At 55.5% G+C, this 117,242-nt stretch overlaps 2 protein-coding genes across 5 annotated transcripts in view; both read right to left on the minus strand.

Moving 5' to 3' along the window:
* The window catches only part of FBLN7 (fibulin 7), a 42,491-nt gene extending 14,348 nt beyond the window's left edge, over positions 1–28,143 (minus strand). The window contains exons 1-3 of the mRNA XM_075925892.2: positions 27,451–28,143; positions 13,328–13,487; positions 3,261–3,431 (exon numbers count right to left, since the gene is read on the minus strand). Of these exons, the coding sequence (XP_075782007.2) occupies positions 3,261–3,431; positions 13,328–13,487; positions 27,451–27,525 (406 nt within the window). The 5' untranslated portion in view covers positions 27,526–28,143. The remainder of the gene's footprint in view (positions 1–3,260; positions 3,432–13,327; positions 13,488–27,450) is intronic.
* A 16,852-nt stretch (positions 28,144–44,995) lies between these two features.
* Positions 44,996–103,896, minus strand: MERTK (MER proto-oncogene, tyrosine kinase). Of its 4 annotated transcripts, none has more exons than XM_075925889.2 (19): positions 103,744–103,896; positions 94,923–95,364; positions 92,792–92,892; positions 91,043–91,216; positions 82,462–82,548; positions 80,048–80,163; positions 75,194–75,377; positions 74,345–74,493; positions 67,065–67,218; positions 65,581–65,734; positions 59,473–59,558; positions 58,906–59,001; positions 57,941–58,021; positions 54,530–54,622; positions 53,993–54,111; positions 52,303–52,409; positions 51,679–51,838; positions 51,034–51,170; positions 44,996–48,212 (listed from the first exon to the last, which is right to left on the minus strand). In XM_075925889.2, the coding sequence occupies exons 1-19, from the start codon at positions 103,889–103,891 to the stop codon at positions 47,714–47,716; spliced, it is 3,087 nt and encodes a 1,028-aa protein (XP_075782004.2). In that variant the 5' UTR covers positions 103,892–103,896; the 3' UTR covers positions 44,996–47,713. The 4 variants fall into 4 exon arrangements, with proteins under 4 accessions (XP_075782004.2, XP_075782003.2, XP_075782005.2 ...); XM_075925888.2 differs by having other exon boundaries at positions 52,303–52,412; XM_075925890.2 differs by lacking the exon at positions 103,744–103,896 and adding an exon at positions 95,823–95,955 and having other exon boundaries at positions 52,303–52,412.
* Positions 103,897–117,242: the final 13,346 nt, after the last annotated feature.

Here is a 117,242-nt window from a genome sequence, read left to right on the forward strand (position 1 = left end):
TCTCTTCCTCAGCTTGTCTTTGGGATGCCTGGGGTCTTAGTGTTTCGGTCCTTTTTTATGACTTCCTAAGCCCACGCCTAAAAGAGTGTAAATACTAATATTGCTTCTCTGGCACTTTGTGTCAGTAGCTTTGAACATGCTTTACAAAGGAAGTCAGTGTCCTTAGCCCCATTTTACAGATGGGGAAACAGAGGCAGAGGGTGAGGAAGTGATTTGCCCACATTGCCTGCAGCCAGTCAGTGGCAGAGCTGGCAGCGAAACAGCCAGTCTCCTGAGGCACAGACCAGTGTTTTAACCACCAGGCAATGCTGCCTTGTACAAAGGTGCAAATATCCACATCAGGGCGAGCACGTTTCTGCCATTCTCTGTTACAAGTGGTCTGAAGATGGAGCAGCCCTGGAAGGCGGTTCTTGGCTCCTTGGCTGAAGCATCCATGTTAGCAGGGGGTCAGCAGGAGGTTTATCTAGCATCAGTCATTCTTCTCCCATCCTTGTTTCTGAATGGGGGCCTCTGGACGGTCCATGTGCACTAAGTGAAAGCAGATGGCAGCGCCTTGTGAGCGGCACGTGCACCGTTTCTATAAAGGCTGCTCCACAGTGTTTCTTTGAAGCGACTCAAAGTGCTGCATTCTGAAGGGAGCGGAGCCCAGCCTGGCTCCGGGAATGTCAGGGGCCAGGAGCCACGGAGACTGCTCCAGGGGGCATTCCAGGGCGGGTCTTTCTGAAGAGCTGCCAATATTTTCCCAGCAGGCCCCTCCGGAATGTCTCCGCTTTCTCCGTGATCAGGCTGCTGCGTCAGGACTGGAGCAGGGCTGGGAAGAGATTTGCATGGGGCATTGAGCAGTCATGGGTGTCGTCCTTTGGTGCAATCTGGGGCATCCCCCAAAGCAAAAAAATGTGATCTTCAGAAGTGTCTTCAAATGTCCCAAGTGTTAATCACAGAATCCTAGCGCACTAGGACTGGCAGGGACCTTGAGAGGTCATCAAGTCCAGTCCCCTGCCCTCCCGGCAGAACCAAGCACCGTCTAGAGTTCTAGACCATCCCTGACAGGCGTCTGTCCAACCTGCTCTTCAATATCTCCAGGGATGGAGATTCCACAACCTCCCCAGGCAGCTTATTCCAGTGTTTAACCACCCTGACAGGTAGGAAGTTTTTTCTAATGTCCAACCTAAACCTCCCTTGCTGCAGTTTAAGCCCATTGCTTCTTGTCTTTCATGCCCCTCAGTCTTCTCTTTTCCAAACTAAACAAGCCCAATTCCTTCAGTCTTCCCCCATAGCTCGTGTTCTCTAGACCTTTCATCATTCTTGTTGCTCTTCTCTGGACCTTCTCCAATTTCTCCACATCCTTCTTGAGGAGTCGGGTCTTTCAAACTCACAAGACTGGCTCAAAAATCACAAGATTGTTTTTTTAATCCCTCATACATGTTGGGTTCTTTTGATTGAACCGCTAGTTTCTGAGCCTTCAGGGAATACTTGGGAAGCATTTTTAAACTTTTCTCCACGACCAGGGGAGCAGCTGGTTGTCTGCAGCGGAGGAGTGGACTCCCCAGGGACTCCCACTCCTACCCAGCAAACAGCCCTGGTCGACAGGCTCACACCTTGGAGGGTGAATGATGAAAAATGCTTGGTGCCAGAGGACACACTAGTATAAAAGCACCCTTGCACACGTGCATCTCCCGCCTGTGCCCCACTCTGTTCTACCAGGAAGAATAACCAGTAGGCTCGAGAAGAGAGACGCATTCCATGGCCATGCAGTATGCAAATTTTAAACGGGTGTCAATTGGAGCAGACAGGGTGTCAACTGGAGCATGGATCCTGCTGTTGAAAGCTCAGCTGCTGTTACAATAACTATCCATGAACTGGAAATACATTTGGGAGCAATCGTTTCAATCCATCCACGGCACTTGGACGGGTTTTTCCACAGAGGCGTTCCTGTGGCTGCGTCATCTCCCCGTTACGATACAGCGGAGGGCAGAAAGCCGTAGAGCTGTTCAACAAGCGGCGCAGGGTCACAAAATGACTGGTTGGCAGAGAGCTGGGAACTCATGGCGAGAACGCTACTGCCCTCCCCGCATGCAGGAATGCTGCTTCGGCACAAAGTCTTCCCTTCAGGTCCATGGACATCTGAGGGGACGGTTTTTCTGCTGAGTCCCTTCCGTGCTCAGAGTGGTACAGTGGGTACTTTAGGCTTTGAATACCAGTTTCAATTAGTCTTGCGGTTTTGGAAAACATACTTTAAAAAACAACCCAAAAACTCCTTTTCTGTGCAACCGCATTAAGCCGAATGCCTGTTAACCACCATGAAATGTATTTCTGCCCAGTAAATTATTTTTAATAGAGGTAATTATATATAATTTTCTTGTTTGCCAATTCAGATCAATCACACATGGGACAGAAAGGCAGCCGTCCAAATAAACATCTGAGGAGAATTATTATGAATGTGGCATGCCAGCTGCTTCAGACACTGATAGTTATTGTTATGAAATAAACTGTCTATTAGGGAGTTGGTTTTAAGCTCGGAGCTTCTGCCCTGAGCATATTAACTGAAACTTGCGGGGACTCGGGACGAGAAAAGCGGAATGATGTGAGGTTTGCTGTCAGGGCCTTGGGCCCGTTACTCAGAGCTGGAAACCAGCCGAACGACTGGTGCCCAATGCCCCAGCTCCAGCCGTTGTTGTGCAAAGCTGTAAGGGGGGACCCATCGAATGACTTTTCCACTTCAGTGGGGACTCTCCAAGCACAACTCCAAGAGCGTGGACTTGCTGAGGCTTGCAGGGGCCAGCTGTGAGTTCTGCAGGCAGGACTGAGGCCCAGCTGCTGGCTTTTCCACATCTCATGTCCCCTGGGAATTGGTCTTTGCAAAGACCAGAATATCACAAAGCTAAGTGCTGAGATCACCGCACTCGCTCGAGTCTCAGCAAAGAGAGTGAGGTTGCTAAGGTTCAGGAGAAGAATCCTTTCTAGATCTGCTTTTTTTTTAAAAAAAAAACAACAACCCTTCCTTCTCCTCCCCACACCTATTATGCAAGAAGCTGAAGTTAGGCAGATAACTGACAAGCGGCGGGGAAGCAATAGCAGAGCTGAGAAGCCAGCAAGGCACGAGTCTTTCCTGCACACCAACCATCCGCACTAATGAGTTACGGCGTTTTCCAGCCGCACCACTTTCCTGGTTTTGTTCTCTCATGTGGCACGCATGGGCCTGTGCAGTGGCATGAAGACAGGCTCGCACACTCAAACCAAAGGCGTGAAGAGGCACGTACCTTTGCACTGTGGTGCTTCTCCAGTCCAGCTGCCGTTCGCCTGACACACTCGGGTGCTGGAACCAACGAGCTGGAAACCAGGTTCGCAGGTGAAATGGACTTCATGGTCCACAAAGTACTTGGTACCAAATCTTCTGCCATCCACGGGAGCATCCAGGGCAGGGCAGGACGCTGCAAAATCACAGTGGGAAATGCTGTGGTTAAATACTCGGTGTGCTAGCTACCCTCAGAGACACGGCACGCTGTACAGATACAGCTGGCTTACAGCCTGCTGCCTCGCTGCTTGGTATTGTTCCACGCTGGAAAAACAAAGCCACCCCTTTAGAGAGCCTCGGAAGCTGTGGAAACCTACAGCAGAGTTTCTAGGTTAGTTAGGCAAGACGCCCTTGTCAGGGCCAATGGAGCTATCTTTGCGGTGGTTGTCACCGGGTGATGGTAGCGCCTCCTTTGTTTAAACAGGGAAGACTTCGACTCTGACATGGTTCCTCACACAGGAGAATTTTATGAGGAGCAGCCTAGATGTGAATTTCTGAGGCCGTGCGTGGTTCCGTGACTTCAACAGGGTGACTCTCAGTGAGGCGCCATTCAACTAGACAACAGCTCTCAGAGCCTGCCCCCGAAGACATGGCTTATTTTATACTTGGTATGAAATAATCCACGGAGAACAAGGGGAGGAACCATCAGCTCTCGGAGCCCGTTGCCGGGCATCCTGTCCTCACGCTGCCCCAGAGCCTGTCTTTCGGTGGAAAGCGAGAGAGGAAAGTGAAGTCCTGACATTTACCCAGAGCCCACAAACCATGTGAGTGGAATGTCTGCCCCATGAAAGAATGCTCTGTCCTCAGCAAAGAAAATCAACGCGCCAGGAAGAAGTGTGTGTTCGGAGCTGGCCTGTTTCACAACGGAATTAGCTTAATGCCCTGATGGTTAGTCACGTATGAACGAAAAGCAAGACTGAGCTGCTACCGCCCAGTGGCCGTCTTTCTGACAGCCCTACATGTACTGTCTTGTAGTGCCCTGCTCTGAGTAGCCCTGGCCAGATGAAGCATTTGATATCACACAGCAGGGAAGGAGCTGACCCTGAGGGATCAACTCTCTCCCAGTTGTGCCTAATGGTTACATGTGCTGGGCCACATCTTTTGCGGGAATAAACGGGTGCAGTGCCACTGAAATCAGTTTAGAGCCGCCGTTCTGTTTTACATGAAACCTCTTCATTTTCCACGAGCGAGAAATGCGCCTCTGCGTTTAGATAAACCCCTAGCTAGACAAAATTGCTTTATATAAAATCGAAAAAGCACTGTCTAAGCAGGGGCTGTAGACTATCATGTAGACTGTGGGCACAGATTTTCCCCAGCCCTCCTCTTCCTGTCTCATGTGCCCCTACCCCCACCAGCAGTCCCTAATCCATGGGGACCTGCAGCCCCTTCACATCTGAGGCCATGTCTTCACTCAGTGCTGCAATTGATCTTCTGGAGTTTGATTTAGTGGGTCTAGTTAAGACCCACTAAATTGAACTCAGAGGCTTCCTCTCTCCCCTCCCCCCCGGTCAGTGGTTGGTACTACTGCTCCTGCGAGGAGTAAGGGAAGTCAACAGGAGCCCCCACTTTGGGGATGGCAGGGAAACTCAAAACAAGGTACATCGACTCCAGCTGCATAATTAGCGTAGCTAGAGTTGCGTATCTAAATTCAACCTTCCCCGTCAGTGTAGACCCGGCCAAAGTGTTGTTGCAACCCTGTGTGCCAGATTGCAACACCAGACTCGTAAACGTGGCCTGCCTACATGCTTGTCATGATCGAAAGTGAGATGCCAGTGCGAGGGTGTGGGACCTGGTGCACTTGGTCACAGCACACCACTCAGACTTGGCCCGGCCAAAGAGCAGGTGGGCTGTAGCCTGGGTGGCCCCTCTGGTTCTGTGGCTGATGCGTGTAAGGATCTGATCCCAGCAGCACCTCTGGGTGTAATACTTCCTGCCACTGACGCCGAAGGGCAGGAGATCTCGCGCCCACACACACCATGGGAACAGATCAGTTAGGCTGCTATGTCACACAATCAAAAGTTGCAAGTTTCTGCTCTATGGAGGCCCACACAAGCTTAATTCAGCCTCCTTGTGTGTCCAGCCGGTAGGTAAATGCTCCCCCACCCCCACCCCGAATGCTTTCCTGGATCAAGTACAGTGCTCAGCAAAAGGGACTGTGGCAGGAGCTGGTTTGTGTCACCACCATTAATGTTTCAAACCGCTGGCAAAAGGGGAGATGGTTTTGAAAGCTCCCCCGGCAAGTGCGGAGTGACGTCCCTCGAAGACGCCGCCCTGACCAGGCGACAGGGGCTAGGAGGCTATGCCAGGCAGAGGGGCAGCAGAGAAGCATGTAGAGATGGCTGTGAATGAAAGGGCTCACGTTACGTCACCCGCAGAGCGGAGCGTGGGGACCCTCGGGGTGGGGGGAAGAGTGCAGGCTCCGGAGGCGAGACAGCTCTGGGGAAAGGCTGCTGGGATTTCTCCAGCATAACATTGGCTGGATTGGGAAGGAGCCAATGCCCAGAGCTGCCTGAATTCCAAAGAGTGGGGAGGTCCCTTTTGGTGGGAAACATTTCTGGCGCCTTAGCCGAGATGTTCAAACCAGGGCCCTCAAGCGAGGATGCTGAGCAACGGCCGCTGTTGGGTTTGTGTTCATGGCACGAATAAGAGCCAGAGGAAAAGTGTCCAACAGCCACTGTCCCCTTCCCACTCCGCCGGTCACAGTCCCTCTCTCCCTCTCCCTGCCACGCCTGCCTTCCCGCGGTGCCCACTCCTCACCCTCGCGCTAGGGGCGGGGGCAGGGAAGCTCCTCTCCCTCATGGGCACACGCCTGTCTCCACAGAGACATGGCACACATGTAACGGAAGAGGGGAGACTGAGCCGGTGTAGCCGAGCAGGCGCAGGTGTGAGTGTATATTACAGGTTAGTAATATCGGCAGGAGAAATACAACATGACCCGGCTCTAATGCTGTGGCCAAACAACCCCCAGGAAAGCACCCTGTGGTGGAAGGGAGGTGGACAGTGACCGGCAAGAAGAACGGAGGGGTAACATTCGCAGAGAACAGCCTTTGGCAGTTTAATTTCAGTTGGAGCTGGGTTGAACCTAATGTGGACTTGCCATGGACATCCAGGAGATCTGGATCGGGCCCCTTGGAAGATCAGAATTAGTGCTATGTTGGACTTGCTCAGGAGCTCACTGGAAGGGCTCCTGGAAGAGTTCAAGTGGCTTGTCGGCTGAGTTCGTAAAGTGACCACACCTGGACCGTACGAGTGTGGAGCCGACAGGCCCGGGTCATCAGGAGGAGCCTAAAGCCAACTGGCTCTTAGCTAGGGCTGTAGAGCAGACGTCACTCGCCTTTCCCAGTGCCTCTGGCTTGCACAAGTACAGATCACATCTCTCCTGCAAATGCTGTGCTCGGAGCCTTTCTTCTGTGCGCACGGTTGCTCTGTAGGCAAAAGGGATTTTGATGCAGAAGCTCCGGGGTGACCATCCGGGAGCAGGGTCACATCCAGTCCCGTCTCATGGGCGCAGTAGTAGCTATTCCCAGAAAGACTCCTAGAGCGCTAGTCATAGGAGAGGTCTCTACAGCAGAGAGATGGGGCAGGATTTTGGGACTGTCCTTCACAAAACTCCATGGTCACTGTTGTCACAGGAGTTAAAGAAAGAAGGAAAAAGAGAGAGAGCGTGCGAGAGAGCAAGAGAAAGAGCTGCTCATATGCCGCGCTCAACATAAAGTGTTGGCAGATGAGACTGTGTGACGTTCACAAATTAGCAGGACCAATGAAGTTATTGTTGTTGCGCACTGAATGCTACCGCTCTGGATTGTGACACGAGGCTACTAACTGAAAGCAAAGGTCAATTAAAAACCGGGAGGAGGAATTATAAAATGCATAGGGCCTGGTTTACAAATGACTCCCTAAAAGCCAACAGACCAAATGCCTTCTCAGTTAAACTGTAAGAAAACATTGCCCGGCACGAATACGCAAGGGGACATTATCTAAACCAGACCAAGTAAACTGGAAGATGCATTTGAAATAACATCCATTTTATTATTTGCCCCCTTCCTAACAAGCTTTCCTGACTGCTTCTGCACCCTGAATGGATGTTTTTAGGGAATGATTCATAAGGTCTCCAAGACCTCTCTGCTTAGTGGTAATAGCTAGATTAGTCCCCGTCATTTTGTATGTATAGAGGGGAATATTCACGTGGATAACTATACTAAGGATGTGCATTACTTTGTGTGTATCGACATTGAACCACTCTGCCACTTGGTTGCCCTGTCACCCAGTTTAGTGAGATGCCTTCGCAACTCTTTAACTTGAATCATTTTCAATTATCTGCACACTTTGCCACCTGACAATTGACCTCTTCTTCCAGATCATCTGTGAATATGGTGAACGGCTCCAGTCCTGATCCAGATCCCTAGGAGGTCCTGCTATTTACCACCAGTGGTCCCATGGACTACCGGGCAGGCTTGCTTTTGATGCATTTACAAAAGGTTGTTGTTACCAGAAAAGACACAAATTCAGATTCTTTTTTGACCTGCATAACGATAACTACCGTCACAGGACCTAACCACATAAACCACCACATCAGAGGCTCATATAACTGCACATCCACCAACGTGATCTATGCCAGCAATGCCAGCCATGCCCCTCTGCCATGTACATTGGCCAAACTGGACAGTCACTACGAGAACGAATGAATGGACACAAAGCAGAAACCTGTTGGGGAACATTTTAACTCGCCCGGGCACTCATTAATGGATCTTGAAGTCACTGTATTGTTTCAGGCCAATTTCACAGGGAGGCCTCAGAGCTCAACTTCATTTACAGGTCTGATTCCTTCCACAGAGGTATGGACAAAGCCATTGGGCGGATGGCTGGCTACATTCCACATCCTAATGACATAAAAAAACAAACAATGGGGACTTGAGAACACTTAGTTCCCTCTCTATCCGCTTTAGCATGGACACTCCAATTGACTATTCTTCTCCCTTTTCCCCCTTCTTTTTCCTTCTCTCCCTCACCTCTGCTCTTTATTAAGGGCACCAACTACATCCCCCTCCCCACCCCCCCAAGGAGATATGCAAATTTGGCGCTACTTTGCATATCTTCTTCCGATTGCTTTTTCGAAAGTGGGTTTTTCAAAAGTGAAAGTACTCTGGATGCTTTTTTTCAGAAAAAAACCCTTTTTCAAAAAACTGTGTAAATCTCCTTTTTTTAAGGAAGAGTGGGTTTTTTGGAAAAAGGGTTTCTTCCTGAAAAAACCGCGTCCAGACTACTTTCACTTTCGAAAAACCTGCTTTCGAAAAAGTGATTGGAAGAAGATATGCAAATTAGCACAGAATTTGGATATCTCCTTTCGAAAAAAACCCGTATTCTAGACATGCCATTAGAAACAAAACCTTTAATAACTTCATTCATCTGAAAAAGTGGGTTGTGTTCATGAAAGCACACGATCCCATGTACATGTTTTATTAGTCTCTAAGGTGCTGCTAGACTATTTGTTGTTTTTTAAGTTTTTCCAGTTACAGACTAACCCGGGTCCTCCTCTGAAGCTTTTATATTTTACAGTTGCCTTGCCAGGGTTCATGCTTCCTTCTATTTGACTTCCAAATTTTAGAGGATACTTGTTTGCCTCTGAGTTTTCCTCTGCTGTTTAGCTTTGATGACTTTTTTGATCCTGCTTTATTTTTATTTTATTTTTACAAATGACACGTTGTTCAAGTCTCTGTGATGGTGTTTCGGAATAGTTTCCATGAAGCTTTTAGGCATGCCACTTTTGGGAGGCTTCCTTTTAATTTCTGTTTAACTCACTTCCTCATTTTTGTATCGTTCCCTTTTCGAAGTTAAATGCTCCTGCGGTGGGGTTCTTGGGTATTTTCCACCCTACAAGGATGTTGTATTAAATTACATTATGTCTGCGATTATCAAGCCATTCAGCTACATTCATCTCTTGGACATGATCCTATGCACCACTTAGGACTAAACCAAGAATTGCCTCTCTCCTTGTGGGGAACAGGACAAAACGATCCAGGAAGCAGTTATTTAATGACGGCTGGAAATTGTATCTCTGCGTCCCACCCTGTGGCAACATGGGGATAATTGAAAGCTCCCATTATTATTGGGTTTTCAGGTTTTGTCCCTCTCTCCCTGAGCATTTCACCATCACCATCATCACATTGGGTAGGTGGTCAGTGATTTATTCCTGCTTTGCTCTTATTGTTCAAGCGTGAAATTTCTCTCCGTAGAGAGTCTATGGTACCGTTTGAGTTACTCTAAGATGCTTTGTTTCACATATAATGCCTCTCTCCCACCTGCATGTCCTACTCTGTCAATATATATTTTGTACCCTGGTAATATCATGTCCCACTGATTATCAATTTTTCCACCAAGATGCCTGCAACATCAATAGGCTCATTTAATATGAGGCACTCTCGTGTTACCCGTCTTTGTATTTACATGACTAGCATTTGTATATAAGGACTTAAGTATCTGTGTTTAACCGTCTGCCTTCCTGTGATGTAATTCAGTTGGACTCTTTTTCATTCATCTGTATCTCCTAAGCGTACTGAATCATCTTCTAGCCTCTCCTCTTCACTGGGATATTAAGGATCCCTTTTAATAACTCCTCCCCTAGGGAGCTCTCAGGACAAACTGGTGCCTCTTACCTACCTATTGGCTTTCCCCTAGCCCTCTGTTTAAAATGCCTCTATTACCTTTCTCATTTTGCACGCCAGCAATGTAAAACATAAGAACGGCCGTACTGGGTCAGACCAAAGGTCCATCTAGCTCAGTATCCTGTCTACTGACAGTGGCCAGCACCAGGTGCCCCAGAGAGGGTGGACTGAAGACAACGATCAAGCGATTTGTCTCCTGCCATCCCTCTCCAGCCTCTGACAGACAGAGGCCAAGGACACCATTTTATCCCCTGGCTAATAGCCTTTTATGGACCTAACCTCCAGGAAATTATCTAGCTTCTCTTTAAACTCTATTATAGTCCTAGCCTTCACAGCCTCCTCTGGCAAGGAGTTCCACAGGTTGACTACACACTGTGTGAAGAAGAACTTTCTTTTATTAGTTTTAAACCTGCTCCCCATTAATTTCATTTGGTGTCCTCTAGTCCTTCTATTTAGGGAACTAATAAATAACTTTTCTTTATCCGCCCTCTCCACACCACTCATGATTTTATAGACCTCTATCATATCCCCCTCAGTCTCCTCTTTTCTAAACTGAAAATCCCAGTCGCTTTAACCTCTCCTCATATGGGACCCATTCCAAACCCCTAATCATTTTAGTTGCCCTTTTCTGAACCCTTTCCAAGGCCAAAATGTCTTTTTTGAGGTGAGGAGACCACATCTGTACACAGTATTCAAGATGTGGGCGTACCATAGTTTTATACAGGGTCTTATTTTCTATCCCTTTCCTAATAATTCCTAGCATCCTATTTGCCTTTTTGACCGCCGCTGCACTCTGTGTGGAAGTTTTCAGAGAACTGTCCACGATAACTCCAAGATCTCTTTCCTGATTTGTCGTAGCCAAATTAGCCCCCATCATACTGTACGTATAGTTGGGGTTATTTTTCCCGATGTGCATTACTTTACACTTATCCACATTAAATTTCATTTGCCATTTTGTTGCCCAATCACTCAGTTTGGTGAGATCTTCTTGGAGTCCCTCACAGTCTGCTTCTGTCTTGACTATCCTAAACAGTTTTGTATCATCTGCAAACTTTACTACCTCACTGCTTACCCCTTTCTCCAGATCATTTATGAATAAGTGGAAAAGGATTGGTCCCAGGACTGACCCTTGGGGGACACCACTAGTTACCCCTTTCCAATCTGAAAATTTACCATTTATTCCTACCCTTTGTTTCCTGTCTTTTAACCAGTTCTCAATCCAAGAAAGGACCTTCCCTCTTATCCCGTGGCCATGTAATTTACACAAGAGCCTTTGGTGAGGGACCTTGTCAAAGGCTTTCTGAAAATCCAAGTATACTATATCTACTGGATCCCCCTTGTCCGCATGTTTGTTAACCCCTTCAAAGAATTCTAACAGATTAGTAGAACAGGATTTCCCTTTACAGAAACCATGTTGACTTTTGTCCAACAAATTATGTTCTTCTACATGCTTCACAATTTTATTCTTTACTATTGTTTCGACTAATTTGCCCGGTATTGAAGTTAGACTTACCGGTCTGTAATTGCCAGGATCGCCTCTAGAGCCCTTTTTAAATATTGGTGTCACGTTGGCTACCTTCCAGTCATTAGGTATGGAAGCCGATTTAAAGGATAGGTTACAAACCACAGATATTAGCTCAGCAATTTCCCATTTGAGTTCTTTTAGAACCCTTGGATGAATGCCATCCGGTTCCAGAGATTTGTTAACATTAAGTTTTTCTATTTGTTCCAATACCTCCTCTAATGACACTTCAATCCGGGACAGTTCCTCAGATTCATCACCCACAAAGGACGGTGCAGATTCAGGAATCTCCCCAGCGTCCTCAGCCGTGAAGACTGAAGTAAAGAAATCATTTAGTTTCTCCGCAATGGCTTTATCGTCCTTGATTGCTCCTTTTATAGCTCGATCTTCTAGGGGACCCACAGGTTTTTTAGCAGGCTTCCTGCTTCTAATGTACTTAAAAAACATTTTGTTATTTCTTTTTCAGTTTTTGGCTAGCTGTTCCTCAAAATCTTTTTTCGCTTTTCTTATTACATTTTTACACTTGATTTGACAGTGTTTATGTTCTTTTCTATTTATCTCACTAGGATTGGACTTCTACTTCTTAAAAGATACCTTTTTGTCCCTCACTGCTTCTTTTACATGGTGGTTAAGCCGCGGTGACTCTTTTTTAGGTCTCTTGCTATGTTTTTTAATTTGGGGTATACATTTAAGTTGGGCCTCTATTATGGTGTCTTTAAAAAAGTTTCCATGCAGCTTTCAGGGATTTGGCTCTAGTCACTGTGCCTTTTAATTTCTGTTTAACTAACCTCCTCATTTTTGTGTAATTCCCCTTTTTAAAATGAAATGCCAGGGTGCTGGACTGCTGAGGTGTTCTTCCCACCACAGGAATGTTGAATGTTATTATATTATGGTCACTATTCCCAAGCGGTCCTGTAACGGTTATATCCTGGATCTGATCCTGCGCTCCACTCAGGACTAAATCGAGAATTGCCTCTCCCCTTGTGGGTTCCTGCACCAGCTGCTCCAAGAAGCAGTCATTTAAGCAATTGAGAAATTTTATCTCTGCTTCTCTTCCTGAGGAACTTGAAAGTCTGGGAAACTTGAAAGTCAATAGGAAACTACTTTCCTCTCCACAGACATGGGAGAGTTAAGTAATAACGAGGTGGGAGGGCTCAAAAGACTCTGACATTTCAGCAGGACTCTTAAGATGCTTCTACACCTTTCACCTGACCCCTCTCGGTTTCTGCCCTGTCATGACACTGCAAACCGTGCAGGAGAAGCAAAGCTCTCCCTTGCCATTGTTTTCCACAGAAAACGTTTCGACCCATCGTGTGCTGAGGACACCGAGTATTGTTATAGACCGCAGAGAGGCTTCTTTGTTGTGACGCGTTTCCACTGCATATGGAGTGCGAGCAGTGCCCCGGGAGAGACACCGGAAAGAGGTTGTAGCGAGTGAGTGCTCTGAGTACCTAGGGTCAGATAGTTACTAAGGCTGGAGCGGGACGGGTGGGAAGAGCATGTCACACTGAACAAGAAGATCTCTTATCCACTGATGCGCGTGCAAAGTGCCGTGTATAACCATGGGAGGAGATGGAGGCACTGGGATGGGGAGAAAGGGTGCACTGAGGCTGTCCCACAATGTAGGGAGCCATTTGGGTGGGACACACATCCCCCTTCTGTTCAAGTGGAGGGTGGGGAAGAGAGAGAGGCAACAGCTCCCCTATGCCCTGGCAGTCCAGCGTGGCATGGTGGGCAGCAGGATACAGGCCCTCGTTGTGCCTGCCAAGGGGGAAGCGGCCTGTTGTACACTCAGCCAGATGTTCTATGGCTGCTCTCATTGCTGAAAGGCCACGGGTGGGTTTTTACCAGGTTGTGGGTCTGGGGCGGCTTTCGTGACCGAGTTCTGTAGCGTTATCAGCCGGTTCTTCATGACACGCACTCCCTCTGCAAACCGCGTTTCCTGCCCCTTTAAGAACTGCTGCATTTGGCGGATGGCGGCCAGGAGTTGCTGTTTGTTGAGACAGTTCTGTGAAAGAGAGAGAGAGGGATGTGTCAGCGCTGAGCAAGTACTTCGCCCGCCCGCCCGCGCGCTAGGTCCTTTTAGCTGAGGGACAGCTCAGGAAGCAGAGCTAGAAAGTCGCTCGCTCAGCGGCCGCTTCCCCTGCTCACACGCTATGTGTCACCCCGGTTTATTTAAAAACAAGGAGAATCGGGTGAAGTTCAGTCCCTCAGAAAGACCAAGTCAGTGGATCTGCACCAGCAAGTGCCAGGCACTTAGGCATGGGACCCTCGGGCACCAGACCACCAGTCCGCCCTTTGCTGGAGCCCTTCCTAAGCAAAGACAACTGCCAGGTGGATCAAATCCAACTGATAGAACGAGATAGCAGAAAAGCCAGACCCTGGCTGGGACAGTTCAGGGAAGCAAGCCAGACCTGTGAGAGGCTGTGTCATCTCCTGCCATGCACCCCTGGAGGCCTCACAATGCTTGGCTGCTGTATCTCCCAGCATGGGCTCTTGCAGGTCACACCCAGGGAGTTTGGGACAGCCACAGCCCTGGTCCAGCACCTCTGACCCCAGCTGCCTGCATACACCCCCACAAGCCTGCTCTGGCTTTCACCACCCTGGGTTACAACAAGCCAGGTGACCCCAACACACTCCCCGTCCCAAATGTTCCCCAAACCATGTGTTCTGCAATGTCCAGTCCTCACCTGGGCAGCTCAAAAAATTGGTAAGCTTTGTGTGTTCCTCTAAGGACACAAAAGCACGTCACAGCTTGCTAACCGAAGGGGGGTAAAGACACCCTTCAATTTAAAGGCAGCACTGAGTTGGTTTATAGTACAAAAATACAGCCGCTCCCCGAGTTACGACCACCTCCACTTACGACCACCTGCACTTACTACCAAAGTGGTCGTAAATGCAGATCCGAGTTACAAACGGCAATCTGCGCTTACGAACAGCGCGGTCGCCATGTAACTCTATGGGACCTGAGTTACGAACACTTCGAGTTACGGACCAAGTGTTGGTCCGTAACTTGTTTGTAAGTCGGGGAGCGGCTGTACCACAAATGTGCTAACCATAGGACAGAGGTTAAGGGATTCCACATAAAAAGAATAAAATTGGATACGCGTTGCAGGCAAAGCAGCATGAAACCAGGCATCTAACATCAACAAAACCAGCAAGGTGCAGATGTGCTTCATGATGGTTTCTCAACTACATTCAGTTTCCAGAGACTTCAAACCACTCCCCCACGGCCCCAGGGTCGAAGAACTCATCTTTCTCAGCTCGCAAGAGCTCTGTTCCCTAGTGGCTGTCTAGTGGTGGGTGCCAAAGAGGGCTTCTGTCTCTGCTTAGATCTTCTAAAGTTCAGGGACTTTGTTCCAAGAGGCAAGGTGACTTTGTGCTTTTCTTTCCTTCCTCCCACCCCTTGGTCTGGAAACAGCTTCCGTGGTCTTGATTCCATCATGGTTCATTTACGTAGAAGACAGGTAAGTAGTTTTTCCCCCCTCCTGTCTGGGAAGGAACCTGGTTCCTCCTGGTTTGGCCACAGACTTTAAAAAGACCACATCATTAAGTACCCATATTTCCTCAGAATGCTCATGCACCTTTCACAATGATATTCATCGCCGGGGTGTCATCAGCTTTCAGAAGACCCCGCCCCATAGACTTCTAATACTGTAATCTTGCATACAATCAGACGACTCAGTTGCTTATCCCATGCAGTTCAGACTCTCCCCCGTCTTTATAGCCCAGTGAACCTTAAAGTGGATTCTTCTGAGTGTGACCCCGCAAAGTGAAGTCTATTCAGGCTGTGAGGAAGGGGACATGAAGGCTGGTAGTGAAGGAAACTCTTTCATCCTCCCCTCCTGTTTGCTCAAATACAAGGTGCTCTGTTTCCTGCCATCCCCTTCCCCTGCTGCCTGGATGGCCCTATTGATTTACTGCTTACCCAGGAAATTCGTTGTCTGGGCTTGAAGATAGTCTGGTCAGGGTACCAAATGCGCATTTCTGTGTGGAGGCAGACCTGCTTCCCAACTCCCCAGGGATGCCTGGTTTAAACACACGTTAGCCACAATTCTACCCTATACCCACCACTCTCCATGCCTACCGTGTAGCTAGATTGTGCAGGGATAGGAGATGAGCAGGGAGCTCTTAGTTTGAAAATGGCCATTTCAAGGCATATTTGTAGACAATTATCACAGTCGTATGCAGGTGAATGGTGAGGAGGTGGGCAGGGGGAGGGGCTAGTCACCCTGGATGAGCTTGCTCCAGTCACATGGGTCGTTTTCTGGTTACCGTATAAAAGGAGAAGGAGAACGAGCTAGAGTTGGAATACAGACCTCCCCCAATACACACAAAGTTCAAGTGGTGTATTTGGTTCTCACCAGTTGCATTTGCTGAGGCCAAATCAAACAGGTAGAGACTGGGTCAGCTTCTGCCCACACAACGGTCCCGCCCATGCTGCTCGGCAGAGACTGCTCATCCGGCCAGATTCTACGGTGGTTTGAGAAGATGGGCCGTGTCCCCTGAATCCATTTCAGCCTGACCTCTTATGTCAGCTCTTCAGCCCAGGCAAACAGGCTCCCGAAAGTGCACATGGCCTGCTGCGCCACCTGGCCTTCTGGGCACCTGGAACTCAGCCGGTGAGAGTGTTTTTCCAAGGACAAAGAGCAGCCCTACCTTTCCTGCGTGAGGGCCTTGTCTGAGTCCCGTGCAGCCTTGTGGTAGCCGTCTTGGTCCCAGGGCACGAGAGACAGACCAGAGGGTGAGGTAATATCTTTTATGAGACCAACTTCTGCAGAAAGCTGCTGGCTTCCACAGAACTCTCTTTCAGGTCTGGGCAATGTATTTCGTGATGACAACTGCGTGTGAGGCAAGACAGGCTGTTTAGCTGAGGAGACAACACATATTTCAAGGGACCATTCAAGGCGAAGAGGCCCGTGTGCACCTCTCCAGTCATGGTGGGGGGCCCTGGAGGTTCTAGATTGTTGCTCCAGGGTACAGACCACAAGAATATCAGCCACCTGGGTCTAGCGCTTAGTACCCTCTGTCAACAAATGGCAATAGGCCAAATTCTGACGGGTGCTGAGGCATTGGAGTCAGCGGGAGCGCTCAGCGTCTGGTTCCTGGGAGTGCAAAGGGCCAACAACAAAGCAGGATGTTGGGTAGCAGGGGCACTAGCAATCCCCTTACGCACACAGGATGGCTTCCATCACCTAACGTCTGCAGAGAAGGCGAAAACCACTCCAGTGCCAATCAACAGCTGCTGGATGGGAGGGGACAGGGCCCTCCAAATATGGGAATTACCTTGTCTCTTCCCCCGCTCTGACTCGCAGCAACGGCAACCAGAATACTGAGGCACAGCAATGCTCGCTGAGTACTGTCGTTACCCTGGGAACACGGCCGCAGGTACTCATCACAGGCAACGGCTACAGGGTCACCCCGCCCCACTCTTCCCGAGCACTTTTCATCCGCAGATTCCAGACCCACCCGTGCCATTCCACGGAGATGCTCTGCACGGGCGCGACCCATAAATCAACCTGGTGACTGAAAACGAGCATTCCAAGGGGAAATTTCCTGTCTCAGAGAACTCGTTTCCAGCACATACAGCACGTCAAGGTTGTAAAAAGACATGGCCCGCCCCAAAAGAAGCCATTCTGTGTTTTACTGGTTGTTGCGCAATCCCTTGTGATGCTGTTTCACTCTGCAAGGCCCAACCCCCTTCTGCTAGCCTCTGATTTGCTAAACCGTCTCTCCTGGTGGGGTTATTACCGTGGGAAAAAAATCTCAAAATGAGCGTTTAAGGAGACAGACTGAGATCCCGTATTACTGATCAGGAATCTCGGTGGCAGGCGAGTTATTTCCACATGTGCACAAAGCTGAACACAAAGTCTCCCCGCTGTCGCTGGACGTCATGCACATTTTTCTGCCTTTTCCAGTATTTTGGTCCTTGTTGGTTAGCACTGCCCTCGGATCACAAGCACTGAAATCAACCCTCCCAGTACATTGCATTCCCTGTTCTTGGTAAAATCTGCGTGAACTGCAAGAAATGAGTTTTACTAGGATTCGCCTGGATTAAATGTATTCCTGCTGAGCCCAGCATGGGGGCTCAGGGTTATATCTGGCTACGGATTCGGGCTGAATGTGGCTTCCAGACAAGCCTTCCAATGGTTTTGATGGGACAGTCTTTGTAAGATCTGTCCAGTGCAGATCAAACTTTCTGCAGATCTGGCTTTTCATGTGACCAGACTCTGGAGCCCTTCATCCTAATAAATACATTCTTACTTCAAGAACGGCTTCCTGTGAACTACTTGTGAGAGAATAACTCAGCGCTGAGTGTGACAGGCAGGGCTGCGATTACTTTGGGAATGCTGGGAGGGATTCCATCGCTCATGTGAAGTCCTTTTGGAACCAGCGCTGTATTCCACTTCGGTTTTGCAAAATAAGAGGAAACCAGATGTCCTGTGCTTTCGGAGAGTGCCAGGAACACTTGCAAGATTTATGCCTGAAAGCGAATAGTTCTGGTTCAAAGCCGGAGGGACTGATTCACCCGGGAGGTGTGAGTCCTCGTGACAGCACGCAGCAGAATGCACTTGCAACCAAAAAGCAAGCTGGAACCAAGGAGGCAATTCTGCAGCTCTGCCTCTCACCAAAACTTAGTCCCCAGCATAAATAAACACCTTCCGTTCCACTGGGAAATGGCCCTTGTCAATGGCACCGCACGGTGGGGCAGATTCCTGGGGGAAGCTGCTGCAGTCAGCAAGGGGATTTTGTTCTCCGCGTTCATTTTACTAATTAGAGGCAGTTCTTGGGGTGGGGTTCCGTGCTGGGAGCCAGGCACTGGGGTTTCTCTGAGCTCCCTGGAAAAGGGCCTGGCCTGCATGCCATTTGTGACCAGCTCTGTTCAGGGACTGGTAGGCGAAATTACACCAAGAACTTCCCCCGACTCCATGTTGATGATTTCTCCTGCCACAGGAAACCCGGCTGCCAGTCCCCAGCATCTACGGCTGGGCCAAAGGGTGACTTGTACAGCAGGATCTGTCTCATGTCACCCTGTCTGCAGGGCCCGCAGAGCAAAAAGGCCACTGGCCCAAGCTTGGGAAGGGCAGGAACTGGCCGAGGCCTCTGGTGGAGCCCCGGTGAGGCCAGCAGATGGCTGGAAAGGGCAGCATGGCTGGGCTCCTGTGGGCCAGGACTGCGGCAGAGAGCCGGCCACAGCTGGAAAGAATGGGAAAGACACGTTCCCCAGCGGAGTCAGAGCAAGGAGTGAGTGGCGCGAGCCCGCCTGAGTGGGGAATCGTGCCATGGGAAGGAATCAGGCAGGCGGGTGGTGTAGTCTGGCCAGACACGGGCAAACGGAGGAGCCAAGGCCAGGCTGAAGTCCAGGGGCTGAGCAGTGCCCCGGAGAGGGCTGGCGGGAAGAGTCTTGGGCACAGAGCTCGGAGACTCAGACGAGGGATGTAAAATCCTGTTTAATTAGCTAACCAGTTACACACATTGTTTAACCGATTAACGGCGGGGGGCTGCTGCAGTGTCCAGTTAAACCTTCCTCTGTCTAACTCCCAGCAGGCGCCCTCTTCCCTTCCGTTTCGGCGTCGCCGGGCCCGGCGCCCAGCAGAGGGTGGCTGAGAATTCCCCGTCAGCCCGGCGCTCGCCGTGCAACACGCTCTCATGTAGCTGCCAGTACTTGCAGCCAGGGCCCCAGACTTCTCCGGACGGCTGCTCTGTTTGCCGGGGTCTCTCGTACGGTCAGCCTGGCTGGGTGACTCGTTCTGCCGCCGACGCACGGCCACTCCGTGGGCAACAGCCCGACTTCATTTCAGTTGGAACAGGGAAAACCAGGGAATGGTCCTGAAACCTCGGAGCAACCTTTCAGCACGATCCCCTGACTGCAGGGGAATTTTATCATCAGCGTGCGGGCAGCAACTGCAGCTCATCCCTGCCAAGGGCCCGTTCGTTAGTCGCTGACGAGCACAAGGAACAGTGGTGGGCGCCATTCCAACATGCCATTGAATCCGGCCTGGAAAGTTTGTTTCATTCATTCAAGAGGCTTCTTCGTCACAGAGAGCGAGGTTCTCCGGACAAGACGCCGGTGCAGCGATCAAGGAAGTGTGGGGAACGGGGCGGCCTCTCAGGGGCGGGAGGTGGAACCTGGATTCCTGCTTCCATTCCGGTTACACTCTGGTGCCCTGTTGCAATGCAAGGACCAGAAGAGCTTCTGTGGCCAAAGGGCCCCTCCCCACCAAGCAGGGTGGGGGCGCGCACACCTCGATGGGTCAGCTAGCTGGGGCTCGTTGGCTGGCCCCATCCCTGCCCTCATGCGCCCCAATGGCTGGAGCCCAGGCAGAGCCCAGCTCTCAGAGACCTGTGCCTAGCAAGTGCCGTGATAAAACCCGGCTTCGTTCTTGTGCCTTGGGAGAGAGGGGGTGACTGGAGCCGACGTGCGAGGTCGTTAAATAAGCAAAGGGACCCTGTGCACGTCTGGAGGGGGCGATACAAGGCACCGATGTTCACGTGCAGCTGGGCATCTTCTCCCTCGGCCCACAACGGGCAAGTTACGGCATGGCCACGTTCAACAGCAGGACCAAAGGTGCGAGTGACGGACAGATGGGAGTCACAGCCAGGATCCTGGGCTCCCCATCCAGTGCTCCGACCACTAGTCTCTCCTTCCTCCCTGAGCCAGGTCACTCCCCCTCTTCAATCGCTGTACAGCTTTGCGAGGGTATTTCAGCGAGCCAGCACGTCGCACTCAATCCTGTTACACACTGGCAGCAGCACAGTCAGAGGGACGGTGCATCAACGACTGAACACAACCGACCTGCTGTGGGGGACATCTGGCCACGCCCACAAGCCTCACTCTGGGGACATCTGGCCACGCCCACAAGCCTCACTCTGGGGGACATCTGGCCACGCCCACAAACCTCACTCTGGGGGGACATCTGGCCATGCCCACAAGCCTCACTCTGGGGGACATCTGGCCACGCCCACAAACCTCACTCTGGGGGGACATCTGGCCACGCCCTCAAGCCTCACTCTGGGGGACATCTGGCCACGCCCACAAGCCTTTTCCTCGCCCCCTTGTGACGTGGCTCCAGTTACTCTGACTTTCCAAGCAGCCATTGTTGGTGTCCAAAAAGCTGCTAATACGGTTGCAATTAATAAGGGACCTTCCCTTGTCTCCAGCTCTGCTCCCCCTTTCCTTCCTGCGACCCCCCTCCCAACTGATGCCCCTGCGCGTCGGCTGCTCTGGGGCAGTGCTGTTTGCCCAGAGCCACAGCAGGGAGGGAAGTGGCCCTGGCTCCTTCCTTCCCCCGATGGCGTGTTGCCTTTCAGCCTAGATTACGGATTTCTGCCGGGCGCTGTGTGTGGGACAGGGCACAGGGGTTTGCTACTGGCCCTTACTAGCAGGGAATTTCTATGTGCCAATGCTCCACGCACGCCTCCACTCCTTGCCCATCTGCTCTTGGGGGAGGGTTGAGCACGGGGCATACAGTCCCTCCTGACCCTGAGGGTCAAGACCCAAGGTCTGGGGAGGCCATGCAGGGGAAGGGGCGGGGGAACCGATCTCCTGTCACGCTGCCGAGCTGACTGACGCGAGTCCAGCCCTTCAGTCGTTTGAAAGCTCACCCGTGTGGCCTCGGAGCCGGACAAGCGGCACCAGCCAGACGGGTGTGGTCCCCCCACCTCTCTGTGAGAAGGGAAGAACCAACGTTCAGGTGCATAACAGAGAGGGCTGCATGCCCGAGACGAGGTGCCCAGCTAGATCCAAGGGGGCCCGGCAGGGCTAAGAACCGAACATTTCACCCTCCGCACGGTGACCGAAAGCAGGGCTGATGTTTGGGGGGACGGGCGTTCGCTCCTAGGTTTTGGCCAGCTCTACTCACAGGTAACAGCGCACAGACCATGCCTGAAGGACTTTCCCATGCATCTACCCCACCAATACTTCCTGGAGGCTCCCAGGGACCACAAGCAAAAGCTGCTAGGACGTGGGATTGGCTGCCAGCGTGCAGCCCGGAGCCATTGGACAGGGGGTTCCAGGAATGTGGACAATGCTGCACACCCTGGTGGGAAAGTTCACACTGGCTGGCGTGCAAACACAGCCGCCTGCCTCCAGGCGCTCACCGGGCTCCCTGACAAACACAGGCAGCTGGGCCCCGTGGACACCGCCTGGGGGCCAGTCAGCAAGAAGTTTGCAGAGACTCCACGGCCAGACGGAGCCACAGGGATCGCCCCGTCCCGCCTCCCGCCTCGCACAGGGCAGGGAGTTTCACACCAGAGCCCTGCCTGGAGTCCCTGCCTTCTGGCTGAGCGACAGTAAATCCCTCCGAAGGAGCCTGCCCGGATTTACAGATTCCAAGCCTCAGAGACGCCATCGAACCCCAAACCAGGGCGACTGGTGCCTGCAAGGGGAAGGGGCGCGGGAAGGCCACTCAGAGGAACAGGGAGGGGACACGAGGAGGCACCCCGTTTGGAAATTCATTGTTTGGCAGGGGCACCGGGGGGCGCTGCACCTCCCGAGCGCGACCACCAACTACCTCTGGGCCCAACGACTTTGTTCCGAGACTCGATTCCGGCCCCTTTTCTAGCCTCCTGCTCCTGGAGCCAAGAGCCTCTCTGTTGCCAGGGGGCTCTGGGCAGGGGGCAAAAGTCCCCTGTGAATAGGGGAGGGCAGGGAAAGGAGGGGAGGTGGGGGAGTGACTCAGGCACTGGCCCCCCAGCTCGGCGGCTGGCACCCTGTGTGCTGACACCTACCCACAGTTCTCCCCCTTGCTGTCCCAGGGTTGGGGGTTTCTTCCCTACTTCCCACCCCGACTACGTGCACCACTGCAGCCGCTCCAGCCCCCCTTCAGGTCCAGCTCTTGCCTCTGCTCCCCACCCATGCAGGCAGGGGCATTGGGGGGGACGACCATGCATCCCCCCCATCCTCCAGTATTTCCATAGCAGGGGCACCTGCCCCCCACCGCAGTTGGTGCAGCCTGGGCGTGTTCACGTCTCCCCGACACGCCTCGTCACGGACGCGCTCGGGCCGCCCGCGTGGCTGTAATTCTGCCCCGGCCCTGGCTCCGGTTTGTATTTGTGAGGCAGGCGACAGGGGCGTGTCTGAGGGGAGCTGGCTGCGCCCATGCGGCACCAGACCCTTCCTCCAGCCACGAAGCTGCACAGGACCAAGGGCCTTTGAACCTCCTGCCACGCCCTAGGTCTTTGGGCACAGGGCCTCTCAGCGGGTCCAGGCTAGGGATATAAGCCACTAACGAATAGCAAAGCTTGTCGGATAGTGACACACTAGTCAACTAGTCTTTCTGACAGGGGCAGCACGGGGGGGGGAAGAGGGGTGCTGGGGGGAGCTGGCTTAAAAGTCAGTTCCCCCCAGCTCCAGCTCCCTGGGAGGGGGCAGGAGCGCAGCAGCGGTGTTCCACCTTTGAAATGTACGCGAGTGCCTGCTGGGGCTCTTATACACTCCAAAGCGGCAGCGCCACATGGAGTCTGGGTCAGTGGAGGACTGGGGGCTGCTCTGAGTGCCCCGGGCTCCATGTAATTGGAGCAATTTGAACTAATGACTCCCCAGAGTTTCCTGGGGCTCTAAGTCGAGGTAGCGTGTCACAATAACAGAGCCTGCCTCGGACTCATTCTGAGCTCCCCCGTATGGGGGATGTGCTATTTCGCAACTTAAAGCTGTCCAGCACATTATCAATAAACTACAGCCTATACTGGAACAGGATACTAAACTCCGAGAGGCTCTGGGGGACAGACCCATAGTCTCCTATAGACAACCACCTAACCTCAAGATGATTCTTACCAACAACCACAGGACATACCACACTAATACCAACCCTGGTACCTTCCCTTGCAACAAACCCCGTTGCCAGCTTTGTCCACATATTCACTCTGCTGATACCATTATCGGACCCAACCAAGTGAGTTATAAGATCAAGAACACATATTCTTGCGCATCCAGAAATATAATTTATGCCACCATGTGCCGAAAGTGTCCATCTGCTATGTACATTGGACAAACGTCTCAGACACTTCGCCAAAGGATCAATGCCCACAAAACAGATATTAGACAGGATCACAAAGAAAAACAGTTTCTTGCCATTCCAACCAGAAAGGACATTGTCTCAATGACTTAATTACCTGCATCCTGCTTCAAAGACCTTTTAAGACTTCACTTGAAAGAGAATCCTCTGAACTATCATTCATGCTTAAATTCGACACTTTACACTCAAATTTGAATAGAGATGCTAATTATCTTACCCATTACAAAGATAGCTTCCCCAATTATCACCTCTAATATCATTAGCTCACAGACATTTACCTCCCTCCTTCCATCCCCCTTCTGTTCTGAAATTTGATTTGTTCTTTTCATATGTGTTCATTTTTTTTAAATTGTATCCTTTGGTATATATGGTTGTGACTATTTTCTTCCACTATTTGATCTGAGGAAGTGGGTCTGGCCCATGAAAGCTCATCATCTAACAAACCATTTTGTTAGTCTTTAAAGTGCTACACAGTCCTGTTTTTTATTTCAAATTTAGTTATTTCAAAATTTCCTAGTGTAGACGTGCCCTTAGGGACGAACCAAAATACATGTATAGAGTCATGAGCTTTCATGGGCATAACCCACTTCCTCAGATGAACTGGAGATGTCTGAGAAGTGCGTTTTGCCCACAAAAGCTCATGATTCTATATATTTTGGTTAGTCTCTAAGACTACGTCTAGACAGCGGGACTATTTCGGGAGACTGGAAGTACCCTGAAATAGTTATTCCACATCTTTAAACATTCCTGTTATTTGGCAATGGATTTTGAAATAACGGGCGCGCTGTTCTTGCATCCCTGTAACTCTCATTCCACAAGGGCTAAGGGACTTGTCAGAATAGCGCTCTATTTCAAAATGTGCTGCTGTGTAGACAGCACCAACTTTCAAAATAAGCTATTTTAAATCAGATCGAAATAAGATATGCAATGTGCATAGCTCAAATTGCGTCTCTTATTTCGACCTATGGGAGCAGTGTAGATGCACCCTAAGGTGCACAGGACTGCTCCTTGTTCCTGGCATGTTGCCTACTTTTAAAATAAGTTCTTTGTTAAAAGGCTATTTTAAACGTGAATAGCCAGAAATACTGCAGCTAGCTTACGCTACCCCTAATAAACATCATAAACCATAGAATGCTCTCCGAAAACTGGTTCTAGTCTTGGTCCCTAACCGGTCAGCACAGTTTGTCAAAGCGATGAAGCACGTGCATTATATTCAGTATGGAACTGAAAGACCTAAGTATTAACGATGCCATTGTAAGGTGAGAAAAGCTTTGCGCATCCCCCTTGTGAGTCTCCTGATCACTATAAACTGCATGACAGTCACTGGATTGTCATAGGACGGCAGAGTTCAAATACTTAGGTTACATCAGTGCAAGGATCCAAACCCCGGCTGTGTTTTGCTGTGAGGCAGGTTATAGAGGAAGGAAAAGCTGAAAAGATGATCATTTTGCCCAGGAAAGAAGTCCAAACTGTGCAATAGCTTAGACCAGGGGTTCTCAGCCTTTTTTGGTCCCCGTTCCCCCTTGGCTTTTAGTAAACCTTCCCATACCCCCTATTCAATAGGAAAGGAAATAAATTCTAGACTAGAATCCACAACTTTTGTCACTCACACGACTACTTTGGGAATATTTCAATTAGGATAATCTAGTTATTTACCCAATTATTCCCTATACCCCCTTGACAAGCTTCTCATACCCCCTGGGGGTACGTGTACCCCAGGTTGGGAACCCCTGGCTTAGACTGTGGCTACATCTGGACTGCAAGTCTCTTTCAAAAGAGGCTTTTTTGAAAGATACTTTGGAAAAAGCGTCTTTCGAAAAAGAGCGTCTAGACGACAATCAGTACTTTTGAAAAAGCAAGCTGCTTTTTCGAAAGAGAGCACCCAGGCAGTCCAGATGCTCTTTCGAAAAAGCACAGTTTGCATTATAGCACCTTTTTTCGAAAGAGCACTTTTGAAAAAAGGCGTTCTTCCTCGTGAAATGAGGAGTACCGCCATCGAAAGAAAAGCCGGGTTCTTTCGATTTAATTTTGAAAGAACGTGGCCGTCGTCTAAACACAGGTGACGTTTTTTCGAAAAAAGGCGACTTTTTTTGAAAAAACCCTGCAGCGTAGACACAGCCTGTGTGTGACCAGAAGGGCCTGAGAAGGATGCAGGGCGACATGATGAATTGTAAGGGTGACCTTGCCTTTGGAAGGGAAAGATGTCAGCGCCAGGGGACAGGTAGAGTCACGGCCCAGGAAGTTTCCTCGCAGGACGGGTCCAAAGGAATCCCGGGAGCCCACGAGGCGGCCAGGCTGGCGAGCCCCCCAAAGCCGGCTCGGGGCGCCCTGCGCTGGGCCACGGGGCAATTTTCTGCGAGCGCGCAAGTGTCATTGGCGAGCTCGGGGGAGGCAGCTGGTGAGCGCTCGCCGGCTCCGGGCACGGGGCGTCCAGGAACTGCCTGTAACCCCCCCCCCCATTGTTTCCTCTTTCCCACGTGGGCGAGGCCGGGCAGAGCCTCGGGGGGCTCTGGGGGCAAGAGGCAGGCGCCGGCCGCGCTCTGCGCTGGAGATGGAGCCGGCGGCTCACCTGGGAGGCTGGCGATCCCTGGCCGGGCGCGGGGGGGTGGACGGAGCCGGCGGCTCACCTGGGAGGCTGGCGATCCCTGGCCGGGCGCGGGGGGGTGGACGGAGCCGGCGGCTCACCTGGGAGGCTGGCGATCCCTGGCCGGGCGCGGAGGGGTGGACGGAGCCGGAGCCGGAGCCTTACCTGGGAGGCTGGCGATCCCAGGCCGGGCGCGGAGGGGTGGACGGAGCCGGAGCCGGAGCCTTACCTGGGAGGCTGGCGATCCCTGGCCGGGCGCGGAGGGTGGACGGAGCCGGAGCCGGAGCCTTACCTGGGAGGCTGGCGATCCCTGGCCGGGCGCGGAGGGGTGGACGGAGCCGGAGCCGGAGCCTTACCTGGGAGGCTGGCGATCCCTGGCCGGGCGCGGAGGGTGGACGGAGCCGGAGCCGGAGCCTTACCTGGGAGGCTGGCGATCCCTGGCCGGGCGCGGAGGGGTGGACGGAGCCGGAGCCGGAGCCTTACCTGGGAGGCTGGCGATCCCTGGCCGGGCGCGGAGGGTGGACGGAGCCGGAGCCGGAGCCTTACCTGGGAGGCTGGCGATCCCTGGCCGGGCGCGGAGGGGTGGACGGAGCCGGAGCCGGAGCCTTACCTGGGAGGCTGGCGATCCCTGGCCGCGCGCGGAGGGTGGACGGAGCCGGAGCCGGAGCCTTACCTGGGAGGCTGGCGATCCCTGGCCGGGCGCGGAGGGTGGACGGAGCCGGAGCCGGAGCCTTACCTGGGAGGCTGGCGATCCCTGGCCGGGCGCGGCGGGGTGGACGGAGCCGGAGCCGGAGCCTTACCTGGGAGGCTGGCGATCCCTGGCCGGGCGCGGAGGGTGGACGGAGCCGGAGCCGGAGCCTTACCTGGGAGGCTGGCGATCCCTGGCCGGGCGCGGCGGGGTGGACGGAGCCGGAGCCGGAGCCTTACCTGGGAGGCTGGCGATCCCTGGCCGGGCGCGGAGGGTGGACGGAGCCGGAGCCGGAGCCTTACCTGGGAGGCTGGCGATCCCTGGCCGGGCGCGGCGGGGTGGACGGAGCCGGAGCCGGAGCCTTACCTGGGAGGCTGGCGATCCCTGGCCGGGCGCGGAGGGTGGACGGAGCCGGAGCCGGAGCCTTACCTGGGAGGCTGGCGATCCCTGGCCGGGCGCGGAGGGTGGACGGAGCCGGAGCCGGAGCCTTACCTGGGAGGCTGGCGATCCCTGGCCGGGCGCGGAGGGGTGGACGGAGCCGGAGCCGGAGCCTTACCTGGGAGGCTGGCGATCCCTGGCCGGGCGCGGAGGGTGGACGGAGCCGGAGCCGGAGCCTTACCTGGGAGGCTGGCGATCCCTGGCCGGGCGCGGAGGGTGGACGGAGCCGGGGCCGGAGCCTTACCTGGGAGGCTGGCGATCCCTGGCCCGCCGCGCAGCACAGGGCCAGCAGGAGGCTGCACTGGAAGCCGGACACCATGGTGCGGGTCGGACGGGCAGGTCCCCGCGGGCTGCGAACGCGCTTCCCGCCCGGAGCCTGCGGGAGAGTCCCCGGGAATGTCTGGAATGCAGCGGAGGGGCAGCCGGCTCCCGCTCGCCCGCACCGCCCGGGCTGCTCCTCAGGTCCTCGCCTGCCGGCTGGCTCCGCGGTCTGCCCGGCTGCTGCCTGCCGGAGCTGGCAGCCCCACGCCTAGCCGCGGGGGGCTGCCCGCGGGGGGCTGGCTGCTCCCTCCCACTCCAGGGAGCGGCGGCCGGCCGGCCCCTAGCAGTCTGGGGGAGAACCGCCGGGCAAGTGGAGCTCTCCTTGGACCCCCTGGGCAGCGGCCAGAGGGGGGGAGACTCCTCCCGTTTGCCTGCTAGGGGCGGTGGGGCTGCGCTGCCCCGGCAGGTCTCCCTTGGGGTCGACTTCCAGTGGCCTTGCGTCCTGCTGCTGTCGAGCCACCGCGTGGGCTGGCGGCCCCCGGAGAGAGGAGAATCCGGGTGGAGAGTGTCCTGCCCTCGCCCGGCCTCCGAGGGCTCGAGGTGCACGTCACCACCCCTCTGCCTCCAGCGCCCACTGACGCCTGCGGGCCCCGGGCGGGACAGGGCCGTGGGCCAGAGAGCCAGGACGCCAGGGTGTGCTCAGCCGGAGAGATCCTTCCCAGTTGGGCCGGGTCTCGTAATGCAAACCCAGCAGCTGAAGCCCAGAACCCTCTTGCAAGGGTCCCCTCGCCGTCCGACCTGCGCCCAACAGCCCAGCCCCGGCGCGGGACACGGTGACCCCCGCGCCCCACTCGCCGCTGGCACGCGGCCTCTTGGCCTGCGCCGTCTTCAGACGCTCTGCTCCAGCCCCCTCCGTGGGGAACTTCTACCCTCCGCCCACCTGCACGCTGCCCAGGCCCACGCGTTGCCCTGGGCGTGGGGGGCACGGCTGGCTGAGTAATAGCAGTGCCACCTTCGCCCCTTCCCTTGGTGCAGCGCTTCCCAACCTCTGCCAGATGGGGACCCATTTTGACAATTCAGGCAGACAGCGACCCAAGGCAATTCAAAAATGGGGGGAGGGGCCACCTGGGGAGACACTTGGCGACCCTTTTGAAATGTAATTGTGACCTATATTTGGGTCCCGACCCATAGGTTAGGAAACCCTGCCTTAGTGGCTTCCAGCCCCCTCCTTTCCCACCGAGACTCCCCTCCCATCCCCGGCCCCGGAGGGATGTGGGGGGCGGACGTTAAGCAAAGGGAAGCAGAGCTGCGTTAGGTGTGATGTCACCTCCCTTGGAGCGTGGGGGAAATCCCACCTGTGAGACTACACGGGACAAAGCAATGACAAATACCGAGAGAAATGGCAGCACCAGAAACGCGGGCACAGTCGGACTGGCCACGAGAGTTTTCTTGGTCCCTGAGTTTTGTGCAGAGCAAAAATTTCCCCCCAACCTCAGCTGAGGAAAAACCTTCAAAGGGATTTGGAAATAAACAAAACAAACCAAACATCTGACTTTTGTCTGGTTTGGGTCAATCAAAATGTTTCATTCTGATTGGGGTTTTTTTTAATCTAATTTGCTCACATTTCTAAACCAAAAGTCACGCTGAGCCTGGACAGCCAGAACGCTTTGGCACAAAGGGATCAAAACAAAGCCTTTCAATGATTTCCAAACTTTTTTCTGCCTCCACATTTTTCTGAGCTGGGAGATTTGTGGAACCTGCCTTTGTTCAGCCCAGAGTCTCAGATCTGTTTAATTGGTCTTTTGATTGAACTCTTTCCTTCCCCATAATCAAAAAATCTCCCACCCAGCTGGTGCAGGCAGGACTCTTTGCCCTCCCTGACATCCAACACTCCCCAGGAAGCCTAGAAGCTGGAGGATTTGAGCATTAGGTAGCAGCCACGTGGTTAATAGTTTAAATTGCCGCGGGGGTCGGAGCACCATCAGAACCATGCAAAGACAGACAGCAGCCAGCCCCCAGGATCAGGGCCATCATGTTTCAGGTGAAAGCTGACAGTCAGCCGGCCAGGTCACGCCGCCTCTTCACAATCTCTTCCAGCCCTTCAGAGCTGCAGCTTTCAAGGGAAGGGAACCCAGAGAGGAGCCACAACGCTGGGAATGGGCCTGAGCACCACACGGCTGCGTTGGCTTTCACGCTGGGTGGTGCTGGCGGCCTGGGACGTACAGGAGTCAAACCGTGTGAGCTGGGGGCCTTACGCTCTAGGTCTCTGGGTGGCTATGTCGCTAGCTGCTCTTCTCAGCCTCTCTTTTCCTCCCCCAGAGAGTGATGCTCTAACCCAACAAAAGGAGGAGGTGGGGGAGCTTTGCCACAGGAGAGAGATGGAGGGGTTTACCCGCATCAGTAGTCTGTGCTCCACCTTTCCTAGGGCTCCTCTGCTTGCCTCTCCACCCTCGCTAATTAAAAACCAGCGACAGCCCCTTGCATCGTGCGCCAATCGCGGGCGTTCGGCGAGCGGCGTTTGTTTTCCCCCCGCCTGCCCTGAGGCTTATACCTCGTGGCTCACAGACCCCGCCAGTGCTGCAGACGACATCTAGGGGAGCCGTGAGGCTGTTATCCCAGTACCGTGGTTTCCAGCCTCTGGCGGCAGACCGTGCTAAGATTTCCCAAAGGGTGCGCTGCCCATGCAACACTTTAGGGGCCTGCAAATGAAACAGCGGTTGAACGGCCCGGCCTTGGCTGTTTTCACGGGCCGTGTCGAACGTCTAGCTCAGCGCAGGAGTCGTTCCTTTCTCACCTGTGCGGCTCCGCACGTGCTGCCGGCCAGCGGGATTACACAGCGCAGAGATGTGGCAATTCGAGCAGCGACCCGAGGGCATTCCCACTGGAGTAGCCCATGAGCCATGGTCCCGCCAAAGGGCTTGATCCTGCAGCCCTTGTTCCTGGGAGCTGACCCTGATGTCCAGGTGGGCACAATCAGCACTGAACTTAGACGTGCCCGTGGGAAGTTTTAATATTTTTGCCTTGAATCTTGTTTTCTTTTGTGACTGGACAGTGGAGAATCTGCCCGAAGGGTTTTTCCTCTTTGGCCAAGGACGGTCAGAGCATCCGTTGCCCTCCAAGGCGGTACGACCCGACCTTCCTGTGCTAGACGCCGCCTCTAAAGCCTGCAGCATGTCCCAGCAGGGGCTCTGTGCTGTGGGCTAGGTAGGTCTCCCAATCCATTCACGGGCAGAAGGATCAAACCTATGGGCCCAGCCCAGAGAGTGCAGGCTGGGGGCGCTGACAGCCACCGAACCAAACGGCGAACCCTGTCATTGATGGAAACCACGTCAAGCCATGCGGTGTAGCAGCTCCCCCAGCACCTGTCCCCCAGACAGTCCAGCGCCTGGCCAGACGTTTCCTGACAGAGTTCTACCGGCAGCTAAACGTCTGCGGGGTTCTGGTGCCATCTACTGACCATATGGAAATGCGAGAGTCCTACAGAGTAGGCTGGTGGGAACCCAAACATGGGAACAGAAGCTCTTTGGGGCAAGAGCCAACACTGCTCACGGGCTGGTACAGGGCCCATGCCATGCACGGCCGCCGAGGGGGCCTTTTGGCACCACCCCCACGTACGGCTTAAATAATCAAGTCCTGGTGCCAGCCTCGATGGGCAGTGACAAGATGGGGCGGTAGGCTCCCCTTGGGAGGTAACTCCCCACAGCCTCTTTTTGATTGGTTGTGTCCCACGCAGCCTCTCTAGGCAGCTTGGAGGACCCACTCCCCTGCCGTTTTCTGGAGCTGGTGTGGCAGGGCCGTAAGGAAAAGCACCATGGGCCGGTTTCATCTGCGTCCTCTGAGCTCACCTGAGCCAGATTCTCTGGAAGGTGCTGTCTAGCTGGGAGAGATTTTCAGGAAAGAAACACCAGGGAGCACCCGTCTTCCCAGACGCTGGCCCAGGTGCTTTACAGGACACGGAAAACGGTATTATCCCCGAAGCGTCCCCGAATCACCATTTTTTCCTTTGCTGGACAAGTTCAAATGGGCCCATTGTGACAGGCCACGTCCTCACTGCCTGGACCCTTCCCTCTCAGCGGCAGCATCCCAGCAGAAAGCCTCTGCCAGTCCGGTGCCTTTGGGCCCTGCATCTGGCACGTTCCCCCAATGGGGGAGAAGCAGATGGCTCCTGGACGCTTCCTCCCTGTCGTAGCAAAGTTGCTATTGCAACATGCCCTGTGGTGGCCAGAAGTCACGTTGGACCAGCTGTGCTTCAGTTTCTCCTACTGTCCTGTGGCCATGCAGCCAGGCCACCGGGCAGAGTCCAGACCCTAGTGGGACCCCGGAGTCCTTTACCAAAGTCCACCAAAGGTGAGCTACAGGCCCCCGGGGCCCCCGCCTCCAGTAAGGCTTCCAGACAGGTTCTTGGCCATTCTGGGCTTCCTGCCAGTCCAGGTGCACCAGGGGAGGGACCAACGGAGCATCTGGCTGCATGTTCACACCTGCCGGACCAGGGTTTATCTCCTGGTCACACCCCCCTGGATTTTCTGTCCTTAGCCCCAGGTGAGGCTCTTGCTGCCATACCTAGGCATAAAGGGCCCACTGCTCAGACCACGCAGCAGCCGTGCGTGCAAAGGGCTGTTCCCAGGTACAGTCCTTACTCGTTTAACACGAGCCTGCTTCACACGTTTTCACAATAGCAAGATTGTTTTTAGGGAACGTTTTTCAAATAACACGGCTGTCCCCGAAATAACACGAAAATAATCAAGTGGCGGACTACTTCGCGCAGCAGTATGAGCTGGTGAAAACAGTGGTAATACGCACGAGCGGATGAATACACGTGAGCACAGCGCTCCCCCGGGCTTATCTTTGTGTTTTAACAAACCGTGACGACTTGTGTTGCGAGATATCGAATGGTGACATTGACAACGCAGCACCAACAAAAAATTGACTTTGCCATCACCACCTGTAATGCAACCCCCACCTTTTCCATTATTTTTAATGGGAAAATTGACCCCGCATGGCACGTTTTCGCTCAGCACGAACATTTTCAAAAACGCATCTATCGTGTTAAATGAGGAATGACTAGCAGGCCCCGTGGGCAGGCTGGGCAGCCCCGCTCAGTGGCCAGCAGGCTGAGCGGCTCTGGAGGCTGGGTAGCCTGCACCCCATGGGGCGCTCTCCATGCTGGTCTCGCAGGGCAGCAGCAGAAGAGGTGGGTCAGGCAGGGACAGCTGTTTGCAGCAGGGCTGCGGCCGCTCACCTGGCCCGGGCTGACTCCAGTTTTCTGCAGGGGAGAACTGGGCCCGGCTGTGTGGCAACATGCCAGCGGCTCTTGGAAGGCCAGTGAGATCAACGGCAGGGCATGCAGGAGTGAGGCAGGAGGGACCAGGCTTCCCCCGCACTGAACCGGAGAAGGGCTAGGCCAGAGGTTCCCAAACTGGGGGGAGTGAAGAAATTCCAAGGGGGGCACGAGGCAACCCAGCCCCCCACCGTCAATCTCCCCTCTCCCCCCCACAAGAAAGAGCCTGGTCCATCCAGTAAAACAATTCAGAAAATACCGTGTTTTCCTGGCCCGGGCATCCGCTGGAACACGCACCGCTTGGACCTGGTCAGCTCCTTTTTTTGCTCAACAAGTTTTGCTGCTATTTTGGGGGAGGGGACGCGTGAGGGTTTCTCAAAAATCAAAAAGGGGGCGTGATGCCGAAAGGTCTGGGACCCAGCGAGCTAGGCAGACGCCTGGCTGCGCTGTCTGAGCCAATCCAGCAGGGGGTGCTTTCGGGACATGGCTAACTCCATCCCTGGGCCAGTCCATTGCTATCTCTCAGGACTGGCCCGAGCCGCTCAGCTGCGGGGCTAAGAACCCACAAAGCTGGCGCTGGGTCTGCGCCTCCGCAGGGCGTTCTCCGGGTCCCCCAAGAGATCCAGCGTCTCACACGGGGGGGGGGGGGTTATGCACGATCCCCCTCCCCTGGCCACGGTGGGCACACCAGGGTCTTGCACGGCTGGTTCCCAGGGCTAGCTCTGACCGCTCCACCCGTGGGCGAGCAACGTCTCCCGGAGGCTGTAAATAGCCCCGAGCCGTCCCTCTGCCCACGCGGGGCAGCCCAGCCACATTTTCCAGACCCTCCCTGCGTGCAACATGTTGAATCCGCCGCGCAGCCGCTCCCTTTCCCTCTCAGAGCAGAGCAGCGACGTGCCCAGGGAAGCCACCCAGCTTCCACAGGGACTGCCAGGCTGCATCAGACCTGAGTCCATCTCATCCCGTGTCTGGCTCAGACAGTGCCGGGGGGGGAGGGGATATTCTGCCCCGACGTTAATTACCACCAAGGGTTCTGGTCATCAGAGTCTGGCTGAAGCCCGGCTACATCAGGTTTAAATTTCCCTTCTGGAATTGTCGTCGTCCCTCGTCAGGCTGACACGGGCGACGCCCCCCGTCCGTAGACGCCTCCGATCCTTGTCCCTCGTCAGGCCGACACGGGCGACGCCCCCCGTCCGTACACGCCCCCGATCCTCGTCCCCCGTCAGGCCGACACGGGCGACGCCCCCCGTCCGTAGACACCCCCGATCCTCGTCCCTCGTCAGGCCGACACGGGCGACGCCCCCCGTCCGTACACGCCTCCGATCCTCGTCCCTCGTCAGGCCGACACGGGCGACGCCCCCCGTCCGTACACGCCCCCGATCCTCGTCCCTCGTCAGGCCGACACGGGCGACGCCCCCCGTCCGTAGACACCCCCGATCCTCGTCCCTCGTCAGGCCGACACGGGCGACGCCCCCCGTCCGTAGACACCCCCGATCCTCGTCCCTCGTCAGGCCGACACGGGCGACGCCCCCCGTCCGTAGACGCCCCCGATCCTCGTCCCTCGTCAGGCTGACACGGGCGACGCCCCCCGTCCGTACACGCCTCCGATCCTCGTCCCTCGTCAGGCCGACACGGGCGACGCCCCCCGTCCGTACACGCCTCCGATCCTCGTCCCTCGTCAGGCCGACACGGGCGACGCCCCCCGTCCGTACACGCCCCCGATCCTCGTCCCTCGTCAGGCCGACACGGGCGACGCCCCCCGTCCGTACACGCCCCCGATCCTCGTCCCTCGTCAGGCCGACACGGGCGACGCCCCCCGTCCGTAGACACCCCCGATCCTCGTCCCTCGTCAGGCCGACATGGGCGACGCCCCCCTGTCCGTAGACACCCCCGATCCTCGTCCCTCGTCGGGCCGACACGGGCGACGCCCCCCATCCGTAGACACCCCCGATCCTCGTCCCTCGTCAGGCCGACACGGGCGACGCCCCCCGTCCGTACACGCCTCCGATCCTCGTCCCTCGTCGGGCTGACACGGGCGACGCCCCCCGTCCGTACACGCCCCCGATCCTCGTCCCTCGTCGGGCTGACACGGGCGACGCCCCCCATCCGTAGACACCCCTGATCCTCGTCCCTCGTCAGGCCGACACGGGCGACGCCCCCCGTCCGTACACGCCTCCGATCCTCGTCCCTCGTCGGCCGACACGGGCGACGCCCCCCGTCCGTACACGCCCCCGATCCTCGTCCCTCGTCCGGCTGACACGGGCGATGCCCCCCGTCCGTAGACACACCCGATCCTCGTCCCTCGTCAGGCCGACACGGGCGACGCCCCCTGTCCGTAGACACCCCTGATCCTCGTCCCTCGTCAGGCCGACACGGGCGACGCCCCCCGTCCGTAGACACCCCCGATCCTCGTCCCTCGTCAGGCCGACACGGGCGACGCCCCCCGTCCGTAGACACCCCCGATCCTCGTCCCTCGTCGGGCTGACACGGCCGACGCCCCCTGTCCGTAGACACCCCCGATCCTCGTCCCTCGTCAGGCCGACACGGGCGACGCCCCCCGTCCGTACACGCCTCCGATCCTCGTCCCTCGTCGGGCTGACACGGGCGACGCCCCCTGTCCGTAGACACCCCCGATCCTTTTGGCCCGAACTGCTCTCCGGGCACAAACCCAGCAACACAATCTGCTCTCCGCCAGTCTGACGTTCTGCAGATTCGGTCCGACCACCCCTGGCCCCCAGCTCCAGAAACATGGCTTGGCCCCTCCACCACTGCTGGGTGGGCCACTCGCCTCCCGGCGGCCAGAGGAGCACAACCGAGCCCCTCGTTCCTGGGAAATTATATTTCCCCCCGTTACTATTCAGCTACGAGGTTTCATCCGTGCGCTCCCTTTGCCAGGGGAGAGATGGGAAACAGCACCTGGAGAGTCCAGGAAGGAAAGGAGAACAGGACAGACTCTGCTCTCCGCACATCCAGGGGGCCTCAAGGGACAGCGGGCTGATCCCCCACTGCCGGGGGTGCAAGTTGACTTTGCTGGATTGGAGTCAATAGGGTGGCTACATGCTGAGTTTCTCCCATGGGGCCTGTCAATGGGTCCCCAAGAACACGACGTGACCTTTCCCGACATTTCAGCATCTACTCAGCATGTTTCTTTCCCGACATCAGCAGGAAACGTCCCTGCACCACAAAGAAGGGACGCAAAGCAGAAGAGGCACGTGTGTTTCCCAGCCGTGGGCTAAGCATTCTGGACAGGCTCTACTACGTGGAGCTGGGGAACACGAGATGGTGCCACGGATCACACATCGCCAGGCGGGAAGTCGGGGACTCTTCCTTGCACTCCTCAGGGCAGGGAATCGGCCAGTCGGTGCCATTCAGAACAAGCCGGTGATTTACTGCTGCAGACAGAGCCGTCCGGAGTGCAAATACCGCAGGGCAGCACCCGTGACAGTCCCTGGGGACCCGGCTGAGACGCCGACCAAGGCTCTAACTCCACACCAGCCCTGTAACGCTGAGCCCCTCGGGTCACCGTCGGCCCCCGATTTCCCTTGAACAATGACTTTCCCTCTCACAGCTGTGCTCTCCAATGGTCTCTCGGCCTCCGCCAGTGTGGGGGAAAGGACCTCGCCCTCGCGTATGTCTCCAGGACTGAGACCAGCGCCCTCCTCAACCCTGCCATTCAGCTCCCAGATCAAATCCCTTGAGTGGGGTAGCTCCGGAGGGGAGGGCAGTGATGGGTCAACGTGACACAGAACACGTGGCCAACAAGGCAGCCAGTGTGGGCAGGGCCAGAGAGTGGGCGCCTGCATTTCCTGTTCCAAGGGCCAATCAGGCCGCCCACGCGGCAACTCAAGAGGGGAGGCCGGAGGAGCAGCAGACCGGTTAGCTGGGCTTTGTGTCTGGCCTTGGTGTGGCTGTCGCTGGAGCCCTGTGTATCTGGTGGTTGATACATTGGAGAGGAGTCGGAGAAGAGCCACAAAATTAGAAAACATCCCTAACTGTGCTGAATTACAAAGATTCAGCTCTTTTGAGTCTAACAAGAGACGGGGAAGGGACAATGTTACCTCTAGTCTTTTCCATCCATGTGCAGAACAATTTTATGTGCACTGAGGCATGTGCAAAGGGCACCACCAATAGAAACACAAAACCCAGATGTGGGGACTCCGCTAATCAGCTGGGGGGCATCTGAATTTCTCATGAGCGGCCGCCCAAGCGCACAGCTTGCAGGGAACACTGCTAAGGGGGATGCTATCATACCCTATAAAACACAAACACACATATATAATAACAGGCTCTGCCGTGTAGCACAGGTCTAACATGATCTAGTGGCTGGAAGCTGAAGCCAGACAAAATCAGAGTGGAAACGAGGCATGAACTTTTAACGGGAGCGTAATTAACTTTGGCGACAACTTTGGAGTCTCCATCACGGGCGATTTTTAGATCAGGACTGTAGGTTTGCTTAACAGCTCTGCTGTGGGAGTTGGGGGGCAGGTCTCCGGCTGGTGCTGGACACAAGAGAGCAGATGATCACAGTGGTCCCTTCTGGCCTCGGAATCGGTGAACCAGCCGTCTTGCTCACTTTCCCTCTGTGCTACGCTCTTACGCTGCCGTCCGAAAAGGCTCATGAACGGGGTTTGCTCTGCACCAGTGGGGTGTCTAGTCCCGGTACCGAACCTTGAGGCTGAACGCGCAAACCCCTTGTCAGAGAAGAGACAAGCAGAAGAAAGGCTGGCAGGCTCCATGTGAGAGACAGAACCTATGTACCTCCATCATCAAATCCCAGTCTTTGCCCCCTTCCGCACAACGAAGCCAGGAGGCGGCGTGGGAGAGAGACCCAGTGAGCGTCAAGGAGGATCAACTGTTCTCCCTTTGAATCCGGCCTATATCCCCATCTTGGTGATGCGCGTGGCATGGCCATTGTAGGGGGCGTGTGGTACAGTCGTACACTTATCGGTCTGTAGGAGACGTCCCAGACCCCCAAGCCATGTTCTGTTGCTACCCAGGGGACTGGCTGGAGAAGCCAGTTGCCAAGGGAACATGGTCCTGGATGGGATTGAAGCAGAGCGTCACCAGGTGTGTCCAGGAGGCTCCAGCATGCTCAAGAGAGTAACACAACAATGCTTACTGTAAGGCCAGAAGGGACTTTGTTCTGGCCCATATAGTGCAGGCCATAAAACTTCCTGTTACCAGCCTGATTAACCAAAGCAAACCCTATCAAAGGCCAACACACAGGCTAGCTGGTTCACTGGGAGCCGAGTGAGAGACAGAACTACTTCTTCCAAAGTAATTCACAGCTGCCTGGCTCCCTAGGAGAACTGGCTTAATGCCCAGAACGTACCTCTGGTGACAAACATCAATCCAAGTGCAAGAGCTATGATACGATCCGCTGACCAGGGAAACTGAGGCCAACCCTGCCCTACCAGGCTCAGACAGAAGTCTGAAGGGACGTATCTGAGAGTTTGCCACGCTTGCGTTGTACTCCCCGGTTTTGGAGCCTGTTTCTCAGAAGTGAGCACACAGTTCCTTCGCAACCAAAAGAAAAGAAACTGATAATAATGGGCACCACTTCTGTTTCCTTATTTTTAACTCGTCAGTAGCCGGGGGCTGCTGGTTGCTGTCTGCCCCCTCCACGTGAGCTGGGAGATTCCATGGCTCCGCCCACAGCAAGTGTTTTTTTCCCAGACTAGAGTGAAGGTCTGCCGGCCGCATGCTCCCACCTGAAGGGGGACAAGTTTTCAAGTACCTAAAAGTTGTTACAAGGAGGAGGGAAAAAAATTGTTCTTCTTAGCCTACCCAGGACGGGACAAGAAGCAATGGGCTTCAATTGCAGCAAGGGGGTTAGGTTGGACATCAGGAAAAACTTCGTCAGGTTGGTTAAACACCGGAATAAACTGCCCAGGGAGGTTATGGAACGTCCATCTCTGGAGGCTTTTAAGAGCAGGTTAGACAGACACCTGTCAGGGATGAGAGAATCTTAGTCCTGCCCTGAGTGCAGGTGCGAACAATTGGAATGGCAGAGTCACCACGCAGGGGGCTGGTCTACATGACCTCTTGGTGCTCTTCCCAGTCCTATGATTCTCTGCTGTGGGCGAGTTGAGACCTGGGTGCTGGGTTTTGCTCATGCTCAAGAGCTGGAGGTTGGATGGGGCTGGGGTTCGGAGCAGAGGTCTTGGTGCTGGGACAGATGGCGGCCGGCGCACGTCTTGGGGTGAGGAACAAACATGGTCACGTCCCACCTTCCACACCCGGGGCTGTTTTGCATTTTATTTAACCAGAACGCAAACCTTGGAGTCCAGATGCCTCAGTAGCAGCGGCCTGAGCTCCCGCTGACTGCCCCCAGCCACACCCCGCGACAGTCACATGTCCTGGCGTCTGCTTGCCGGGGTGCTCAGACACGTCTGGACGGAGGTCGATGAGGAAATACCTTTAGCAATTGCATTTCTAAGCCACACACTCGGACTCGCCGTTGTGAACATGTCACAGTTCAGGAATTTTCCATCCCAGCCCCAGTGCACGGCCAGCAAATCACACCCGGGCCCCACACATCTCTGCCCTGAACAGCGAGACAACGGAGCCCTGGCTCAGGAACGGGATTATGGCTCCTGCCCCGGGGCCATGCTGGCGGGGGCTGCTCGGGCGAGGAACTCGCTTTCTCCCACAAGCACTCGCTATGGGCCAGCTCCTTGGCTGTCACTGAGAGCCCTCTGTGCCGCCCCAGGCCAGGGGACCCAAGCTGCCTAGGAGTCCTCAGTGTAGGGAGAGGTCAGACGGCAGGGCCGACTCTACAGCCCTGCTCACCCCAAGCAGACCACAACTCCGAGCAGCCCCTTGCAGGAGCTGGACAGGTGAGAAGGCGTCACAGGGACAGACGAGTCCCACAGTCGCCTGTGGATTGATAAGGACACAAGAGCTGCTGGCAAACAAGGCAGGGTTGCGTTTCGGAGACGATGCTTCCGTTTGCCGTAGATCGGCGGGCGACCAGGCAGGTTTGCCGAGTGCATCTCAGAGCCAGCCCGAGGCCTTGTTCTTCGCTGGGCAGCGTTGGGCGGAGGGACGAAGTGACCGAAGGGAAGCGGATGCTGGCCTGGTCAATGGGATTTCGCCTGCCTGGTGCGGAGTACGCGCGGGCCATGGAGAGGGACAGGGCCACGCTCCGCTCACGTAGGAAAGGCTCCGTTCTGCACTTCCCCACACTCAAGCGGGAGGTACGGTATTGCCCCGCCGATGCGGCAGGTCCGGAGAGCTAGAGGCATCAGAGGGCTCAACCAGTGACCAACAGCGACTCAGGTTTCGATTCCGTCTCGCTGCCTGTGAGGATTTGGGGGATCGGCCTACGCCCAGCGTAAGAACGCCAGCTTGTGCCCAGCAGCTCGTGTCCTTATCAAGCCACAGGCGACCGTGGGCCTCTCTGTCCCTGTGACGCCTTCTCACCTGACAGCCCAGGGGCAGGACAGGGCACTAACGGGAGCTCATTAAACGGGGATGGGCCCTCCAGTCACGTCCCTTTGGCCACTACCAGCTGGCTGGTAGCTCACCAACGTCTGTGAAGTCCCCAGCAGGAGACAAGGGAAGGAGAAGGAAGTTCAGACCAGGATGCGGGGCTGAGCACATTGATATGCGCTCTGCTTCCTTTGTGACGCACCTCTTCTCACCGGACTCGGGAGTGGGGGTCCCATGTGGCCTTCTAGAGCAGGCCAGCCAGCTGGCTGTGGGACCTGGGTACTGTACGTAACAGAACAATATGATTGCTCAGAGCTCCAATGTATAGAGGGAGACAAGCCTGTTGAGAGTCTTTGGGTTAAGCTCAGACATGGGACCAACAGGGGTGATGTTGTGGTTGGTGTCTGCTATAGACGCTGGATCAGGTGATGAGGTAGACGTGGCTTTCTTCAGACAACAGAGAGAAGCTTCCAGATCACAGGCCCTGGTTCTCATGGGGGACTTTAACCACCCTGACGTATGTTGGGAGACCAACACAGCAGTACACAGACAATCCAGGAAGTGTTTGGAGAATGTCCTCATTCCCCACCTCGCCCGCCAGACTCAGTACCCCGAAGAGAGGCGTTACCGTCCCCGCTGCTCCCCACCTCGCCCGCCAGACCCAGTACCCCGAAGAGAGGCATTACCATCCCCTCTATACCCCACCTCGCCCGCCAGACCCAGTACCCCGAAGAGAGGCATTACCATCCCCTCTATACCCCACCTCGCCCGCCAGACTCAGTACCCCGAAGAGAGGCGTTACCGTCCCCTCTACTCCCCACCTCGCCCGCCAGACCCAGCACCCCGAAGAGAGGCGTTACCATCCCCTCTATACCCCACCTCGCCCGCCAGACCCAGTACCCCGAAGAGAGGCGTTACTGTCCCCGCTACTCCCCACATCGCCCGCCAGACCCAGTACCCCGAAGAGAGGCGTTACCATCCCCTCTATACCCCACCGCGCCCGCCAGACCCAGTACCCCGAAGAGAGGCGTTACCGTTCCTGCTACTCCCCACCTCGCCCGCCAGACCCAGTACCCCGAAGAGAGGCATTACCGTCCCCGCTACTCCCCACCTCGCCCGCCAGACCCAGTACCCCGAAGAGAGGCGTTACCGTCCCCTCTATGCCCCACCTCACCCGCCAGACCCAGTACCCCGAAGAGAGGCGTTACTGTCCCCTCTATGCCCCACCTCGCCCGCCAGACCCAGTACCCCGAAGAGAGGCGTTACCGTCCCCGCTGCTCCCCACCTCGCCCGCCAGACCCAGTACCCCGAAGAGAGGCGTTACCGTCCCCGCTACTCCCCACCTCGCCCGCCAGACTCAGTACCCCGAAGAGAGGCGTTACCATCCCCGCTACTCCCCACCTCGCCCGCCAGACCCAGTACCCCGAAGAGAGGCGTTACCGTCCCCGCTGCTCCCCACCTCGCCCGCCAGACCCAGTACCCCGAAGAGAGGCGTTACCGTCCCTGCTACTCCCCACCTCGCCCGCCAGACCCAGTACCCCGAAGAGAGGCGTTACCATCCCCGCTACTCCCCACCTCGCCCGCCAGACCCAGTACCCCGAAGAGAGGCGTTACCATCCCCTCTATGCCCCACCTCACCCGCCAGACCCAGTACCCCGAAGAGAGGCGTTACCGTCCCTGCTACTCCTCACTCTCTGGTATCAGCAGAGTGATTTTATTGGACATAAACAATTGAGTTATAAGATCAAGAACACATATTCCTGCTCATCCAGAAATATAATTTATGCTATCATGTGCCGACAGTGTCCGTCTGCTATGTACATTGGACAAATGTCTCAGACACTTCGCCAAAGACTCAATGCCCACAAAACAGATATTAGACAGGATCACAAAGAAAAAACAGTTTCTTGCCATTTCAACCAGAGAGGGCATTGTCTCAAGGACTTAACTACCTGCATCCTGCTTCAAAGACATTTTAATACCAGACTTGAAAAAGAATCCTCTGAACTGTCATTCATGCTTAAATTTGACACTTTACACTTTACACAAAGACACTAATTACCCTACCCATTACAAAGATAGCTTCCCCAATTATCACCCCTAATATTATTAGCTCACAGACATTTCTCTCCCCACCTCATCTTCCCTCTGTTCTGAAATTTGATTTGTCCTTTTCATATGTGTTTTTTTTTATTGTATCCTTTGGTATATGTGGTTGTGCCAATTTTCTTCCACTGTTTGATCCGAGGAAGTGGGTCTGGCCCAGGAAAGCTCATCATCTAATAAACCATCTTGTTAGTCTTTAAAGTGCTGCATAGTCCTGTCTTTTGTTTCAGCAAGACCAGACTAACACGGCTACATTTCTATCACTATTCTACATGAAATGGTAGATTTCAGGATCCTGACCAAAGGAAGAAAGGAGAGTAGCAAAATACACACCCTGGCTTCAGAAGCACAGACTTTGACTCCCTCAGAGAACTGATGGGCAGGATTCCCTGGGATGCTAACATGAAGGGGAAAGGAGTCCAGGAGAGCTGGCAGTATTTTAAAGAAGCCTTATTAAAGGCAGAGGAAGAAACCATCCCGCTGCGCAGCAAGAAAAGGCAATATGGCAGGTGTACAGACTGGCTTACAGAGGACATCCATGATGAGCTTAAACACAAAAAGGAAGCTGACAAGAAGTGGAAACTTGGACAGATGACCAGGGAGGAGTATAAATCTATTGCTCGAGAATGCAGGGGAGTTCTCAGGAAGGCGAAAGCGCAATTGGAATTGCAGAGTCTCACCATCCGGTCTCAGTGCCCAAGCGCTCTTAGACTGGGCTGTCCGAGAGGACATGGGAGCTGCAAACAAGGGCGCTGTCTCAGGCGGGGTGGCTGGGTCCATGGTGACTTTCAGCCGTCCTGAGAAGACGTGTGTTGTCAAAGAGCGTACTGAGTTGCACATCTACTGGGTTTCACTCTCAGACCATCGAGTCCAGAGCTGTGAACAAATCCCTAACAAGGAACAAGAAGTGCTCTAAAAATACCCCTCGCCCCCAGCCGCTGTACAGTTTCAGTATGACCAGGAAGCAACACCACAAAAATTCCAACGCAAGTGTCACCTTTTTCACTCTGCGGGTCAGATTCAGCAATCGCACCTCGTGGTCACAAAGAGCCCGACTCCATGGGTGGGGACAAAGCTATGGAACCAAAGCCATGGCTGGCGTTTTAGTAAAGAAAAGACACTGAGTCTTTGCAACACACATGCTGCCCCATCCCTGCTTTATCAGCCCTCTATACCCTGAGCAGATGTTGTGGGGATTGCCGTTTTGTCGTGGGATCGTTACGAATCCATGTCGTGTAGATCGGGGAAGGAAGCACAAATGGACAACTCACCGAGGCCCCGTGCCGCAAGGTATTTCAGCTCTGATTAGGTGAGACGTCCGACTCCCATTCATGCTACGACACCTGCTGAAAAGTGGGCACGGGGTCAAGTGCCTTGTCGAATTGAGTCTACACCCGTGCAGGCTGCCATTCAGCAAAGCAGTTACACACGTGTGGAAGGTCGATTGACTTCCCTGGAAGCGCAGTGTTGGAGTTTCACTACGCACATGGTACAGGGCTCTGCTGGACCCGGCCTACAACGAGATCCGACCCCAGCAGACGTGAGTGCCTGATGTGAGGCTGGCCCTCAGGCCCACGTCTATGAAGAATAAATGCTCTGATTTTCGGGGGGCCCTGCTCCCCTCATGCACATGCTGATTCTCCAGGCCACCTGCAAGGAGGAGCCTGAAAACCGTCCACTTAGTCTGATGCCTGAACAGGTATTTAGGGGCCAAACTTTAGAGCCCCGTGTTTCAGATTTTAACCACGTGCTCTTAAAAAAAAATTATCAGCCTCACAGCTCAAACGTTCTATTGCCAACACGTCAATCAGGGGCACAGCACAGGCCAGCCTGTCCCACATCCACGTGATCACGCCCAGCTGGTAGCGCACGGCTTAGCTGCTCTCTGTCAAGCAGATTGCTTTGGGGTGCGGTGGGCAGCAGGGGGTTTCTAATGGCAGGAGCTCCAGGAAAGAACCAAACAACCTGCAAGCTGGGGATGCGCTCACTGCACAATCCCACCCTTCCCTATGGCCCGCCACTGCCCCTCCGGCTGCCTCCTCCAGGCAGAACAGCCCCTGCATTGCCTGGCACTCATGCAGGAGGTGAAGGGGTGTGTGAGAGTGAGCTGCTCCAGCTCCGCAGGGCTGTAACCTGTTAACAGCCCTTTCCCCCGTCACCTTCCACAACAGCAAGGAAAAAGTCCCCAGCTCAGTTCTGCAGCTCTAGGCCACAGGCAGGGCTGACTGCGTACAAGAGGGCAGGGTAATTACGGCCCTGACATTGTTAGTGCTTGGGGGGCCCGCATCAAGCAGTTTTTATCAGGCAAAACAATCCGACTACAGTATCACTTCCTGCGTTTAATACAAAAGATGAGCACGAACACCAGGGTTTTAACGCTGTGTGTGTAACGCAGGGAAGGGGAAAACTCCAATTCTGAGACATTATTGGAAGAATAAAATAAAACAGAACATCACAGGTTGTGATTTATTAAAACATAATCCCTCAAACTCTCTGGTGTAACTTAATACAGACCAGGAGTCAGCACCTTTTCAAACCCAAGAGCCAAACGACATCAAAATTAAGAACAAAGTGGTCAACAAAGAGCCATATAAGAATGTTCATTTGCATGACTGAAAATATACAACTTAGTATTACTAATAATTGCCATGATCATTAATAATAGCATAAATGAAAAATTGTACTCAAAGACTTTATTTAATGGGACTTCTACTGCTGCATCTTTTCGCACATTTCTTTGAAGTTTACATAATAACTGGTCAAATTTAGCTTCATGCACACATTCAGGTAGTCTTCCATCAATCTTGATGTGATTCAAATGAGAGAAAGCCTACATACATATGTAGGTGCAGCCAAACATTGAAAATAAGGCCACGCTGACAGTCTGCATGGTGGTGTATGTGACAGGAAGTTTGTGCCAGGTTTGCAGAATCAGATTATCATTGTGCTCCAATTTCTTCATGTCAGCCCATTTGTTTGCCAATTTGTGCAGTTTTGCCAATTGTCGAGCAATCACGAAACATTAGTAATTTTTCAAAATGTGCCATTCTGCCCTTCTCGGTATCTTTGATGAAGACAGTCAATTATGACTCAATCCAAACAATGCCTGCTACAGAATCAGGACTGTATATTTTTGCCCTTGTAACTGAAGGTTCAACTCATTCAAACGACCAGTAATGTCAACGAGATAGCAAAACTTGAGCAACCATTCACAGTCTGAAAGCTGGGGTATTTGACACCCTTCATATAAAAAAATGACAATCTCATTAATGCAGGAGGCAAAATGCGACAAAACTTAGGTACGAGATAACCAGTGAAAACTGTGTATTAGTAGATTGGGTTATTCAGAATCTACTTTCTCCAGCAGCGACTGAAATTGACGGTGATTAAAGGCTCGAGCAAGAATCCAATTTACAATGCGAAGGACCAATCCTGTTACGTTTCCGAGTTCGGTTCCACAAAATTGCACACAGAGACACTCTTGATGCACTAGGCAATGAAAGTTCCAAAGTGGGCGGTTCAACTGTTCTGACAAGAGTAAGGAATCCCCTGTATTTGCCGACAATGCTAGGTGTCCATACACACAGACACAAGATTATATCCAACGGTATTTCTTTCTCGTTTACAAAGGTCATCACAGTTTTAAGGGTGTCTTCGCCCCTTGTTTGATTTTTCATTGGTAATATCTCACTCAATTATTTGTGTGCAGAATTTTCACAAATATAGCATCCCAGAATACACAACTGATGAACACCACATGTCAGTTGTTTTGTCCAAAGCAAACGAAAAATAAGTAGCTGTACTCAAATTTTTCATTTGTCACTGATCAATTTGATGGGCCATTTTCACAGCTCTGTCGTGAACTGGTTCTGCTGATAATGGCATGTCTTGAAATTTCTGTAAGATTTTGTCCTTGTTGTGAAACTCGTCAAATAATTGACCAATTTTTAGCATGCATCTCTTAACATAATCCCCATCAGTGAAAGGCTCCCCCTCCCGAATAATGCTGTATGAGCCCCCAAACTTGCAGAGTTTAAGCTCCCATATTTTTTTGACCATGCCAGTAGGCAATTTTGTCCACTGTTCATTTTTCGCTGCAGCTTCTCGCAGGATTTTTTTCATGTGTCACCCTCGGGGTATTTTGTAGCAAATTCTACATATTTTGTCATTAAATTTGGGTTTTTTGTTTGCGAACAGTCTCTCGCTATAAATGAGACAGTGTGGAAATTCAGACCTCTCCACAAATGCAGACAAGTCCATCCACTCCCTCTGAAAATTTCATTACTCAGCATCTCTCTTTTTCTTCCCCATTTTTACTGTTGGGGGTTACAGAGTTCACCATCACGTTGGATGATGGAAAGATTTCTTGACCAATCAAATAAAAAGAGAATATGCGCGACCTCCAATGAGCAGAAAGGATGGATGGTTGTTAAACACTTAAAGATGAAATTGACACAAATAAATCATCTTGACATGAGTAATTACATGTTTTTAAAAACGTGAATTCATTTTAAAAAGTTGTGTGTATTTTGGGAATGACAGAAGAGCCATGTTTGGTTCCGTACTGAGCCATAGTTGGCGCTAGAGCCCTAGGTTGCAGACCCCTGACACAGACAAATGTGATGGTGCAGTTGCCCTACACTGGCACAAAAAGGGTTAAAAAAGCCTTGGGGGAAGGGCTGAGGCTGGGAGCCAATTGGGAAAAGGCTTGGGACAGCCAATCAGGGCCCGGTTAGACACCTAAGGAGGCTAGCCAGGTAAAGGGAGCTCAGTCTCAGCCCTGCTGAGGAGCGAGATGGATCTAGCTGCCTACTAGCTACAGGTACGGGGGAAAGGCAGGCCAAGCTGGGGAGCTCTGAATAACCCCCAGGCTGAGGCCCAGCGACGGGAGCCTGGGGAGGTACAGGGCAGCCAGGCAGGAATGGCAGCAGGTCCAACCATGCTGGTCAATGATAAAGCGACCCCTTCAGATTGCAGTTTGCCCCTGAGGGAAGGGGCTAGATAAATGGCAGTGGGGCACTGAGGCAAGTGGCGGTTTAGGGGTAATGGGGTTCCCTGGGAGGGGAGGACCCCAGATCATGGACACTGCCACGTGGCAGTACCCACGGGAAGGGGCACCACGTGGTGGAGAACCTGGAGAATTGCAGATAAGGGCAGAGAGGCGAGACACTGGCCAGGAAAGGGGCTGGGAAGCTGGAGAAGAGCGAATTCCCGGATCGACCAGCAAGAGGCGCGGTGGCGGAGAGCGCGAGCTGCTACGGCACCACTTTGTACAAGTTCAGATAGCTTGTGTTTCCATAGCCACTTGCCAGGCAGCTCGACTGGCCCAGCCACCCTGTAATGCTACTTCCGCAAGACACAAATACGCCGAGCGAAACCTCCGCTGCAAACTGCTGGTCCCCACTAGCTCATTTCTCCTGTTCTCCTTTCACAGCAGAATTTCAGAGTCCTCAGAAGAGTCATCTGCATACAGCAGTTCGTCTGCTAACGAGCTGCCCAGCAGCATGTTGGCCGGTAACCACGTGATGCCGTTCTGGGCGCCAGTGCCCTGCAGAAGAGGCGTGCACCCCTCCTCCAGAGGCACGGAGCTGGCAGTCTGTTCATCCGTCACCGCCTTTAGGACATACCTTTCCTCCTGCTGCCTGCTTTGATGGACGTCCACGGTGACAACCGTGGCGTCTGGCTTGGGGGAAAAGGACTCTGCGATTACGTAACAGGGCTCAAGAGCCAGGTCTATCTGAGGGAATCCGGACTCTTCCGTCAGCGCCTCGCTCTCCTCTGGCAAGCTCGTGTTGATATAAATAACGTCTTCGGATCCCCTCACGCTGGGCAAACTTTCCGATAGCTTCTCCAGGCGGAGTCTGAGCTCGAGGAATGCCGGCCGATCGTGGGGATCTGCTCTCCAGCAGGCGAACATTATTTCGTACCTGGAAGCATAAGGGAAGAGAACAGATGTTCAGGAAGCTGCCCTGTTCCCTAACGGCGCTGAACGACGCACAGGACGGCCGTGCGTGAACGAGAACATCCTTTCGTCCTGGCTCTGCTGAAGGAGAGGCTTTCGGTTATGAAGACTAATGAGGAAAAGGACCACGGCTCCTCACCATTTATCTTCCAACACGACTGCAACCGTCCTACACAGCGCCGTGGTGGTCCTGGAACATTAGCGAGACAAGGCCCAAGCTGAGCCCACCGAGGACAAAATGGATCTGACACAAGGCGATACGGCCCTGAAAGGGTCGTCTTGCAGCCCCTCCCAACCGCCCTAACGAGTTCCTGGGGGGGGGGGGGGGAGACAAAGAGCTGGAGGGCCCCAGCCAGCCCCTTTCACCTGCCTGGTGAGTCTGTTGCTTTTCTGTCTGCTTTGAAGAGCAGCGATCCCATTCCAGGTACGTCCCGTTGTCCTGCCACAACCGAACTCTGACCTCGCTTTCAGTTATGATAAGAAGCAGCTGCCTACCAGGGGTGCAGAACCTCAGGCCTGGGGGCTGGATGCAGCCCCCCGCTTGCCTCAGGCCTCCCCGCTGGAGCACACAAAATCTACTAGTCTGCACCCTCAGGGCTCTGCTGTGGGAGAGGAATGTGTGTGTGTGGGGGGGGGTCTTTCTGCTTCTTATTGGGGGCCACGTCAGCGAGGGTTTTTTTTTATGCTTCTCCCTTGTGTGCAGCCCCCGACGGATTTTTCTGTGGGTCAGTGGCCCCTTACCCATAAAAGGTTCCCTACCCCGACTTATACCAAATTTGGTGGCTTTTACTGTTTAGGAGGAGTTCTTGGACAGACAAACAGACACATTCTCTCAAATCTATAGTAGTCGCCACTCAGGGACCCAACGGCATGGATTTCTTTATCATTCATTGATTATTAGTCGATGTTTGTTTCTCTTAAGCCCCGCTAGCTCCTCCCTCACCTCTCTAATACCCCGGGACAACACGGCGACAGTGACGCAGCCAACACCAGTGCCACACAGCGGATCTTTCCAGACCTGAGGCTTTTAAGTCTCAAAGCCTCCAATATGGTCACAACTCTAAGAACGGTCCTGCCAGATGCCACCAGTGAGAGCGCGGCACTGCAGGCCACGCTACAGGCGGACTGGTCTTCGGGGGTGTAGTACACACGGCGCTCCTGAGAGGAGACAGTGCAGCGGGTGACTGTACACGGGAGGGTGTCTCTAACTGGGAATGAACAGTGGTATGTTAAAACCATTCATCCCTGGCTGTGCAGCCCGGGCTGCCCTCTCAGAGGCTGAACCAAATCAATGGTTCAGGGAAGTGTGTTTAAAATAGCACGGCCACCGAACCACAGCGTGAGGGCTTGAATTCACACCGTGACGGCAGGAACCTGGCAGCAGCTCCACTCTCCAGGCGGCTCCTTTGCCAAGCAACTATTACAACTGCACCAAAAGGGGTGGGGAAACACCCGACTGACCCTCCCGGTGAAACCCGACCAACTCACGGAGTGAGAACAAGCCCCGCTTGTGTGCCGGGCACAGCTCAGAGGGGCCTCTTCCTCCACCCGTCAGCGGGAGCAGTAATCCGCAGCAGCAGAGACCTTTGCAAAGGGAATCCCTGTTGGGGGAGCTCGGGGATTTGGCTGTGATCTCTGAGCACGTCCCTTTTAGGAAACGCTATCGGGCCATTTCTAAAGAGCTGTTTGTCGAGGTTTTAAACATTTCGAGCTGAGACTGAGCATAAGAATTCCTCAGAGCCGACGGGCGCTTCGCCAGCTTTTAATACCAACCTTCTGCGAGCTGCCCAGGCAATTCAAACGCCTCCAGCTCTCCCCCACCTGGGAACGTTTCTTTTCCACAGATTGACACATGTCACGGGCAGAGTGTGCGGCTTGTGTCCACAGGGCCTGCGCTGATTTCAGCGGGGAGGTGCACACAGAGCCCAAGAGCAGAGCTGGCCTCTCATTAGCCAAGTTTCATTTTACAGAAGCAGGATTTTGCACTCAACAAGCCTGCAGAAGATCTCCTCCTCCAGCCTTAGCTCCTTCTGGAACTCCAGGGAAGCCCTACAGCTGGCAACAGCCCATGGCCTGCGAGTGAGGGGAACGAGACTCCAAGGGCAGGGCCCCAGACTGGGCTTGGCAAAGTTCTTAGGACACCGTCAAGCCCAAGCAAAATGTTAAAAGCATTAAGTTACAGACTGACTTACGACGTTCATTTCTAATACATCCGTTGTGTCCCTTTCAACTCACTGTTCACTAAAACCACGTGCAAGTAAAACCACGTGCAAAACTCACATTTTAAAACTCTTTTGCTCAAGGCTGATGCAAAACTGATCCGAAACTCTAAAAACTGAAAGCTGGCCTCTCGGCGGATGTGGTTCAATGCAGCCATTAGTGCGTGTGAATCAGCGCAGGTCCCCGGAAATCAGTGATTCTAGCTCAATTTACTGTGGCTGAAAAGCTGGCCCCAAATGTTTCTTTTGCCATTCTCCGCAGGAGAAAAGGGATGGAATTCTGTCTTTTCACGCCCCAAATTTCAGCCACGTTCATGTTTGAAAGCTAAGCCCCACAGCCATGCTAGCCATTAGTGGCTATGTCCATTTAGCTACAGGGAGCCATAAAAACAGAAGAGCGCAACATCCGCTGCACAGCGAGGAATCAGCAGCTGAGGTAGGATACACACTGATAGTCTGCGTGTTATTGCAATAGCTGAGATTGTCACGTGCCATCATGTTCCTGTGAACAGTGACTCCCCACCCACCTGTGAATGTACAAAACCCGGGATCAGCACAGATACTTACAGCTCATCCAAGCAGTCCTCTGGCTGTTTCAACCGGTGACCATAAAGGAGGTAGTCATAGATTTCATGGTTCTGCACGCCTGGATAGGGAGTCATCCCTCGGGTGGCTATCTCCCACATTGTGATGCCAAACGCCCACTACAAAGAACAAAGGGGAAGCCTATTAAGATGACATTTCCAGAAGGACTGAATGAGTCTTTTCACTGGGAAAGGTCATTTCCTAAAGTCCATCGGGATCTTGCCTAATGTTGATAATTATATGTGTAGTGTGAATAAGTTTCCAAGTTGGAAATAACATGCAATGTCTGGCAAGAGCTCGAGAAACACAATCCAGGCGCTTTTACAAGCAGAGAGAAATAAAGGCACCAGTTATCAATGTGGCTGGGTTTACTGTCAAATCCTCATCTGTCACTTATTCGGCTTTTCCGTTTTCAGGATGCAAAACGAGCAGTGCTAACGCAGGTGACACCCCCAAAACAAAACAGGCTGATTAAAACAATCCAATCTGAAAAGGAGATGGCTAATCCCAGTTACAAACACTCGGCACGATCAGCGTTCCCACTGTGAATTTCTGAAGCGACTGTGGAATGACACACTTTTACTGTGGACCAGAGTTCTGATGTGAGGGTGCACCTGGTGAACCTACCACGTCACTCTTGGTCGTGTACACCCGATCAGCCAGGCTCTCGATTGCAATCCACTTGACAGGCATTTTGGCAATGCGCCCCTGGCGGTAGTAATCCCCGCTATAGATCTTCTTCGACAAGCCAAAGTCCGCAACACACACAGTCATGTCGTCCCGTAACCTGTCAATGGTTACAAGAAAATACTCCTGTAACTGCTGAAAGACACTTGGGTTCCTTACAGTATACATTTACTCACACATCTCCAGGATCAGGGCCTTCAAGCACACCCCCATGTTATTTCTTACTAGAGTAAATGTACCATGATTTAAAGTGGAACAGCTGGCAGAGTACCTCGTCCCCCCATCATAGCCATTAAGACCAGAGGGGACCTCTGTGAGTTGGACAGGTACTAGGGCTTCCTTTCGCCTACCACTGTTCCAGGGAAAATTGGCTGAACAAATCGGACAAACCGCGTTCTAAACTCCAACATGACCGGTCCTCACTTGGGTGTTTCTCAAGACCCAGGAGATTTTACAGGCGAGTCACAAGGTTTGTTTTTAATGCGAGTACATCAGTAACACCACGGAGAGGCTGCCCAGCCCGGCATCTGCCTATCCGCTCTGAAACAGAGAAACCCAACTCACATGCAGTTCCGAGCCGCTAAATCTCGATGGAGAAAATGCCGTGCGCTCAGGTACTCCATCCCTAGCGCGATATCGACCATGAACTTCAGCAAGGTCTGCAGCGGCACCTGCTGGGAAGAGAGGCAGCAGGTCAGAACACACAGGAAGCATGCGAAGGCTGGAACTTTACAGGCACGCTGCTGCCAGAGGACACCAGCAACTCCCATTTAGCCCCACAAGAGTTAAGGCCTCTTGAAACCCTCGGCAGAGCCGCTAAAGGCCAGGCCCCGTGTCCTGGTGCTGGAAAAGTCCGGGGGAACGAGAAACGCATTTGCCATTTCTCCACGGCGGCCAGTCGAACAAGGCTCCCTTTGATCAGCGCATAACGACACGCCGAGCTCTCCCGTGGGCCGCGGCCCAAGCAGACCTGCTCGCGGTGGGAGTGCTGAAATGCCGCATTGTTCGGGGCAGCCTGGCAAAGCAGGTCGGTTTCGTGTCGAAGTCTCTGCGAGACTCAAATGGAACAATTTCAGCACCGCCCAACGGGAACAGCACACGCAGTGCCGCTCGCTCGCCGCTGCTAGATTCTCCGCCTTGGGTGGTGTCCAACTGGGGCTCCGGAGGGGTTAACTCCCAACACAACAGGGCCGGTTTTGTTGGGAACACAGGGAAACAATCGGGTAGTTTAGAAACAAGGGGAAGCTGCCTCTGTCAGGCTAGTGCGATTGCTATGACAGCGAAGCAACATCCCATTGCTGGAAGAAAACCAAGCCCCGTCCCCGAGCCCGCCCGGAGGCCCGAGTCAGGGGGCGTCTGGGTGCTGGACTCCGTGTTAACACAGCTGGGGGGAGGCGGTGGCTTTCCCTGCCAGGCGGTTGAAGTCCCGCTCTGAGAGCCAACGGCAAAGCGCCCGCAGTTCTGACTGCGGCATGGCAGATCGGGGGGTTTCTCGCTGCAGGGATGGGCCAGCCCCACAGGCACCCTCCGGGCTATTTTTTGCTGCCTTCTACTCGTGAACAAATCTTATCATCAGAGTCGTCCCTCTCGGGCGCCCGGTCTCTTTGCTCAAAGGCATTTCCCTCTGATTTGTCAGCCTCTCTGGAGTTTACAGAGAAAAACAGGAGCGGGAATTTCCCTTTGTGAGAAACAGACGCATCCCTGAGCTTTAACCCAGCAGTGCCTTCCGCGCCGGTTCTCACCCAGTCGGGGCGGGCCCTGGGGCAGGCATTCCCACCCCGGGAACATGCCTGCAAGCCCCTCCTCTTCCATTTGGTAGCATTGTGCGGGAATGCAAAGGGCACTGGAGAGTCAGGAGCCATGCGAGCGCGTAGCATTCACGCGGACGCTCGTTAACCCCCCTCCCTCTGCTCGGTTCTTACGCAGAAGCCCAGCTCCGCTTTTATTTGTCACAACCCATGAAAAGCTCAGACGCTCCGTGTGCCCAGTCACTCCGCTGCCGCCTCCCCCAGCGTCTCAGCCGTCTGCAGGGACACTACAAGCGCTTCTCCCTGCGGAGCCCGAGGGAGCCAAGTCCTGGCCCCCATCAATGGCTTCGCTCCCACTCATTTCACAGGGGCCAGGAATTCTTCCCACGAGGACAGGGAGGAGGGTCAGAGCCAGAGTTCTGTCGCGGTTCAGTGCAAGGAAGCGGAGTTAAATGCCGAATCCAATCTGGCTCCCCTCCCCGAGTCCCTGGCCAGCTGTGCGTTACCTGGGGGCCCGTTTCCAGCCGCGAGTGCAGCAGGAAGCTGTGCAGGTCGCCGTATTTCATGAATGGGAGAATCACCATGGGCTTCGGGATCTGCCGGGAGCTCAGCTCTAGGCACACACCTGGAATGAACGGAAGATGAGCCTCCCGCGCCAGGGCCCAGCCGACGCCCATCCAGAGCTGGGATCTAGGAGGGCTCAGAGACCGTCCAGGTGGGGAGCTGGAGGGCTGATGGAGCTGTCTGTGGGTACAGGAGTCTGGGCCCGGGGGTGGCAGCTAGAGAGCAGCTCTGCGCTGATGCTCTGTGTATTGCGCCTCCACCGTTCTAGGGGTCTGCTCCGTGCAGCAGCCCATCCGGATTGCTGCCTCCTGCGGGAATGCAAACGCGCCGTCACGCAGCACGCGCCTGTCAGAAACCCAGGCGTGTCGGGAGAGCAAGCCACGAGACGCAGATGGGCAAGGCCGGTCGGAGAGGGGTACCCCCTAGGCTCTGGCTAATCCAGTGGGAAGTTCCCGCCCTCCCCGGGGCTCCCCCCGTACCGAGGAGTCTGATGACGTTGGGGTGATCGAAGTCCTTCATGCAGGCCGCCTCGCTGAGGAACTCTTCGATCTCTCGCTGGGAAAAGTTCTCCACTGAAAACACCAGACAGGGGAGCTCATGTCAAACACGCGCCACCAATCACGTCTGCTGCGCCGGCTCTGCTGCTCTGGAGAGCCGCCAGGAAAGCCCCACCAAGGCGGCGGGAGAGGGGCGACATTCCCAGACGGAGAAGGGGAGACGGGGAACGGCCTGTGCTGCAGCGAGCTTTGCCTGGCTTTGCTTCCAGTCCTGGGCAGCAGCCAGAGCGGGGCGGGGAGGAGGAGAAAGGGTTACGTTGGGTTAGGGGTCAGACACGAGCCGGGAATGTCGGTCCAGCGCTCTCACAGCCGCCCGATGCCACCTCCCAGCGTGCCGCCGTCACTGCACCAGCTGAGCCCGGACCTCCAGCAGCAGGATCCCCACAGCTGAAGGTCTGCGTGATCGCCGGGCACCTTGCCTATTGCATTTCCCGAATTGCCTGCACCAGCGCTCCAGGACCGTTCCTGCCTGGAGGCGCCGGGTTTATCTGCCGAGGGAGGCCCTGCCATTTTCCTCTCTGAACGCTCGTGTTTTTCCACTCCCGCCTCTGTGCGACCCTGCTGTGTTCTGTCTCCCCTGCCTACTGTGGCCGCGGGGGGAGCTGTCCAGGTACAAGCTAGAAAGGGCGGGAGGCAGAGCCTTTTGGGGCCCACTTCTGTGGGCAGACACGAGCCCCTGCGCGTATGCACAGCTCTTGGGGTCAGCCGAGAACCCGAGGAAGCGCTCACTCGGCTCGGGAGCGCGTCTCTCCCCCACAGAAGGCAGTCCAGCAAGACGTGGTAACTCCCCCACCTGGTCTCTTTCAAAGAGCCAGTCATCAAGGGCATGCAGACTCAGACAGATGGCGGAGGGCTCGGGGACACTGGGACCTGGTGCGTGGAAAATCTCCAGAACAGAACAGAGCAACACAGTGTGGGTCCAGACCTTCCAAGCACCCGGGCTGAGAAGCAGGGAAACACAGCACTCACGGACACAGCAGGAGAGGGGGCATGCGTCCAGGGCGGGCATGCGTCTTGATTTCACTGCGGGACCAGCAGAGCAAGACAGAAGCTGGCTGCACAGTAGAGACACAAAGCCCATAAGCGGGAGGAGAATCCCGACTCCCTGATGGGGTTGCCAGTGCCCCATGGCTGGTTTTTGACTGGCCTGGCCGCTTTTACTATTGCCTTGTGGGCTACCAGTCCAGAGCTGCGGTTTGCTGGGTTTTTTCGCTGTGGCTGGGTATTTCTGGCTATGCACACGGGTGGCTGTGCAGCCAGTGACCTGGTAATGCAGGCCATGCATGGCACGGCTGGAAGCATGCCACAACCGCCCCAGTGCCCTCCTGGCACCTTGCATACAGCATGCCAGGGCAGACACCGGCCAGCTTGGAAGCAGCACCCTCGCCTCGCCCTGGAATCGTGACTTTCTGAGAGCCAAGCTCCCTTAAGGGCTGGGCAGAGCAGAGGAATTTTCCACCTTCCCTAGGGATCTGGCCCTGCCCACAGACAGACCTTGGAGGCAGCCCACCCCTGAGCTAAGCCAGACAGCGTTCCGGAGTGGTGGGGAAAGGGAGTCAGGAAAACGGTTAGAGGCCTCTCTGGGTCTCTCTTCTGTACTAGCCAGGCTGAGAGCACGAGTGTTCAGTAAGGTCCAGCCGTGGGTCGGGCTGCTTCCAGTGGCCTGGCTCCCTGAAGAGTCCAGCTCCACAGAGGTCTGGTGTGTGGGACCCATCGCAGCAGCCTGGAGAGCAGCCAGCAGGGGGCGCACCACCAGGGCTGTGTGCGACATCTACCATGCAGCCCTCAGTACACAGACCAGTGTTTCTCAACCTTTTTTTTTTTTTTTTTTATAAAGTACCCCTTTAAAAAAATGATAAGTACCCCCAGGACCTACAGTTTTCAGACACACAACATTTTGTTCTAATGTTGCAACACATTTGTTTAAACAACTTAGCGTAGCCGGGCGGGCAATGAAATTTTTGGGTGTAAAAATTACAAAAATAATAAAGTGCTGGAAAATATAAAACAAAAATTCAGTTTTTTCCAAATTTCAGTGGTGTTGACGTTCCCCCAACGTCTCTCCAGTACCCGAGGGGACTCGTACCACTGGCTGAGAAACACGGGCTAGAGCGTGGCTTGTAAAACTGCTGGCAATTTGCTTTCTCCTGGGCTGACTTGGGAAGCGGGGGGTGCCAATTCGTCTACAACAGACACGTGAGCCCAGGGGCTGGCTCTGGGGGGAAGCTGGGAAGAGACGCAGCACGCACAGCGAGATTTTCCCAGCGTTCTTGCCCACAAAACACACCCGAAATGCTTAGCTGACGGGATGGCCACAGCCCCACTTCCACAGCCGATCTGCAAGCCCGGCATTTCAAGCAAGCGGCGGGTTTTCACGTTGCCGTGGGGTGGGAAGCAAACACTAACCTGAAATTCTGCAGAAAAGCAAAGCGCCTGGGGGCTAAAATGACCTGCCCAACAGTCGGATGCAGCAAACAAGAGAGAGAAACGGGGGACATTACAGTAATGCAGACAATAAATGAAGCTCCAGATGAAATCTGGAAGAAAGCGAGAGAATTCTCCACTCATGCAGCAATGAGGAAGTGGATGGGAATCCCCAGCCCCCATCCAGCAGCTCCCTGCCCCCCAGAGAGAACAGACCCTTTCGCTTGGTCGCTTGACCTGAATTTTCTTTGGCCAGGGCTGGCTGAGTGCGTGTTCCAGCGATCTGACCGGCTGACGTGGCTAAGGTGCACGTGTCTAGACAGGCACGGACACACAGGGCTGGTGCACTGCACATATCTCCCATCGGGCCCTGCTTCCTCAGCGCGCTCGTCGGACACAGACCTGGGGGATGAAGGCCCTTATCGTCTCTGCTTGCTCGCTGACCCCCGTAAGACACCCTGAACCTGAGCCATTGTTGCTTAACTGCGGCTGACAACCCTGCCTGAAAACGCAGTTTCTAGAAGCCATGTGACCGGTCCATTCCCCCGTAGCACCAGGCAGGCTAGACACAGCTTTTACCAACACAGCCGCGTCGACATGGCCCCGGCAAAGTCAGGCCGTGCCCACGCTGTTTGTTGGCACTTTTGCCAACAAAATTCCTCCCCCTTCTCCGAGGGGGCTTTGCGTTGTCGACAGAAGTGTGCCTGCCCACAACACGCTGTTTGCACTGCCACGTGCCACGGCAAAACGGACGCCTTTTGGGCAGCAGGCGGATGGTCTAAGCACCTGAGAATGACACAACGTTTGTCGTTCACTGGGCAGTGTAGACAAAGTCTCTGTCCCGGCACGTGGGAAATTGTGCAACACAAGCAAACACCGCTAGGCCTCACAGCCAGCGCCGCTACTTACGCTTCATGGTTTTCACGGCCACTTTCTCCACGGTGTCGCTAGCCAGGCTGAGGCGCCCCTCCATCACCGACCCGAACTCTCCTGGGCCGTGGGAGAGAAGGAACCGTCTGCCTTTGCCCACAGCCCCAGGGCACCGCCCTGCCGTGCAGCCGCAGCCCGAGCAACACCGGGGGAGGAAGAGCAAACCTGGCCCATGCTGTGCGGGGCTCACTCCACACAGAGCAGGGACGGCGCATGGTGCGTGATACACACCGGCCGCTGCGGCTGGCTCCGCCCTCGCCCAGCAGGCGGCGCAGGGGAGAACGGAATGGCCCCCTGGAGGATGCCAGCCCCACCTGCACGCCAGGCAGACTCCAGCTGCTTGCCAGCCCCGTGGAGGAAAGGCTGGAGCCGCTGGGTACGGCTTCCACCCCCCACGCCCAGCTCCAGCTGCAGCACAGAGACTGTGTTCCCCACCTCTCGCCTCAGTCTTAGGCCACCCACCCCCCCGCTGTGTGCAATGTAGCACCAGCCTGGCTCCCAGTGGGGGAAGCTCTGGGGCAGGCATTCTGCCTCCCCCTTTCCAGGGCAGGCGAGCTGGGGCACTGTTCCTGAGCATACGCCAGCCCTCACTGCCCTCCCGTCCTAGAGATCAGGGCCCTTTCGTGCGCAAGCGGAACAGACGCAGACTGAAAGGCCGCCCCTGCTCCAAAGTGCTCGCAACTTAGACGAGGGTGGGAAGGGAAACTGAGGCACAGAGCACGATGGGACTTGCTCCAAGTCAGCGGCAGAACCAAGCAGAGGACGCAGGTCTCCTGAATCCCGGCCCAGTGCCTTGTCCGCTAGGCCACACTGCCTCCCCACCAGGCGCTGGGCTGGGGAGGGTGCAGGGAAACGTGCAGAGCCCCGGGGCCAGCTAACAAGACGGAGATTCAGCGCCGCGTCCAGCCACGCCCCCGTGCCCCGCAGCACTCAGCACCACTCACCCTCTCCCAGGATCTTCCCCAGGGCCAGCGAATCCCTGTCGATCACAATGTCCTGGAGCTTCTGCTGCAGCTCCTGGCTGACGCCCAGGCTGGCCACTGCAAGAGAGGCCCGGGGTGAGCCGGGTGCTGCAGACCCAGGACGGGCGTCACCGGCAGCAAAGCCGCACAGGCACCTTCGGGGCCAAATGCTGCCCCGGTGCCCGGGGGCGAGGGCGGAACCGCGTCTCTCAGCCCTCCAGGGCAGCTAAGGAGGAAGCTGCCCCCCAACGCGCCAGCCCCCAGGGCAAAGGCCTGGCCCCAGGGGTGGAGCGAGTGCAGCTCCCATGTGCTCAGCCTGGCTTTGTCCAGCCACGGCGCCTGCTGGAGTCAGGGGCCCCCATCCCCTCCGGGGGCAGGAGAATCCCCACGAGGCCGGTTGCGCCATTTTTGTACTATTCTGTGTGTGGGACCAACACTAGGAGACACTGGCCGGGCCAGGATCGGGCCCCGTTAATGGTGTTTCGCAGTCAGCCCCCCTGCCCAAGTCCCCAGCGAGGGCAGCCCCTACAACAGACAGGCAGATCTTACGGGTCAGTTCCACGGCGCGCCGGTTGTAGGACTTCTTGGCGGTGTAGCTGACGGCGAGCTCCGATTGGTCACTGCAGAAAGCGTTCCTACGGGGACAGAAACACAACGTGTGCCGGGGGACAACAGCTCGTCTCTGTTCCGGGGCTGAGGGGCTACAGCCGCCCCGGCGAAGCCTTCACCTCGCTGAGACAGCTCTGGTGGAAAGGACTGGCACCCGGTCTCCAGCACCATCCCCTTAGTCACAAGAGCCCTTCAAACAGCCACACGGGATCCCGGGGCACAGGCAGCTCTTACGACCGCGATGGGAGGGCTCTCTGAGGGCGGAAGGTTTCTACCTGCCCTCTGCACCGGGGAGGTGAAGTCGGTGGAACTACACCTCGCAGGGGGGTGACTTTTCATACCCCCGAGAGACACTGCGCTGCCGAGGTAACCTTCCAGCGTAGACTAGTCCTATTCCCGATCCGTCTGCACTGGATCGGGAATCTCAGAGTTATCGGGGGACCCCCCCCCCATCCACACTAATGGCTTTTTTTTCCTAATCACACGGCAGAGTGTATTCATAATACTGTGTGTGTGTGTGGGGGGGGGGGCGACCAGGACTGTCAGGCCTCTGGGAAAGGGGGAGGGGACTGGAGGGGGAGGCTGGGAGCAGCCATCCCTCAGCACTGCCCCGATGGTGCCACCCTTTTCCTCCAGCCAGCCCTTCGCACTGCCTGGAGCGTGACACCCGAAGCTCCAGCGGCTATTTAAAGGGCCGGGAGCTCCAGACCCTTCACCCCATCACTGGCCTGAGCGCATGGCCCTGTGATCGCCGTCCCTTCTGTGGCCCAGCTGTGACATCCTGGCCTGAGCGCCTGTGGGGGACAGCCCAGAGAGCTCCCAGAGCAGAGCGTCTCCGAACCACGCTCTCTCGGCTGCCAAAGGTCAGGGACGGAGAATTCACCACCCGGGGTTACTCGCCCTCGCAGAATCCGCGCCTGGTTTCCAGCCTGCCTGTCCCACTCCGTCTCCCCGCCACGGGGGTGCCTGGCCAGCGGCTCTCAAACTGCCTAGCGACGGGACCCGCCTGTCCCACTCCGTCTCCCCGCCACGGGGGTACCTGGCCAGCGGCTCTCAAACTGCCTTGTGACGGGACCCGCCTGTCTCACTCCGTCTCCCCGCCACGGGGGTGCCTGGCCAGCGGCTCTCAAACTGCCTTGCGACGGGACCCGCCTGTCTCACTCCGTCTCCCCGCCACGGGGGTGCCTGGCCAGCGGCTCTCAAACTGCCTTGCGACGGGACCCGCCTGTCTCACTCCGTCTCCCCGCCACGGGGGTGCCTGGCCAGCGGCTCTCAAACTGCCTTGCGACGGGACCCGCCTGTCCCACTCCGTCTCCCAGCCACGGGGGTACCTGGCCAGCGGCTCTCAAACTGCCTTGCGACGGGACCCGCCTGTCTCACTCCGTCTCCCCGCCACGGGGGTGCCTGGCCAGCGGCTCTCAAACTGCCTTGCGACGGGACCCGCCTGTCTCACTCCGTCTCCCCGCCACGGGGGTGCCTGGCCAGCGGCTCTCAAACTGCCTTGCGACGGGACCCGCCTGTCTCACTCCGTCTCCCCGCCACGGGGGTGCCTGGCCAGCGGCTCTCAAACTGCCTAGCGACGGGACCCGCCTGTCTCACTCCGTCTCCCCGCCACGGGGGTGCCTGGCCAGCGGCTCTCAAACTGCCTTGCGACGGGACCCGCCTGTCTCACTCCGTCTCCCCGCCACGGGGGTGCCTGGCCAGCGGCTCTCAAACTGCCTTGCGACGGGACCCGCCTGTCCCACTCCGTCTCCCAGCCACGGGGGTGCCTGGCCAGCGGCTCTCAAACTGCCTAGCGACGGGACCCGCCTGTCTCACTCCGTCTCCCCGCCACGGGGGTGCCTGGCCAGCGGCTCTCAAACTGCCTTGCGACGGGACCCGCCTGTCTCACTCCGTCTCCCCGCCACGGGGGTGCCTGGCCAGCGGCTCTCAAACTGCCTTGCGACGGGACCCGCCTGTCTCACTCCGTCTCCCCGCCACGGGGGTGCCTGGCCAGCGGCTCTCAAACTGCCTAGCGACGGGACCCGCCTGTCTCACTCCGTCTCCCCGCCACGGGGGTGCCTGGCCAGCGGCTCTCAAACTGCCTAGCGACGGGACCCGCCTGTCTCACTCCGTCTCCCAGCCACGGGGGTGCCTGGCCAGCGGCTCTCAAACTGACTTGCGACGGGACCGCTTCTGACAACATTCACCACACAACCCGGGGGCGGGGGGGCAAAGCCTGAGCCCCCTTGAGTCCCTCCACCCCAGATAGGGGGCCTGAGCCCGTGGCCTAGGACTGAAGCTTTTGCTCTGGCCCCGGGTGGTGGCTGCAGGGCTGCCAACCCTCCAGGATTGGCCTGGAATCTCAGGAATGAAAGGTGACGGGTGATGAAATCCAACCAAAATGGCCAACCCAAGCGCTGTGCGAGACGGAAGAGCCCCTGGTCAGTGTTTGTTCACTCACACAGTCATGTCTCACCAAGAGCTTCTCTATTGCCAGCAGAGCTGTTTCATCATCTCAAAACTCCCGCCCTTCCTCTTTCAGAAGCAGACAAGCAGCGAGCTCCAGTGCCCAAAATGCTGCACACGAGTGGGGCCCTGCCAAATTCATGGCCGTGAAATATGCGTCTGAGACTGTGAACTCTGGCTCCCCGGGGAATTTGGCACTCGCAGAGGGGTTGTGCTATTGCCACCCTTGCTTCTGTGCTGCTTTCTGAGCAGCGGCTGCTGGCTGGAAACCCAGCTCTGAAGGCAGCGCTGCGACCAGCAGCATCTCAGAAGTGAGGGTGGCGCGATGTGGGGGGGAGGGCAGCGCCCCCACCAGCAGCATGACCCCCTCAATAGCCTTGTGCCCCCCAACCTTTTTTGTGCCAGGACCCGCACAGTTACACCACCAGGCAGGAGGCTGAAATGTGCCATGGAATCTGCCGGACGTGTACTGTAGCCGGCAGTGAAACCTGAAGGACATCTTGCAGGACCACGTGTCAGGGAAAACCCACGTGCCGATTAACCTGTGTTAGTCAAACAGGCGTGTGAGGGAGGAGACAGGAGGTTCGACCAGTAGGCAGATGGGTTCCAGACACAGCCCCATTTGCCAGACTGGTCCCAGTGTAACGCCCTGGGAAAGCTCGTACATTTATCCGGTTTTGCACTCTTGGACTGCAGGGCTACGCTCCCAAACGGACCCCAGCTTGGTTACGGTGTTGAAAGCCGCAGTGACCAGTGTCCTGCAAGAGGAGCTTCTGCAGCGGCACTAAGACAAACAGCCCGTTACAAGAAGATCCCGGCCTGGCTGGATCCCCAGACACACAGCAGCGCACACGCGAAAGGCGCCGCTTTGACTGGAAAGAATCACGTTGTTTTCAAACTCAGTGCCGGGTTGGAACTCGGCGCGGGAGGTCACAGGAGGAATGCAAGCTGCAATAATGGACCACTGTCCTCGCTATAAAAGGCCACCAGCACTGCAGCGCCGGCAGTCACTCTGCTTAGCCAGGCGAAGGGTTAGAAGCAGGGTGCTGCGCGTGTCTCAGCAGGGCTGTGCAAGCAAGCGGCCCAGCCCACCAATCCGGACACCCCGGGTCTTGCTCTTCTGGCAGAATCAGATTCTTTCTTTGCAACAGCAACATCTGCAGTGAGCAAAGAGCGCTCGCCCCCGGCACGAGCCCAGGCCGCCAAATGCGGATTTCACATGCAGCCGGCTTTTAGATAGAAACAAAAACAAACAGCGAAAAAACCAAATCCCCAGCCCAGCTCCCTGGGTTTGCTTTGTTAAAGCGAGACAAAATAATCTTGATGAGTATTTACTGCTCTCCTGGTGAGAGCGAGGTAGCTCACCGGAGCCCCGTGATGCTGGGTTTATAAAGACGTTTCCAATACTGATGATGCCATATAAATTGCAAAGAAAATTATGACTGCATAATCAAAGAACACTAGGAGTGGAAAGGACCTTGAGAGGTCATCACATCCAGCCCCCTGCCCTCACGGCAGGACCAAGCACTGTCTAGATCTTCTCTGACAGGCGTCTGTCCAACCTGCTCTTAAATATCTCCAATGATGGAGATTCCACAACCTCCCCAGGCAATTTATTCCAGTGTTTAACCACCCTGACAGGTAGGAAAATTTTCCTAACGTCCAACCTAAACCTTACTGCAATTTAAGCCAATTGCTTCTTGTCCTTTCTTCTATACTTGAAAACTGCTCTCATGTCCCCTTTCAGTCTTCTCTTTTCTAACCTAAACAAGCCCACTTCTTTCAGTCTCCCTCACAGGTCATGTTCTCTAGATCTTTAATCATTCTTGTTGCTCTTCTCTGGATCTTCTCCAATTTCTCCACATCTTTCTTGAAATGCGGTGCCCAGGACTGGACACAATACTCCAACTGAGGCCTAACTAGTGCAGAGTAGAGCAGAAGAATGACTTCTCATATCCTGCTTATGACATCCCAGAATCAGGTTTGCTTTTTTTGCAACAGCGTCACACTGTTGACTCCTATTTACCTTGTGGTCCACTCTGACCCCTAGATCCCTTTCTGCAGTTCTTCTTCTTAGACAGTCACTTCCCATTCTGTAAGGCCTTTCCCCGAGTTATGAACGAGTTACGGACCAAACACTTGGCCGTAACTTGATCTGTTCTTAACTCGGACCCCATTGAGTTACATAGTGACCGCGCTGTTTGTAAGCGCGGGTTGCGTTCGTAACTCAGGGACCGCCTTTACGACCACTCCATGGAAGCTTTGGTCGTAAATGCGAATGGTCGTAAGTCGACCGTTCGCAACTCTGGGACCGGCTGTATGTGTGACATGGATTGTTCCTTCCTAAGTGGCGCACTTTGCATTTGTCCTTATTAAACTTCATCCTATTGTCCTCAGAGCATTTCTCCAGTTTGTCCAGGTCATTTTGAATTCTGACCCTGTCCTCCAAAGTACTTGCAACCCCTCCCAGCTTGGTATCATCTGCAAACTTAATAAGTGTACTGTCTATGCCATCATCTAAATCGTTGAAGAAGATATTGAACAGAACCGGTCCCAAAACTGATGCCTGCAGAACCCTACTTGTTATGCCCTTCCAGCATGACTGTGAACTGTTAATAACTACTCTCTGGGAACGGTTATCCAACCGGTTATGCACCCACCTTATAGTAGCCCCATCTAAGTTGTATTTTGCCTAGTTTATTGAGAAGGTGGTCATGCGAGACTATATCAAATGCCTTACTAAAGTCTAGGTATATTTGGAATCTCTCCCGATTTCCATGACTTCCATGACTTTTCAAAGATGATCGCTAATGGCTCAGATACCTCCTCTGTCAGCTCCTTGAGTATTCTAGGATGTATTTTATCAGCTAATAATAGACAAAGATCGTCTACTGTAGTTACTGCTCCACAGTTAGGAGACTGTTACAAGGCAACACATGAGCTGAGCCGGGGGTTTCCTTGTCCTTTTGCAAAACTTTGCTTGCTGCTCAATATTCTCTCTCTTGCCTCTGAGCTGAAGCCAAGAGAGCTGAAGGCTCCCACTCCCCACAAAATGCTGAGGGAGGAGGACGGACCTCTCGGGAAAGACTCCCAACTGTTTCCGAGGGAGATGTCACCCCAGGAATGTGGCACAGGGCAAAATGGATCCATGTGTCTGCGAGGGCACCCTGGGCCTTCCGTGGACTTAGGCACGGATTTGACCCAGGGTATTAACCCTTTAGTTTTTTTATTTGTCTTTTTCAGTGGTGCCTGGTAAAGAGTGGGAGAAAGTGTGTAGCGGCTGAGGAATGGCGGGGGCATGCGGAAAACCCTGGCCCGACACTGGCCGGAAGCAAACTACGCAGGCGTGAAGCAGACAGGCATAAGTGTGAGCAGAAAGGTTTCCCCAGCGAGAGGCCTCGCAAGGTGCAGGGAAGGTGGTGACAGGGCCAGGCCCTGAGTATGGGAGAGGTGAAGGGTTATGTAAAACCGGAGGCAGAATGCCTCCTGCTGCCCCACCCCCCCTTGGCCAGCACGCGTCTGCCCCGCCCCAGTGCCGCCGGCTAAGCCCACACAAGGCGTTCCCTGCCTGCCACCACGGCGGTAGCTTCTGGGACTTACCCAAACTTGGTTTCCATCCGTCTTTTCCGGATAACCACCAAGAAATACAGGACTAGCCCCAGGGTGGCGGTTGCCCCGGCAAAGCCCAGCACCATGGCCAAGGAATGGCTGGTCCCCGGCACGGGACTCGAGGATGGGGCAGTGGCTGTCAGACCTAACAAACCAGCCCGTGGCAGAGAACACAGAAGGGGTCAGTTGACAAACCGGGCAGGGCGCTGTAAGAGTTTCAAAGCACTAAACCCAAACCCAGTGACACACAAGAACCACAGAGGCCCAGGGAAAGGATGGCACGTGGCTGGAATACGGCGATGCCCGGCTAGACGGGTATTTGGGGATGCGGGTTTCTCAGCGGTGGGCGCATTGTTCTCTCTAGAACGGCCCGAGATCAGGGCCCCGCTGTGCCAGGTACTGCCCAGGCACAGCACAGGGACAGCTTGCGGTCTAGCTGCCAGGCAGTCACGGCAGGGAAAGCACCGTCCGAGCCACTGGGGGCTGAGAGCAGCACGGCTGTTTTCTGCCAGGCGGGCAGGGGAAATCTGCTGCGGGGGAGGGGAAGAGGGGATGGCAAAGGGAGAGGGTGGAGGCGGGGCAGGCGGAGAGGGGCAGGCGGGGAGAGGTTGGAGGGCTGGAGCAAACAGCCAATCTGCACAGGGCATGGAAAGCCCCCAGGGCAGAAAGCAGCCCCTGCCATGCCTGTCCTGCCCAGGAGACCGCTGAAACCTGGGCCAACCCGCTGACGTGGCGGAGAGGTGCACAGCCATTTGGAGAGGGCTTCAGAGGCTCATCCAGCCCCGACACTGGTCCCTCCCCGGAGGCAGCTCACCCAGAGACCGGACGGACACGTGCTCCGACTCGCAGGAGGGAAGCTGCCTGCCGACACGGGCGCAGGCATTAAATGCCCCCAGCCTGTGCACACTGCGTTCCCCCAGCCGCTGGGGCTGCCGCGGGGGTGAATTGCATCCCACCCGCCGGGCGGGGCAGAGGCACCCAAGCAAAGCCGAGTGTGTGCACGGCACGGTTACTAGCCAGGCAGCGGCTGCGTGGACATAAAGTACATTACGGGTTGCAGCTCCCTAAGTCAGGGTTCTCTGCTCTGGCAGGACCACTGGGATTCCTAGAGGACAGAGCCCCAGCTGGGAGCTTGGCGGCACGGGGCCCGGTGGCCGGTAGCCCTGTCGGGCAGGAGCCAGATGGCAAAGGGACTAGTGTCCGACAGGAGCTGGCATCCTGGGCCAGCAGCCTAGCCAGCCGGTGGTAGGGGGACTAGAAACGCCGGCAGCGGGGAGGGGTGGTGGGCTGGGGGGGCCAGTGACAGGGCACCTCCTCTGATCCAGCAATATCCCTCGTTTGGGACCAGTCTGGTCCTGAGGGTGCTGGCCCGGGGGGTCCAACCTGCACCAGAAAGCTGTTCCGGCTCCAACGCCAGGAAAAGCCACCAATGAAGCTGCCCCCGTCCATGCCGCGAGGGTGCGGTTTGTTCTTACCGTCCCCCTCAACGAAAAGGGTCTCTGGGTCACTGAAGGGCCCGATCCCGCCCGTGGTGACGGCCGCGACGCGCACAGTGTACGTGGCGTTAGTGGCCCAGATGTGAACGGTGGCCGCCGTGGCGTTGGGCTCGGCTTCGGAAGAGAGATTCTTCTGAAAAAGAAAAGGAAGGGAGAGACCAGCTAGCCCGGCGGAGCAGCCCAGCTTCCTTTTGCTGGACACACCACACAACGAAAACGGGAGGTTCGCGGGAATCGAACTCTCCTTCCCTCGGAAACGCTCCGGGTGCCTGGCCTGAATTGCGGCTGCGGTGCCGACCGACCCTGCGCTGCTATTTATAGATAGCAATTGCGCTTCGAGAACGGGATGCACACAGAGTAGCTGAACAGGATTTCCTCTTTGAACCACTTCCCGCCGCGAGGCAGGATCCAGCCCCCTCGTCACTCAGCCTCCCTGGCTACTGGCTCTGGCACAAGTGGGGAAACCTAGCCAAGGGGCAACACAGGCACGCAGCAGCAGGGAGCCATGACCGGCCGGCAGGGTGAGGGATGGCGCCTGTGCCTTTAATGCTCAGGAGTTACTGCAGCGCTCCCGTCCCGGAACCATCCCGGCCGTGCCCCCACATCTCCCTCCCACGCAGTCGTGTCCCGCCTCTCGCCAAAGAGACAGACTCACGGCGCCGAGATCACACCCAGAGCCGTGCGCCGAGGGGCCTTGTCTGGACGAGGGCTTCACGGGATTAGCGGACGCCTGAAAAGTCCAGTGGAGACGTGACAAGGGCCCAAAATGGCGAAGGGAAATCCCACGCTCCCCTAACACGCCTTGCCCAGCGCGCTGCGTGTTCCAGGCCGTGCGCCCGCCCACACCAGGGCATCCAGCGTGTTAGGTCGTGGCACCGTTGCGCCGAGCCCAGAGTGGGCCTGGGGGGGTGAGAACCCTGCAGGGGTTAAAGCTCCTTGCATGACCCATTGTCTGAGCTCTGCCACCCCTGGCGTCCCACGCTCTGGTGACCGTTCAGCTGCAAGGGCCCAGCCGGCGAGCATGTAACCACACCCTGAGCGTGCTGGGGGAGGCACAGACTCTGGACGCGAGCGGCTACCCCGCCGGGCTCCTCCCTTCTCCGTCAGGCTCGGCGGGCAAAGGGCAATGGGCCAGCACGCTGGCTAATCTGGACATGCTGCTGTCACTGCTGATCCCAGCCAGTATTGCTGCCCGCCCGCCCGTGGGGCGGCGAGTTATCGCTTGGGGCTGGTCAGCCGCGCATTGCTCCTTTCCACCGCGGGCGCCTCCCTCCCTCCCTGCGGCCGGCTCTCCCGCCCACTCCTGGACACCGCGCTTCGGCTCCTTCTCGGTTTAGGCCGGCGGCGGCGCTGCCAGCGTTCTCGGGGCACATGAGCAAAACTCGGCCAATTCGGTGGAACTGTGCCCATTCACACCTGCTGAGAATTTGGTCTCTCCTATTTTCCCACGCGCCAAGCGCAACGATGCCCTTTCAGTAAAGACGAGTTTCGTTGTACAATTCAAGTAACGACTCGGGGGAAGGCAGATTTTGTGGCTGATCATTTCATACCAGAGTGGTTTCAACGTCGGGCTACTGGCATTTCTAGTTTTATAATGCGCCTCCCGTCATGGCCCCCTCCCCACGTTAGAGCTGTTTCAACGTGAGCATGGATGCTTTTCTCAATAAACCGTATGAGTGATTCCCTTTCCCACAAACTCATTGTTATTTCCTGAATTTCCTGTGAGTCAGCCGAACGCGCTAAGAAAGTGCCTGGCATTGCTCCACGACACACTTATAACTGAAAAACAACCGTTCTGCGACAGATCCTACCACTGGCCGACTGACGGGCAGGTGACAACAGTCACCGACAGGTTTCAAACACAGACACAGCAACGTCGGTGAAGTGCAAGTGCAGCAGGAACCAAATCTGATTTTCAGTTAGACAAAAGAACCCGAAACACAGAAACAAAACTGCTCTGTTGACACACAGACTTACAGGCCTATTTGGGGCATCTGTCCTGGGGGCATCACTGAAGAACGTGCGACCTACAGCTGTGCCTGGGAATGCAGGGAAACTTTCCTGCCCTTTGTCAATGTCCTCAGGTTTCTCCTGCTTTGTGTTTCTGGCACCCATGGGCACGGGTTGCTCTGCAAGGTGGTGTCTGTACTGCTGTGTGACGGACAATGAAAAGAAACGTCTACACTCTGGAAACTCTCGTGTGATTCCCATGGGGTCAGAGCCTCCATGCGCCTGCAGCCGGAGGGTCCCCTGGTGTAGGGAAGTTGCCAGGTGGCATAAGATGGGCAGTTACCTCTGTACAATCCCTTTCCTGCCCTAGCACCTCAGAGGTTTCAGCATCGCTTGGCTGCTGCATGCATGGTTAGGCATCTATTTGGATGGTTTGATTTGCAAGGTGCTTGGGGTCCTCACAGCCACCCTTTCCCCAGTTCTGGCCAGCTACCGAAGACATGTGACCCCCCATTGTTCAGGCTGGACCAGGAAGAGGTAAAGCAGGGAGTCAAGCTGTCACCTGCAGAACGGTCTGACACATGCTGAACTGGAGGCGGTGCCGTGTGCTGCCGGAGGAGTAGCCCGCACCATCCCACTGGGGTTAGTTTCAGGGGGAAGTGCCCATCCACTCCGGGCCATCAGAGGAGCTGAAGGCAGCCATCAGATTTTTTCCCCCCCGACCTTGTAAATTACGCAGTCACTAGAGCACCCACCAAAGCGTACACACAACGGCCACCGGGGGAAGTCCGTCGGATCGCTCACAAGTCACCTTGCGCAGAGAAGGAGGTACGCTCAGGCCCAAAGTGACCATGTGGTCACCTCCAAACCCTGTCCTCATCATTTCTTTGAAAACTTCAATGCTACAGAGGAGTCACAAGCCCTGCCCCCGGCCACGTGTTCCGTACATGACGTGGAGATGGACGTGGTCTATCATTCTTCCTTTGCTGGAGAGCCGAGTGCCTCGTGTAGGCCAGTGCGGCATTCGGTGGTTACCCACAAGCATTCCCCAACTGGACAACAAAGTTGCACGTGGTTACGTGAGCCTAGTGTTACCATTTGCTGGAACTGTGTTGGTCCCAGGATATTAAAGACCAGGTGCATGAAATCATCTCTTTTGGACCAACTTCTGTTGCAGAGACCAAGTTCTTTTTGGTAATGGCCTTTAGGACCTAGGCGCTAGGCCAGTGTTTCTTAAACTGTGTCCTGTGGAACACCGGTGTGCCATGAGGCAGTCAGAGGTGTGCTGCGGAGAACAACAGAATTCAAAATGGCCGCCTTTAAAGGGCAGGCGACTTTTTATTTTTGCTCAATAACCTTCCCCTTTTTTCCCCAACCTTTTTTTTTTTTGCTCAAGAAAAAATCCTCTCTCTGTGGTTAAAAGGCTCTCTTGGATTTTGATCTCCTGTGCATATGCCCTGAAAGCTGGCTCATGACTACCATTATTTGGATACTTGTAGGGATGTACTCCACTTAGGAAGGAACAATCGGTTGTACACATACAAAACAGGAAGCGACTGTCTAGGAAGGAGTACTGCGGAAAGGGTTCTTGGGGTCATAGTGGACCACAAGCTAAATATGAGTCAACAGCATGACACTGTTACACAAAAAGCAAGTATCATTCTGGGATGCTTTAACAGGATGTCGTAAGCAGGCTACGAGAAGTCATTCTTCTGCTCTACTCTGCACTGATTAGGCGTCAACTAGAGTAGTGTGTCCAGTTCTGGGAGCCGCATTTCAGGGCAGATGTGGAGAAATTGGAGAAGGTCCAGAGAAGAGCAACAAAAATGATGAAAGGTCTAGAGAATTTGACTTGACCTGTGAGGGAGACTGAAAGACTTGGGCTTGTTCAGTCTGGAAGAAAAAAAGGAGAGGGAATATGATAGCAGCTTTCAAGCACCTCAAAAGGTATCACAAGGAAGAGAGAGAAAACTTGTTCTCCTTGACCTCTGAGGACAGGACAAGAAGCAATGGGCTTAAACTGCAGCAAGGGAGGTTTAGGTTGGACATTAGGAAAAAGTTCCTAACTGTCAGGGTGGTTAAACACTGGAATAAATTGCCTGGGGAGATTGTGGAATCTCCGTCTCTGGAGATATGTAAGAGCAGGTTGGACAGACGCCTGTCAGGGATGATCTAGACGGTGCCGGGTCCTGCCGTGAGGGCAGGGGACTCGACTCGATGACTCTCGAGGTTCATTCAAGGCCTATGATTCTACGTGTCTGTAGGACAAAAGACTGAAATTTGTGTCCTCGGCTGCCTGGATTCCCGCCCTGTGGCATTACATGAGGGTTTCCCCTGCAGTGCATGCTGTAAAGCAGACAGAAGGAATCAACTGTGAGCACAGAAATAATCTTCAGCCCCAATTCTGCAAAGAGCCTTTGTCCTGCCCAGCAGAGTCAGGCTCTTCTGCACCTCGGCAAACTCTCCTGCAGCCAGACGCCACTTTCCCATTAGCAGAGAGTTTTCCATCTTCCTGCAGGTCGGCAGGTTTTCCACACCGAAGGCAGGTCACTGGGAACAGCAGCGATGATGCGTCATTATCCTGAAGTATAACACTAAGACTGGGCCTTTTTCATTGCTTAAAGGTCTTATGTCAAAGGCTCTGAAAAATTCTTTCTCCTGGGGCTTGTGCAAAGAGAAACGTGTCAGCATCTTTTTCCAGCATTAGTCACAAGATAATATTGTTTTCCTGATTCCACTGTGCTCAGGCCATGTCGATGTCTGTGTAAGGATGAAAAGGGGAACTGAAATCACGGTGTCTTACAAAAAGCGCGTGACTCATGCCTTCTACGCAAACTTCAAAAAATGTACGCGCTCAGCGCCTTTTCGGGTTCTACGCTTTGGATTCTTCAGAGGGCAAGACACAGCCCAGCAAAGTACACAAGCAAGCAGGCAACATCTGGCTGGGAACATGTGTCCGGCTGGTCGGGTTCCTTTCATGGTCTATAATGGCTCCGGTTCACCACGTTTGCTATGTAATCCCATCATTCAGACATGGGATTGCCCTCCATGTAATGGCTCCAAGATCACACGCTGTTCTGCCCATTATCACCAGTGACCCAGGAGCGGCCAGACTTCCCAGGCCAGCCTGGCTGGAAGAAGAGGCCAATACTTCTGGGTCTTGAAGGCTTTTGTAACTGACTTTTCTGGAGCCCAGTAAAAACAAGCAACAGCAACAACAAAGTCAGAATTTGAAGCCCGGGATTAGGGCTGGCCAGAAAAGGCGTCAGAATTTGTTTCCTTTCTGATAGGGAGCAAGACAGACCTTCGGAAATCTTTCCTGAAAATCAGACGTTGGGAGCAGGGACTTCAGTCCAGCTAGCGTCCTTACCACCAGGTTCTTCTGGGCCTCCGAAAATCCTGCTGGCCCTGAGAACCTTTCCCTAGGGAAGTGGTATCAAAATTGGTATGTTTCCATGAAACTTTCCTGTTCAGTCGTTTTTAACAAATGTCTTACTGCATATTTTTTGCCCAGTTCTACCCAAGATCCCCAATACCCCCATCATTCGGCCCTCCCCCCCCCCAGACTCCCCTCCTACGTATGCATTGGGAGAGGGCCACTGTGAGTCACGCTGGGATAAATCCAACCCAAACGAGATCAGACTCAGAACCTGAGAGCCAGATTCTCCTGGACCTTCTACCTCGTAGCCATTTCTATCTGGATAAGCTACCGAACCCAAATTCCTGCTCCGCAGAGCTTGCCAGCATCTTCCAGTCCAGCCCGGGGATCCTCAAACACAAGCAACAAGCAGGACATTCTAAGGCCCTCCCGGCTGTTCCAGAGAAACCCCACCGAGAAGCAATAACGAACACGCTGCTTTTCTTGCTTTGCAGCTCCCCAGACAAGAACAGGTACAACGGCACTGGCTAATACTCTTGGGTTATGAACTGTATTTGGTACTTGAAGATTTACCCGGCGATGGCCGGGTCCTTAACTCAATTAACTGTTGTTTTTCTTCATTTGATTCATTGCTCTGGGGAGGGGCTGGGAGGAGGGGTTCAGCCTGCAGGCTGCCCCGGGGAGACAGGACAGCCCCCGCCCTCTCTCCCTGCAGCAGCTTGGGGCCAGGTGAGAAGCACCTCTCCATGGCCGCTGCAGTCCCAGCGGGCAAACTGTGGGAGGGGGGCATGTCCCTGGGCTGGGGCAGGTCCACGTTTGTCTGCCCCCTGCACTGCCCAGCCAGAGCGAGGAATGCAGCAAACGGGGCACTTTCCTCCCTGACAGTGACGAAGGGCAACAGCTGGAAGTGTCCAGGTACGAATCGGGGGAGAGGAGGCGCAACTTCAGACCCTCCATCCCCCTTAAAGGGTGCTTGGTGGGTGGGAGGTTCAGGGTTGGGGCAGCCCCAGACTGGGATAAGTGGGGGGCACCCCCCGCCAGCCCCTTACACCTGCCTGGTGAGTCTGTCTCTGGTTTTCTGAGAAGCAATCCCATTCCATGCAATCCCATTGTCCTGGCACAACCAAACCCTTCTGCTGCTTTCAGTTAGGATCAGAGAAAGCTGTACACCAAATTGGGTGGCCTTACCTCTTACCACATGCTTCTGACCAAGTGGGTCTTTGCCCACGAAAGCTTCCACTCCAACACATCTGGCAGTCTCTAAGGTGCCACAGGACTCCTTGTCATTTAAGCGGAGTTCTTGAACAAACAGACTGACTGCCACCCAGACAGACACCCACCCAGACAGGTTGAACCTGTCACATCTATACAGGCTGAACCTCTCCAGTGCAGCGCACGCTGGTCCGGCAACATCCGTGGCCCGGCATGATGTTAGTTAGCCAGACGTTGACTTATCATGGGTGTGGCCAAGTTTCCCGCAGTCCCATAAAGCTTGTTTACAGCCACCAGACCTGCTCTCAGTGGTTCTGTGCTGTGATATGGCTCTAGTTTACCCCTAACTTCTTCTGAGCCCAGCAAGCAATGGAAGCGTTGGTCATGCTGCTAGACAATATTGACCTCCCGTGGTCTGGCAAGTTCTCTGGTTCAGCACCGGTCAGGTCCCAAGGTTGCTGGACTAGAAAGGTTCAACCTGTAGCAGATTAACCAGAAGCCGGGGCAGCACCGTACAAACACAGATCCCAGAGCCGGTTGCTGCCCCGAAGGGCTTGCAAACGATGTGACGGGTCTGGCCAGCAGGGGTCAGACAGGTGGGGATCCTCAGGCACCGTGAGGACAGAGGAAAGGCAGCTCCAAGCGGCCTGGCTCTTGCCGAGATGGGCGTGGCCATCGTGTTCCGTTGGGTTCGAAGGGCGTTTCCTGTCACACTCACCGTCACCGCTGCGGCCTGCCACGTGTGCAGGAGCTTGTAGCGCAGCAGGTCTCCGTGCTCTCGTCCAAGGGGGGGCTTGACCCACGTGACTCTCAGGGAGGAGCTGGACTCGACCGACACGTTGACATGCCGAGGGGGAGCAGATGGGGCTGCAAGACACAAACCGAACCGTGCGCGGAGCTAAGAAAACCCGGCAAACGTCTTCGGCAGCCACCCGCGGGGACGCTGCCCAACTGAGCGTGTGAGGCCCACTGGGCAGAGCTCTTGGAAGGTCGCAGGCTAATTCTTTCAGTAGCCCCCGTTCTAGGCCTCTCGGTCCAACCAGCCCTGGCTTTCAGATTCCCTGCGCCCGCCCGGCCACCGCGTGGCGGGAGAGCCCTACGGAGCCGGTGGCTTTCCCGGCACTGGCGCCTGGCCTCCGTCTCCCAGGCTTAGGGGCTGTTTTCAGTGCTTCCGAGCGCAGCTGTCAGAGGGCGGGGGGCACGGGCAGGGGAGTGAGTCAAAAGGAAAACACGCCACGTCTTCAAGCTGCAAGCTCCCCTCTTTGGCCGCCGAGCAGCAGGCACCACGGCCGGGGAGAAGAGCTGAAAGAAGCCGTAACAAAAGCTGTGTTTCATAGCCCCCACACCGCCCATCCGTCCCAGCTAGCATGTGCACACACATGCCGGCTGCACCTCCCAGCACCGGCCACCACGGGAAGGAGCTCCCATCCCCTGGGCCCCGGCACGGCATGATCAGTGCCCTCTGAGCAAATTGACCCCTCCCTGCTTTCAGCAAGGAGCCCCGCGAAGCTCATCTCAACAATCCAGGCCGGGACTCCGTCCTCAGCCTTACTTGCTCCTGCCCTACCTCCCTCGGTGGTGCTGGCCGAGATCCAGGGGCTGAACGCAGACCAGGCAATTTCATTCCTGCAGGCAACCCGGATGCGGTACTCTGCCAGGGGCTGCAGCTGCTGCAGGCGATGGAGATGAGGCGGCACCGAGGTGTTCCAGGTCCAAGACGAGCCGTTGCTCTGGGGATCTGCCTCTGTGACCTGAATTGAAAAGCAAACCAGGGACACAGGTGAGCCAGCTGGAGCCTGCCGTGCCACCGGCCCGTTGGGAATTCCAGTCCGTGACCGGGATCCAGAATTCCCCTCCTTCCCCTTTCCTCGGCTCGGCCACACGGGGGAGGAGACCAGGGAAAGTTTCACGGCTGGCAGCAAGGCCAAGACTTCCACCAAACGCCGCCTGCTGTAAAAACACCCGTCTGGGTCAGACTCAGGCCCATGTAGCCCAGCACCCCTCTCCCGACAGCGACCAGTGCCAGGGCTCCAGAGGGACGGGACAGACCCGTTCACCATCGCGTGATCCCTCCCCCGGGGCCCAGCCCCAGCTCCTGGTAAACGGAGGCGAGGGGCCCCTGGCCTGCAGGGCCGCTGGGCTCTCATTTCGGAGGAGGACACCGAATACCTGTGGTAAAATGCGCAGCTGCTCTGCCTGCCCCGGTGCCAGGGCTCCTGGGGCTGACTTCCCCCTCGAAATGCTCAGCCAGGGGCACTGCAGCACCCGCCTCGCCAGAGACGCTCCCTCGTGCCTGGCGAGCCCCCCGCTGCCCCCGGGAGGGGGCTCTGCAGCACTGCGCGGGAAGCAGGCCACAGACGGCGGCAGGCGGATGTATTAATGAGATGGTCTCCCTGCCCTGGATTGCTCAGAGCCAAGGAGCACTGGCAGCGAAAGGCAGGACAGGCCACAAAGCAGCCGGTCACGAGAACTAGATGCCCTGAGATTAGATGGGAGCCACCGAACGATCAGATCCCTACGCGGCTCTGACTCAGCTGCATTCGGACTTGGCCTTTTGGGGTGCCCCTTCGGGAGCTCTGGGATGGCCTCTGGCAACTCCCCCGCAGCGTGAAATGTCACCTCTCACGTCCAACAGCGGCCCGAGGCCAGAGCACGAACCCAACTAGCGCTGGGGACGGCGCTAAGCACGTACCCCCTTCGCTGGATTAACGTGCTGCCTTTGCCAGGTGGGAAACCTCCCCGGGGAAAGCGCCAGGGCTAAAAATGCAAAAAGTCTCTCCAGGCCCGGGGGAGGACATGCACACGGAGAGCAGCCCAAGCCTTCCAGTTATGCCCAGAGATTAGCCCCCAGCACCGGGCCCCTGCGTGCAAACCAGCACCCCGTGCCCCGCGCTTTGCTTCAGAATTGCCACGCTCCGCACTGCAGCTCTTCCCACGGGAGAGAGTCAGGCCCTTCACCGGTAGCTCACAGCTGGCGTCAAGCCAAGCACCGGCACGAGAATCGGATCCTTGTAAGCCCCTGGCTCCGTCCCACGCTCACCGACTCTGAACCCAGACGTCAGAGGCCCGTGTCCCTGGACGTTCCGGGGGCGACCCTGCATCACACAGCGGCGTCCCTAGGAGCGAGGTGCCTGCAGCGATGTTCCCGCAGACTGCTCCCAGGCCTGGCCACGGTGATGCCAGCCCGGCCCAGGGACTCGTGTAACAAGGGGAGGAGGGCCATGACACACCCTTCTTTGGGGGAGAACCCGTGCGGAAAACAGAGGGCCCAGTGCCACCTTCAAGACAAGTCGGTAACTCCTACTGGTGCCAGCGGGAGGTGGCTGGGCAGGTCCCTGGCCAGAACTTGGTTCACTAAGCAAACCCTTAGCAATATTACTCCAGCGAAGGCTGAGATCAGGGTATCTGGATGCATCATCAGCCACCAAACCACGGTGCAAATGGATTCCTAAAATACAGGTGGACAGGGTCACAATTCTCAATTCAAATCCACCTGAACCCGCTCAGCTCCTTCCAGAGTGGGGCAGTTGGCCGGATCACTGGGAAGGAAGGGATCGCTGGAGCAAGGGAGCGTCCGTTGCTATCGCTTGCGTGGTGGAGAATGAATGACCCAATTAGCATGATGGCTTGACCGGAGCCAGGCCGTGGAGCAAGTACAGTGGCTGAGTCACGCCATGGCTCTTCCCAGGAATCACATCGTGTTTTCAGATTTCAAAGGGTATTTCCCTGTGGCGGGTCACGTAGGTTAACTCACAGGAAATTCTTTGCCGCTCCACCCTGCTTCCTGCGCTTCAGCAGGACTGGAATGTGAATGTTCCAGCGCCAGGGAAAAGGCCGGGGCAGGCCTTTCACTTTCAGCATCCCTCAGACGTGGGGGTTATGGGAATGTCAGATGGGGTGTCCCTCGGCCCCGGAGACGGTGAGCGTGACCAAGAGCCGGTAGCAGGAAGCCGGGTCTTACTCACTGGTTTTATTCTGTACGTGGTTCGGAAGTTTAGCTCATCGGCAGGCCAGGTGCTATCAGAGCTGTCACTCGGGCATGCAAAGAATGCTAAAGCTGCCACCTGCCCACTCTGGGATACCCACCCAAGCCCCGGCTCGCCTCACGCTGCCTCTGGACCACGCCTGGGCCAGGCGGCTTTTCATCCTCACCCCGTTTTAGCCACCGCCGCGCCCTTCGGGCAGGATGCAGCCTTTGAAACGAGCTTCCAGAAATGCCCGTGTAACCCGCACACCGACTGGGGGTGGGGCACTGTCCCATGGGGCGGCACCCACCCCACTTACAGGGAGGGAGGGAGTCTGCTTGGGAGCCAGCTGGATCCTAGCTCAAGTGGTGGAGGCTCATGCACAAAGCTCCAGGGTCCCCGGTTCGGTCCCACCTGTCGGCGTTACACCCCCCCCCCCCCCCCCGCCGACCAAAGGGCTCAGAATGACTCAGCCAGGGCACAGAGCGGTGGCTAGCGATTGGCCACATGGCATTGCCCTCAGCCAATCAGTATTCAGTAAAACTCTCACTCTGATCAAGGTAACAATGAGCCTGTTACAAACAATAGCTACATGGCCCCCGGAAGGGGCCCGGGACACCCCTTGCCTTCCAAGGCGAGCTCTGTACACGAGTGACCCCCAAGCACCGACACAGCAAGGAATGTCTGCACTCCGTCGTCGATCAGGAAACAGCTGCCCTGTGGCGGCCAGCAGAGTGCTAAGAGCAGAGCGCTGCCGGTCTTTGAATCTCCCTGGGGATACGTGGGAAGCTTAATTTTGCTTTTAATGAGCATAGTCGGCATATGAAATGGGAGAGCTCCGAACGCAACACAATCCTCTTGCAGCGTCTGCACCGCCTCGGTGGAAATGCTCGCTCACGAGCGGGGACGGGGGTAAACAGGCAGGCAGGAAAGCTTGGAGAGGATACAAAATTATTAAAATAGCTAAGTCCAAAGGGGGCTGCTAAAGTCCCAAATGGATCGTATGAAACTGGGCAACAAAACGGCAGATGAAATTCAGGGTCGATAAGGGCAAAGTCGTGCACTTTGGAGACCATAATCCCAACGAGGCACATAAAACGATGGGGTCTAAATGACCACGGAAGAGAGAACTTGGAATTACTGCGGGTAGCTCTTTGCAAACATCCACCAGGGGCGTGAACGGGTAACTGCGGCGAGGAGTCCTGTGGCACCTTAGAGACTCACAGATGTATTGGAGCACAAGCTTTCGTGGGCAAAGACCCACTTTGTCAGATGCATGACGTGACACGAAAGCTTCTGCTCCAACACATCTGTGAGTCTGTAAGGTGCCACAGGACTCCTTGTGACTACTGCAGATCCAGACTAACACGGCTACCCCTCTGATACTTAACGGGTAACCGGTCACTCTTCCTGGGTGATGCTTACTGGTAACCAGGATCCCGCTTAATCAGTTAACCGGTTAACCATGACGTCCAACTGGGTGACTGATTAAACAGGATTTTACATCCCTAACATCCACTCAATGTGCAGCAGCCGTCCAAAGAGCTAATAATGTAGCAGCAGTTAGGACAGGGAGGGATAAGACGACAGTAAATATCATATTGCCTCTGTGCAAATCCATGATACACCCACCCCCTGAATACCGTGGGCAGTTCTGGTCGCCCCCTCCCAAAAAAGATGCACTGAAATTGGAAAAGGTGCAGAAAAGGGCAAGACAAATGATCCGGGATGCGAGGAGAGATTCCTAGGAGAGGGATTGCTCAGCTTAGGAACGAGGCGACGAAGGGAAGGTACGGCGGAGAGCTACAAAATCACGACTGGTGCGGGGAAGGCGACTAGGGAAGTGTTAGCTACCCCTCACGCGACACTAGAACCAGGGGTCACCCAGTGAACCAGGCAGCGGGTTTAAAGCACAGAGAAGGAAATACGCCTTCGCACAGCGCACCGACGGCCTGTGGCGCCGCATCGGAAGAGAACGAGCCGCGCTCCTGGCGGCTAGGTCCATCGACGGGTAATCAGCCGGGACCGCATGCACTGGGTGTCCCTAGCCCCTTTCTGCCCCTTCTCCGTGACACAGCTCTGAGACGCCCCAACTCTGCCAAGCCGCAGGTGTCTGGCCAGCAGGAACCTCATGGCTTCGACATCCTGACCCCCGCCAGGGCCTTGACTCTTCTGGGACCCCAGACCACCAGCTCAGCAATGTGCAAGGGCACCCGGCCGGCCAGCTGCTCCGCACACGCATGGCCCAGTTTGGCTGGTCCAGCGAGGCATCCCCGCCCTGGTGCAGTCGGCGCTTGTGTTCTTATTTCTCCAACACGCCGCGGGCTCGAGGCTCCTCTCGGTGACTTACCTGAGCTTCAGCGGGGCTCCCGGCTTGTGCTGGAGCGTGAGGGAGAGGCGGGCGTGGCACGGCCGACTAGCGGTCTGCACCCTCCCAAGCGGCTCGAGTGGCTTACCTGGAGGCGGCAGCTGTGCAGAGGCGAATAGCCATCGAAGCCTGGCACCCAGGACACCACGAAGCCATGAGCTGTTCTGTTCTGGACACACACGTCGGCCGGCGCGGCTGGAGCGCCTGCGTGAGAAAGCCGGCCCCGTCAGCTCTGACCCGCATGCGCAAGCTCTGTCGGACCTGCCTGGGCGCGGAATTCAGCGCCATGGCAACGGCTGCCCAAGTGGAGAAAGCCAGGCCTTCCTCTGGGCAGCAGGGCTGTGGGGCTGGGCCAGGGAGCAGCAGCAGAGTGGGGAGCAAGGCATGTGGGGAACCTGCGGGCGCCCCCCCGCGGCCGGGAGCTCGCCCGGAAGGCCGGTGCCATTTGAACCCGCACATCTGGAACTTGTGGGGTGCCCCCGCCGTGTCTCCACGCGCTAGCAGCTGTGCCGCTGGGGGGCGTGCTCTGGCGAGCGCCCTGTGGCATGCGTGGCTGCCCCACGCAGACAGGCGTCTCTGCAGCGTGGTCGCTCGGCACGAGCTCGGGCGCTCAGACCCTGCTGGGGCGCGAGGAGCAGCAGGAGGTCGGTGCCAGGGCGTCAAAGGGTTTCACAGGCTGCGCTCGGCCCCTTCGCCCCGGAGCGCTGCTCTTCCTGGCCAGGGATCTCCTGCCTCTTGCCGTGGCCCCCTCTGAACTCAGACGCACAGCTGGGTTGAGCCGAGTGCCAAGGGCCAGTCGGCGCCCCGGGCCGGCCTCTATCGCGAGCCCAGGCAGGCGGCTGTGGTCTGGGCAGACGTACCCTCAGGGACCATCAGAAACATGCCACTTTTCGTGGGCACGGGGCTCAGAAGTGGGGGGAGGTTGGCTGGGATGGCATAGGGGCTCTCTCGGAGGAGGGGGAGGGAGAAAGCTGCCTGTTGAGGGACAGGGGATGCAGCTAGACCCCAGACCACCTGCTCAGCCCATCACCGCGGCCCCGGCAGGCAGGACAGGTCAGGGGCCACGCGCAGCGCTCACCAGGCAATGCAGACAACTTACTGCCATCTCGGGATGCCTCCCAGTGCCAGCAGTGAGCCGCGGACTGGGAACAGGCCCGCCTTGCTTTAGAACACCCCCATGGGCAGGTAAGCCAAAGGAAGACATGGGGCCCAGCCCTCCATGCGAGGTGCCTGCTCCATGCACTCTCCCCTTCCCCTGGCCTCCGGGGCAGGTGCTGCTGGCCAGGCCCTGGTCCCGCCAACTTTCAGGAGCACTGGACACAAACTCCGCGTGACAGGCAGAACGCAGCTGGGCGCCTCCCCCGTTCCTGGGGCTGCCTGCACACGCTCTGCCCCGGCTGGGAGCACACGGCACATCTCAGGGGAATGCTCCCTTGGCTGCCTGCGTGGCTCCCACTGGGGAATTCCCATCACTTCCTAGGGAAAGGCGGAGGCTGGCTGGCGGGAAAAGGAAGGAAATTACACGGCCCTTCAGAAATCCCCTCTCGGTTTGACAGCTCTGCTTTCACATAAGCTCTCGGGTGCTTGCTCCCCAGTCACGGCCCTGCAGACCCCCAGCCTTCCTGCCGGCAGAGTCGCGGTGGGGGCCCCACGGGCGTTCGCGTTGTGGACATAATCGGTAGGGGGGTGGCTGCCACAGCGGACAGAGCGGGAGGAGAAGGCGACATGCTCTGCTGTGGAGAGCAGAGACTCGGACCAAGCTGCAGAGACAGTCTACCCACCTCTCCGGTGCTTTAGATTCCCCCGTGAATCTTATCATGTCGGTGGGTTTGGTGCATCTAGTTCTCAGGGCTGGGAGCAAAGCCCTGCTCTCCCCCGCAATGCAACCGGCAGGATGCAGCCACTGCCTGGGTGCGAAGGTTTGAGCCCGGCGGTGGAGCAGAACTGCCAATGCCCTACCCAGAGCTGGGCAGGAAACAGCTCTCCTGCCCGGCAAGAATTTCTGAAAACGTTCCCTCCCAAATGCAAACGAAAACTCAATCTTGAAAATTGGCACCAACCAAAAATGCAAAATATCAGATCAGGTCAACTGAGACCCTGAGATCATTGTGAAAGGAGTCTTCCTCGGACGTTTACTGTTCTTAGCTTTTTTAAAACTATGAATCAACTTTCAAATTTTAGGACAAAACGTCGTTCCAACTGGAACGATCGCACTTGGGTTTGTAAAATGTCGAAACGGCATCTTTGGGGGATTCTGAAACTTTGTTTTCCAAGGTTTTTCCAGAACAGACTGACACGGACCCTTTCTGTCAACAGCTTTGGTTTTGATACATCAGCTTCTTCCAATGAAAAATGTGCTGTCCAAAAAATTCCCAGCCAACTCTAGCAATAACCTCATTCCACAGTCTCACTGCCACGCGTGGTCAGCCGGGAACCATGGACAGCTTGCTGGGCACAGACCTTAGCAGCTGTAGGAGGACAGACGCCATGTACACCGCTTACCTTTTACGTTGATCTGCACTTCGTTTGATGTAGTGAGTCCTTTGCTGTTGTGAGCCTCACAGCTGAACACGGCAGTTTCGTTAAGACCTGCAGTCGGAAGAAATCAATCCTGTAATGGGTCAGTGGCAAGGCGGTGGGGAACATTAGTGGGACAAAGGGAAGTCCTTTCACTACCCTGTATTTCAAGCTCATTTAATTCCATTCACCGCACAAAGATCCCAGTCCTGTCTGATCGCCCGCACCCGAGGAAGAGAATTGAAGGGGAGGCTTTGCAGCTTGTGTTTTCACAAAGTTCTTTTCTTTTCCTATGGACACGAATGAGCTGGTTTTGCACGAACCACTTCACATCTGCCGAACGCTGCACTTTTGCACAAGCAGCACGGTAAGCAGAAGGGGAGCACGTTGAACCCAGGCACTCGGATACTACAAGGACGAGCATGGTGTCAAAGCCTATGCCAGACCCCTGCTGACTTCAGCCGGGCCAGGGGTTCACGCCAGTAATTTAACTAAACAGCAGAGAACCTGAGAGTGTTCTCTGCTGCTTGAAGGGCGTGGATCCGGAGCATCTCTGCTCCTAAGTTACATACACACCAGACACCCCATCTCGCGACCCCTCCCCTGTCGCCCATTCCCAGCATCTGGCGCACAGGGAGACAAACCAGCAAGTTGTCTGGATCTGGTTCACCTTCACCTCTTCTGGAGACGTAACTCCGTTCAGCTGGCTCATCGCCCCAGCTGGCTAAATCTACAGTACTCGCGTCTTTCTCCACCTCTCGCTATTCTCCCTCATTCCCTCCACTCCCCACTCACCGAATCCATTCAAAGACCAGGGCTCACTCTGCCAGAGTGGAAAATAAGAGCTAGCAACGCTGCAGAGGACACAGCTCATTCCGATGATGGATAAAATCCGCTGTGTCTCTCGGCTGGGTATCTCGATTTCACTCAATTCCCCTGTACTGTCATATGAGCAAGGTCTTAATGCTGGCTGTCCTAATGAGTATTGCCCTCGTTAGACTTACATCAGATGACATGGCCATGAACTAGAGTGTAGTTACTGTGCCAGGATCAGGCCCAGAGGGATACAGGAGAGAGCTGGAGGCCCCAGATTAAATAGATCCCTTTTCCCAGGGTAAACTAGCAAAAGCTAACCCAGAACCAGCAGGAAAGGTCTAGAATCACTCAGAGTAATCAGGCCAATTAAAACACCTGGAACCAATTAGAAGGCTGTCAGAGTCAAGGGGACAAGTTAATCAGAACACCTGGGCAATTGAGAACCAGTTGAAAAGGCTTCCCTTCTGTTTGCTCAGTGTGTGAGGAAGGAGCTGATGGGAGTGAGTGTGGGGGAGAGACTGGGAGGAGAAAGTGCAAGTGGGTACCAGCAGGAATAATCTGCAGTAAGGAAGGTGCTGGGGAAGTGGCCCAGGGATGTTTAGTTTTCACGCAGCTGTGACTAGGAACATCACAGACAGCTGCTATTACAGGGTCCCAGCGAAGATGGTGCCCCCCACACCAGCTCCCCATTTCAGGATTAGGAAGAGACTGGTTTTGGTGCTAGGGCTTGTCCTACTCCATACTACCTGGAGGGGCCACAGAGACTCGGAAGTTTCCCCTCTTTTCCCCAGGCTGGCCAGTGATGAGAGCAGCCCTGTGTCTCAACTGAGGGCTGCGGTGAGCCTCTGGGGCAAGTCATCCGCCTGAAAGCACCGAGCCCACAAAGGCTAAGAAGGAGCTTAGCCACATTACAGATCTGTTCTTCCGACTCACTGCCACCGGTTCTAGCACTGGGCCTGCCGTCTGGGGAAGAGCCTGAGACGTCTGGAATTCCCAGTCCTGTCCGGATGCACAGAGCGCTTCCCAGCATCCCACGGCTTCTCTGACAGCTACAAAGCTGAGGTGGAAGTATGGCATTTCCGCAGGCCCCGTAATTCCCGGCTGGTTACCATGGAGACAATGGGCCAGGAGATCCAAGGGCCAGTGAGGAGCAATGCAGGACAGCTTCCGGTTACACGAATTAGGGGCAATGCCAGCTATCGATAATCAGACCTGCGCTTTAACGACAGCCTAACGACTCTACTCTAATTACCATATGGGCATCCTAAAGTATGTAGGGGGAGCGAGTGCACACACATCTCGAGCACAGGGCCTGTGCAAGATCCGAGGCCTGAGCCAGGGGCTGTGAACCCAAGTCAGGCCGCATATTAACACAGATGTTTACAAGCTCAGAGCCTGATACGTGACCTTGGCAGCAGCACTGCTAGCATGGCTAAAACACCGGCACTCCTGAGATGCAGCAGATACGGGGTAAATGCCACAGAAGATTAACTCAGGGACACCCTCCGCTAACACCAGATAAGAGGGTATTTTGCCCAAGACACCTGGAACACAATACAACGGGAGGGAACAAGCAGGCGCCCTGAAATGCGTCAGGTGGAACGGAAGTTGTTTGTCTCAGTCTACACATAGTGGGACTCCTCGGCTTCACCCTTTGTGGGGCTGAGGGGCAGCAGAAAGTCCCGCTGTGGACCCGACGGAGTCCCTGCCACTGGGCACTTATGCTAGCGTGCCCGTAACTGCAGCCAGGGCAAACTTGGCCAAGGGCCTCTGTCACTGAACCACGCCGGAGGTGGTTCTTTCTGGGTAGCGCTGACGAGGGCCGCTGAACCAACAGCCTGCGCAGGGCTGGGACAGCACCCGGAGAGCACACGCAGGCGACTCGCTGACAGCAAAGTCCACCCACCTTCTACTGAGACAAAGAACAGGTTCTACGAGCGCCGATAGCTCCCCCAAGCCTTGGGCACAGCTGTGTTTGTCAGCGCGAACTGCCTTTGCTTCCCACGAGCTGACATTTACCCGTGGGACTTAATGGTTTGCACTCGGCTGTTTGTGTGTGCATGCGGGTGTCGTTTCCAGCTTTCTCTCCTCCGCTCAGACTTTTCAGCTGATGCTCTGTCGTGGATGATGGTCCTTATACACCCGCCTGTTGTTCTCACGCTGTTACAGAAAGCTTGGTACAATACTCCAGGGTTGTTTAATGGGGAGCAGGATTACTCCTGGATTTACTTACTTATACACATCTTGGAAGGTTTCCCGTTTGTAATTAAAACCCCATAAAAACAAGGCAGCTGTCATAAGCATGAGAGATGGCCAGCAGCATGGGGACTAAGGGGTTAACTATACCTAACCCAGGTAGAGTTGGCCAATAGGAATGTAGGTAGGAATTTCAAACTGGGACAAAGGAATTTTTGGTTTCTTCCTCTCCTTTGTCCTGGGCAGTTTCTCGCTACTGAGGGAGTCAGACAGAACGTCTCCCTCTAAGAATAGACTCTTCACTCCGCTGTAAGTAGGGTAAAGTTTAGATAAACCCGTTAGGTTTTATTGTTTTATGGTTTGGGAAATGGGATCTGGTGTCTGTGCATTTAAAATGGGGTTTTCTCTCTTTTGCAACTAAGTTTGGGCCCATGGTGGAATTCCCTATGAGTATACTTCTTTACAATCTAGTCATTATGCTGGCAGCAAGTATATTGTGGTGATAATAGAAGTTCTTTCTTTTTTCTTTTTATTAACCTGGTATTGGTTAATTTTTGTGTCCTGGTTTGTACTGTAGGGGTGAGATTTCCCAAGTGATATCTCCCCGCTGATTTTCTTATCATTACTTAGGTGGTGGCAGCGGAGTTTTACCCTCCAAATCTAGGTTGTTCAGATTTTGGGGGCAAGTGTTTTACCAAAGCCTGGGACGATAAGGTTTTGGGGTACTTTTGCGGGCCCCCACTTCTGCATTCATCGTGCCAGAGTGGGGACGGAGCCATGGCAGCAGCCCTTATACGTCAACCCTGCCTGCTTGGCAGGGCTGGGGGTGTTCTTCCCAAAGAGCACTGCTTCAGAACACCTTGGGAAAGAGGGTGTATTTTCACCGTCTCGTTTTCTAGGCTGTAATCGCAGGGGTCAAGGGCTTACACTGAACCCTTGCTCAGCCAAGCTGCCCATGCTCATGCAAGTTGTCCCTTTGATGCCACTAGGGTGACTTGTGTGGAGAAAAAAAGCCAACAACCCCAGAGTTGCCAAATAGACAGAAAATGCAGAAGGGATGAGTCAGATCTTCCAACTTTCACTGCCTTTTTAACCCCCTCTGGAGCCCAAGGCGTGCCAGCTATGGCATATCACATACACAGAGGGGAGCAAGCCAAGCAACCCCCCTTTTTGCTCTTTCATGGCAAAATGCGCCTGGATTTTCCATCACTGACGGGCATGAGGTCAGTTGCACTGGGACCTCTCTCTCCCTTGCTCCTCCTGGGGTCTTGGGTCTCATTCCCCTCCATGCAGATCTAAGGATCTTCTACAGCCCCATTCCTTCTCTCTCTCCAGGGTCCCAGCACAGAGAAACTGGGGGAGAGCTCAGCAAAAAACACCCCCCCCCCCCGGTGAAACTCCAGCCTCAGGCCAGCCCGCCACGTGCTGACACTCGTCCCCACGGAGCGATGGGTCTGGGCAGAGCTAAAACGGGGTGGGGGGAGGAACGGGGCCCCGATCCTTGGCTGCAGCCCAGGAGCACTCAACACCAGTTGGGGGAGTCGCACTTGCATCCCATAGCTGCACTAGCCTGCACTGGCTGCCAGTGACCCAGGGAAATTCCAGCCCCAGGTCTGCTGCGGTCGTGCGCCCAAGGCAACTCTCCCAGATTGCCCAAGGCACTGACTGGCTGAGCGCACCACACCCAGCTCCCACACGGGCCAGCCCAAGAGAGCACTGGATCCAGCCCCTGGAGGACAGGAGATACCCGCTACCACGCAGGGAATGCCGCTTTCACTTCCCCGTTTCGTTTCCTTTCCGCCCGCCCAGGATGTCTACACAGCACTTTTATAAGCCCACGAGCCAGAGTCAGCTGACTTGGCCCACCCACGGGGGCTAGGTGCACTGTAGACACACCCTAAGGAAACTGCTGCATGGGCCGGCAGGGGAACAGACTCTGGGAAGCCCCAAAAGCAGAGCTAGAGGCACCCGCTGACTTCCCGTTTGCCCCAAGACCTGCCTTTGCTTAGCAGCACCAGCCTCCTCCACAGACAGTGCATGCAGCTTCCTGGGGCGGCCGGCTGAGCGGGCTGTCCATGGCGGAGGGGAGACATTTCCAGCCCTAAACTGAACCCAGCTGAAAGCCCCAAATCCAGCCCCTTTCTTCAGGTGCCCAGAGCCGAGCTGTATCTCCCAGCGAGGAGAGATAGCCCCTGCCCCCCCGTCCCGCAGGGTACCACAAGCATCCCGTCCGCTCGGCCGAGCGAGCATCCGCCCGCGGCCCAGTGTGCCTGCCCGACTCTGCCGGCGGGGGAGTCTGTGTCCCACGCAGCTCCCCGGGCATGCAGCAAGCCTGACCACTGGCTCTTCTCCCAGAACGAGCCCCTCCCCACCCTGAGACACTGGGCAGCCAGGCGAGAGGCCAAGCTCCCAGGGGCGTGCAAAACCCACAAGCACAGAGCTGAGAGCAGCAGGCCTGAGCATCGCCCTGCCCCGGAGCAGCAAGGGGGCCGCAGGCGACTGCCAGGCGGACATGGGGGGGAGCCATGAGGAGGAGAGAACGTGACCAGGAAGGGAGGAGCAAGGAGCGTTGCCCATGCAGGGGTCCCTGGGAGCCCCCCCCCCCGCTATAGTCTAGGGGCCGCATTCTCCTTCCAGCACGAGGGGCAGGACACCCGGCGAGTCTCCCCCTCTTCGTTGCACAGACGGCAAAGCCTGACCCTCCGGGGCACAGCGGAGCAGCTTGACCTCCTGAGCCAGCAAACGTCGCAAGACCTGCACAGCCGCTGGGATACACACAGCCCCCGCTCCGCCAGCCCCCACGGGCTTCCCCACATGCTCAGATTTCCCGCGGGGGTCCGTGAGGGGCATGGGAGCATGGGGCGGCAGCGTACCTCCCCCCAGAAGCCCCGGGCTTTTCCGGCTCAAGGCAACGCGTTTTTCCGGGCCCAGCCCCAAGGAGCACGAAAACTCTCCCAGTACAAGTGGCGAATCTGCGCCCCTGCGGAACAGCCCCGAGCTTGCTTCCCGCGCTGCTCGTTTAGGATAACGAAGCGCGTCGGAGCCCACTTCTGCCTGGCCTAGATTCTGAAGAGGCCACGGGAAGCCTGAGAAAGCGGGTGGCAGCGTGACGCGGGCAGAACCAGCGGAGACGTTTAGAACTCTTCTGCCTTGACTTCCCAGCCCACCCACGCGCCTGCCCCTTGGCGCTGGCGAGGTAGCGGAGCCGTGACATTGTTCACATCGGAGGGGGGGGGTCCCAGACGAGCGCTGGAACTTCCCTCCGCTCCCCGCCACGCGCCGCGGTGAAAGCCAGTTCAGGTGACTGGGCGAACGGCTTCACAGCAGTGTTAGCAATGGCCACTGGCAGCCCGGAGCCAGCCTAGCCGGGTGCGAACGGGCGTGCTGCAAACCACGCTCCGGTGCCAGGGTCCGGGCTGGTGCTGGGCTCACCTGGGCTTCCTCACTGCAAAGGGAGCGGCTTACAGCCTCACAGGGGCTGGAGCCGACTGCCCTGCCTGGGCCGGAAGCAGCCAGCGGCTTGCGTGTGGATGGGCCGGGGAAGCGCTACACCCCGGGAAGAGGCTGGGCTAATTCTGCAATGAGACGCCCCCTCGTGGGCACCCAAACAAACCTCCCCAGCCAACGCCAGCTCCTCGTTCAACACGCCACACACCTCCCATTAGGGCTACCAGAGGGTTTAAAAAAAATACTGGACACAGATCGGGGGGGGGGGGCAGGAGGGGAGTGGAGGTTGGGGGGAACAGGGCTACCTGGGAGAGATGGGGGTGGGGAAACCAGCCCAAGGGAAGCAGGGCTGGTCTGGAGGGGGCTGGAGGAGTGGGGTGGCTGGGGGGGGGAGAACTGGTCGGCGGGGAGTGGGGCTGGCTGGGGGGGTGGGGGAAGCGGGGCTGGCCAGGGAAGATTGGGGCGGGGGGGAGAGAGTGGGGCTGGCTGGAGGAGATGGGGGGGGGAGCGGGGCTGGCCAGAGGAAATCGGGGGGGGAGCGGGGCTGGCCATGAGGGGGTCGAGGGGAGTGGGGCTGGCCAGGGGAGAGCGGGGGAGGGGAGAGGGGGAGAGCAGGGCTGGGGGGGAGCGGGGGGGGGAGCGGGGCTGGGGGGCCAGAGGGGGGGGGAGGGGAGGGGGGGGGAGGGGAGGGGAGTGGGGGGAGAGGGGGGGCCGTGGGGGGGGAGAGCGGGGCTGGCCAGGGGAGAGCGGGGGGGGGGAGCGGGGCTGGCCTGGGGAGGGGGGGGGGGGGGCGGGGCTGGCCAGGGGAGAGCGGGAGGGGGGAGGGGGGGGGAGATTGGGGGGGGAGAGCAGGGCTGGCCAGGGGAGAGCGGGGGGGGGGGAGCGGGGCTGGCCAGGAGAGAGCGGGAGGGAGGGGAGATTGGGGGGGGAGCAGGGCTGGCCAGGGGAGATCGGGGGGGGGAGCGGGGCTGGCCGTGAGGGGGTCGAGGGGAGCGGGACTGGCCAGGGGAGATCGGGGGAGGGGAGCGGGGCTGGCCGTGAGGGGGTCGAGGGGAGCGGGGCTGGCCAGGGGAGATCGGGGGGGGGGAGCGGGGGCCAGGGGGCGGGGGGGGGAGCGGGGCTGGCTAGGGGAGAGCGGGGGGTGGGGGAACTGGCCGGCAGGGAGCATGGCTGGCCCGGGAGAATGCAGATCCTAGGGCGCTGCCCATCCCGTGCACGATCCCAGCGGGGCGCTCGGGCAAGTCCGGCCCCAGAGATTCCATCCTGCCCCGGCCCGGCCCCCCTCCGCTCTACTGTGCAGTTGTGCACTGTCTAGCTGGCAGACACTCTCATGCAGCGTGAGCGTGTCCTCTGGCCAGGCAGTTCGCCACTACATACTGATACTCATGACAACAATAAAACGTACTTAACTAGAAAACACCCGACATTTCTACGGCCGGTATTTTCTCAATTTGTGTCCCAGACAGAACCCTCCAATACTGGACTGTCCAGTTCAAAGCCGGACACCTGGCCACCCTCGCTCCCATTCACAGGCAGGCTCCAGCACTGCTCCCCCGTGCAGGGGAACACCACGTGTGCACCACCTTCCCCACCCCCGCCCTGCAACGAAGCACGAACCCGGATCTGCCCGGCATCGTCGTGCCGGTCTGCCAGAGAGCCCTGCTCCGGGAGCGCCGGACACGGAGGGAGCCCTGGATTTATGGACTGCCGGGCCGAAAAGGAGCAGCACAATCTTGATCTGCCCAGGCCAGAGCCCCACAAAGATTCCCAGCTGCACCCACCCCGCGTGGGCTCAGCGTGGAGGCCCTGCGTTCTGCGAATGGGGCGCAGTGAATCCGGCAGGGCAGGAGCTGCCTCTGTGTCACCGTGCAAGGACATAGCCATCAGTTCAACACTGGCACGAGGCCTGACACCCTGCCTGGCCCGGCCCGTGCTACTGAGGCCTGTTGGCCAGGGCCCCCGCCTTTCTGGCTGCTTCTGAGTGCCAGCCACTCCTCAGGGTAGCCAGTCACCGGCCAGCCAGCGAGGGCAGGCAGCAAATGCCGGCCAGCCACGGAGCTTGCCATGTGCCCAGACCCACCCCGAAACCGCCCCGGGCGGCACTCACCTGGCACTGTCAGGACGGAGGGGGACATGTGCGGCTGGTCACTCACTCTGCTGCTGTTCCAAACCCAATAAATCTCCACTGGATCGGGCGGCCCCACCGCCTGGCACGTCAGGTTAAATGGCTGGTTCCTGGTAACGTTCAGCCTCTGGGGCTGCCGAAGGAAGTGGGGGAGGCCTGTGCGGAGACACCCGGAGACAAGCACCGTGAAAATACTGTCAGCAACAACGCTGATAACCAAGCATACCCAGATTCACCCGCATCACCGCCAATACAACCGCAGCTCTGAGCGCAGACACCTGCCTCCCACCCTGAGTCACCCGGCCCGCTCCGCCACCTCCTGCTCCTCCCACACCGAGTCACCCGGCCCGCTCCGCCACCTCCTGCTCCTCCCACCCCGAGTCACCCGGCCCGCTCCGCCACCTCCTGCTCCTCCCACCCCGAGTCACCCGGCCCGCTCCGCCACCTCCTGCTCCTCCCACCCCGAGTCACCCGGCCCGCTCCGCCACCTCCTGCTCCTCCCACCCCGAGTCACCCGGCCCGCTCCGCCACCTCCTGCTCCTCCCACCCCGAGTCACCCGGCCCACTCCGCCACCTCCTGCTCCTCCCACCCCGAGTCACCCGGCCCGCTCCGCCACCGCCTGCTCCTCCCACCCCAAGTCACCCGGCCCGCTCCGCCACCTCCTGCTCCTCCCACCCCGAGTCACCCGGCCCGCTCCGCCACCGCCTGCTCCTCCCACCCCAAGTCACCCGGCCCGCTCCGCCACCTCCTGCTCCTCCCACCCCATCACCCGGCCCGCTCCGCCATCTCCTGCTCCTCCCACCCGAGTCACCCGGCCCGCTCCGCCACCTCCTGCTCCTCCCACCCCGAGTCACCCGGCCCACTCCGCCACCTCCTGCTCCTCCCACCCCGAGTCACCCGGCCCGCTCCGCCACCTCCTGCTCCTCCCACCCCGAGTCACCCGGCCCACTCCGCCACCTCCTGCTCCTCCCACCCCGAGTCACCCGGCCCGCTCCGCCACCTCCTGCTCCTCCCACCCCGAGTCACCCGGCCCGCTCCGCCACCTCCTGCTCCTCCCACCCCGAGTCACCCGGCCCGCTCCGCCACCTCCTGCTCCTCCCACCCCGAGTCACCCGGCCCGCTCCGCCACCTCCTGCTCCTCCCACACCGAGTCACCCGGCCCGCTCCGCCACCTCCTGCTCCTCCCACCCCGAGTCACCCGGCCCACTCCGCCACCTCCTGCTCCTCCCACCCCAAGTCACCCGGCCCGCTCCGCCACCTCCTGCTCCTCCCACCCCAAGTCACCCGGCCCGCTCCGCCACCTCCTGCTCCTCCCACCCCGAGTCACCCGGCCCGCTCCGCCACCTCCTGCTCCTCCTACCCCGAGTCACCCGGCCCGCTCCGCCACTTCCTGCTCCTCCCACCCCGAGTCACCCGGCCTGCTCCGCCACCTCCTGCTCCTCCCACCCCGAGTCACCCGGCCCGCTCCGCCACCTCCTGCTCCTCCCACCCCGAGTCACCCGGCCCGCTCCGCCACCTCCTACTCCTCCCACCCCAAGTCACCCAGCCCGCTCCATCACCTCCTGCTCCTCCCACCCCGAGTCACCCGGCCGCTCCGTCACCGCCTATTCATTCCCACTCCAGACCAATGCCTCCTCCTAACTGCCCAGCTCCCCACATGACCCCTGCCAGGCACCCTCCTGCAGCTCACTGGCACTGCTGCTAAATGCCTCCTTCAGGCACCGGCTTACCTTCCAGCTGGACAAAGATAGGGTCGGACACGATTTCCTCACTGTGGATTTTCAGTTTGCAGCTGTAGGACCCGTTATCAGAGCGCTGAGCGTTGGTGATGCTGCCAGGGGAGAGGGCAGGGTTACCAAGGCTTTGTCTCTCACCCGGACACGGCAGACGAGAAATGCGGGAGCACTGCTATGCTGGAGCTCAGTAAGTATTGCCCTCAAAAGCTGCAGTAAAAGGATGTGACGGCTGCAAAGTCAAGCACTCAAATGCTGCAACCTTCATGCAGCCCCCTGGCATGCCTGCATTACGCTACGGCCTTGCATTAGGCGCATGGACTGTAAGGCTAGAAGGGCCCATCACAATCTTCCCGTCTGACCCCATGCACATCTCAAGCCACAGAACCTCCCCCACCCACCCCTGGAACAGACCCCGAACCTCCGGCTGAGTGACTGACGTCCTCAAACCTGCCTTTCTAATCTCTGAGTTACAGAGAATCCACCACTTACACTACCAGTCGAACCCGTGGGGCCTGGCCGGTGCCCAGTCAGAGAATTTGCCAAGCCACAGGAGTCAATGAGAGCTAACTAACAGCACAGAACATGGAGAGCCAGGGGCTGGAAACAGACTTTGTGGAACCACAGGAAACTTGGCCATCCCCATGACAGGGGGACATCGGGCTCACCCAAATCCTGCCGGACCACGGATGTTGCCGGACAAGAGAGGTTCAACCTGTAGTTTAAACCTACAAGTGAGGCATGCTGCAGAGAAAAGTGAACCCCGTCTTACCCTCCCCGGGGGACTCTTCCAATCTGACCTAGGGGAAAATTCCTTCCTGACCCCAAATATGGCGATCAATTAGGCCGGGAAGCATGTGGGCAAGCCCCACCAGAATTACAGGCTCACCTGCTTTTCCCCCTGAAGACCTGGCTGCATTCAGTCCACAGGAAGGCTGGTGCTCACTTAAGGAGCAGCTGCCCAATCGGTTGTTTCATGCTCCGGATTTAACGCGCAGCTCTCTGACCGGCATTCATGCAAGCCCTGCTCTGAAGGCAGAGCTACCCACGTCCTCCTCGGCCTCCCTGGGGGCCCCTTCGCTGCCACCGTGAAGTGCTTCCCACAGCCACTAATGTTTACTGTTCCGGTTTAACGTTAGGCGTAACTGGTTCACCGGGGCGAGCGTGGGGAGGCCGGCTAGCCGTAACCGCTAAGCATCACCCTACACCGAATCACGCCGCCGCCGCGATGCTGAGAAGCCCCGAGGCATGCTGGGACACTCGCTGCGAGAACGGCACGTGTGGTTGTTTCTGGACTGTCTCGCAGCTGCCCTGTTACACCCCGTGATCTGTGGGGCCCTCGTGCCAATGACAGCCAGGCACAAGCTGGCTTTTTCCATGGATTCAAGAGCGTCTAACCCCGTGCACAGCCAGCGTGGGAGAAGGGGTGTGGAGGGGACGGTATCTACGGGGCTACGTTTGGCTCAGGGGATCTTCCTTCCCTTTGATTTCCCCCCAGCACTCTGGGTTTCACGTGGCCGATTCCCGCCTACAACTGAGGTGACCTTTGTCTCCCAGTGCAACCGTCCTGACCTCAGCAGGGCTGGGGCGTCTGCCTTCTCAAACTGGGGGCACGCCTGGGGGCTGAGCTGACCGCAGTACCAGCCCCTGCTTCCTGCCGGACCAGCCAGGAGCTCTCCTTCCCCCTCCCCTGCTCTGTTCCTTGGCCTGTCACGCGTGAGGGGCTGGGTTTGCTTGGGGGAAGATGACTTACAACAAAAGGTGTGTGGCTGAGTTTGGGGTTTTCTGGGATCCCCTGATTCCCATCGTCCATCATGCAAGACAGGGTTAGAACGAGCGCTTGGAGTCTGTGGTAACCATTACCTGCCTGACAAGTCAGTGAGGACTGTCCCCTTTCATGGGGTGGGGTCCCAAACCCCAACTGATCAGCAAACACCACAGTCCCCCCAGAGCCCCTTCCAGCAGCAAGCTAGTGCTGGGCCTGCCCCAGCTGGCTGAGGTCCCGGCCGGGCACTGTTAGCAGTCGGGAATTGTGTGGGGTCTCAGCTACAGAGTCCAGAGTTTTCAGCTGTTCTTGAACCAAAGCCGGCAACCAGCGAGCCCCCTTTGACAGAGCTGGCTTCGTTACCTGAAGGTAGAGATCATGGTTATTTCCTCATCGTCCATCACCTGGTAGTAGCGAGTGGACATGCGGCCTGGCTCCTGCAGCTCCTTCCCATCCTTCCACAAGGAAATGACGGCAGAGTCGTGGTTGAGCAAGGCATGAGGCACCTTAATGGAGCAGTTAAACGTGAAGTCTTTGTGCTCGTTAATTACGATCTGTCTCACTGTGGGGTTGAATTTAATCGGCTGGAGAGAGCGGGCTGCGGAGGCTCCGTCCAAGAGAGACCCGTTGGCCTGCTCAGGATATGGCTCCCCAGGGGGCCTCGGTGTGTCGGCTCCGGTGGCATCGTGCACCGTGGTCAGAAGGGAACGGGGGCGCCGGGGTGCAGCTGGCCAGGCCGCCAACAGCACTTGTGTGGCTGGCATCCGGCGGGACGTCCCGCTCTCCCGCCTCGCCTCAGAGCTCTCTGCAAAACAAGAGCCAGGGTTACCTCAGATCCGTGGGTGCCTCTCCCCACGCAGGCCCTAGGTCTGTGGGGTGGAAGGCCTCACCGCCTGACTAACTGGTTCCTCCAAAGCCCTCTCCCTAGAGAGGGACACAAGAGAGCGCTACCAAGGCGGGGTTCAGCGTTTCCACCCTGCCCGCGGGACTCCCCATGTTTTGCACAGGAGGGATGTGCCTGGTCCAGACCTTACGGCCAGTTCCGGCCTCACCCCGCTAGACTCCCCTTTCCCATAGGATACAACAGCCCACGTGCACCAAAAAGCCAAATGAGCAGGAGAACAAGACAGCCACGTGAGGAGGTGCTGCCCAGACCCCCGCCCCACTGCAGCCATCCGGCCAGCCCCCTCCCCAGTGCCCAGGGACTGAGATGCTGCCATTAACGCGAGGCTCCGCATCCCCCACGTGCTGGCTCCAACGCACCCCGCAATGAAGAGAGATCTGCTGTTTCCCTGGCCGGAGACGTCACCCCTCAGACACCCGCACAGGCCTGGCCCTGGCTTTGCCGAGCACCTGCCTCACAAGGCCTCGTAACCATGGCAACGCCAGGGATGCTCTGTGCAGGTGTCTGGGTTTGCCCCACGACTGGAGCTTCCTGGGGACAGACACCCCGTCTCCTGGGGGCTTGTTCAGCACCTAATGCAGCGGGGGGGCGGGGGAGGAGTCTGATGGCGGTCCGGGTGCTACTACACTAGAAATGTTCAGCGGGGGAACTGACAGCGGGGGAGGCACACCCCGACTGGAGGCTGAATCTGCACGGCCCTGGGGCACAGAGCTGAGAGCATCGCCGGGCAGGCCCACGTCACACCTGCCCCCAAGCAGGAGGAAGGTCGAGGGTGCTAGCACTGACACCCCCATTTCCTCCCCCCCTCTGAGCCACGCACCTCAGTGTGCGGCGGGGGGTCCCTGCTCAGGGCTGGGGTCTGTGCTAGAACGAGAGCCGGGCTCCCTTTTACGGACGAGCGCTCAGAAACGCTGCTTCCGTCGACCAGAAACTGTCGTCGCCACGGCCCCGCCATGGGAAAATGCTCTGAGCCAGCTGCAGAAATCGTACCCACCAGGGGCACGTGTAGCCCAGTGACTAGAGCCCCCCCTCCCCGTGGGGTGTGGGAGACTCAGGCTGGAATCCCCACTTGGGTCCCAGGCAGCCGCGCTCCCTCTCTGGCCCAGCGAGTATTTCTGGGTCTATAGAGTGCCCCAGCTTCCGCCGGCGGTACGGACCCACCCCAGACTAACAGAGCCAGGGGGTTCGGGTGCTCACCAAGAGCAAGGCAGCGAGCGCTCATTGTGCTAGGAACACGCTGGGCACGCCACCTGATTACACATCCCTCGTGCTTACACGAGCACTGTCCACGCACAGCCCAGGCTCACCCTCGTGTGACAGCCTCGCACTTGCACATGGACTTGCCGCAGCATCAACTCCATGATTTATGCATGGTCACACAGCAGCTCCCTGGCAGAGCCACGGAGAGAACTGCACCACTGAGCACTGGATGTGCAGCTAAAAGCAGACGTGGGAGTTGATTCTGGGGTCCGTAAGCGCACCCCAGCATGCCTCACACAAAGGGTTAATGATCACATAGGGTTAGGACCTCTGTTGTGGTGGCAGGCAATGTTCCCACTAATCTTTTCCATCCATGTGCAGAATACATTTTATGTGCACCAAATTGTGTGTGAATGTGCACCACACCGTAGAAACACACAGCCTAGCTGTGGGAGCTCTGCTAATCAGCTGGGCAGCATTTGAATCTCTCCTGAGCGGCTGCACAAGCCCACGGCTTACAGGGAACCCTGGGCCGGGTTCTTCCGCTAAGCTACCTGTGGGCAGGGGTTAGATACCTACAGAGGCTACAGATGAGTCCCTGGTGACTTGCCGGGGGAGTTCAGCTTGTAAATTCCAGACCAGTTCTAAAGTGTAGTGGGGGAGGGCTCTAGGGTCTGGGATGGCGTCGTGTTACCAGGAGAGACCCCGGGAACAGCCAAGCACAGAGAAGTGTGTTTTGTGGGCGTGTGTTGTGACGCTGTTTGCTGGATTTTGTGCTGCTGACGTGAGTTTCTTTGCTACAGACGCCAAACTCCGACCCAGGCAGGGGGAGCTGACAGGGTCCAGTGACACCAGGGCATGTGGTGCCAGTCCCCTGCTCACAGATGTGTCAACTCCTGGAGCAAACACACACACGCGTCACTTAACCTGGCGCTAAGGTTGTGTGGGACTTTCACCTGGTGCCTTCACCCAGCATGCGCATGCGACCCCTATTTTGTATCCTAAGGGTACGTCACGCTGCCATTGGCACCCAGGCTGGCCAGGGCTCAGGCGGTGGGCTGTTTAATTGCAATGCAGATGTTCAGCTAGTGCTGAGGCCTGGAGCTGTAGGACCCTATGAGGTGGGACGGTCCCAGCAGCTACGCCCCAATTAAACAGCCCCTTAGCCCAAGCCCCTGGAGGGTGTCTAATTACAGGGCAGACACATCCAACGTGCCTTGCTGGTTTATCACAAGTAACAGCTACTTAAACCTGCCTTAACTGAGCTCCATTTATAGGAAAATAAATAAGATCACGATGAAAAATTGTCTCGTAAAATGCATGGTGAATTTTTCTAAAACTTTATTTGCTATGCTAAGGTCTTCTTTTCAAAATAACCCTGTTTAACATACACTCTAAATCCAACACAGATATGCTGACACTTAAATTTATTATAATCTCTTAAAACATTTGCATAAAAAATAAATACGCTGAATTCCTGAGCCTCTAGCAAAACCTCGAAGTTAAAGGCTGTTTTTCCAAATAAAGAAAGAATCGGGGGGGAGGGATTTGAAATCGACCTTTTGAGGTCAAGCTTTATAAATATGGCTCAGTGTGTCAACATAAGTAACTCGAGAGACTGTCTCATTTCAAGAGACTTACACGAGTAGGAATTTAAGTACCAGTCTCTTTAACTTAAGTATATTTGAAAATTTGTTCAGGCAAATAATCAGCTTAATTCACTCACTACAATGAATCCCTCTGTTCCATTAAGAAATCATTCAGTTATAAATGCAAATTGTGTTTTAACAGATGTTTCTGTATCCAAAACATCTAAGGTCATTTTGTTAATAAACATAACTTGCGTTTGCCATTGTGTGCAATTGTAGTTACCACCCAAATGGCGGTTGACTCAACTCACATGCAAAAAGTTATCTAGTAAATAAGCAACCGTGCTGTTTCCAGCATACAAAAAATGTACAATTAATAAGAATCTGGAAACATGAAGCTATGCAATTGCTTAAATAAATGTAGTTATTGTGCTCCCTGCTATGTAGCAAAATGATGTACCAAATCTAGTGTAAAGACTCTATGAAGCTGTAAATCAGCATGTTTAATGGTTGTCAACCCATGAAAACGCACCTTTCTTTAGAAAACAGGAAGTACAAATGGAAAAGTTACTTAAAATCACTGACTTAAATTGAAACTTTCCACTGAGTGATGCACATCGCTGCTTTGAATCCCCTTGATTGAAATCACTTCACTCCGCGAGTTTTGCCATTCCCAGCCCAGCACTCCACCAACCAGCCTCGATTTTCAAACATTTATCCCAAATGAAAAGCCGTTGCCAACCTTCTACAGAGGTGTCATTTCCCTCCGCCCTTACAAATTACTTCATCTTTGGATGGTATCACGAGCTTTCATGGGCACAACCCATTTCTTCACAGCTGAAGTTTAATAATTTGTTCCCGTATCTTTCCAGGGACCATCGTTAGGCTGCCTGGGCTATACTTCCCCACGTGCTCTTTGTTCCCCTGGTTAAAGAGAAGCACTATTTTGCCCTGTTCCAGTCCTGTGGAACCTCCACTGTCCAGCAGGAATTCTCAAAGGTAATTGTTAAAGGTTCAGAGATTGCTGCAGGTAGACCCTCAAGTATCCTAGGATGAACGTCATCAGATCCGGCCGACTTGAATACACCTAATTTTGGCTCCCCCCTTGTTGCTGATACTAATTATCAGCCTTTTCAGGGAAGACTGAAGCAAAATCAGCATGAAACACCCAAGTTCTTAAGAACATAAGAACGGCCGTACTGGGTCAGACCAAAGGTCCTTCTAGCCCAGTATCCTGTCTGCCGACAGTGGCCAGCACCAGGTGCTCCAGAGGAGGTGGACTGAAGACAATGATCAAGCGATTTGTCTCCTGCCATCCCTCTCCAGCCTCTGAAAAACAGAGGCCAGGGACACCATTTCTATCCCCTGGCTAATAGCCTTTTATGGACCTAACCTCCAGGAAATTATCTAGCTTCTCTTTACACTCTATTATACTCCTGGGCTACGTCTACACTGGCCCCTTTTCCGGAAGGGGCATGTAAATTTCACTAGTCGTCGTAGGGAAATCCGCGGGGGATTTAAATATCCCCCGCGGCATTTAAATAAAAATGTCCGCCGCTTTTTTCCGGCTTTTAAAAAAGCCGGAAAAGAGCGTCTAGACTGGCCCCGATCCTCCGGAAAAAGTGCCCTTTTCCGGAGGCTCTTATTCCTACTTCAAAGTAGGAATAAGAGCCTCCGGAAAAGGGCACTTTTTCCGGAGGATCGGGGCCAGTCTAGACGCTCTTTTCCGGCTTTTTTAAAAGCCGGAAAAAAGCGGCGGACATTTTTATTTAAATGCCGCGGGGGATATTTAAATCCCCCGCGGATTTCCCTACGACGACTAGTGAAATTTACATGCCCCTTCCGGAAAAGGGGCCAGTGTAGACGTAGCCCTAGCCTTCACAGCCTCCTTGCCTGCTAAGTAGACCATCCACGTGTCTCTTTCTTTTCTCTTACTCCTAACGCAAGCATACTTGGTGTAACTCACTATGTGCCTTAGCCTCTCCGATGTTGTCCATACATGCTTGTGCTGCTCTTTTGTACACTCCTCCTTAGCAATTCACCCATGCATCCACTTTTTGTACCATTATTTTTTGGCTTTCAGATCATTACAGAACTCCTGATGCAGCCAGACTGACTTCCGACCAGTCTTCCTATCTGTCCCTTGCGCCAAGATCATTTGCAGTTATGTCTTTAATGCTGTGTCCTTGGGCAACTGCCAGCTCTCGCAAACTCCCTTTTCCTCTGGATTTTAATCTGTCCTTATTCTGCTGCTCTCACTCCTGCCTTTCCTGGAAATAACAGACTTTGTGTGTGATTGTTTTCTCCCATCTTCAGATTCAATACCAATTCTTCCCTGTTGGTCAGACTCAACTCTAAAAGGGGTGTACCCTTGGTCACATCCTCCACTTTCTGAAACAAAAAGTTGCCCCTGATATATTCCAAGAATTTAGCCAAAATATTGTGGTTTGCCATAGTACTTTCCCAGCAGGTGCCAGGATGCTCACAGTCCACGTTTCTGACAGGCCTTGTGTTGTACATATTTCTTAGTTATTGCAAAAATATTTCTACCTCCTCTTCCTGATTTTATTAGAGCCCGAACATGGTGACATCTCTATTTTTCACACCTTTTATCTTACCTAGAGACCATCAACTGGTCTGCAACTGGCCTCCTTCAGGTCCTCAGAACAAATATGATGCATAATGCAACACCTTCTCCTTTTTAATACAGTACTGTATGTTCTTTCTACAGCCCTCAGTACCAACATTTCAGCCCGACCAACAGTGAATGTGATTAACCTGTTGCTTTCAGAAAAATTTTCACAGGTTATAACTATAAAGTAAATCAAAGAATGGGTAGAAAGTTGTGCCCTGTTTACCCAATGAGAACATTCAATATGTCTTAACCAAGTCCAGTTTTTAGCTGGCTAGTAGCCCTGAATACAAAACATCTCAGCAAGTTTTAACGTCACATCATAAAAGTAATTTCCCCATTATGACTAGCTGAGCACAGACAAGTTGAGGGAACGTTATGGAGAGACAGCAAACAGGACCTATGTTCGAGGCTGGATACATTTTTTTACTAAATGGATAGCTATTTTTACTCATGAAAAATGGTATTTTTAGACAGAAATTTGCAAAGTCACAAAGCTTGTTCCCAATCTTGTCTGGTCTTACAGAGTAAACAGAAATTCTCTCTGGGTTTGAAATGCCAAACAACCATCTTACACTGCAAAAATAGCTGAGCTTTTAAAGCCGCACCATAATCTTAACAATAACACAAACAAAGAGCATGTGATGGCTGCTGAACCTGCCTTATGCCACTTGCTGTTTACTTACATGGTACTAAAAACCAGTCACCAGAGGAAAAATGCCTGAGCCGCTTAGTAACAAATTTCTCAAAGAAAAACTTTTCTGCTTGCTAAGGACATTTGAAACGCACACTTCCTGACATAGCCCAGACAGCTACATTTTATTCTTAGACTTTTGTTTTGTTGTTACTCTACATATTTCAAAACACAACGACGCAGCGGTCTACAGTCTGACTATCGAACTAGCGATAAAAAACAGTTAATACTGAAAAAAAACAAGGATATGAAAGAGCTCTTCACGCTCACAGAGGCTGTTTCTTTTCTGGTTACCAGATGGGCGAATACAGCCGTAAGCAAGAACAGTCTAACAACACACACAAGGGATTTCACTGAAGGTTTATAAGTCAATGGGAAAAGCCACCGCACACTTGACATGACAATTCTCTACTCCGGCTCTAGTAGGGAGCTGTTTGAGAAGGCATAGCTCCATAAGACGTCACAAACCCTATGTCCTTACTAGCAGCCAAGAGCGGCCTGTTCACAAAGGGGTCTTTCCCCTCGGCTGGCTTGTGGACACATCTTGTCTGTTCCTCCAGAGAGCTGACATCTCAGCACCAGCTTCAGCCTCTCTGGCCCAAAAGGCAAGTTTGCCGAAGCCTGCGGGGATGTGTCTCAGGAGCGGAGCCCCAGACAGAGCCCAGCTCCTTTGCGTGTTCTCACTCTGCAGGGCCGAGCCGTTCCGGGATTACGGTGTAAATCCCAGCACGTTCCCACAGATTCCCCGCAGGCTTATGGCTCCTCTAGCTACACCCGCCGTATTCAACGGGAATCGCCCACTGATACAACCGGGGTGGCCCAATACTAGGACTAGCTCCTGATTCCCACAGGGGATAGGGATGTAAAGGGGTAACCTGTGAACCGACGCCTGGCCAGGACAGAGCAGCCCCCAGCCCCAGCACACACACACATACACACACACACACACACACACACACGCCTCCTCCCTCCCGCGGGCACACACACAAACCCTTCCCTCTGTGCGTGCACACACACACACAGCTCACCGTCCACAGACAACACATACAGCTCCCCCCCACACACACATCCCCCCTTCCCGTGCACACACACAAACGCACACACACCCCTCCCTCCTGCACACACACAAACGCACACACAGATCCTTCCCTCCGTGCACGCACACACAGCTCCCTGACCACAGACAACACATACAGCTCCCCCCTGCACACACAACGCGCACAAGTACACAAAGATGCCCCTACACACACAGCTCCCCCCGCGCACACACACAACACACACACAGCTCCCCCCCGCGCACACACACACACACAGCTCTCCCCGCACACACACAGCTCTCCCCGCACACACACACACACTCTCCCCGCACACACACACACACTCTCCCCGCACACACACACACACTCTCCCCGCACACACACACACAGCTCTCCCCGCACACACACAGCTCTCCCCGCACACACACACACACACACACACACACAGCTCTCCCCGCACGCGCACACACACACACACAGCTCTCCCCGCGCACACACACACACTCTCCCCGCACACACACACACACACACTCTCCCCGCACACACACACACACACACCTCTCCCCGCACACACACACACACACACGCTCTCCCCGCACACACACACACACACACACTCTCCCCGCACACACACGCACACACACACACTCTCCCCGCACACACACACACACAGCTCTCCCCGCACACACACACACACAGCTCTCCCCGCACACACACACACACACACACACACACACACACACACACACACTCTCCCCGCACACACACACACACACACACACACACACACACTCTCCCCGCACACACACACACACACACACAGCTCTCCCCGCACACACGTACACACACACACACACAGCTCTCCCCGCACACACGTACACACACACACACACAGCTCTCCCCGCACACACACACACACACACACACACACACAGCTCTCCCCGCACACACACACACACACACACAGCTCTCCCCGCACACACGTACACACACACACACACACACACAGCTCTCCCCGCACACACGTACACACACACACACACACACACACAGCTCTCCCCGCACACACACACACACACACACACTCTCCCCGCACACACACACACACACACACACACACGAACTCACCGAGCGCCCCGAGCAGCAGCAGCAACAGCAGGTCCCGGCCCATGGCCCCGCGAGAACCGGGAGCCCCCTGCCCAGCCGCCGCCAGACCCGCCGCCGCCGCCGCCAGCTCCGGGCCGGGGCGGGGCGGCTCCGCCCCCGGGGCCGGCATCGCCCGCTGCAGCCGCCGCGCCGCCTCCCCAGGCAGTGCGGGGCGGGGGGCTCGCTCGGGCTCCTGCAGCAGGGAGTGACACTGGTGCCCAGGGGCGGGGCTATTGCAGCGCCCCCCGCCCTAGGGAGCAGGAGCTGTCCCAGCGCCGGGGGGTGCCCCCTGGAGTGGGGGGCAGATGCTGATGGGAAATCTGCCTGCGCCCAGCCCTCTCCAGCCGCTGCTCCCATCCCCCTCCCTGTCGGTGGGAAATGACAGGCCCGCCAAGCAAGGCATCTTGGTGAGACCTGGATGCCGAATGCCAGCCCCAAACCTTTCCACTCCTACCTGAGACCCCCTGCCCATGCCGCCAGCGTCGCCTTCGCTCCCTTGGTCTTGGCATCACACGGGACTCTCATAGTCAGCTGACTGTCCACAGCACCCCCCAAGCCCTCGGAGTCCCTGCGTCCAGGCTAGAACCCCCAGCTTGTGAGTGTGGCCGGCGCGCTGCTCCTAGAGACGTACATTTACATCTAACCCTCTTAAACCCACTGTTGTTTGCCCACTCGCCGCACACTAGGTATCAGCGGCCTGTCCTCGTCATTACTGACCACTCCCCGCCGTGTGTCACCCGCACAGTGATGACTTTATGTGACCTAGGGCCGGGAACCCTTCCCCGTGGGAGCCCTCGATAAACGTACCCCGTTCAGTGAGGATTCCCTGTTTACAATTACATCCTAGACGTGTCACTCCGCCAGGTTTTAGCCTTTGTAATGTGACCATTTTGATATCTTTCTTGTTCTTTATCAAAATGCCACGTGGTACCAAGGCAAATGCCTCATAGAAGTTTATTGCATTGACACTGTTCCCTTTACCAAACAAAACTTATAATCTTGCAAAAAAATCAAGTTAGTTTGAGAGGCTCTATTTTCCATACACCCCTGGGATTGGCATTAAATATGTTCCCGTTACCTAATTTGTTATTATTCGAGTGCCATATCAGCCACCTCATTGTCTTGCCTATGATCAACATCAGACTGGTAGGCCCTCAAAGACCTGTGTTATCTGTTTACACTTTTCAAATATTGGCTTTCTTCCAGTCACCTGGAACTTCTCCAGTGTTCAAAGATTTACTGAAAATCAACATTAATGATCCAGCAAACTCCTCAGCCACCTTCTTCAAAATCCTTGGACTCAGAGTTTCCCAGGAGTTTCCCACTATTTTGAAGAAGAATCAAGTCACTAAAAGAGAGAGAGAAATTATCATTTTTACTGAAGCATTCAAGGATCAGAGCACTTTTGAGCTAGGCCGATAAGAGTCACACAGTAAAAAGCTGGGTCTGTACTAGTGTTGCTCATTTATAATTGTCATGTATAACTGGCCATTTATAAAGGGTCCTGTGAGCAACAGTAAATTATCTAACCCGCTACCAAGGCAGGAGCTATATGCATCAAGTTTGAAAGGTTTTCCAAGTAGAAAGTTTAAAAATAACCAAGAGAAAATGCAAAAGCTCAATAAAAAAGGGAATAAATCTGTTCCCGACTCCTTTGATTTCGGGAGCTGCTTGTTCAGTGTGGACTTTGCTGCACTAGTGGCAGAGATCCAGTTTCAGTGTCTCTCCCTTGTAGTTCAGTTCAACCTCTAACATCTTGAAATAATCAACAGCTAAGAAAGGGCACGTGTCCTCCGCAGCCCCGAGGAAAGAAGAGGAGAAAAACGTAACCCAGCTGCTGCAAGAGAGCTGAGAATCGGCATCTGCTACTCCTTGAGGCTGGCTGCCCTCCCTGCACCCCAGCAGCACACCGCCTTCCCATTTGCCCAGAGATTTTGGGGTGTTTTCCCCACTGTCTCACAATAACCAAGACTGAGAGCCCCGCCTCCTCCGGTCGTCTTAGGGCTGCTATTGGAAGTTATAGTCAGAGCCTGTGGGCTTTAGTTGGGGCTTACTGCCTGGCTGCAGCATCTGCTCACTTCACGTCCTGCTGCCGCTGCCGTTTCGTGCGTCTGATTCGTGCCAGGAGGGAGACAGGGCCCATTTCTGCAAAAGGGAAGGAGATGGAACATTCTCGGGGCCTACCGGTGGTCTAGGGAAGGATTGGTTTTACGCTGGCGAACGTTGATCGTTTACGTTTCCACCATAGGGCGGATCTTAATCTCACCCCCAGCGGTGTAACTGTGGCCGTCTGGCAGGGGCAGCCGGTCATGGAGGCAAGGGTAGGCCCAGCCTTCCCAAAATTGCCTGCACATCAGGCCGAAGGGAAGGATGGGGCTGTGGCACGGCAGCCCTGCTTCCTGGCCATGCGGAGGGCCTGGAACTGAGACTGCAACGCAGCAGTCTCGGCCCTCCAGGTGGCCAGGAAGGATCAGGTTGGGGGTGGGCAGGGCTTGGCACCAGGGATGGGGCCCTGGGCAGAAGGGGCGGGACTGGGACTTGTCTTCCCCAGCTGGGTCTTCACCCTCCTCCCATCTGGAATTTGTCACTGACGCCACTGAAGCTGCTCTGGATTTACGGGGAGATACTCGGAGAGCGGAATCTGCCACTGGGACCTGCCCTGAATCCGAAGGACTGGGCCTGCTGCACTTTTCAATCTTGCCTCTCCCACATCCCCTGTTGCTGTCCTGGGCGTTCCCTGTGGCCGCTGCAACCATGGAAAGATCTCTCACGTCGGCAGCCAAAGGAGGCAGAGATGTAAAATGGCGGCCTCTTTCCCACCTGCCAAACAACCTCCCAGCTGTGCCATTACACATGCTGATTTTAAGCTCATTGTCTGATGCTGCTGTCACGATTTTCGCATCTCAATATTGATTACGAGGTGCATACATGTGCATGTCCATTTAAAATGAAAGCCATGCTCTTCATAGGTGGGGCTGGTACCATCCCCTGTCGTTCAAAGTGCCTGACACCTCCCACTGTCAGTTGATTATAACTGTTGTCACTCTCTCAGTTGATTATAACTTTGCCAAACCATAACTGTTCAGGCTCAAATTTTCCATTCTGGGTGTCTGCTTCAGGCTGATTCAAAACAAAACAAAACATAAATTTCAGGCAAAATGGGCCGAGTGTTCCCAGGAAGGAATTCAGGGAAAATTACATGATTTTACCCATGTTCAAAAAAAAAGCTGGTGACTTTTTCTTTGGGATGCTCTAGTGCCCCCAAACTCAGGAGCAGGGACTGGACATTTTGCAAAGGGCTGGCTATGGTATCCAGGAGGTTTGTTTTGCTGTCTCCAGAAAATCTGACCAAGCCTGGTCAGGTTATATAAGCCTCGATGAAAATAAATCACAGTTTGCACCTATTTGGTAGTGCTTCACAGCATAATACCTGGAAGAGTCTGTCAACATTGACATGCTCCATGCAGGACTGTCCCTGCATTTGCAGTTCTAGGCTACAGTAGGCATATGTGGAACTAACAGCCAGGAGTCCGTCTCCTGTGCTCCCAGTGATCATCCGTCACTCCCCAGCATGAGAGCTGGGAGCAGGAGCCCCGGAGGCTGGAGGCTGAGTGGTACCCCACCCGGCAATGTTCCCACTAACCCTTTCCATCCATGAGTGGAGTGAGTTTTGACCTGTGCTCCAGTATTGTGCACTTGTTCAGACAGCACCCTGCAGTTACTAACAAATATCATAGTCGTAGATGAAATGCTATGGAAGAAAGAATACTAAGACATCCCTTTCCCGGTCACAAAGAATAAAAAGAGCTGGTAAGTCAGAACTTTCACCCAAACACCCTTATTATTATGACTGCCCCTAAGTGCCAATGTGCTGTGTTATGCCATCAGTTACAGATAAGGTAAAAAGACATCACCCTCCGCCCTGCTCCCACGCACATACCGGCAAGGTGTGAACAATAAGCTGTTTTTCTTAAAGCCCTGTGCTGCACTGCTATACAACACCAGTAATACATGGTGGCAGGCAATGTTCCTTCCATGTAGAATACACTTTGGCTATGTCTACACTGGCGGCTTCTTGCACGTGTAATATGCAAATGAGGCTACGTGTGGAGTATCGCTGAGCCTCATTTGCATACCTCATGAGCCACCATTTTTTTCAGAAGAGGCTCTTGCACAAGAAGGAGAATCTACACTGCCCCTCCTTGCGCAAGAAAACCCCTCTTGCACGACGCCGTTACACCTATTACGTGAGAGGAAGAACGGCGTTGCACAAGAGGGGTTTTCTTGCGCAAGGAGGGGCAGTGTAGATTCTCCTTCTTGTGCAAGAGCCTCTTCTGAAAAAAATGGTGGCTCATGAGGTATGCAAATGAGGCTCAGCGATATTCCATGCTTAGCCTCATTTGCATATTCGCGCAAGAAGCCGCGAGTGTAGACATAGCCTTTGTTCTGTGCACTGAGGCACGTGCAGATGTGCACCACCAGCAGAAACACATGCTGCTAGCAGTGGGTCATGTTGTAATTAGCTGGGTAGCATTTGACTCTCTCCTGGGTGGCCACCCACACTCTCAGCTCACTGAAGAAGAGTTCAGTTGTACATTAGCTGCATCTGTGCTTACTCCTAAGTGTAGAGAACTGCAAATTGGGATTTGCACTGGGAGAGCTAATCAGGGATTATCCCAATGGAAAAGGCTAATTGTCACCTTAATTAGCATACATTCCTGCATGTGCTATTATTTAGCCTAAGGAGTCAGCACTGGTGCAGATGCACCAACTGCCATCCAACAACTGCAAATTGTGGCTATTGCAAAATGGAGCTAAGCCCCAATTCATGCAACCCAAGCTACTGCCTCAGCCACTGAATGCATGTATCTACAGGCAGTCCCCGGGTTACGTACAAGATAGGGACTGTAGGTTTGTTCTTACGTTGAATCTGTATGTAAGTCGGAACTGGCGTCCAGATTCAGCCACTGCTGAAACTGACCGCCAGTTCTGACTTACATACAGATTCAACTTAAGAACCTCAGGCTTCCCCAAGTCAGCTGCTGCTGAAACTGATCAGCAGCTGATTCCAGGAAGCCCGGGGCAGAGCAACTCTGCCTCAGGATTCCTGTAGTCAGCGCTGGTCAGTTTCAGCAGCGGCTGACTTGGGGACGCCTGGGGCAGAGCAGCTGGGGTGCTGCTGGGTTGCTCCAGTAGCACCGCTCCTCGGCGCTACTGGACCAACCCAGCAGCACCCCAGCTGCTCTGCCCCAGGCGTCCTGATTCAGCCACTGCTGAAACTGACCAGCAGCGGCTGAATCAGGACCTGGGGCAGAGCAGCTGGGGTGCTGCTGGGTTGGTCCAGTAGTGCCCAGAGCGGCGCTGCAGGACCAATCGGCAGCGCCCCAGCTACTCTGCTCCAGGGTCCAAAACAAAAGCCTGGTCTGCTGGGGGGGGGCACACTAGCCGCGCCCCCCCCCCAGCAGACCAGGGACACGGGGAGCAGAGCCGCAGCGGCAGCGGGGTGCCGCGCCTCTGAGGCTTTGCTCTGGCAAAGCCTCAGAAGCGCGGGAACCCGCCCGCTGCTGCCGCTTCAGTCCGGGTGCCTGTGGTCTGCTGGGGACCGTCCCCAGCAGACCACAGGCACCGGGACTGAAGCGGCAGCAGCGGCGGTTCCCCTGGTCTGCTGGAGACGGTCTCCAGCAGACCAGGGGCACCAGAGCAGCTTACGACGGGGCTTTCTCGCCCCGGAGCTCGCATGCAGCAATCCGCCACCTCGACCTCCAGGGCGAGAAAGCCCCGTTCGTAAGTGCGGATCCAACTTAGGTCGGATCCGCGTAAGTCGGGGACTGCCTGTATTCACTAGAGCAGTGGTGCGCAACTTTTTTTTCATTTGCGACCCCCAGGAAAATTTTTGTTGAGAAAAAAAAACAAAAACATCAAGAGAATATTTTGTTGAGCACAAACAAACAAAAACCCAAAACCACCTCACCGGGAACATTTTGTTGCGGCCTCTTTAATTGAAAGCGCCAGTCCGCTCCCCTGCCACTCTCCCCACCCCCGCCCCCGCTGCATGTACATCGGGCGGTGAGCCAGGAAAACAAAATGCCAGCTGGCCTGGATCAAAACTCTGTGACCCCCAAGGAAGACGGCTGCGACCTCTTTGGGGGTCGCGACCCACGGGTTGCGCACCGCTGCACAAGAAGACTTACCTAGCGTGGCTCCGTTCCTCGTGGCCAGCCTGAAGCGGTGGCATGGTGGCATGGTGGGCAGCTGCTCTCTGGGGGCAGTCCAGGGCAGCAGGGGCTCTGCTGCTGACCAGCGACTGCTCCCCAGGACGGGGGTACTTGCTGCAGACACACGGCTCTGGCCTTGGCCAAGGCCACTGCAGCAGCTGCCACCGGTTACCACACAGCCCTAGGGCAGGGCTGTGTGGTGGCTGCTCTGCTGCTCCTGGGGCGGGGCAGCTGCCTGCCACACGGCCCTACCCGGAGCAGCCGAGCAGCCGCCGTGTGGCTCTGCTGAGGAGGTGGGCAGCCCTCAAATTCTTGGTGCGCGCCCGCCCGCCCAGGCACGCACCTTAGAGGGAACCCTGCAAACCCGCTTAGACGGTTAACCGATTCCATGCTAGGCTAACCTAAGATTAACTAAGTGGGATTTTACAGTCCTGCTCAAGAGTCCAGCCGTCCTGCTGCCCCAGGTGGCTCTCAATATGACGCCGCATCGTGGAATTTTGTATTTTTTCAGTTGGTTTTTTTAAGTTCTAGGAAAAGCAAAGAAAACACATAAAGCTGAGTGAAAAGAGCATGAGTAAGGTTGCAGAATCCAAGCACCCAGGAGCAAGGAAATGCCACAGTAGGTTTGCCTATGCCACCTTAATTGTGCCCCCTTCTTTGCATGTAATTAGCAACCCTATCCTGGTTTTGCCACAATATTCCTACCCCATCTGCTGCACGGGACGGACCTTCTTTGGGGCAGGATCAGAGCTTTGTGGTGAAGAAGGAATCTCTAGGGCCCCGCCCTATCTTACTGGTTGCAGGCTGTGCAGTGAATGAGACGGGATGGCAGGAAGAGAAAGGGTGGTCTTGTGATCAAATCATTTGAATGCTACCTTGGAGGTTTGCTTTGTACCCCTGCATCTGCCCTACAGTTCCTAGGCAGTGTGGAGCCAAACTTTCCACAGGCGATTGCTAATTGCACGTTCCTCGTTCTCTGGGCTGGAAGGTCGCTGCCATGGGAATGCAGTTCTGGGGCTGCTTTGGGTTGTTCCAGCTGCTTCTGTCCTTTATATTGTTAAGACAAGCATAGACCGCAGTCTGCCAGTTCGCCAGACCTCCATGTTATTCATACCGAACGACCACAGGGGCAGCTCAGTGACAAAGGCACTTGGGCAGGTTAGGAGTTATAGGTCCAGTAACACGAGTGCGCCGTGACAAGTGGCAAAGCCAGCAATGGGACTGTCTGCTGCCCCCTCACCCACACAAAGGGTCACGGTGAGGTGCCCCGATACTGATAGACTGAGACAAAAAGCTTCCGTTCCACCGACGTATTTCAGAGCGCCTGCTTGTTCCCTCCCGTTGTATCGTGTTCCTGGTGTCTTGGACAAAACTTCCTCTTATCTGGCGTTAGTGGAGGGTGCTCCTGTGCTAATCTTCTGCAGCACGTTCCCACATCTACCCCGTATCTACTGCATCTCAGGAGTGCCGGTGTTTTAGCCACACTAGCAATACTGCTGCCAAGGCCATGTACTGGCAGAGACACACATGGGCTTTTGGGGGCCCCATCGTGGTGTGACAAAGTGGGGATTGTAGTCGCACTCTTCACTTGTTATGTGGCTTGTAATTTCTACTGTCTCGTACTGTTGTGTAGTAACTCTGTGTGCGTGCCTCAGTTTCCCTGGGCACCACACCGGTGCCCAGATGGAGATGGGAATTTGGGGGGTGCCTCCCTGAGGGGAGGCTGCCCGGGCCAGAATGTTCACAATGAGCCTGGGAGAGGGGTGCAAGCAGGTGACATCTTTGGCAGGGGAAGCTGGACAGAGGAGGAGGCGGGGCTGCCTGCAGGGCCAGACCGGTTGCTGAGTGTGAGTTAGTCTCCGCTGGCTTTGGATGCAGGGAGTGGGCAAGCAGGAGCAGGGAGAGACCCTGGGGCGGCGTGGGCATGGGAGTGGAGTGTGGGCAGGGCCGTGGGCCAAAGAGGCAGAAGAGGGAGCTGAATTCCCCCAGGGAAACTTTCTCCATTGCCCGGGCTCTCATGCATAAGTGCTTGCAACAGGCCTCGATCTCGCGTGGCCTGGACACAGGCTTCACTTTACACTCTATGTCAGTCCCCTGAAGGCAGGAACATTTGTAAACCGGCAGGGGTGTGGGAAACGTCCTGGCATTCTTAAGGGCGGACTTCCAGTGTGCGCACAGGCCTGGAAGTGCAGATGCTAAGCACTGGTGTAAAGGCAGCGCTTGGGCAATATTCCCTTTAAGTTTTTCCATCTGCATGCAGAATAAATTTTGTTCTGTGCACTGAGGCACGTGCACCACCAGTAGACACACATGCTGTCAGCTGTATGAGCCTGTGGGCGCTCTACTAATCCATTAGGCGGCATCTGAATCTCTCCTGGGCAGCTGCCCAAGCGCTCAGCTTATGGAGAACACTGCTCTTGGGTTTTGTCTGACGGTTGAAATGCACACGTGCTACCCCAGGGCTTCGTGGTGCAGGCAGCACGGTGCTCACACGAACACTGCAAGGATCTAGTCAAGCGCATGGGGGACAATTCTTTCCTGCCTTACCAAAATGCCAAGCCGTGCACCAAGGTATAAGGAAACTACCTCGTGTTGGTTCTCAGCCGGTTAGCTCCAGCTCAGTTGCCCCCTCCCTTAGTACGGGTGTTGAGATGACAGGCTACTTTGCAGAGACCAAGGAACTAGACTATCTGAGGGAGGCGTTTGTGACACTTGATTAAATACAATTGCCTGTCGTATCATTGTCGAAGAACTCCCCGGAACAGTGACTAGCTCCAGTGGAAGAGTGGCAGATGGGAGTGGCCTGACACCTAGTGCTGGTAGTTGGAGATGCAATCGGGTTGTCATTCCTCCCAGCATCATTCCCACCTGGTGTACAAAACCTCCCGCAGCCTTGTGACATCGGGCCACGGAAGTACCCCTGGGTGGGGGTGCAAGGTAGGAGCCTCACGAAGCCAGCGAGTGGTGTTGAGGGGGTTGAGGTTGAAAGGATTCTGTTTGACTTCAAGTCTAATCCAATTTTTTGCCTTTTAACCGCTTGTAGCTGAGTCCAGCTGGTTACACTCACGACAAGGAAAGGCAGGAGTATATTGTGTGGAAAGTGCAGGAGACCTAAGAACTGTCTTGTTTGCATTGTATTTTTGGCTGACTATTGCTCATTTGGGGTTTAATATAAAGTTGTCTGAGAGAACTATGGATGAAAATGTTGCTGGTTCACGTGCTTTTGGTTGAAAGAAGACTGGGCAAATACACTGAACAACCTAGAGAAGGATCTTTGCTTAACCAGGATTTCTTCTAATTTTTTTTCTTCTGATGTTTCTCTTCCAGTTGCGCTGCAAGGGACCAACATACAAGAGTGGATGTTTGTTTCTTGGCATATGGTGGTGTGTTGTCTGATTGTTGCCATGTAGGGTGCCACGAAACAGTGAAGCCACACAGTTCAGAATGCACAACCGTGGCTCTGTGAATCAGTTGCTGGAGGAAAACAATCGTCCGGTGGAGGATGAACGAAATCCTAAAACGGATGACAGAGGATAGTGGCTGTGGATGAGGGATCGTGACAAAGATGAGACTTTGCATGACTGGACATTAGAAGGGAGCTGAAACGGGGAGCGATAACTTAGCAAGCTGGAATGGAGACTGTACGAAACAGGAGAAATCCTCACTGCATGAAAACCTCAAGGACGTGAAATTGCCTTTATCTAAAGTTACCATCTCAGCCTGGGCTATGCTCCAAGGAGAGCTCTGAACCACTTCTGGCCCCATCAAAGGCCAGACCCTGCACTAGACAGATTCCTGCGATGCTGCCGCCTGGCCATGTTTATCTGCTTGAACAACAGCTCTCAGAGCTGGAAGCTGGAAAGACGAAGGAAGCGCAGAGAGAGCTGGTAACTTGGGGCAAAGAACTGAAACGGAGGGAGGCAGAAATGCCAAAGCAAAGGGAATAAAGCCCTGGGCATGGGACCATAGATAATTGCATTGGATTGCATTAGATAATTGCATTGGAGGCCCTCAGAGTTCGCAGAACAGCACCTCAGCCATGCTCATGGCCAGTGGCGGTGGAAAAGCAGAGGATGGCAACTGAAGAGTTTTAAACCCCCAACTCCTCCATGAGTTCTGCAAAGACAGGGAACTTGGAAACAAATGGGGGAGGGGAGGTATTGCCCCTATGGGGAGCTCCTTTAGCTGACAGCAGGCAGGAAGGAGTCGATTTCTAGACAGTCCTGGCTGGTACCCAACGACCCAGTGGGGCATAACTCAGGGTCCAGCTATACTAGGGGACAGGGTTGAACTCAGATGTGCAATGTCAGCTCCGTTAATTGCGCAGCTGAAGTCGAAGTAGCTTCCTTCGGCTTTTGGCGCTGTCCGCACTGCAGGAAGTGGAAGGGAGAACACTCTGCCTTCGACTTCCCTTCCTCCTCATGGAAGCAGGACGACCGGCGTCGATCGGAGCGCCCCTCTCACTTTGAATGAGCTGTCTTCACTAGGCCCACTCGTTCAAACCCTCGAAGATCGACTACAACAGCTTCGGTCTTCCTCTGCAGTGTAGACTGTGACATAGTGGGGGTGTTGTTACATTCACTCTTTGCTGTGTGTGTGCGTGTGTGTGTGCGTGCGTGTGTGTGTGTGTGTGTGTGCATGCGTGTATGCGTGCACACGCATACCTCAGTTTTCCCCGGCCACTGCAGCACTCTGTGCATGAGGAGGGAGAGGCTGAGCATCACTCTTTCCAGATGTGTACTGGGCCCAGACTCCTGAGGGCCAGACACAGGAGATGATAACTCCTGCCCGGGGAAAGGAGACAAAGGACAGGTGGGGCTGACAGCAGGATGGCTGGTAGGGCCTGGGGGAAGGGTCAGTCTCCTCTGGGCTAGGATGAGAGAAGGGCCTGGAGCAGGACAAGGGGGATGAAGGATCCAGGACTCCTTCTCCCCAAGATCAATAATGCTGTCTGCTCTTGGTACTTGTGTTAACATCGATCCTGGGCTACGCTGTTCCTGTGAACCAATAAACCTTCTGTTCTACCTGCTGGAGAGTCACATCTGACTGGGTATGGGGGTGCAGGGTCGGGGACCCCCCGACATGCCGTGACATAGACGTACCCCCATCTCCCAGCCTGCTACTGCTGCCTTGGGCAGCGGTTTGGACGGCATGAGAATGCTAATGCATGTGAAGGGCTCTTTAGAGAGCCTCCTGCTTCCAGTTCAAAAAGAAGCAAGTGTCTCGGTATTGCTAACCTCCGGGGTTAAAAACCATGAGATTAAAAACCCCCAACAATAACGAAACGTCGGATTCCTTTTATTTGCCTCTTGCTATCAGCCACAAGGGCAAGAAACTTCTGGGAGGGGTTTCAAATGGCGGAAGAGTTTCTCCTGTGATTACAGAACCCCAGGAGCTGGGAAAATCACAAAACCTGATGAGACGCCTGATCAAATGAAGAGTTGGCAGCACTGGTGCTACCTGTTAGGGCTCCAGACACACCCTGCAAAATGTGCTCCAACCGTAACAGGTGTGAGTTTGGAGAGAGCCTGAGACAGCAGGTGCAAATGTGAGCAGCCCCGTGCATGGTAATGAGAGTTAAATCAGAGATTAGTGACGATACTCGAAATGTCAGCGTAATGGATTATTGCACTGCCATCGAAACAGGCAGCGTCTCATGGAGAGGGGCACACTGGGAGGGTCTGGTCATTGTGGGCATCCTTTTCACAGCACCTGCTGGGGTACTGGGTGTCTGGCAGATTTCATTTTTCTGAGGTGGGCAATCAGCTTTCAAAAACGGGGGAAACACTGGTTTAAGGACCAAGAGGTAAAAGTTGGGGAAATCTTACTAAAAGAGTGCAGATCCCATCTATGAGAATCCTGCCTAGCTTGGGGCCATGACAGTGGTGCCCTGTGCCCAATTTTCTCTGCTCCAGCAACCTGATCCATCTGCAGTAGAAACAGCGTGGCTACATCTAGACTGGCAGGATTTTCCGCAAATGCTTTTAACGGAAACGTTTTCAGTTAAAAGAATTTGCGGAAAAGAGCGTCTAGATTAGCATGGACGCTTTTCCGCAAAAAAGCCCTGATCGCCATTGTCGTGATCGGGGCTCTTTTGCAGAAAACAAATCTGGGCTGTCTACACTGGCCCTTTTGCGCAAAAGTTTTGTGCAAAAGGGCTTTGCCCAAACGGGAGCAGCATAGTATTTGCGCAAGAACACTGACAATCTTACATGAGATCGTCAGTGCTTTTGCGGAAATTCAAGCGGCCAGTGTAGACAGCTGGCAAGTTTTTCCGGAAAAGTGGCTGATTTTCCAGAAAAACTGGCCAGTCTAGACACAGCCCGTGTGTGTGTGTAGGGTGTGTGTGTGTGTGATGTTCCTTCTGCTTTGGGAAATCTTCAGATACTTCGGGAGCAACTGTCCCATAATCCCTGCATAGCTGCTGAGGTGCAGGCCCAGGTTCCTTTGTGTCCTGGAGATCTGCACCTGCCCTCCGTGTCTCTTGACCCTTCCAGCACACATCTCTTCCCCATGCCCCAGACCCCAGCAGTGGCAGGCACGCTGCAGCCCAGCCAGCTCCCTGCTGTCATAGTGACACCAAAGACTCCCCCCCAAACTCCCCACTGCCATGGTGACACCAAAGACTCCCCCCCAACTCCCCACTGCCATAGTGACACCAAAGACTCCCCCCCAACTCCCCACTGCCATGGTGACACCAAAGACTCCCCCCCAACTCCCCACTGCCATGGCGATACCAAAGACTCCCCCCCAACTCCCCACTGCCATGGTGACACCAAAGACTCCCCCCCAACTCCCCACTGCCATAGTGACACCAAAGACTCCCCCCCAACTCCCCACTGCCATGGTGACACCAAAGACTCCCCCCCAACTCCCCACTGCCATGGTGACACCAAAGACTCCCCCCCAAACTCCCCACTGCCATAGTGACACCACAGACTCCCCCCCAACTCCCCACTGCCATAGTGACACCAAAGACTCCCCCCCAACTCCCCACTGCCATAGTGACACGAAAGATTCCCCCCCCAAACTCCCCACTGCCATAGTGACACCAAAGACTCCCCCCCCAACTCCCCACTGCCATAGTGACACCAAAGACTCCCCCCCCCAAACTCCCCACTGCCATAGTGACACCAAAGACTCCCCCCCAACTCCCCACTGCCATAGTGACACCAAAGACTCCCCCCCCCCAAACTCCCCACTGCCATAGTGACACCAAAGACTCCCCCCCAACTCCCCACTGCCATGGCGATACCAAAGACTCCC

The sequence above is a fragment of the Pelodiscus sinensis genome, chromosome 3 (assembly GCF_052426305.1).
Source record: "Pelodiscus sinensis isolate ZL-2025 chromosome 3, ASM5242630v1, whole genome shotgun sequence".
In the NCBI taxonomy this organism is placed as follows: domain Eukaryota; kingdom Metazoa; phylum Chordata; order Testudines; family Trionychidae; genus Pelodiscus; species Pelodiscus sinensis.

What these genes read in the sequence shown, in the direction of transcription:
- MERTK (XM_075925888.2), bottom strand. Translation starts at nt 103,891, where the DNA reads ATGCCGGCCCCGGGGGCGGAGCCGCCCCGCCCCGGCCCGGAGCTGGCG. An exon ending in GGGGAAGATCCTGGGAGAGG is followed by an intron (nt 58,022 to 58,905) that starts GTGAGTGGTGCT and finishes CCCACGGCCCAG; the next exon opens with GAGAGTTCGGGTCGGTGATG. An exon ending in GGCCGTGAAAACCATGAAGC is followed by an intron (nt 54,623 to 57,940) that starts GTAAGTAGCGGC and finishes TGGTGTTTTCAG; the next exon opens with TGGAGAACTTTTCCCAGCGA.